This window comes from Melanaphis sacchari, unplaced genomic scaffold, assembly GCF_002803265.2.
Source record: "Melanaphis sacchari strain LSU unplaced genomic scaffold, SCAv2.0 Contig225_pilon_pilon, whole genome shotgun sequence".
Taxonomy (NCBI): Eukaryota; Metazoa; Arthropoda; class Insecta; order Hemiptera; family Aphididae; genus Melanaphis; species Melanaphis sacchari.
This window is the reverse complement of record NW_020271102.1, coordinates 299,852-425,505: the sequence shown is the minus strand read 5'-3', so window position 1 is coordinate 425,505 and position 125,654 is coordinate 299,852. Positions and strand designations below refer to the sequence as shown.

Genomic DNA, 125,654 nt, shown 5'->3' with positions numbered 1-125,654 from the left:
TTTTCGATACGCGCATGCGCGATACAACCTACTCTTTTTAAATGGTAACAAGCAATACGTAACCGAAACTAGCAATACCGATTTGTCACCTAAAACTTTGAACAATTGATAAAAGTGTATAATTTAAATAATTCCTGCAAAAATTTTGCTTAAAATGGTGAATACTTGTAGAAAATATATTATGCTCTGATTATACATAATTTGTGTATATAAGCCAATATAATGTTTTTATTATTGATTTACAAAGTTTTCTGGCCTGCGATGTTTCACAAAATGTGACTCGTGTCGTTTAGCAATCATCAATTCAAATTATTTATGAGCGTACCTAACATAGGCCTGTATCCAAGGTAATCAAGAATTAATAAAATAATAAATTTATTTATCTTATATCTTATACATATCATAGATACATGTGTCTTGTATCTAGTTTTTAAAATATTATAGTTATCTTATTTAGATTACTTTTTAGTATCTTACCACCTCAATTATAATTATTGGTATTTTAATTTTAGATAAGATATTATTTAAGAAAGATAGTTTAAAATGATTATATAGTATAAATCAATTAAATCTGTATTTAATTTAATTTAATTTTAGAAGTATTTTTGTTTATTTAAAATTTTATCTGCTACATAATCAATTTTTAGTTTTATCAAAAGTTAAATAGACCTCCTAAAAATATTACTAACCACTTTTAATCACTTAGAGTTATACACTATTATTTTATTTACTACAAAATTTTTATAGAATAAAATAATTAAAATTAGAAGAAAGAAAGCTAGAGGTCTCTATTGACACATATTTGCAAATAATATATTTATATTTTTCTATTTCTACTACTGTTTTTAATAACGTAATGTTGCAGGTGTTTATATTAGTTTATTAACTGTATATTTTTAATTTATATTAGCTATTAGTAAATTTGATTTATCAGTCAATACTATTTTCACCTGTTTCTTCAATAACATTACATTTTAATATGAAGTTAATACTTAAATGTGTATTATCAAATGCATTAGAGGCGTTTCCAATGATCACAAACACTGTAAAATCAGTAATACAAATAGAATAAACTATTAATAAAATGGATGGAAGAGATATAGGTTCTTTAAAATATAAGTGCAATATGTTGTACTTACATGTGTTGAAATTTATTCCGAGCGTTGATGGGTCAGATGTGGCAAAAATATAAATTTTATTTTATTATACTAACAAAATAACCATACATTCACAAATGCATGTCTGGATAAAGATTAATGTTGCTATGAGAGAATATATAAATGATTATTTTAAATTAGTGTATGACAAATAATATTATTGATAGAAAAGAAAACGGATTTTGAGACTTTCAATTTTCAGTAGAACCTAATAATGGGATGTATCAGAATATTCTATTTCAGCGATATCTTGTGAAATGAATACAAGGATGTTATAAAGTTTATATATACTGGATTATGGCTCAGGGTATTTTGAACAAATGGATTCATAGCAAGAAAATAAACGATGTCCATGATGTCATTATGTCATTGCTATCATTTTTGATAATAATAATTTAGTAATTCCAATGGCTTTAGATATAACCAAACCACCATGAAATCTGTCCTGAATCCTATTATTTATTTTATAGTATAGAATAGCAATGTAATTAATGTAGCCTTAGATATTTTTAGCATTATTATATAAACACAAACGGTTTAGCAAGTAGATAGCAGACGTTAACTATAACTTGTAGGTGGGACATAAGGCGACCGTTCGTTAAGGTTGCCGCAACTGAACGAAGTACAACAGATGTACAATTTTATAGTTTTCATTACCTTCAATTAGCTATCTTATTTACGATTACTACGATAAAAAAAGTGTTTATTTATATCTTATCTGTGTGCAAACAGGTATTTAACAATATTGAATACTAATAACTAGTAATAAGTAAAAATAAGTTGAATTTAGTTTTAAATTTCGTCAAAAACAAATTACTCGTAAATATTAAATTTCATCGTTAAATTTCATATACCAATATTGTAATTAGAAAAAAACTTTTTATACATAAATTGTTTAGAAAAAAATACTCTTTCCGAATATGTAAAAAAAAAAAAATGGTATCACCATTTAAAAAAAAGTAAGTTGTATCACGCATGCGCGTATCGAAAGTGTTAAAAATTTGAAATTTATCTAAAAAATGTGTATTTAAGTACTATCTGTCATTCAGCGAAAACCCCATTTCAGTACGAGATCATCCAAATGAAATATTTAGTGGTACCTCTTAGCGTGAACACACTGTATATATAATAATTTTATAGTGTTTTTAAGTGAAATTAATCATAGTTGACAGAATACCCACAAACTTCAAACAAAGAGCAGTGGGTATGAAGATCTGAATAATTTGCATAATTCTCACGTCTTATATAATAAGAATCTAAACACGATTACATCCAAAAACTTATATTTTCATCAAAACCTAATGAAGTTTGTTATGTATTTATGCCAAAAATTCATTAAAATTTGTTCTGGACATCCATTACAAAAAATAAATAATTATTCAATATTAATAGTTGAATTTTATTTGAAGATGATAATAATTTAAAACAAATAATTTATTGGTTATGTATAAGATAAATATATGTATGTTCATTGAACTAGATATTTAATCAGATACATGAAAAATTTTATCAAGTATCTATGCAATTAAATAAATTATTCAAATTAAACAAGTAGTAACCTATTCTACTTTCATCTTATATGTGAAGTTAATGATTTAATATAATGGTTGATAATAATTGAACTGAATTAAAATTGTATGAAAACTAGTAAAAAACTAAATTAGTATTTGATTCTGAATTCATTGGTCCCAGTGTAAGTCAATCGAGATTAAGGTATAATAAAAATGTGCTTACCCACATTAAAATTAATTTTGTATAAGTACTTCATCTACAAAAATAAGCCTACACAATTAAAAAACATACTTTTACCTAAAATTAATCTACTTTACTTACACACTAAGATTTTCTTAATTGAAGTCATTACTGTGTTTAGTAAATAATAGTAACTACATTCTTGTATTTCAATTACTATTTGTTAAACATTTTACTATAATTTATTAATAATCTCTTACTTTCGTAAAATGAGCTATAAAAGAAAATATATATAAATATTTTTATTTTTTTTCTAAAATTGCTAATAAATGTTTGGTAGAAATTGAAGAAAAAATTAATAAATTTCCGTCACATAATAACAAAAAATGTTTTTTCATCATATAGATTTCTTAGTTTGTGATATTCATTATTTGGAACTGGTTTACTGGTTTCATTTGACTTAAGCACAGAATAAATGAAATTCATTTATCCTGTGGTTTCAAGTGTTTCAACACGTTTTATTGTTATCAATTTTGGTCGATAAGGATTAGAGTGATTGCATTGATTATAAAATAGCCTACCTATTCTATAATCAATGATAGTATTCTCAATTCTGTATTAAAAGTTCCGCGATAGGTGCAATGAAATATGTTATTACATAATTCTATTGAATATTGAATTAATTATTTTTTTATACCTTTTATTTTTTATAACTATATCATATCTGAAGTGTTAAAGAGTTATAAGAAGTAGGCATTGTAGTTATAGTATTCAGTAATGACCTTTGAGTTCATAAATTATGAATTATAATTAAATTCATTTTGAATTTAATTGGGTACACAGTTTGTAGGTGTATATAGTATAAATCTGTAATGCTTTTTAATTCGCCATGAGCAAGAGAATTTTCTAAAACACTAACTATACAGATATTTTTTACCTAAAGTAACTACCAAAATATTACTTTTAACAAATTGTACATTAATTGTTTAAAGATAGATAATTTTCAGAAATTTAATTATTTGTTAAATACAACATGGATATTATAACAAATAATGTTGCCAAATTCTGTTCATTGCCATCTTCGTATATTGTTGGGGTGACTGCTGCTGTTGGTTTTATAAATTATTATTTTATGTTTGCAGTTAAAGTAAGAATATATTAATTTACTCAATATTATTTACAATAATACTATTATATATTTAGTTTTAAAAATGCATTAGATATATTTTTAATATTATTCATAGCTTTCCCAAAAAATTAATCATATTTCATAACTGTTTATTTATGTTTTTAATACCTGCAGTTTTAAAGTAATTTAGAATATTACAAGTTGAATAATAATAATAAACTAATCTAGGACAATAGTTTTCAGCCACCTATAGATGGGTATGCAAAAGCTATCCAGGTAGTACATAATAAAATTAAAAAAACATTACAATTTTTTTTACACTTTTTTAACTTACACTTAATATTCAATACACAAATTAATAATAAAAAGCTTAATGTAATATATATTCATTTAAAGCCTATATTTATTACCTCATCTTAAATCAGCTTTTATAATTTTGGTGGTATACTTATTAGTTATTGTTTATAAAAATGTGGGGGTACTCAGTAATAAACAAGTGAGAATCACTGATCAAAAACATAACATTTTACGCAGAGAAATTAAAAAAAATTAAAATAAATTGTTTATTTTATACTTGCATATTAGACAATAAATTATAAAATATTATTTAGGCACCCAAAGTACATTGTAAAGAAGGAGAATTTAAAAACTTTATTCATCAAAATGTTCCAATTATCAATAAAAAGTATTGGCCAACAATCTGGTGTTTTGAAGCTAGATTTCAAAGTGTATTAGCAAGTTTGATACGATCATTTGTAGTTCCTCCAGCACCATATATTAGGTATCCATACACAGCTATTTAATTACAATTTTTTTTTTCATTAAAAAATGTTTAAACATTAATTTTATTTTAGAGAAATATTCACATTAAAGGATGGTGGTGAAGTGGCATTGGATTGGTTGGAACCTGTGAAACGTCCGGTCGATATGCATGATGCAACAATTTTGTTTTTACCAGGATTAACAGGTGACAGTAAATGTGAGTATGTTAGAGCTACATCATTAGCTGTGCAGAAATCTGGATTCAGGATTGTCGTTTTCAATTATAGAGGGATTGGTGGTATTGAATTAAAGGTAACTAAATACTAGTATAATTTTAACTACATATCATACTAAGAATTAAATAAGTGCATAAAGTTCTTTTTAATATTTTTTTATTAAAATAATCTTGTTACAAGTCAATGATCTTACAGTAATATGTTTATGAAGAAGTAATCAATACTACATTTTTTCAGATTTAATGTTATTTGCAAATTGCATGACTGCATATTATTAAAAAGGCATTAAATCCTACTATAAAAACTATTTTTTTCTGATTGTGTTTAAAAATATTTTATCAGAAGTATCATTTGGGGCATGGTATGCACTCTCACCCCTTTGAAATTTGTGTTTATCATTGACCTTAATGTTAATTAGTTCTAATCAATATATATTTACTAGATATTTTGACCAAGTGATCAATTTTTTTTTTATTTTTATTATAATTTATGATACTCTTGTATACTTAGTCATAGTTTGCATATATTTCTGTTTAGATTGTATGCATAATTTTGTGAATAACATTTAAATTTAAGTAAAAATGCTTAAATTAAAAATATAGGAAATTCATTTTTACAATAATTGATCTGTTGGGGGGGGGGGGGAGATATTTGCCCCATAAAATATTTGCATCCCCTTATAAGAATCTGAAATAGAGCCTATGTATTTAATATACAATGCCACAACATAAACAGGTTTTTCGAATATTATAATTAGTGTATTAACTAATAAAATTAACAGGTTATAGTGTAGTAACATTTAAAATTTAAATTTAAGTAATTGTAAATTAAAAATATAAAAAATTAATTACATCTTCGATAATAATATTTATTTTTTTAATTACCTAGGGAAGAACATAACATTGATAAATAATTTATTTAATAAATTGCTCATCAAGAAGAAAAATTGCTATCAAGTACAAAGTTTCAATAATAATAATATTAATAATAATAATAATAATTTAAAAAGATACTCATTTTCTCTTTTAAAATTTAAAAAAAATTAAAGAACTTAAAAATTTTAAAACCAATCTAAATAGTAAATGGTATTAATTAATCAATAGTGACATACTTAAATTTAATTCATCTTTATTTTAGACTCCAAGAACTTATTCTGCTAATAATATTGATGATTTAACTGAAGTTGTTGGTCATATAAAAAGCAAGTATCCAGACACAATTTTAGGTGGAATTGGTGTATCTATGGGTGGGTAAGTAATCTATGAGTTATTTATTTTATTTTTCATGTTTATAAATTATAGTTATTATTTTACATAATAGGCTTTTATTGGGAAGTTTTTTATCATCTAATGAGCAATATAATCACAAATACTTTTCTGCTGCTATGTTAATCTCAGTGCCATGGAATTTAATTGCGACTACAGAAAATATAGAAAAACCATTTTTAAATCGTCTTCTCTGTTCATACTTAGCAAAATGTCTTTGTAACCTTATTGAAAAGTAAGTTTAATTGTTTGTCAATTATATTTAATGAACTTATTTATTACAATGATGAATGTTTTATTTTTATATTTTAGTAGTAGCAATATGTTAAGTTCATCAAGTCATAAATGGGATTATAATCAAGTCATTAAAGTATAGAATTTTTATATATAACTATTAATTTTGGTAAAATAAAAAATAATGTACTTTCAGAGTAAAACAATAAGAGAATTTGATGCAAACTATACTATCAAGTTATTTGAACATGAATCTGTTGAAGATTACTATAAAAAAGCATCACTTCATGATAAATTGGATCGTATTAAAGTGCCTTGTTTGTGTTTGAGTGCTGCTGACGATCCATTCTGTTTGGAATCTGGTAAATATTATTAAGTAAATTTAAAATAGTTTGTATTGTAATTAGGATAATGTTGATTTTTGTTTAGATCTGCCTCTAGAGAGTGCTGACAATAATGAAAATGTAGCAATTTTGGTTACAGTTAAAGGTGGACATATTGGTTTTATAGAAGGTGTATGGCCATTTAGCAATAGAAATGAATTTATGTTTCGTATAATTGACCAATATTTTAGCTCAATATTTAAAAATAATAACTATAAGAAATATAATAGTTAAAATTGTTATTTTTATTAGTATATTAATTAGAATTAAGCGTATTTACTGTTTTAGATAAAATATATTATGATCAAATATTTTAATTTGTTTAATGTATACATATTTTATTATATTTAAATAGATTTATTTTTTCTATGGTTAAGTTTAAAAAATATATTAGATTTAATTATTTGCTATGTACTTATTATTTAAAATTATAAGTTATATTGAACTTAAAATAAAAATTTTACTCAATAGGACATTTTTTCTATTCATATTTAAAAAATCTAAATGTCTTTAATCAATTATTAAAAATGATAATTTTAGGACTATCTATTAATGTTTTAAAATACATAAAAATGGTGCAAGGCATTTCACCATACTTATAATTAAAGACCGGATTTTGCATAAAATGCATGTTGTTATTTTCAACATCATATACATGCAGTCAATGAGTGTCCACAAATCATTACTTGATTGATTAAATATCAAAATTTTATACTGCATATTTTTGCATATTCTGACGTTAATGCATGATCTGCATATTTTTGCATATTTTAACAAAAACCGTAAAAATATACAAATAAAAACATAGATCATAGGTACGTTTATATAATATTATAATATCAAATATTTAACGTCTCAAAGAATATCTCAAAGGCTCCGTATAGAATTCAATTATATAAAGAAATGTTGCCAATTACACATTTACCACCGCAGCCAATAATTACCCGTTGGGGTACTTGGCTAGAGTCAACCTTTTTTTACGCAGATCATTTTGAAGAGTTCAAAAATGTGATTGAAAACTTAGAAGATAATACAAAATGCATTCAAAATTGTAAATCAATTTTTAATAAATTTAATGTAAAATATGATCTTGCTTACATTAAAGCAAATTTTTTATGTATCGTTGAAAGTATCAAAAAGCTTGAAACCTCTAATTTGTCCCTTGTAGACTCGTTAAAAATTTTAGAACAAGTGGAAAACTCTGTTAATGAACTTCCTACTAGTGCAAATAGTACAATAATTAAAACAAAATGTAAAAACGTTTTGAATAAAAATAAAGGATTAATGGTTTTAAAAGAAATTTCAAAAATACTTCAAGGTGACAGTGCTAATTTCGACGATTTATCTGTTCCAAATTATTCGCTGGATATAATAGCAAATTTTAAATATGCTCCAATCACCAGTGTTGATGTCGAACGTAGTTTTTCATCATACAAGTACATTCTTACAGATCACCGTCATAATTTCACGGAAATAAACATGGAACATACTTTGATAACTTATTGTTTTTCAAATTAATAATTTACTACCTTCAATAAAATTGTTCGTACTTTTTTCCTATTTATATCAGTATATCACCAATGTATCTACTATTTAATTTTAATAAAATATTTTTTACAATATATCAATGTTTAAAAATTAAATTACAATTTAACAAAAAATTAAATTTTTGTACTATATTATACATGTAACTTTTTGTTTATGAAAAATGTAATAAAATTAATAAATAATTATCACTGCAAAATTAAAATCAAATATAAAATTGAAATTTTATTTTGCATGTTTTGCATTTTTTCCTTGCATATTTTGACTTTTTTTAGTGCATGTTTGCATGCATATTTTACAATTTAAAATGCATATAAATCCGGTCTTTACTTATAATAGTCAGCGTAAATAATGCATATTGCTCCTTTTGTTATAGTATACTTGTACATAAAATTCAAAGATATAAAGTTGCTAAAAATAGAAAAAACAATTAACATTATGTTAATTAATGAATCCAACTTGCTAATATATTTCGTTAATACAATATGTTCCATAGATTAAAATTGATAGATAATATTATTGAAAACATATAGCCATGTGGATAATTGAAAAATGATTTCTCTAAATCTTATTAAATTTCATGATATATTTTTGGGGAGTTAAATAAAAATCCTATTTTGGAATACAAAGAATCTAAATCTAAAATTTAATTTCACTTTTTCAAGGTTTTTTTATTAATCTATATTATTGTATTTTCTACCTTTTTAGTGCTTTATATTCAACTGTTCTATTTTTTCTGTATATTTTTAAGCAGATGTCTTGGAAATTATTATTAATTTTTGATTATTGAAATTTGAGTACCTGGTACTTACTATATGCATGTCGTTTAACCTATAGGTAAATACATGATAACTAGTTTGAAAGTTATTTGGGTTTTAATAACTTAAAAGTTTTAGAAAAATCAATTTAATTATGATAAAAATTAAAAGATAATTCGTTAACAATTTAAAATTAATAAAGATTGTCAGACTACATGATTAAATATTATATATCAAAAACTTCTCCTCAAGCGAATATTGCCAATAGCTGATGAAGCTAAAATACTACCCAACTCTCAATTTGGTTTTCATGATTGTCACTCAACGATTCATCAGGTTCATCACCTGGTTGACAAAATTGCATTTGCCCTCGAGGAAAAACTATATTGCACTGGTGCTATCATCGACGTCTCCCAAGCCTTTGATAGAATCTGGCATTCAGGCCTTCTCTATAAATTAAAACTTCGCCCTAGCCACTTCTATCTGATCCTCAAATTCTACCTTGAAGATAGGTTCTTTTCAGTACGTGTAGGTTCTTTTTCTGCTGAAATAAAAGCAGGTGTATCACAAGGTGCAGTAGTTACTCCCCTACTTTTCAATATCTATATTTCAGACCAGCCTACCTCATCTAATACTCTTATCGGCGGCTTTGCTGATGACAAATCTATACTAACAACAAGCTCAGATCCGGTCATAGCATCTTTTTACATTCAAGATCATCTCATTTTTTCATTCCTTTAATCATGGTACAAAACTTGGGATGTAAAAATGAATGAAATCAAATCCATTCACGGTACCTTTGCGGTTCGCCACGAAATATGTCCACCGCTTTACCTTGATAATCAATTGCTTCATTACATTGCCTAGTGTGTACGGTACCTTAGTATTCTTATAGACTGCCGTCTTATCTAAAAACCTCACATAATTAGTAAAGACCACACACTCAATAACCGCTTACGACTCCTTCGACCACTTCTAACATCTAAGCACATGAAGTTCTCCAATAAACTCCTGATCTACAAACTCCTTCTCAGGCCCATCTGGACCTATGGGATTCAAGTATGGGGTGCTGCCAAAATTTCCAATCTAAAACCTTATGTATAATACTAAAAGCGCCATTCTATGCCTCTAACCACACCTTCCACACTGACCTCAAAATACCTTTTGTCTCCGAACTAGCCAAAACACATTATAAACGTTTCAACACCCGACTAGCCCACCATAAGAATCTCTTGATCTCCGATCTATCTTCTGCTTCTATTCCAGGCAATCCTATTAAAAGACTTAAAAGACAGTGGTGTCGTGACCTACTAGTCTAAATAATTTATGTTCATGTTGTAATATCTCCGCTAGGAGGCCTCTACAGCCGTCAGATCTGTCTTATTTACTTATTTTTTTTTTTTTAGCTATACCATCAACTGTTCTTATTGTTCTTATTTTGTAAAAAGTTGAATAAATAAAACTTTAAAACAAAATTTAAACAAAAAATTAAATATATTTTATATTTGTGTAAAATCATTTTTTAAGACTATTTATCCTTAGTAAATACATTTTAATAACTCAAAAACTACTAGTTTGAGTTTCGATATCTATAACTTTTTAGAAAAAATAAGCTTAGATATTGCCACAAAATTTCAAAAAAGCAGTGTTTGAAAATTATTATTAAAAAATAAAAATGGGTAAGACATCTTTGGAACTTTGTTTATTGTGTATAGACATATATTGTATGAAACACTTTTTACCCTGATCTTTTGAATGTCTGTAAATGCTCTTAGTTATAATATATAATAATAATTAATAATTAACATGAGTAATATTATTGTGCTTACTTATTATAAACTATTTATAATATTTTAAAACAAATTCAAATTTTAATAAGAATCTTATTTTATAGGTTATAAATAGCTACCTATTAGTTTTTCACTAGCCCAAATTCGTGTACGAAAAACTAGCAAAGTCGATTTACTCTGTAGCAGACTTCTCAGTGTATCTTATCATTGAAATGGATTAATAGATGCGTTAAATCTGAATTCAATGGTAAATTGTTGCATAAAGGAATAAAAATGACATAAAACTCCACTTTAGCCTCTATTTCTAAAAATATTTTAAATCTTGTATATTTATAAAACACCCAATTTCGTCAAAATTCAAATTTAGAATCTACTAATGTAAGACCAACTTATAAGAAATCTTGCAATAAATTATCAAATTTTTTATTTACAAAAACATGATAGATATTATAAATACATCGAAAAAGTCTAAAATTACAAATATATGTCTATAAATAATTTTAAAGGAGCTAAAATATTAAAATTTTCAATTGAAATGATTTGAAATTATTTATGTTTAGAAAATACTTTTTTTTAAATATATAGTGAAAAAGTTTCTAAAATTATTTATTTGCAAATTACAATAAAAAGATAAAATCAATTTTGTTAAAAATTGTTTTTGCGTTAATATTTCTGTTTTTCTTAATTATTTTGATAAGTAAATTTGTATTCTTGACCCCTTTCCCCCCTTTATAATGTACTAGATTAAATTTGTGATTAGAAACATTACTCTAAGTGAAAAGTGAAGAATTTTTACTTTTCCTAAAGAAACGTTAAATACGTACACACACACCCACATACACAAAAATATTTTTTGAAAAAAGATTTTATTAAAATTAGTACCTATCTAAATTTAAAGGAAACAATAATAATAAAGGAAAATTGGTAAACAAAAAGTTATGCATTTATGAAGTGGCACGTAAATTCGGTACCATTTATTAGAGCATTAGAGCGTAAAACTTCAGCAAATGTATTGAGTTGGAAAAAATATCAAGAATTTTAAAGGTCACTTTTGTAGTAGGTATGCAAATTAATTCTTTTTCTGTTACCCATAAAATAATATTTACCTATTTGAATATTTTTTTTTTTACACGGTTCTTTATAATTAGAGCAAGGACTTTCATGCATTCGCATATTTTTTCTGGTTTACCTTTTCGTATGCAGAGTAAGTAGGTACAAAATACATTTCACAACGTTTATGACTGAAATCTCAAAGTTTTTAGTGCATATTTTTGCATGTTTTGACATTTTTGGGTGTAAAGCCGTAAAGGACATATTTTTTGATTATAAGAGCATATTTTTAGTTTGTAGTGTATATTTTGAAGGTTTTTGGGAAATCACGTTTTTCAGTGAATATTTTTCATGATTAAGGACATAAATTATTATATTTAACTGTTTCTTTATTCTCATAAAGACAAAAAAAGATTCATTTTATCATAGTTGCAAATCTATAGATTATATTGCAATAAAGTGATATCAAATTCAGTTAAAACTTATAGAGAGATAATATAAAATTATTAAAATTAAATATAAAAGAAAAAATATAATTTTTAGAGCTATAAATTTTAGTGTATTAATTTTTTTGAGGACATATTTAATTGCATATTTTAAATTTTTGGATGCATAAGTGCCAGTGGCGCAAATAGGGAGGGGGGCTTGGAGGGACTTATTCCCCCCCCCCCCAAAAATGTTCAGCACTTTTGTTCATGAAAAATAGTAAATACTAATTTTTTTATAAAAAAATATGTCTTGGTTTTTTTTTTTTTATTGGTTAGTAGCAACACTGTGTCATAAAGTTAAAATCATTTTATTTTGTATCAGTCACAAAAAATGTGGGACTTCAGTCTCCTCAAAATAATTAAGCTTTTTGCGCCACTGATAAGTGCATATTTGATAAATTTTTAATGCATGAAAGTCCTTGCTCTATTTATAATTCTCTTACCACATATAATAAAATAAATATAAAGAAAAATGTTCAGATTGTTAAGTATTTATTATTCACTATAATATTTAATAATACATTATGCATAACTAGGTAGTAGGTACCTATAATACATACGTACGCGTATTGTGTTTGTAGTGCGTATACCCTGTACGTACGAGGTTCATGTATTTCCTTACCTAACGACTTTGTAAATCGATAAAAAAACAAATTGCAAAGGTACTCGTAACATGATGCAATACATGCTTATACTATACCCACGTCTATAAATATTTTTCACTTGTTGAGAGTACATTTAAATAGTTATTTTTTACTTACACATCAATTTACTAACTGTATACATATGCCAATTTTTACTATATCACTATATTATACCATGCTATACTGAGACACTAAGTTATTTTATCTAAAAGGAAATTTGTCAAAAAATAAATAAAAATAATTTTAGGATCGTTATACTACAATGCACAAATAACCCAGTACACGGAATTGACCTTGTAAACTACATAGTATGTATACACTAAAAATAATAATCTATATAGTTTCGAGTTGTCCTGCTGTTCGTAATATTTACTATAGCGCTAGCGCTACTCGTCTGTCTGACCTACCCTTTTGACCAGTTATCTCGACAAAAAAAAAAAAAAAAAAAAAAAAACTTAAAAATTGTCATCCAATTGGGATATAATGATGATTATAATTTATAATACATAAACCTAATATTATAAACCATACTTTGATACGTACCATGTACTATGTATGTACATTTTAAATTATATCAGACATCTTACACGGTATATCTACGTGAAATATTCTATATATTTGTTCAATACCTGCGAATCTTGTGCAACCATAGGGTAATTACACAGTATTAATACACAAAACACATTTATTATTTCAGAAACTATAACTTTTTTTTGAAAATACATGTTTTACATTATTTTAAAGGGTTAAAAAATAATATTATTTTTATTATTATAGTTTTTTAATATTTTTTTTATGATGGTGTGCATTTTTAATTCCTTATTATTCCAAATTTCTAAAGTACATTATATTTTGAAGTATTTTAATTTATAAAAATTAAATTTTGGACTAGTAATTTATGAATAATAAACTTATAAATACTTGAGTTTAGATGATTCGAGTGGAATGGTACAAGGGTTGAAGAGCAACCCACAAAATGTTGGTTAAACGCGGAGTAGTTCGTCTAAACTTTTAATACTTAAACTTATACTTATAACCAAAGATTTAATATATTAGTGTTTTTAATTTATGCTATACTTATAACTATAATAAATTATTTGGTATTTTTGTCAAAATTCGATTTTTATAGATTTAAAATATATATTCTGATTGATAATTGATATTATACTTTAGTATATGAAATTAAAAATGTAGGTAGGTATGTTATTGTCATGCAAAATAAAGAGTAAAAACCTAAAAAATGACGACGATAAAAAACTTAATTTTTTTTCAAAAATAAAGTAATTGTAAGTAACGACAAAGAATTATTAAAATGAAACGTTTTCAAAAACGTTAGTTTTTTTCTAAAAAAAAAAAATGATATAATATACATAATATACTTATACCGGATACTTATGTGCACAGCCAGACACACAGTCAATAGTAATAATAATTTATTAATTATGATATAAAATATACGTACATAGATATAAATTAAGTGCATATAAAAACAGTGCGTTAAGAGGGCGGTCGGTAACAAAATATTTGAATTTTAATATATTTTTCTTAAAATCTTTTTTCATTTTAATTCAATATCATGGCGAAAAAAAAACCGTAACATTTTAGGTATTGCAGTATATACCGTCCTGTACCAATGTACTATAATATTATACCGTATTGTGACCAGTCTCAAAATTAGCATTAATTTTTGCCGTCGACGTAATAGGCTGGTTGGTACCTATCTACTTATAGTATACCTACGTAATACGCGGTAATTAAAAAAAAAAAAAAAACCATTGTATAGCTGATGATAATAGTAAAAAATGTTTTTATATTAAGCACAACACATTTATATCATAGCATGTATAATGTTTAACACTTTTTTGGTGTTTTTTTTTTTTTTTTTTATCTACCGGCCAATACATGATTAATACATATGATTTAATGATCTGAACCGGTAAAATATAGTAAATAGCAATCAAAAATATTTAATGCTTTTTCGACCGGTTCGTGTTGCAAAACTAAGGAAAAAAGAATACAATCACTCTGTATACGGCAATGTAATAACATAATACATAACTGTGCGTATGACGGCAGCTGCGGCGCGACCAGCGCACAAAACTTAAACGCGCCGTCGTCGTGTTCGCCGGTTTTCGCAGACGGTAGTGCCCGCCGTTCAGCAGCCAACATGGATCGGCTATCGATTGTAAAGCTCGCGCGGAACACTGTGCTTCCGTTGGCTTACATATTCACCGCCGCCGCGTTCGTGATAGCCGGCTACTTTTTGGCCCTAAAAACACAGGTCGGTACTTCACGTTTTTATAATATAGTATATTATGTGCGCATATATATAGTATATTATAAGCCTATACCTATCCTAACCTTTACCGTTAATACTGTTAACACTTATGAGTCTAGAGCTAGGAACTTAATGCTCAAAAAATCCATGAAATATCCATGCATTTTTACGCTTGAAAATTATCATGTATACGCTCTACAAATAAGCAGAATTGTTAAGACACTCTTTTAAAAATATTTTATTTTTCATTAAAAAACTAAAAATTACAAAATTATTTATTATTAAGCAAGGTGTTTTTAATTTAATTTTTTCGACAAAAAAAAGCTGCATCTAATCTAGAATATCATACTAACTGTATTAATACCAGACGAAAATGCATTATAAGATACCAAAAAATGAATCGACATCAACTGAATACGATTGTATTCGGCGTATTTTTTATCAGCCGACTTTATGTTTTCTATAAAACACAAATAATTGGAAAAACACACAATAAATAGATATTTTTATCATTTTAATCTATTTTTTTCAATTACTGAAAAAATTAATATTAAATATTGTATTGTACGTATAAAATATTATTCTCTGTGTTATATATAATTTTAATTTTTTTTTTATTAATAAAGTGGGTGCAATTTGTACAAAATATGCAAAATAAAAATAGTTGTTTTAAACTTTTATAGTGCCTACTATGAAATAAATTTTTGTAATACTTAGCTGTGTTTTGAATGATTATTGGAAAACATGCAAACTCCTATAAGTCCTTAGCCTTACATATAATAAATGTATTGTCGTCGTAAGCACCATAGCTGGTATATTAATGGAGGTATCTGCATTTCAATCAATATAACGTTATACCTGCACGGGTGATATAATAGACAATATTATGTGTTTACGATGTACGTGATGCAACGCGCTGCACACATAATATTTATTGTTATAATAGGTCAAATGATATATTGTGTGGATCATTGTAGATATTGTTGTTATAGCGCATTTGCCTTTCGGCTACCCATTATATAGCTTTGTCGTTTTCACTCCCAATTTGTCGTCGAATCGTGTATCCACTATCCATATACGTATTATACTCGTAATAGGTTTTTTATGAGCTACGAGTATTTTAAATTTAGGTGAACGGAGTGAAGTTATATGAGGATATCCCGCAAAATGTTGATCTATTACTCCAGTTGCCAAACTTAAATTTTTACTCCAAAAATATTCTGTTTCAGAATATGAAATTAAAAATGTATGTTGTCGTTCAAAAAAGTAAGAAACTCAAAAACCTATAACGATAAAAATAATTAAAAAATGTTGTTTTGTTTTGATTAGATATTATATAAAAAAAAATGTTTTCAAAAACGTTAAAAGATTTTGAAATAATGGGTGGTGTTCGATAAAATAAACACTGAATATAATATTTTATTAATTTTTTTAATTTGTACTAACAACTCATGATACTTATACTGATAGATTATAAATGTACTTATCTACCAATAACATTATAATAATAATATTGATACCATTTTGTTATAATACACAATATACATACCTACATAAATTATAACTTGTCAATACTTAATCATTTTTGGGAAAAAAATATTTCCAAAATTAACGGTGAAAAGCGGAATAAAATATCTAGAGGTTTGTTTTTAGGCATAATAATATTATTCAGAAATTATACCACTGTTTAAGTACTGTAGTATCGTTGCTCACGAGATAAATTACACGATCATTATGGTATCACAAACTTATATTAATAAGCTAGAAATAGTAAAATTGATCATTAGTTTTACGTATATGTGGTCGTATTTGTAATTCTACAAGCATACTCAATATAATTCGATTTCCAACGTACTGACAGCGGTTTTTAGTTTTACAGATTATAATTATATGTAATTATTTTATAAAAATGAAAACCTAATTGTTATCGTTAAATATTATTTTTAATGATAAATATATTTTATAATTTATATTGTTCATAATCAGTGGCGTCGATCCACTCGATTCTATTATTCAACTATGATAAATGTCATAGGTGATTTAAGTGGGGGTGGGTACCTCGCGTTATTTGAAATTGGTAAAAACGAGGTTTCGAACTATCATGTCTCAAGAGAAATTCGAAACTTTGCTTATAATTAATTTTAAAATGAAGAGTTAAACTTGAAAAGGGATGATATTATAAAAATGTTTATGATTAAATGAACCTCTGTAGATTAGGGGTGAGTGGTAGGTATATTACTATATAGACGTTTGTCATAGGTATTATACGAGTAGATGACATCGGGTTCACTGTTTATAATAAATGTGTAAAATTATAAACTATATTGTAGTTTTGTTTAATAATATAGTTAACATTTAAAAATTAAAAGTATGTTACATTGAGATAATATGCTAAATACAATTTCATTTATTGTAAAATAGCTACAAATTATTTGTTCATAAATTATATAATTCATTATTATTTAAATAATTATCAATAATTAACTCGGTAATTTGTTAAAATTATTGAGTCATTAATTTGTTACATATTTTGTCTTAAAACGGCACATTGGTAAAAAATATTTCTTTGCCTACACCCATAGAATTAAGTAAAAAATATTTCTCCGTATTTCACTAATTTTAATAACATTATTGAAATTGGTATCATTTCCTATTATAATAGTTTAAAAAAAATACAATTAGATGCCTGTTTTCCGGAAGTGTTTTTTTTAAATATTTTAATTTTCCATATACTTATAATTATTTATAATTTTCTACAAAAAAAAATAAAAATATTTACAAAACTGTTATTATAGGTTATAATACCTTAATTTTGACAATGTCATTATCGTAGAATTGTAAAAATTTAAAAGAATTAATAATTTATTCATTTATAGCTTCTGAAATGTTGGTACTCGTAATTTCATAAAAATTTATTCATTTAAAATTATTAGATGAATCAGATAAAAGAGCCCAAATTCTTTATTTTAAATTCTAAGCGGCTCCGATAAATGTATATTGATCTTACGAAGATATGTGTTTTTCTTTTTTTAAGTGTCTCTTATCATGTTTTTGATTAGTAAAAATGTTCCGATTTTCAATTTGGGAGTGGTGCCATGTGGAAAATTGGATCTAGTAGATACTTTGGGGTATTAAATTTAAACAATTTAACGTTTAACAAGTTTTTGACAAAATTAATTTCTTTAATTTGTTATAATTCAAAAACAAAATACTGAAAATCTTAAAATTAGAGTAGTACCATTTTCCCAGGATTATTTAAATAATATTTATGAAAACTTCAATAAGTATTAAGTATACAGTGTACACTGTACAGTATACTTAATTACATCAACAATCAAACTTCAGTTTGGAAATAAATTTTAAACATTCAAAATAAAATAATTAAAAAATTTGGTATTTTTAAAATTATGATTAAGATTAAGAAGGATGATTGGCTTTATTTTTAAATTTCAACACGAAAGACGTACTGAATTGTAAAAATATCATCTAAATTAAAATTATTATAGTTCTGAAGTAGGAGTGTGTTATACATATGACTTAAATAATAAGTCACTGAGCCAACAAGGAATCTAGAATTTTTCACTAATCAATTATAATCAGTGGCGTGGTAACCTGAAATTATTTTAAATCTAGTCTATTATTCCACTTACTTAAAACTTGATAAAGGCATTTTATGTCATATTTTTAACTGCTATCGATACTTCTCATAATGAATACTAAATTATTATCCATTGGTCAAAACTCACCTTTTAAAAAGTGGCAGCCCTTTTTACCACACCATTGATTATAATGTATATTGTATATATTATATTTATATAGTTATTACTTATTAATTTAGTAATTTAATTCTTATTAGATTTAGATATCTTTTACAAAGACAAAGATATTATCTTTATTTTAAGCTTTGCTATCATAAGTCACGGCTCATATAATTTACATAATATAATATAGTAATTAATAGTAAATATAATAAAAAAATTGGTATGGTAAAATAATAATATATTAATGACATGTTAATGAACTTTGATTTGAACTGATCAAGCTGAAGGCTTTTCATATTTCATATGTGATTTTAGACTAGGTAACAATCTTATAATAATATATAAATCGTCACATAAGACACTTTCTGTTTAAATTCAATACAGAGCAAATCAGCAAAGGCAGTTTATTAACTTTTTTTAATACATTATAAAATTAACAAAGTTTACATCTTCAATAGCTTTCATATATTTTTTTAAATTTCTTTACAACTCAATTAGTTTACGAAAACATACGATAGGAATTAATACTATCTAACTGCTATGCGTGTCATTGTATAAAAATCATTCCCTGTAATGGGTTATAAGTTATAACGTATAATGCACCTAGCTAATGTTGACATCTAATTATCTATTTACATATATTTTTTACTTATCCATTACATTATTACACTACCTATTCATTTTAATTTAATATGTTGTATAGGCGTATAACTAATTTCCACTACTATATTATTATGTACTCTCAGTAGTCAGTACTCAGTACTAAAACACATAACTAATAAAAATAAGTATTAGATATATACCCAAGTAAGTAAATAACTATTTAATATTATTAGTTATTTTAATAATTTATAGAAATATGGTAATCAAAAAGTTGTAATTTATTGTATTGCATTAACTCATAGAACACGCACCTGAACTTATTATGTATATCACGCGAGTATATTTTTGTAGCCATATCATACAATTGCAAAAACTAAAACTTTTTAGAATTTCCAAATAATATAATAATAATATATAGTTGAATATTTTATACATTAGAACGTCTACTTAAAATTTAAATTAATATAAGTAATTATTATTATATTATGTATGATTAATGGTTATATTGGATAAATGTTGTCTTATGTGAAATTTAATAACTTCCAAGATGTGTAAGTACTTAAAGTTTTAACTATTAATACAACACCTGAAAAATCAATTAAAATAAATACATCCTAGAAGACCAAAATTTCTAGTTGAAATTTTGAAAAAGAAAATATGTTCCAAGTTTTGATGAATAATGTGAAACTTTTTATTTTTATCAATACAATTTTATATATACTATTATACTAAATTAATAATTATAGTAAAAGTGACATATTTATTAAGGAATTTGAAAATCAAATACACGTATTTATGTGTATAAATATATGAATTATAATCTTATCATGTACTAAATAAAAACATTTTTTTTTTAGTCTTCTATGTTGTTTTGTAAAGATGGAAACTTCAAGCAATTCCTTATTAAAAAAGTACCTGCTGTCAGAGAAAAATATTTACCTGCAATTTGTGGTTTCAATGGGTATGCACATACAGTTTTGGCGACATTGTTTAGAGATATCATTACACCTACAGTAGTGTATGACAGGTAAGTTGTACTAAGGTTTAATAATAATTAATAACTATATATATATATAAATATTATTAAATTTGGCTTATAAAAATAAAAACGTAAAATGTATAAGTAAGTTTAATTCAAAATATGTATGTTTTAGTCATGAATTCTTTGAAAAATACTTATTATACTATTTTAATTTTTAATTATAAAATGTTGTATAGGTGTTAGAGGTAATATAAATAATTATTAGTGATATTAGAAACTCTAAATTTTTAAAACAAACTAAACCCAAACCAAACTATTAATCAACTCTAAAAACTTAAAAAAAAAAAAAAATTGCGAGAAAGACGAATAAATGTTATAATATTTTTTAACCTCACAATAGTTTTTTTTTAAAATAAATTTTATCGTTCTTGATCATATTTAAAGATTTTCAAACTAAACTATTTGCAGACCTCTGATTAAGTTGATTTAAAATATTTAGATAGTGAAAATATTTTGATAATTTTCCGAAATATTATAGCTTAAATGAACCGAATATAGAGTTTTCGGTTTGAATCGTTTCAAAAATCGAACTCTATTCGTAGTATCATCAATATTTATTCTATTTTTAGTGTATTATCTACTATAATTCGTATTAAAAATAAATACTGCAAAATTGATGAATTATTAAAAATATTTCAACGGTGATTTAGTCTATACTTATTTTAATTTTTACTTATAAATTATAAACTATGAGTAAAAAAAATATAAATATGCTTGAATTTATAATAAAAAAAATTAATTATTCATAAAATCAGCGAACTATTATCAAGTATAAGTAGCATAACTCAATGAGGTGTACTATATTATGTTGGTAGTTTATGTATCTATTCAACTAAATTTATTGTTCTGACTCATTTTTGGCGAGTATTAAAAGTTCTAAGACTCGGTGGGCTGGAAATTAGTATTTACCCTATACGATACTCACTAAGTAGACCATAGCACCGTCTATCGGTCAAGTCTTAGACAAGTATATACTTATACACCGCACGTGATTATTGTCTGTATGTTTCATTTAGGGAAACGGCATAAGTGCATATTATATATGACGAAGCCATGTTTCACATACGATAATACGTGTTCAAAAAACCTACTGTACTGTACGTCTGTACCCTACCATAAAACAACAATGACAACAACAACAAAATAAATATTTTGATTTAAAACAAAGCTAACAATTAGTATACAAAATATCAAGAAGAGAATTCTTAAATAGTTTCACAAATTAATTAGCATTTTAATGTATACTGTATTAGAAAGAATGTTGGAGAGTTGAGAATTTTAGATATATAGACAGTTATATGTAATGTGAAAGTATATTGGTAGTTATAGATTGTAGTTTATAATCAATACATTAGTAAGTAAAGAAAATATCTATCTGAAAGAACTAAGAGGAAAAAAGAGAAGTGATTAAATATAGTATACATACAGTTAAATTTAATTAATAAAAATAAAGCATCAAGACTTGATAAAAATAATATAAAAATAATTACTAAAAATTTTAAACATAAAAATAAATTGTAAGAAATAATGTTGACTATATATATGTATATTGTATAGTAATAAATAGTACCAATAGTGATGTAATTATTTGGAGGAGAACAAAACGGGTACTTATGCCTCTCCTCCTCTTTAAATTTTTTTTTGGGGCAGAGTTATTCTTTTGTCCACTTCCATATATGCTAAAATGGCTGCATTCGCATTGCATGCCAAAATAAAAAAAAATTTTCCGAATTGCATACCACCTCTTAGAGAGGTATGTTCGAAATGCATGCCGTACACTCACAAGTTTATCTTTATTAATCATGCATTTAATTATATGGACAGCTTAAACTTTATTTTTGACTTTTCTAATTAAAAAAAATCATGAATAAAAACACCTTATGATAGGATTGTTACAACTGATTAGTTTCTATATTGAAATATTTTTTTATTCCAGTAAATATTTAACCAAACTGTGCCTATTGCAGTGCATTGTGGTCTGTTTCGCAGACATACGTATCAATTAATCACTACTATAATTCAAACTAATCAGTTTCTATTCACGCGTTAAAAAAAAAAAAAAAAAATAGAAAAATCAAAAATAAAGTTTAAGTTGTGCATGATGAATAAAGTTAAACTTGTGAGTATACGGCATGCAATTCGGACATTCAATTTACGTTTATTTTTTTGGCATGCAATTCGGATGCACTAGCTAAAATTAGAAATCTTTAAAACTTCTAAAACAAAGAAAGAATACAATGCGTTTAATTTACTCAAACAAAATAAATAATGTTTTCCTCAAATTAATATATTGATATATACAATAGTTATCTTTTTTTTTAAACAAGTTATTCAAATACCTTTTTTTCATTACATTTTTTATAGGTACTTAAAATTTGTTTCCAAGCAATAGAAGGAATTTTAAGACTTTTATTAAAGCAAAAGATTAGGTTATTGTTTCATTTTTGAGGACTACATTATTTTTTTCCCCACCATACCGAGTACGCCATTAATAAATAATTTTTAGTATAAATTATATATTATTATTTATTGCTTAATAAATTTAATTTATAAACTAAAATAATAGCCTTATATTATAAATAAGCTTAATATGTTAATAATAATAATAATCATGTTTTACTATACAATTCTATAGGGAAATCTTGACGTTAAACGACGGTGGTGAACTTGCTGTAGACTGGTTGTATCCAAAATCTAAAGGTCCACAGAGTTTAGTCACTGTGATTATACTCACTGGACTAACAGGCGATAGTCAATCTGAGTATGTCAGAGAAACAGTTAATGAGCTGTTTGAAAAAGGCTATTGTTGTGTTGTTTTTAATTACAGAGGCCGAGGAGGTGTAAAGCTGAAGGTAAAACAAAATGTTAACGCTAAGTAAAATAAACGCATAATTTATGTATGATAATAATATTAATAAACAAATACATTTAATTTATAAATATTATAAATATTAAAGAATTAAAAAAAATACAGTTTTAAATTAAGGCCACCAAATAAGAAAAAAGGACTATCATATAAAACTATTAACAATTTTTTTTTTTTTGAGAATTTATAAGAATAATTTTTTAACTTATTAAATTTACTTAGATTTTATAAATATCACAATAATAGTTAATTATGATAATTTTATTGATGAAAATATTTTATTATTTAAGGTTTCCGTTTAATATATAGAAGAAAATTAAATATTTAAAAATATTTAAACATTTATAAACAATTGCTTTTTTTCTTTCTTTTGTTTCCATGAATTAAATTTTGCGGATGCTAAAATCACACTCATTTTATACAAATTCAAAACTCGTAGCTCATTAGTATGTTTGACATACACGTTCAGCTTAAATGTCACGTTTATCGTAAAACTAGATTTTATTTTACATGTATAATATTGTTTACTCAAATTAATTCAAGGCTTTAACGTTATAGTAGTTGCCTATACCTTACGCCGAGTATGCATAGTTTCACCACTTATTCTCTACTTTAGTCTATAAGTATTAATACGGTGTTCATTTAAAATTGTTAAACAGAAGTGGGTACTTAACCTTTCGTAAAAAACACGATCCATTACGCCCTTTAAGTAACAACTAGTTGTATAAGTTATAAAACGTAAACCCTTCAACCGCAATTAAGCTAAAATATTAAATATTATTATTCCATTTTACCCAACTAGGTATAATAAATCATAAAGTTTGCAATCATTAAAGACCGATTGAATTTCTACAGACTGCTCGAACGTACTCAGCGACGAACATCGAAGACTTGACTGAAGTGCTGAAACACATTAAGTCCAAACGACCAAACAGTCCGATCGCCGGCATAGGATTCTCAATGGGAGGGTAACATTGTCGTCGTCATCCTTGCCACGGTCACAGTAGTTGTAATATACACTATAACTGAGAACGAACGTACCGAAGGTACCCACAATGTTTGTTCGAGTGAAAAAAGAGTTTCCAAAATACTGTTTTTTTGTTGATTTTATTTATGACGATTTGATACCTATGATTTTTACTAACTCTGTCGCATGTGCATGTGCTACTTTTTGACTCTATCGGGGACAGTGTAAAATCTATTCCAGAATATTGATTATTTTATATAAATTTTATATAAATATTTATTATTTATTCCAGAATATCAAATATTTTTTCGGAGTATTTATACAGTGCACTCTTTATATTCATACTATCAATTATTATTCTGCTTGTAATACGATATTTTTTCTGCATTCGGTGTTTTAGTATTTGATTCACTATTATACAAACCATGTAGGTAATTGAATTAAAAAAAAAACCTGTGTAAAAGTTTTGGTAAGTTATTTAAAACGAAATCATTATTAAATTTAATCACTTAATTTATAATGAAAAACAAATAGACAAGTAATCACATTATAATATTTATAATAGAACAAAGAGCAATCGATTATTGTAATATTTAAGAGTACGTTTTATACTTACAATTTATTATTTATTGTAGATATCATTTATTTGACCATAATTTTGTATTGATTTTTGTACAGATTTATTCTTTTGATAATAAAAATACATTATTTTAAGGATGAAAAAATCTGTTTAAAACATAAAATTCTATAATTTCATAAACTTTTTTAAAATAATTTAAGCGTTGAATATAAAAATACTATTATTTTACAGTGGTTGTTGGCAGTGGTGGATTTCAATATATATATTTTTTTTTGGAGAACTCTTGAAAAATAATTTGTATTTCAAAAGTATTGTATTAAAAATTAAACACTTCTTTTATTTTTACATTGTGCGGTTAATGTTGCATCAATTGTTAAATAGTTTTCATCCCTATATATCGACATCATCGCCAATCGATTTATTTACCATCGCAAAAATCACAACTTAATCGATTATTAGAAATTCAGAAATTTTAGATTATTAATGAATAATAATCAAACATATTATCATCAGAAATATTTAATTCGATGTGATTGATACTAAATATATACGAGTTTCGGCACGTAGGTACTCTTCCGTTTTTCTGTATACAAGAACAGATAGGATAGTTAAAATAGGTACTTGGAAATTTATAAAAATATTAAAAATTGTATTTCTACAATTATTTCAGTTTATTTAAATTGTATAAAATTATATCGGCATTTAGTGGTAGGTCCAGACCTTATGAACCCCCATTAATCCGCCACTGGTTGTTAGATAAGTGAAGCATTTGATTTAGTTTTTAAACTTAAATTTTAAGTTAATATTCTTTAATAGGTAAACAAAGTTAGTGTGATAAATTAACGAATTGAAACGTTATTTTTTCTTAATAGAAATATTTTCTGCACGTGTTTGATATTATATTGACATTTTTTTCTTAACTGAGTGGTATAAAAAATTGGTGTGAAAAAAAATTGGCAACCATGTCGATGACTGTTTCTTATTGGTACGTTCTTTCTTGAGCATATTGTGTAGTTAGTAACTTCCACCTTTGCATGAGTTGACATTACCATAATATTCTTATTCATTATACTATTTTATTAACAGAACATTACTGGGGACATTTTTAATGTCATCTGAACAAGAGAAAAACAAACACTTGGTAACAGGAATATTAATTTCAGTTCCATGGAATGTAAAACAAGCTTGTAAAAACGCGGAAGGTTCTTGGTTGATGCGAAAAATGGGCAAAAACTTGTCCCACCATTTACGTAGTGTAGTCATTAAGTAAGTTATTTCGAGAGTAAGACATTTATTGAGAATATGAGGAATAAAATGTACCCATTAATATGATCTTGAATGTATATCATGCAAATCAATGATTGGAACAAATTCATAATCTATCAATCTATGGTACTTTGATAATAACATAATATGATAATTAATGAAAATTTTTTTAATGAATGTTATTTTAGGAACAAAGATGTTATTTTCAAACAAGATAATGACAGATTGTTAGATTATAACATGATTAAACAGGTATGATACTATAAAATTCAGTAATTATTGATTTAGAATTGTGTCCTTGGAAGTTGATAATGTATAATATTAAGTGTAATCATTAAAACACTGTAATCACTCATTATGATCAATAATGATTTAAATAATAGACTATATAGAACAAGAATAAATCAATACAGTGAAAAATATATACTTAATATTTTATTTTAAATAATATACTACTCTAACTTTAAATTATAATTTTAAATAAAGTTCTATTTATAATTATATATACTGTTCAGTTTACCATATTCTTACTCGTATTAAATATTATATAATATATTCGCGTGTTAAACTATTAATTTTAACATAAAAAATTTAAATTTTATGTTGGCTGATGATTGCAGTGTAACACCATCCGGGAATTCGATACAGCCTACACCATTAAAATATTCAACTACTCTAATGTATATCACTATTACGAGGATGCGACATTGAGCAACAAACTTCATTTGATTAACGTACCGTGTCTGTGTTTAAGTGCCGCAGACGATCCTTTTCTTTACTTTAGAGGTATTACATGTATATATAGTTAATCAAATACAAGGTACTTAATAAAAGTTTGTCCTTGAACGACCAACTCGCTCACCGACCATTTATTATGTAGGTACTTCTCTACCCGCTTTTAAAAACTTAAATTTCCACAACTATTCTTGAATAATCGATTTAAATTATTAATTAAACTAACTATACCTAATTAATTCATTTCGATACTCCACCCAAAAATCATTATGTATTATATTTCATAATAAAAATCAAGGATATCTCTACATAATAGAATGTTTTTTTAGTTTCCGATTTATAAAATAATTTTTTTTTATCTCTCTCCGTCTTCGGATGCTTTCCTCTAATTTTAAGTTTTTGGATCTACAGCTTTTAAATTTCTTCCACTAGTCATCTTGACTTACTTATTGGTTTTTTCCTATTGAATTTTCTTGAAAGTTAAATTACTGTTTTTATCACGGAATTACCTTTCCACCAGATATATCCGATCCCCGTCAATTCTTATATCGTGATTCACTCTCAGATACATCATGTGGTTTTCACCGCGTTGTGGGCAGTTGAAACAGTATTTCAATACGAGCTATATATTCACCTTTTAGTACTTTAGATCTCAGGATTTCTAGCTTAATTATTCTGTTTTTTTTTTCTGGGTTTGGGTCTCAGAACTACAAAATAACATTTATTTAAAATTTGTGATCTTTTTGGTACCTCTGTATCTAGTTTATTATAACTCTGAACTCTGTCTGTATTTATAGTAAAATCGACAATAATATTTCTTTTTAAAATCACATTCTAACGGTGTTTTAATAGGAAAAAGGTAATTTTCGGGTATTTACTACGTATACGTCTTCGGTGAGATCTACGTAACTACATTTATTTACTTTTAAGTTACTTAAGATAGTAACAGGGGTGGCTTATAGATATTTATTTAAATAATGTGAATTTGGTACATATTACTTACTATTTTATATTACAGATATACCCGTAAATGAAGCGGATGAACACGGAAATGTAGCTATCTTAGTAACTTCTGGTGGTGGTCACGTGGGTTACCTGGATACTTTTTGGCCATTCACAAACAATAACTTTATGTTGAAGCTCATCCACCAATATTTCGATGCAATTTTGGTAGATAAGAATTATGAGAAATTTGTTAACCTTTAAATAGTTTGTTTTTCTATTCAATACAATATAATATAATATATTAGTGTTGTATGTAAATTAAAAAACAAAACTGTATACGTACTGATAATAATTGTTGCGGCTAGGATTAGTGTCTTTAAATATTGCTTTTGATTTTAACTATTTTATTATTTGAATTTTGAATCGAAAATGTCACTAAGCTAAGTTTTAAATTAAAAGTATATTATTATTTCGTTATTATTATTAGTAAATGATATATGGATCAAGGGTATTTATAAATACAATAGGTTATTAAAAAAAATTCAAAATTAATAAATATAAGATTTTTATTAGATAATATATTTAAATGAAGGAATACTAAAGTTTTTTTTGTAAAAAATAAATTGCATAGCTAATTGCATTTTGTTAACATTTTAACTTAGTTCGTCTATATTTTATACTTATAATCCCTAGTTTCTGTACTCCTCTCTCTATACGTTCAGAAATGCATATAAGAACCAACGAGAAATCCGTTTTATAAGATTAACATTTAAGTTATTTTTTTTTTAAACACTACTTAGTAATAACAATTTATTTTTATTTAAATTTTTTACTAAATTATAATTAAATCATAATTTAGTTATATTGTTAAACCACTTTTTTTTTTAACTATAATTATTGTTTATATATAAATTATAAATATTTATAAGATATATCATATTATATAGATATATATATATATATATATATATTATGGATGTTTTTTCTTATAAGAACACTCAGCATCTGTTCTATAGCTGGCTAACAATTTGTTTAATTTACGTATTATTTTGAACATTTTTATTTTTGTTTCTTACAATAAAATTGATTGAATATACTAATAAAGGGAGAAATTAACAAATTATATACGTATACAAATTAAGTTTTTAAATTTCAATATTATAGATATTATCTATACAATGTTATTATTATTCATTATTATAATGAGTATAATAATATACTCAATATGTTAGTATATTTAGTATTTTATTATACTTACGTATATTTTTATTTGCTCGAATTTATATGAGAACATTAAGAACAGCTTTTACATCCGATTATACTAGTTTTTAATAATATTTATGTATATTCATCTGAAAATATAATAATAATAACAATTATATATTTTTATTTCGTAATTAATTCCAATTTACGTATCATAATATTATAGGTAGGTACTTAACAATTATTAAAAAAAAAGTTAATAGTTGAAATTACAATATAAATGTTTCTCGTGTGAAAAAATTGTTTGGGTCTTAATCAAAATAATTAAATTGGCTATAACATACCATAGTAAATAATAATTATTCCTGATTTTTAAGAAGTTATGTTTCAGCTTAATTATTTAATTAATAACACCTATAATTTGGTCACAACACTACTGAACAGGTTAAATAAGTTTTAATAAATACTTTCAAAGTTTTGAAAGTTTTGAAAATAAGACAAACACAATATTAATAAAACACAAATGTATTATATAACTATAAGAATTGTTCTTACATTAATCATAATAATTTAGTTTAAAAAAATGACATTGGACATTGATTAGTAATAATTAAATATTTAAATGTATTTTATATTAAAAGATATATATTAAATTATTATATAAATATTATAGTATTTATTATCGATTATTATTGATTGAATACATCAAAATGATGAAAAATGATTTGTGATCAATATATCATCATTCAAAAAAGAGAGGACTGTTATACACGTCATATTCCTAGATATATAAGTATAGTACATCATGTTCATCAACAAACCTGCAAATGACTTCGTTAGTATAGAACTATATTATTCTGAACTCTCCTGACAGTTAAAGTCAATTATTCAAACACTTATATTGATGATTATAGTACTTAAATTAATCAAACATAGATTGATCTGATATTTCGAAATTTCTATATCTTTAAAAAGGTAACTTAAATTTCGCAACTACTTAAAAATATTGAGTAAGACCTTATTATTATAGTTATTAATAGGTATAACTAAGTATTATATTTTGAAATTTATCACGTCATGTTATATAATACATATAAAATATGATTTTATAAATAAGTAGTGAATATTTTTATTTTTCTATGTAAGAATATGAATACATTTAACAGTTATATTTATGTATATTTTGTAATTAAATGTTGTATATGCTGATATACTGTTATTGTGTGCCTACTGCCTATATATTAATTATTATTATTGACTATTAATTAGTTAAGGGTATGTAGGTAAAAATATAATAATCAATTTAATATATCGAATTATTGTAAAGAAAATTTTAATATATAATAATCTAATAATGACTTGAATAATATAAATAAATGTAGAATACTTGGAGGTCATTGTTGTAGTGAGTGTATGTAAAGTAAAAATAGTAAAATACTTATTTTAGTAAAAATATTATTTGTAATTATTGCGAAATATATACATATCTATATTTATAGGTAATAACTATGATTTTTAACTTCTTGAATATTCACAATGTCATCTTCAATATATATTTTTTTATGAATAATTTTCCTTTAGTAATTTAGCATGTTTTAACAGTTTGGTTAAATTAGTTTGAGAGTTTTTTTTGGCAAAAGTTGTTTTTCAGAAATATTTTTTTTAAATTTGTTTAAACATTAAAGAAAATACACTCTTGGACCTTAATTAAAATTTAAAGAAAATCTATTCATATACGAATCCTGAAAATATTTATCAACATTTGTGGCATACAATAATGAATTTATATATTTATTGAATTAAGTCATTATTAGCCTGCAGAAGAATAAGTATCTTAATAATACATTACTACTTTGATAACTATATAATTATTAATTAACATATAAGTAGGTACATTAAAAAATTTGAAAATAAAAATAAAAACATAAAACATTTTAGAAGTATAATAATAACATAGAAACAGTAACTAATTAGTAATTATTAAATAAAATAAAATGTAACCAACCATTCACGCGAAATTAGGGTTTTAAGATTTCATGAAATTTATTTTCTTAAAATATTTCATTTCAATAAAATATAAAGAAAAAAATTATTAAATCTAAAAGTTAATAGTCTCGTCAATTTATAAGTAAAAAATTTTAAAATTTATTTTATTGTATGAAAAAAAGAAAATATATTTAACATATTTACATAATTACGTATAATGTAGAAGTTATTTTACAAACCTATAATATAACGAATCTATACATAACATTCCCAAGTTTCAAACTCTTCAACCAAATCTACATAATAATTTACATTTAATATACATATTAAATTTATATTTTAATTTACAAATTATAACCGTTAGCATATTATAGTAATTCATAAACCTTGGTTGATATCTGATTAATTATTTATCATTAATATTTTCTGTATATAATCATTAATCAGCAATATATTATTTCTAATAAATTATAATTGAACACGTTTAAAAAAAGAAAAAAATATTTTTTCAATATTTCAAGAAGAGCGAAATTTTCAAATTCAGAATTCTACGTGTAATAGATAATTAGATAGACATTGAACATAATATTATGTTTAGTGACTATAATACAATGATTTAAATCAACCAACATATTTTAAAATTACATCATATAAAGACCACATTATTTAGCCTAAAATATGTTATTTTTCGAAACATGTTAAGTATATTATAAATAGTAATTATCAATCTAAATTATTATTCTATGTGTTGAATTTATTTAATTTTACAGATTTGGAACAACGTACTGATAAAATTATTGTTTCGCACTATAGCTAGTAGGTAGGTACCTATAATCCGGGATTATAATTGCTCCGCAATTTTCTCTTTCGCTCCGGATTAAATTATAATTTTGAATTGCCAATTTTATTATTCGAGATCTAATACTGTGGCTTCTAATTAAAATTTAGATCTTAATTGTATTTACTCATAGTACAAATATAGGTTTAAAAATAAAAGGCAGCAAACTTATGACTAAGAAAATTTCACATTTAGCCACCTGAAAATCAACAATTTATCTGATTATTATCATATTCGAATAAACATAATAAATATAAAGATATGTTTAATAAATAATTAGAACAAATCAAAATTGATTTAACAAATATTTGAAAACATTAATGTTTATTTCCATTTATACATGAGTATAAGGTAATTGGCTACTAAAATATAGTGTACTTAGCATTCGCTTCTTTTAAAATTATATTCAGATTTACATAAATAGAAATAATTATACAAATTAAAAACATATTCCATGTTTTATAAAGTTAACAGAAACTTGTTTTTGAAAGTGTTTTTATATTTATATTATAAAAAGTGTTTTTATATAATAGTTAAGGCTTTATTGTATATAATTTTACTACCTAGGTATTTATCTACAGAAAAAACAACTCTAAAGAGTCGTTAAAAGTCGAAAAAATGTGCAATCTAGAAAAAAATCAAAACACTAAAAAATTCAAAAATAATATGTGGTATACATAATTACACCTATAGGATTTTATTCGTGGTATTGTCCTTTTACACCAGTTTTTTCATGTAGATAATAATACAGTGGAACCTTTATTTAACAAAACTCTCTTTACAACGAAATATTTTATGGTAAAATTTATATTTAACGAATACATTTTGTATTATATCTTTACAGGAAATTGAAAAACTACATATTTATAAAGTACACACTCGCGGTCAATCAGACTATTTAAATAAGTGCGACCATTTTTATAGTCAGAATGGTACAAATGTTATTCAACAAAATACCAGATAGTCCTTTGACAACAAAGAATAAAAACATTTTATAATCTACATAGGTATACCTATTAATTGCTTATTTTATTTGTTCACAAACTATATAGAACCTTTACACAACGAATTTTAAGATTTTTTTTGACAAAAATTATAATAATTTTTTCACTTCAAAATCTCATTTTTAGTGTACACAATGTATGTAAATAATTATAATATAATATATATGTGTAATATCAATAAATAAATAAATTAAAATTGAAATTAAATATTTTTAAATTCTTTTTGTTGTCAAAGAACTTTTTGATATCATGTTGAACAACTTTTGTACCATTTCGACTACAAAAATGATCATATTTATTTAAATAAATCTAACTGACGAATTTGTTCTTTATAAATATGTAAGAATTATATAATAGTTTTTAAATTTTTAGTAAAATAACAGGAACAAAATCATTTTTGAAATAGAAACCTTTTCGGATAAAAATCTAATGGTTCCATAAAATTTATCATTATATAGGGAGTTTCATTAAATAGAAGTCTACGACGTATCGAACACCCCGTTACACAATATACTTGTTTTAATAACATATGTAACAGCATAACACATTTGGATATTGCAGTTTGAGTCGCATTTATATTAAGTTGGGTTTTAAATAAAATATTGTTTGTTTTTCAAAGAGAGTTCAATAAAACTCAATACCTATAAATATAATATTACGCACTACATTCACGTTGTCATTGCGGTTTGTAGGAGACTATATTTGTACGGCTTAATGGTTCAACCGCATAGTTTTTTCGTGGCAACGTGTCGAGTTTGAATTTTGCATGAGACCGATCTGATAAGATTCCCGATGCGGGATAGTTGTATATTATTATATTTGAATAGATTCAAGTCACGCGATATTAAATTTAAACGCAATAGTTAAAAAAAAAAAAAAAATGATTCCATTCGAATAACGCGGACGCCGGACAAATTCACGTCAAATATCCGTCATTTTTGATTGACTGTTGTCCGGTTAAATCATTTAACGTAAGCATTCATCGAATATATTCAATCACATGTAGTACATATTAAGTCCACTCTCGCCCGTGGTAGGTATGTCTATAAAATAAAACTAGTGTATATAAAAATGTATGATATAATAATATGTAAGTTTTTTTGCAGACGGATATTTTGTATAATTATCCGACAATTAATACAACGAAAAGACGCACACGGACACGTAGACAGCTCTCGACAAATGACGGCAACTGTTTGAACGCTTTTATTATATTATTGCCTCATTAATAGCTGGGCGCTGAATAACTGTATGAGTAGTCGTCTCACGCCGTGCTATAACATTGCAATATAAGAGGTATATATACACATATTATTATCATGTACGGTTTGTGAAACAGGCTTAATTGTATAATACACACACACACACATTTTTGTTGTTGTGCGAATAGGATAGGATACATATAATATGCAGGTAACTACCTATACATGATATTATTATAGATATATTTATTTGTGTACTGCGTATGTTATTATAATGATTACCGCGCATTACCAATCCATCGATCATTTAATGCGATACATCGTTAATTAAACTTACAGTCGCGTCAAATCAATACCTACATATGTGTGTGTGTATACGTTTTTAATTATCTATCATCAATCATAACATAAGTGACATATTATAGTATGTTGTGTAGTACGTATTACTGTATTAGTCATATCACACATTTGAACATCTATATTGACTGTATATATTGACACAAGGCAATCTGTGTGTCTGTGAACGGTTCACAGTCAAGTCTATGTATTGCATTGCGCACTCGTAGCTCTAAAATTTGGTACACAGGTAATCCTACACTCCTACTCACTTAGGGATGCGCACTTTAATTTCAACTCCTTAATCTAGGCATTTCAAAAAGAGGCTTCTACGAGAATTTTGTGGCTCTCGAAAAACGAATATCTTCTTGTTTGTGTGATGTGTTAGTCTGCAATGGTTTCAGAAAATAAAATTGTCATTAAAATTGCATTTTATAATTATTTTAGATTCGTATTTTATAATTAGCCAAAACCGCGCAAATTAGTGTACTAAAAATATGTGTACCTATCTAGTTGACATTTAACAGAGTTTAAGACACTCGCGGTAAGTCCGCCGGCATTATCCAAACACAATAAAAATAAAAATTGGTTATAACTTATAAGACTTCAATTTTTCTCAATGGTACCAACAGGAATCGAAATCGAATCAAATAAATAATATTATAATTACCCATGTACAATTATAATATAGTCATCTCCGTTTGATGACTTATCGAAGACCAGAGATTTTACTCGTACCTATTGACTTTATCCCAAGGCTTTCGGTGATACGTAGCAAACCGCGGGTTTCCGAGCTTTAGTATACGTACCTATTTAAGTATTTTGTCATCTGACAGAGAGGAGGATTTGACGGCCGTGTATTCGTCGGTACCCATAGCGTCCTCCGAACGTAGGTACATTACGCATTATGACCATACTAGTCTGGCGTATTATGGGAGTTGCTGTAAGATTGTAGATACAGAGACGACCTCCGACGGTTTGGTCTCCTATAAAGCGCAGACACTCAAGACATAACTACTCCCATAGGTAAGTATTACAACGCACCTATACGTCTCACTCGTTAATAGAACCGTTTTAAACGGTACCTAAATTCATTTAGCGAAACATGGTTTGTTTTTTTAAATGATGTTCAAGTCTTAATGTATAAAACATTTCATGCGTTCACTACTTCACTGTTTATAATATTGAACATGCAACATGCGTATATAGGCACTCATGTATGGTGTATAGGTACACATTACACAGTCATAATATTCATCACGTTCGAGTGATCCGCCGTTAGCGAAATCTTTGCACAAAATAAACCGGTCGCTGTCGTATTGATGTGCCCGTACATCGAACGCTCGGATGTGCGGCTGTGCGGGTGATCAGCATACACAACATTAACATTGTAATAAATCAATAATATTAATTATTTAATTGATAATTATTACCGAGAAAGAGATTCGTACCACGAGCGTGTGCGGGACGCATCGCGACGTAGATCGGGTGTGAAATATGATGAATGCATTTGGCGTGATAAATAATGCGTGGATGACCGAACGCGAGCGCCATGACGAGTGTAAAAAATAATGGATCGACCAAACTCGGTCTAGTAAAACGTACATTTCGTATCCTCGTCTTAAACCACGTTTAAAGATTAAATTTGTATAACCCGTAAACGGAATTAACGACGTCTTGATTAATTTTTATTTTTTTTATGTTTTCAATAAACATTTTTTTTTTTTTTTTTGTTAAACGCCGCTCATATACCGATAAATGATAGATGATATCACTGCGAATATAATACGTATTAATAGGTAAGATTAATTTTATTTTTAAACGACCATAGAAAAGTCTTACGGTAGGCGTAAGATGCGAATTACTCGAATTAGAAATAAGAATGACAGTAGCACGGTTTTGGATTATAATTAATAATCTACACGTTATTGCGCATACGATTGTACGGCGACCGACCAAGTTACGCGCTAGAGGCGAGGCGATAGAGCACGTCTGTTGTCGTGTCCATGGTCTAACACTGTATAAAACGTATACAATTAACCTACCTGTAATATTTTATGGATATCTACAAATCATTAAAACAAATTATATTGTACACGGTTTTTATTAAAACTTATTACACGCGTATTAACGCGGCTTGAGTAATTTCGCCAAGCAACAAAAAATTACGAGCCAATAGGGAGCTGAAGTTTATTAAATATTTGCAGTTGTCGATGAATATTTACACACGTGCGACACGACACGCGTAAAAGAGAAGTCACCCAAAAGGACTAGGCCATAAGTGGGCTACATTTGAAGTGCGCCTATATCTTCTATTTAAACGCAATAATAATATAATGTTGAATGAGACGAAAATTCGATTTTTAAGCTCTCAGGCCGACCATAATATAATATTTCACTAAAACCTGTGATCTTCGTTTGGTTTTTCTAAACATTATGGAAAATAATATGCTCCACACAATTTGTTGAACCGTTTTTATACTTAACACAAAAATCCATACGCTTGCGATAACTGATGCGAGATAAATCGTTCAAACGGCATTTACATATCAATCGTATCTAAAGTATTTAGTTGTAAATCATTCATTACACACATTTTATTAAACACATACGTATAAATATTTTCCGCTACGAAGACTGCTCACTTGTATATTCCCGTTGGTCGATTATTTACGGTTTAACAATAATCATAACATTGATTTAAAATTCAAACGATGCTTATAATACATATGGGGATATAGGGATAGTCAGATACCGTCACCATAATACATTATTTACACACGCATTTATTATAAATCATTTTTGATGGTATGTGTTTTGCTAGAAAAATATTTAATTTCAAAGTATCTTGTATTTATTATACAAACAATTATTTACAAAATTACAAATAGTAATAATAGTAGTTATAACTATTTTTAATAGTTATAACAAGCAAGAAGTATAACAATATTATATAAATATACAAAACCATAAATATCTTAAAATACAAATATAATTATTGTTGGAAATTCGGTCATCATTACATAACAACGAACATTAAAAAAAAAAAAAAAAAAAAAATAGTAGGTAATCAAGTTTTTTTAACAAATATTATCAAAAGTTTTATAGTATAATTATGTTAGAGGAAAAACAACTGGTACCTATAATTTAATCATCTGTGTGTGGGTCCAAGCCAGTGTCGATGAAATCTTTAACGTTCTGAATGAATTTTCCGGGCAACAGTCTATAAAATCATGGATACATTAGTATAATCAGATACAGGAGTCGGGAGTATAATCCTCATGTAGTCGTATAAATAACTTATTTTAAATCAATTATTTAGAACTAAATAATCGAAAATTGTACTAAATTTTTATTTTTATTATTTATTGAGCGAACATTATAAAATATTAAATAATTTATCGTGTTAATTAAAAATCTAAAATTGCCAATTCATATCACTACACAGTTGATGAATTTAAAAGTGGATACATTTATTATTGAGGATCAGAACAAGCATAATGAGGCATATAAACAATGTATCAGTTACAGATAATTTGTAGATTTCACATTAAAACTGTGTATCTCCACCAACGTTCATTAATTTTAAGTAGAAAGGGTTTAGATGTTAAGTCTGTTATCCTATACCTTACTTGAATACTTTGTAATAAAATAAGCATTCGCAAACCGCTCTGTATAATAATATATACCTGGATATCCGGTCGAGAGGCATCAGCATCCACGGTATACTGACTTCTTTGTAGTTACGCCTCATCGATTTTACAATTATATTGGCTACTTTTTCAGGCGATTGCATATCCAACAAGAATGGGAATCGATTTCTAGGTTTCTTAACTAGTCCTGTATTAACCATAATTGGGTAAACTGTAGTGAATTTGATTTCAGATTTATTGTTTTTCGTATCTCCAACTCTTAACTCTTCGTATAAGGCTTCCATGAGTCCTACAAAACCAGATATGTTATTATATTTAATGAGTCGTTGACAGTATTGAAAATAATAACTACATATAAAAATTGTATTTAATAAATATCATATGTAGATATATTAGAAATTTGATAAAATAATTTTAAAATGTATACCTATACTATAACTATAGACGTTTTAAAAGTACACAGTTGCGTATTAAATAATATTGCTATTTACAGAATGAATGATGTGTAAATAATATATTATAATAGTAAATACTTTCAAATAGTTTCTAGATGAAAATTATTTTATAACCTTATTTTATGAAGTAAAATATGTAAATAAATATTATACAATTTCTATTTAAGGATAACAAAACAACATTATATTCTAAGAACTATTACTTATTATTACGTGTTGCTAATAAATTAATATGTTGTAGGAATATTATATAGTTATCAACAACCTGCTGTTTGAAAATACAATAAAGAGTTTTTTACTTTTATTGCTGTCGTGCAAACATATTATTTACTGAGACATACTAAATTATAATATGTATATAATATACAATCTACCAAAATGGTAGGCAGTAGGTACGTCGTATTTATTATTTTATTTTGTTTCGTGAAACAAAACGTTATTTATTTAAAAAATCATTTAACTAATGTTCAACACGTAAATAGTTTCATAGGAGCAGTATTTTATATTTTCTGATGATGTAAATGTAATCAATATTTAATAATAAATATAATATTTTTCACACACAAATATTAAACCATAAAATGTGCACACAACGAATCGCAATAAAAAGTATACATATATTTTCACTATAAATTTATAGAACTTGTAAAATTAAAATTGAAACCAATAATAAATATCTTCATAAAATATACGTTTCAATGACTTCATAAAAACTTATAAAAAATGTAAAATATATATTATAATAAAATATCAGATGTGTATAATATACGATATTTCATTGCATAACAAAAGCATCTCATTGGATTACTCTCATTTTTTATGACCTTGGTTCTTGACTACCTTGAATACCACTGAAAACTCAAACGATTTGAAATTTATTAATAAAAAAGAGAGAGTTCATAATGTACACATTACATTTATTATATTTGTGTATAACGTTAGACGATGTTAAGTAACTGAATTTTTTAAATTATATTCGAATTGATAAATCAACTATATTACCTCTAACGGCGAATTTCGAAGCGCAATATGGAACAACATTTGGGAGTCCGATGACCCCGCACATTGATGATAAAGCGATTACGTGGCCATGGTTATTTTCAATCATGCTTGGTAAAAAAGCTTCCAGAGCCTGACAACAATTTTAAGTTTATACGTAGAATACAATTTTTTTAGCATTGAATTTACCCAAAAATGAGCTAAAACGTTGACGTTGAATATTTTTTCAATTGTCTCATGGCTTTGAGAAAATAATGGTCTACATGGCATGATTCCGGCATTGTTTACCAACACCGAGACGCTACCAACTTCCTGTTTAACTAAGGCTGCAGCATCCAAAACTTCTTGTCTATTAGATACGTCTACTCTGCAAAAACATTATTAATAGTAAATTCGAATATCAATACTTCTATAAAAGCAACAATTAGAACTAATTAGCAATCATTTTTTACAATTAAATTTGTAAATTTCATGTACAGCAAAAATTTTAATGCTTAAACTTTGTAAATTACCGTATATATATTTATAAAATATTATAGGTACCTCTTGAAATCAATAAATAAATTGAACATAATATTATAGTATTTAACGTTATATTTAAGGTAGATAGGTACCTACATTAATAGTAATTTAAATATTATAATATATTTAAAGTTACATATGTTTAGTAGATACCTATTAAATATATAAGATAAACAGTTAAATTGCTTATGTAACATACATTTCAATATATAGACAATATATAAGGTAAGTGCGTGGCTTAAGATATACTTTAAAGATATTGCAACATATTATCTAACTAAAAAATGATAGTAAAGGTAGTTACAACAAAAACGTGCAAAACTTTAAAAGTATTTGTCTTAGTTTCTAAAACTATAAAATTATCTAGAAATTTTAAATTTTAAATAAAATAGTGTATGACGAATTACTACTGAAAATATTTTACCGCTTAATTGATATCATCAAAAAACGTAACAAAATAAGACATATACTTTTTTATCTGGTTATTTTCATTATAATTAAAAACCTTAAATATACTAAAAATTAAATATGTTGTTAGTCTGTGACGTTATTAAGTATTTGTTTCACACACAAATATGTAATGTTCCATTACATATATTTCATACCATCAATTTAAGTAATGTGATTGATGGAGATTATTCACGCGAGGGTATAATTTTTTCTTCATTAGTTATTATTTAAGTCCAAGTACAATATATATTAATTGTTTGTGTCAAATATAATTGGTAAATATAAGGTGTACGGTGTACCTATAGGCTGCACAAATCCTTACAAAATAGATAATGTATACTAGTTAAATTTCCTTTTAAATTAAATAATTGATGGTCTGAAATAATAAACAGAATTTACAAGCATCATTATCTGTAGGTATTTTGCCATTATATTGTATAGAACCAGTTATAATAGATAGTTAAGTTTATGTCACAGATACTAATACTTTCACTTTGTAGTTTTGTTTGTGTATTAGATATCTGCTGGAGGGTGATATCTGGAGTTATACAATATAATAATATAAGTGACTTTAAATGATCGTGGTGGTGCGAGATTTAATGGTTGTAATGTATTGGTTAGAGGCAAACATGACTATTTTGTATCCTAATTTTGCTCTAAAGAAATAAAGTAGGAGTTGGATTTTGTTTACGAAAATTTCAGTTAAGGATATTTTGAGATTTATACATTTTGCGTTCACAACCATATACAGCATTTAAATAACATCATAATTTAATTTGTAATTTGTATTACTGAAACTTAATTAAAATGTAATACTATTACTAATAATTATTTAATGATATATTTTAAAAAGTATTAAACTAAATAATTTGATAACTTAAGACTGTATAAGTGGACTATTTCTATAGTTTTATTACAAAATTGAATTTTAGTTTAATTACTTTTGTTATAATTTATGGTTAAAAACAAATTTAAATATTAAGAAATTAAACTATACAATCGAAATAAAATAATACAATTGTATGAGAGTTTAAAAATGCTTGAAACAATTCAATATATACAATTCGAATGGCCTAAACCCAATTTCTATTGAATTTTCAATTTATTTAACTATTTTAAGTAGGTATTTAAGTTAATTTTAGAAAAACGATCCCAAATATTAAACACTAAATATTAAATTGAATACACTATAAGTCTATAACCCTCAAAATATTTATTTGTTAATCTATTTGACTAATTTTTTAGTTTATCGATTTTGATATTGATACACGATTAGTGTTAATTTTTATGTTCATTGTTCATAGGATACGGAGCTACAATATTTAAACTATTAGTTATTGATAAAAATTTTAATTAAAAATAAAGAATAATTTTTTATAGCATACAATTTTGATCGTACATAACACATGCTACTTAAAAATCCTCAGTGTGTTTCTAAGCTAAGAAGATTCTTTTAATTCAAATAGTTAATTTATAATACTCTACGACACAGATTTGCTTCCTGTGTTAAATGTTATTAAAAAAAATAATAATTAATAAGGCTCGAATTTTGTAGCAAATGCTTCTTTTAAGGTGAGTATGATAGAAAGATAATTCTTATAAATAAATACGTTTTGAATCGTTCCAATTTTAATGAAGTAAACTTTTTTTTGCTTTTTTCGACAAAACCTGCTTTTTATTGCTTTTCCCCTATTTGGTTCTTTTTCTTGATTTTTACATGTTTTTCTTGAAAATTTAACTTATTTATATATATATATATTAAACTTGGACTATATTTTTATAACCAAAAATTATAAAACCAGTGAAAAAACCAGTAAATAATGTATAATTGACAAAATAACTATGGTTATTGTGCCGAAATAATTTTATCTACAATTATCTATAGTTGTATTTACATGAATTCAAATGAATTAGTTCATATGAAATATGCACCGATTACATCGGTTGACGTGGAAAGGTCTTTTTCTATGTATAAAAATATATTAACACCCAATAGAATGAGTTTTAATGAAAGTAACTTGACTATATAATATATGGTCTTGAATTCCATTTTTAATATTTAATTTTATGTGTAATTGAAATTTATTATTTTAGAATTAAATTTAATAAATGCTTTTTTTTGCATTTTTGGAATTATTTTTCTACAAAATCCGAGTCCTAATAATTAATAAATACGGTTGTTTAGTGATGTTTCAGTCAAATCACGTATTGAGCAATTGTAATATGGAGATTGAATATGTGCATCAAGACCTAAGTCAATGTCATTCGTGATTTTTGATTAGGTCAACGTCATTTGTTATTATACTATTTACGATTAAATATAAATAAAAGAACTATACATTTCTTATAATAATATACAATTTATAAGCTCCTACACCTTGATTTATGTGGTTATTATGCAATAATATTATTTGTATTTATTGTATATAATTAGGGCTTACAGTAAACAAAGACAATTCTACATACTGTGAATATTTAATATAATACTTTAAAAAATCAGCATCAGTCAAGATAAATTTATTTGATACCCATTATTATTAAATTCATTAACACTTCTCTTACGTCATAAATTACGAAATTAAAAAAAAATATATGACTTTAATTACAGGACTTTATTATATATTATAATGTACCATTATTATTTTCTTAGCAATAAAAATATAAATATAGATATATGTATATAAAAAAAAAATACGATAAATTAACCATTATTATTTATAGACTTATTTTCATCGAGGAATAAATTTAAAAAAAATATTTTAATTATTTTGAAAATTTCTGAAAATATTTAATTTTTGACTCTTTTAAAATACAAAAATATAAACTAATCCAATTTGCTTACTTATCGTGTATACAAAAAATAAATTATTTTATAACTACTAAATGTAAAGACCCATTCAGAATCTAATGTATAGTGTTTTTAACTTTTAACATGAAGTGAAAAGTACCATGAAAATGACTCAATAATTAAAATAAATTAAATTAATTGTATATAGACTATTTTTAAACGATTTATAATTATTCAATTTATAATTATTTAGTTTAAGTTAATTGTAAAATTTTAAATGATTTATTCGTTTTAATTATTTACTTTAGTAAATACAACTTAAAAACAGAGAATTAATCTAATAGTAACAAAAATTGAATAATTAAAACTAATTATGTACTTCCTGTAAAAAACAGTGAATCATATAATTATATGAATTGTATAAAAATGTTAGTACAAAAATATCTTATTTTGAAACAACTTTATAATATATGTATTTTTTTATTTATTTATACCTATACAATATACTGTATATATGTACATAAACCTATAATTTAGTTAAAATATTTTATGTTCTTAATTTTTTCTTATACCTATACAATATAATAAAGTGCACCATGATGTAAATTTAAAATTAAATGAAAAATATATATATTTGAATAATAATTTGTGTATTAGTTTTCAACGCAAATTTTATTATTAGATTTTTATTTTCTTAAAAAAAATAAATATACTGTTTAAAATTGAAATATAATAATTGCACTTTAATTATACTTGTTACATTTTTATATCGTTATCATTAAACATTTAGGTACGTGATTATTGCGAGGCTGAGTGAATGAATAGCAACTAGTCAAAGAAAAATTCTATTTCAAATATCTAAATCCAAAATTTTGTTTTACATCATTTTTTATATTTTGAGATTTTTGCTTATTAAAGCATAATTGTGCATAACTTCGGTTTTTAAAGCGTTTTATTTAACTATTCTACAAACATAAAAAATTGTTAATAAAAAAAATGTATATAAGTATTTTATCAACATTTTAACGTGTAAGCTTAGCTCTTTTTTATTTATTTATGAATTTATCCTTACTAAATTATCTGATAATATCAATTTGGAAACAATGTATCATATTTTGTAATTATGCAAAAGAAGAAAAATTAATTAGATAAATAATCATTAAATAAAAATTTCAATAATTTAATTGAAATTATTATTTGTTTAAAAGTATATTTCGTATTTTTTAGTGCTTTCTTGTGCGTATTTTAAAGATTTAATTCCCTCGGTCTAACTCATTATCAAACCCGGATTAATGAGAAGCAGAGAGGCACGGTCCCGGAGTCTACTGATTTAGGAGGCCCATCTTTATCTCCAATATAAATATATATATTTTTAATGCGTTAAAAAAAGTTATAAAAAAAATTATTTTAGTGGGTACAGTAAATAATTTATAATTATAAAATATAAATGTTCTTAATTTTATATTACGAAAAATTACTAAATGATAATAAATATTAAATTGTTATTCTAATAATTGATATTACGTATTCTTGATCTATTCGCATGAGGTGCCCATATATAATAAAAATAATTGTTCGGCCGAAAAAGTATTTTCCAAATTAACAAGAATAAAAAGTAAGTATATAGAACAAGCCAGTCTAAGAAAAATTTAACATCATTAATGATATTATATTCAGAAAATTATATCTTGCAATTGATCGATTTCAATGAAACTATTCAACAATTTGCAAAATAAAACCAAGGAAAATCTTTAAATTATTATTCTTTTAAACAAATTATGTTTATATGTATATAATAAATTATCATATAACTATTAATTTATATAGCCTTATATTATATTTTTTGTCCTGAAACAAAATGTGTTTACTATCATTGTATTTTATAACTTTATTAATTTATAAATCATAATTAATATAATATTGGTAATTGATATATTATCATGAATATGATTTTACTGAAGTATTTTAATAATGAGACGTATATGAAATGTGTGCTTGTTTTTTGCTATGGTAGATAACAGCGCCAACATCGACGTTAATCTCGGATATTTTTAAACGCAATGAATTTGATAATACCTTTTCAATACTTTTATAATTAATGCTTTAACTGATTTAAAAATTATAAATTTCTTAAAATCTATATAATTCAAAAATCTTCTCGCGACCCACCAAGAATTGGCTCACGATCCATCAGTGGGTCGCGATCTAAGTTTGAGAAACGCTGTTATAGGGCACAATATTATGTTAGCCGCGGGTGCCATAATTTGTAAATCCGGTACCGCACTCCAAGAATATTTATAAAAACATAATATAATAATGCTTAATACTACGGTTATTAATTATAAAAACTAAATATATGGTTTTATATTGGTGGGTGAATGTATAAAAATATTCTTACTTATAAGTGTAAACACGTTTGTAACCTTTAAGCTTAAGAATTTGTTTTGTTTCATTATTTCCTTTTTCGTCTAAATCCCAGCATACAATAATTGCATTTTGTATGGCAAACAATAATGCCAATTCTCGACCAATACCGTGACCCGCTCCAGTTATCTAAAAAAAAAGTTATAAGACGAGATTAAAATTTTATTGTTGATATTGGAAAAAAAATAACCATTACGTATTTTAATTAATTGTTATTAATTGCATATGTATTTATGTAGCACAAAAATAAATAATAACATATTAACATTAATAAGGCTTTATTAAATGTATTTAAATGAATATTTAAGTTTTCGACACATGTCAATATCAAACTGGTTTTTGAAATCATAATAAATTAAGAGTGTTGTATATGTAGTTTATGCCGTGATAAAAAATGGTAAATAGGTACGTAACAAGCTACCTTATAACAATATTATTATTATAATTTAACATGCGTGTGGAATAAACAGTGGTTTCGTAATGTTTTTCAATAAATCTTTTTCGCGAGAAAGGATTGCTTATATGACTGTATAATAATTTATGTGTAGGTTTGTGAAATATTATAAGACGTCTTCAACAAATGCAAGTCTTGTGAAACATTGAAACTATCTCTAAAAAACACTAAGGATGTATATGATACGAGTATATTTTATAGTTCAACTCCATAATCATTTCGCCATTATATTATTTTATATTTTTACAATTAAACACAATACCAATAAGGATACCCATGAACTATCTACACCAACTATGTATCAAATTTAAAATCAGTTATAACATTAATTAGAGTATATATTCTTATATATTATATACATAACACCATATAATAGACTATATACTAAATAACTTACTAAAACAATTTCATCTTTAAGTGATTTTTCTAATGGTGGTAAAAATGTACGTATAATGGACTCAACAGTAGTATAAATGAATTTTAAAACCAATAGAATTAACTCTACGAGTAATAAGCCAGCATAAGCCACTGAATTCCCCATAGAATTCGACCTAAAAATAAGCAATCAGTATATAATTTTCGTTTCATAATATTTATTTGTAGGATACTAGATTCATTTTTACTTACCTATACCTCTTAAGAGGTGGATGAGTTGACTCTTTTTTATTTTCTGTCATCATGATTACTGATAGCCTTGTATTGATGACTGTTTAAATTAATATTTTTACTTCATTCGAATAGTATTAATGCTCACCTAAAATATATATATATAAATACGTAATATTACTTGTTGTATAATTATAACAAAATATTTGTGCAGAATATAAACATTATATGTTTAAACTTAAATATACTAAAGTTTCTTTATGCGTAATAGGTACCTATATATTTTTTTAGTAATGCATTTAATTTAAGTATTTAATACAATAATAATAGGTATATCCTAACTTTTTAATCAATTTTGTGTTTAAGAATTAAGATAAAATATTTTTATATAGATGAAATTTTTTAATTATATACTATATTTAAATAAAACTATAATATTGCAAGAATAATCATATTTCAGCATGAGAAGCTCATAAAGTTATAATTTACGATAAGTTGAATTATAAATCACAATTATGTCGGATTACTACCCTATCACTTTACAACTATTTATCTAAGTTTCCAAAACTTAAAAACTAAAATGCATATAAATAAAACCATTGATTAAACATAAGATGTTTATAGCTCAAAAAATTCACACTATTCAACGTATGAAATCAAAAATATAGAGAAATGCAAAAACTTTCTAAAAAATCATTATAATATAAAATTATAAGTAGGTAATTATATTCATTTGCACAAATAACATATGTTAATGCCGACTCAATATTATATTTATATTTTTTTTTTAACACATTAACTGAGATAATCGATAATTATGGATGGTTATACGTTGAATTACTTATTTTTATATTTTTTACATAAATCAGAAATTGATATTCTTAATAATTATTACTTTTAATAACTGCATCAATTTTTAGTATAACCATATTGATGATTAAATAGTAACGATTAATAATTATAATACATTAAGTCGTAAAATAATCATCTCGTAAGTAATTATTAATTATTATTGCACAATTTAAGTGAATATTTTCTAAAATAACTAATGAAAGTGGAATTATATTTCCTGTAATAATTTTATTCTAGAGTTTGAATTTCTTGTACTATCACTTATCGAGATGCACATACCTATTCATATATAATTATATAGATGGTGATATGTTTCACGTAAGATAAATCAACATTTATAATATTTTTTTAAAACTTATTTTCGTAGTTATCTCTTTGCGATTGAATACATGTTAATATTTATCAAAGTTAGAAATGATAAAATTAATTATGAATTACGAATAAATTACTCTGCAGTAGATAACAAAAATAATAATAGGACATTCATTTATTTTTTTTAATTATTCTTCATCTAATAAATAACATTTAAATATTTTAAAATGGTAAGATTTAAATAATTATAACAAATCATATAGATTTTACTATAACCTACAGTATACAAGATTTGCACATAATGCTGTAAAAATATATTTATTATAAAATTACTTAAAAAACCAGAATACCTGAGTATCTATCCTTTACTTAAGACTTTAAATGATGCAAGGAATACATCAGTTTTTAAATACATTCTTATATGCTTATGTGACTACTTTTCGGAAATATAAAAGGTTGTTTACTATCCTGTTGTTAACATAGCCCATATATGGTGACTAGTGATGAATACAATTTTATTATGCGACTAAATTGTTATTTACGATATTTTATTTTTATACAATTTATAGTTTATTTTAATATTAAATTTAATAATTTAGATAAAATTTCGAAAGAGGATAGGTTTGAGTTACCAAATATCAACTATTTTATTCGATTAATGTTAAATCATAGATTATTTTTACATGGAGTTTTATAATAATATTATAATTAGTGTCCTATATTAAACTTATCTTGGAATAGTCTTGTTTAATAAGATGATTTAACATTTTAATTTAATTTACATTTATAATATTATTATTTCATATTTGTTAATATACATCTATCCTGAGTAGAAAATGATAGAATGAGAAGAGTACCAAATACCTGGATCTATGAATCTATATCCTGTTTGAATTTATTACTTATTATCAATTAGATAATATATTGTATCTGCTTAACCGTACGTATTAGTATTATTGCAATAAATTTACTCATAATAATATCCATACCTAAACGGTTAATTGTAAAATAAAAAATTTAATTAACATTGTTAGTAAGTGAATTAAAAAAAGTCAAGATTTTATTTGATTACTAAAGATGTTTAAAGTAAAATATTTCTAAGAGAAATTTAATGTATAGGTAATCTTTACAGATAATTCACTACGTAAGCAATACATCCGATGTTCATAATGTGAATAAAATCGTGACAATATTGAAAGTTTATTACGTAATACAAAATACCATTTAAATTTTTTTCATTTTTTCATACATGACTGTAGTATAAACATATAGATAAATTATAAGTAAATAATATTGTTAAGTTTTTATAAATTTAACATACATAACCATTTTCAATTTTTCGTTATATTCGAACCTATATAATTTTATGTGATAATAACTTTAACACGATATAATTTCAAGAATATTTTTATGAACCTAGTTAAACATAAATTGAAGTAAATGATTATTATCACAATGCTTTTTAAACTAATTCCAGTGCTTGTTAAATGTTAAAATATTCTTAGATGACCTATACTGGTATTACATATGATACCTACCATATGTACAATATAAAATACAAAATTATAGGTATAATAACCTGTAACATAATAACTGATTTTAATATGTTAATAATAATTGCATTGTTAAAATTTAAAAAAAAGTGTATGGACTGGAAAAAAATGAGAGTATGTATCAAATCAGAAAAAGTAGAACAGTAAAGTAGAACGCAAAATAAACGAAACATTATAAATTCCTATAAAGACGTTTGAATATTTAAATATACCTAATAGAAAATTAAAAATGACTAATTTCATTACTTGAAACTTAATTTTTTTTATCTATATGTATTTTTATTTTATTTTTCCGTAGTATTATATGCAATAATATAATACAACTTGTTATAGACGAAAACATTTTATTTAGTATAAAAATTATTTGTTTCAAACTTCATGAAAGTAATAATAATAATATATTAAATGTGTAAAGTTATATATCAAATAATTTGGAGATCGTATAAATTATTATCCAATGATATAAAATAAAAACTAATAATTACAATTTATATACGTTATTATAACATAACTAACATTACATTCAATATCAATTAATATCAAAAATTGTATTATATAATAATATAGTAATAAATATAAATTTAACAAAGCTTAGTTTTATCAATAGATATCCAAGAGACAGAATTTGCATCTACAGAACTAACCTGATTTGATAATATGTTTTTTAAATTGAAATAAAAAAACTGTTCGAATTTATTTGATAGTTTCAAAGTTTAACCGAGACTACAAAAAAAACCAGACTTGCAATTCTGTACATAGTTTAAATATTAATGATAATTCATATTACGATTTAATTAATATTAAATATCATAATATATTTATTTATGATTAAATATAAATACCATAAACCATATAATTATTATTTTTTTTCTTACATAATTAAAATTTAAAACTTTATTTTCCTTTATTCTTTAATTAAACGCAATAGATACATTTCATACAATATTTAAAATTGATATTAAACTTAAGATACTTTAATTAATTCTCATTTTATATAAAAATTGAGGACTATAACTTGAAATATATGATTATATATATATTGTATATACCTGTTTTGATTGTTATAATTAATACATTTTATTAATTGTGATAACTGATAACCTTTAAGCAATAAAAAAAATTACGAGTACTTAACAAATAATATTCGTTGTAGTATTATGTATAAATAAAATCATGAACATTTTAAATTCAATGATTTATTCATTATGTACATTAAACGATCTTGATGAAGATTGTGTTTTGAAAATTTTGAAATACAAGATAATTTGAACTAAAATCATATACTTATCTATATTATCAAATAATAATTAATATAATATTTCTTCGTATATTTTTATGATTAACTGATATTATAATTTTACTATTATTTCTAAAGATGAAAACAGATTAATATATAGTTCCATTTTATCTAAATAGAATATGATAATTTAAGTAACAACAGAATTTTTTAAGTTTCTACGGTTAATATTTTTTTAATAATAATAAAATAATATACTTGTTATCATATCGTTAAAATTTGAATTTTAAACATTACATAAAAATGTATGTAATTTTACTAGTAATTCCAGTAGAAAAACTTTAAAATTTGTTTTACAATACCAACTTACAAACAAAAATGTTATTATAGGTACATGATAAATAAAAAAGACAATTTAAAGCCTATAAATGTCACTCAGTGAAAATACATTGAAAATTATATCTGATAAATTATAATTATAAATTTCAAGTTACTGTGATTATTCATTTTTTGAATTATATACAACTAAATGAAATCGATTTTGTCGAAAGCTGTTTTTGCGTAAATTTAACAATACTTCCATAATTAAATTTTGTTTTATCGATTGTTTTTAAAATTATTGACCTTCCAAAGTATAAACTATATCTAATTTTCTACCCAAAAACACCCTCAACATTGCAGATTGAAGTATTTTTCTTCTATAAAAGAATGTCTCCAGATACACATAAAAAAATATATAATTGACTATGATATAACCAACATATTCATAGATCCGCGTAGAATTAAAAATCTTAAATTTTGCATAATTTAGCCATAGATAAATAACTCATAGTTCTTAACGTACTGCGATGTATATCTATATAATATATTTTATTAGTATTGAATTATTAAAATTTTGAGAGTAAGTACAAACATTACTTTTACTACACAGTACATTAAAAAAAATAAAAAAATATTGTTAAAATAATTTATTAACATAGGTATTAATAATTTTTTTTCGCAAAAAACAGTAACCATTAAAATGTATTTCAATCATTTTATGGTATATAAAAATGGCAAAAAAAAAACGAATTGATATAGCATAAATGAAAGCCACACATTCCTATATATCAATTTATTTTTTAAAGATTTCACTTTCCTTAAAATTTACGTAGGAACTAGTTAGCAAAAGTAATGCCTTCCAGCAATGATGCAGTATTCAAAATATTGAAACCAGTAAAACTAGTATAATATATAGTAGATATACATACTAAAAATATAATATTCTGTATGGTACATTTTTACTAGATTAGGTACCGTTTTTATAACAGCTGAGTACTACCCATATGTTTTTCAAAGTATCCAAATTTATTTATTGTTCATTGATCAGCTTAAACATTCCCATTAAAATTGTATATTAAATATTTATGACTATAAAATCATGATACATCATGGTTTTATAAAGGTATCCTAAGTTTTTTTTTTTTTTTTAATGATATAGAACTAAAAAAAAATCAACATGTTAAATTTTGAAGTATAGTTTATGATAATATTTAAGAATGTAAACAGGATACATCATACATGTAATTACGGAAGATTTTACCGTTGTTTCAAACGTTTTTATCGTACATTTGAATGCTATTTCAAGAATGAAAAATGTATTCTAACTAAACTGAGCTCAATTTACAATATTATTAATTAAACAAGTGCATAACAAAACACTTAAACAAGAAGGTAGGTACCTTAAATTAATTTCATCGCTTACTAAAAGAATAATTATGGTAGGTAAAATTATCTTAAAATCCAAGTTATAACTCTAAAATCTAAATGTTATTTATAAAATCTAAAAAATGTTTGATATAAAAAAAAAAACTTATTTTACAATAACTCGTACTTTAAATTTTACATAGAAATTACGTACTAATTAATTGTAAAACACTAAAATTGCATACTTTATTTATGGTTTCGTAATATTATATGAGTAACATTTTTACGTTGTCGTATAACACAATAATACTTCAAACTGACCTATTAGAATTATTTTTAAAATCAATATTAGTCACTAAACTAGTGATTAGTGAACATAGTTGCAAACTAGCGTTCATGAATTCAACGGCAGTTCTGCAGTATAATCGTATAGATAACCATAACCACGGTCGACTTTATGATATTATCGGTACACCGGGTTACTTCAGAGCCCATAAAATCAATATTACCGTCTTCTACAGCACGAGTGCAGTCACGGTTTACTCTGCCTCTGTATAAGTACACGAATATTATACAGGAAATAATATAAATAATATAATAATTTATAACAATTTAGACATTTTGTATAGGTACATTTTACATATTATTATCTATTAAAATTTAATAATCGCGTGACAGTCACAAACGTGTGATTCAGCTACACGTATACCTGATATAATAATATAAAATTGAATTAACCAAAATTGTATTTTTTTTCCAACTAACTGCTATTTAATATAAGCTAAATACTTGTAAATTTTTTATTTAGACACGTGATTCAGTAACTATATCAATTTGTCCTTAGACTCCTACGATATTTTTTTCTAAAAACGGTATCTTTGACAAAACTATTAAAACAAAATTCGGATCACTTACTTTATTTTATTTTTGTCGAAGAAACGTTCACTAAGTATGTAGTGCTTGCTTTAGGTAGTGTTATTTTTTATACGAAAATTTTGGTTCGGATTCTCTGACAGGTACGATGTTTTTACGGAAAGCACCTACAGACCACTACTACAACTGACAAGTAGGTAGGTACTGAAACTGCCGTTCACACACGTGTGAACACACTGTCGCGGCAATATAATACGCACTGAAGTCTGAAACGCTTTCTTGTTCAATATCGTGCGGTCTCCCGTGACAACAACTTTCCACCTCTTCGCCAATCATTTTAAACGTTATCCAGTTATAGTGTTATTATGTTTTACGCTTTCCTTTCTTTTCTTTTTTCGCTACCGTAATTTCGCGGAAACTAGTGTTATAATAATTTTCAATGGTTTTGAAAATAATGTTACATCGAACAAAAATAACGAGGATCTATAAAAACTTCATGATGGGTACCTGCCACATATATGTTATTTAAGTATATATGCTTAGAACTATGTTCGTGTTTAATATAGGTAGACAGGTACCTACTTTTTTAAAGTGGAAGTCCTAGAATTCTATTATTAGTAACTTTGTAATTACGCATAGGTATATAACATACCTACGATTACAATTCAAACGTGGACGAAGGAACAATTTTCCATAATTAATATCTAGTATGTAATAATATTTATAGTGAAAGTTAATAGAATATTTTACTATCTAATACAGATAGTAGTTTAAATTTCAAAGAAAAGTATATTGATAAGATGATTGGATTATTTATTTCCTGCTCCATTATATTCATATATTTCACATAGTAAGTATCTAAGTACTCAAACAGTTATCATTATTGTCCATTATGATGATAATAAAATACGTTAATAATGTACACATTTTTGTGCCATACTTAAATTTTATCTCATAATTCTTATTATTTATTATGTGTATACTGTGTAAAACAATTTTATGAAAAAGAAAATACAATGTATAATATTGAATGCATTATTTTTAATTTTAATACAATATTATATTTCATAGTTCAAAACGTTTTAAAAATATTATACATGGTTTATACATTTTATCTATACTCTAACAATATTTAAGTATTCTCAATATTAGAATTTTATGAACTGTATAACTTAAATAGATACAAAGACAGGTGACAGCTACTGGTTACTGGCTAGTGGCTATACTATAATTGTACATTACTATATTTACTAGCTCGATAGGAACCTTCAGTACCTTCAGTCATGACATAAGTAGATGGCTGAGTGGTTAATATTATTTTTAATTTATTTATAATTTTTATTAATTTTTATTCATAATTTCTATTATCAGCATTTATAAGAAAATAAAAATTGAAAACTTCAATTATTTATAAATAGCTTAGAGTTAGAATATTTTGAAAATTATACCATACATAGAAAATGATTATATAGTGAAAATTTCAAGTTCCTGCTATATTTTATTTTTGTAATTAAAATAAAATAACTTAATTTTATCAAAAAAAGGTTTAGCACAAAAAATTCACATTTTTTCTTAATTTTTTATTTTTTCCTGATAACTAAGAAAAGTAGGTACTGGGAATTTGTTACTTTTGAACTCCCCCCTCTTAACATACCAACAAGAACAAGATACCACCCCAAAAGTTGAAAATCAAAGCATTTTTATGACCTTGAAATTTGTAAGAGACACAAATAAAAAGAAAAAACTCGCATCATTATAAAATAAATATATACTTTTGCTTCTCTAAGAATCTAAAACAAAATCATTAAATTCAAATCTAATTTATAGTAATAATTCCTGTTGTATTTTTTGTTTTCCCAATTATTTTGATAAAATACTAGATATTTGTTACTCTTAAAAAGTACTTTTAACCCCAAAGTATCAACTACAGTCAATTTGCTAACAGAATCTACCCTTAAATTTTAATATTGAAGTATTTATACAAAACTTAAATATTGCATCAGAAAAAGCACAATTTTTGTAAAAACAATAAATTCATTACTCCACCCAGAAATAATATACATCTTTTAATTTGACACATAAGATATTTATTATAGGTAAAAGACAATAAATTCAAGTAATATTTGCTAAACATTTGGCAACATTATCAGTCTAAAATACTTTAAAAGTAATTAAAAAAAAAAAAAAATGGACTTATAAATTGACAAACTAGATACATAAATACTGATCATATAATCACATATCTGTTAACATACACATAAATGTTTATTATAATGGCTCATTCACTTATTAAGTTACAATATTAAAATCTACCACAAAATATTAAAGTGCATTATAAATGTGTAATTAAAAACTTCCATTCTTATTCCCACATTAATTACTCTTCGTCAAATTTCCAATCAATACCTATTTTAAAATTGTGCACATACATTTAGTTTATTTACTCATCATATATTATTTAATATAAAAAAATCATACGTTTATGTTTTCATTTTTTGTCATATTATTTATTATTTGATAGTGTTGAAATAGTATCTTCTGCTTCATCACTAGTCAAGTATTCTTCTACACGATCATCCTGAAAATAAAATAAAAATAAAATTATAATCTCATACCATTCCTTCAAGATAAACAGTATACTATAATAATATTCTAAATAATATTATTTTACTTTTAATAAGAATTATTTTTGATGTATTTGTTGTACTTTAGTATTAAGTATCGTGTAATACCTACATACTACCAAATTGATTGATACCTAACTAATGTTCATAATTTTTTAATTACATATTATTATTTATTTATTTTTGTATATTTTATAAAATTCTAGTACTAATTAGTATTAATAAGACAAAAAATATAATAATTTATCTGATTAACACTTAATTTTAAATCGAGTAAGTAAAATCATACGCTTGTATAAACTAAATGGTCACGACGTTCGAAATCGAACTATCGAAGAAGAAGAAGAAGAGTAAGTAAAATAAATGTATGTATTAAAACTATTTTATAACTTAATTATAGTATAGTGTAAAATCATAATTTACTCACAGGTATTAACGATAATGTAACTTTGCTTGAAATTACTGCTTCGTGATCTTCGGTTTCTAAGGGAGTGTTCAATGGACCATCGCTTATCAAAACTTGAGAGTTTTTAGGAATCATACCGGGAATGAGTAAAGAAATAGGTTCTTCTATAGATGTTGTTTTACATTTTGAAGGTATTTTCTCTTTTTCAGTCGGAGTCCAACAATGACCCCCACCAACACTTTCAGATGTTTCCATATTAACCACTTGAATTATTTTTTTTACAGAAATTTCTGAATCTGTAGTATCTTCATCGAATGGTTCAGAAATGTTTAAAGACATATTACTTTCTGATTCTTCTGACGGAGCAGACTTTTTAATAGTAATTTTATCATTTACATTCTCATTGGATATTGTATTTATCGGGCATTCCCCTTCATCATTTTCATTTTTAAATTCCTAAAATATACAACATAAGTATTTATTAAATTAAAAATCATTGATTAAGTGTTAAGAAAAAAGCAATTTAATATTAATTATAATTGCACAAAAAGCAAAAAAATCTTAATGCGTGTATTTACACAAGAAATAATAAGTATAATTGGCGAATCAAAATTAAATTTAAAAAATATATATTACAGGAATCAGAAGTTTAAAAATAAAATAATTGAATAATTTGAAAAATACTATTTAGGATGTTAAAAAGCAAAAATTAAGCATTATTAATATTATGCAACTATAGCAACTTATTATGTTCTTTATCCTAAGGGTACCTCGTTTTCAATTATTGTGGGAACATTTTCTTTTTCAATTATAGACGATAATATTTCTCGATTCACGTCTTCCAATAGAGACGAAAATGCGTTCACGACTAAGTGTAAAAAAAAAAAATATTTTTTTATTTTTTTCAAAACTCAATTAACTTTAATACCTACCTATTTTATATTACAATTATTTAATTATATTAATCATTTTACCATGTCGTGTTTATGCCTACATGTTTAATTTATAATAATTTGTGCACTGATAATATTTGATATTTATTCTAATTATTTGATTAACTTCCAATAAATATTTTAATAGTAAATCAATCAATTTATGATTTCTATAATTAATTTTCATCTATCTGGATATGACTAACAAAAAATAACCATAATTATACTACAAGTGTAAATACACAAAGGGTCACTCCATAAATTATACGTTAAGAGGTAAAATTAGTGTAGTAGTAAGAAAACAAAATTGTCAATAATATTACTGAACACATGCGCATCGAAATGTTTGTAAATCTTTCAAACCTTATTCCTATCCATCCCATTGCACTCAGACGCCAATATCATTTGCTTAACAATGCGTTCCATCGCAGCCTCTGTTTCTTCTAGCTTGCGACGGAGCGCATCTATTTCTAAATCCCCTACGCAAAACATAAACTACAATCAAGGATTCATTGGAATATTTCTATAGATATTACTGTAGCCAGTATACCTATGTATTAGAGTTGTTAAATATTGTATAAAACAAATTGTGTTATTGATTAGTTAATACTACATAATATAACAAATTAATAAATTATATATGTATGTATATTATAAGTAAATATTATTACAATAATACAATATGAAATGTAAAAAAATCTTTTTAACTTACTTGTATCCTTTTCAATGAATCCTATGCATTAATAAACAGAATAAAACATTAGGTAACTATAAGTTTAAGCTTAAAAATAAATAGAATTATTTATTGTACATAAATATTTGAAATATTTGTTAGTGTTTTACCTAATTTTGTAGGAAGATTCTGTGACTGTAGTTTTGAATTACTATCTCTGCTACAAGGATAATGTGAAGAATATTTATCACCAATAGGATCTTCAACGTCATCTTTTTTTGACAACAACTATTAACACATTTTTTTATAATTAAATAAATAGTTAAAAATTAAATGCCAGGCTGCATTAACATCTGTTACTTTTTACAGGTCCTTAAAATAAAACTATTATTAGTTCATCTATTAAATTTGATAAACCATAAAATTGAACAAAATTGTTGTACAACCTGGCATAGTTAACAAATAACATGCACATTATCTATCTACAGTGTGATCACGATAAGTGGAAACACTCAATAACTATGTGCAGGCTTCATATATTTCAATTCTGCTTTTTCGGCTAACTAACAAACATTATTATACACATTTTCAAATAATTAGACTATTTTTTTGATAACTAATTTTGCGCATGCGCGCAATAACTTTTTTTTTTTAAATGGCATGATCCATTTTTGACCACAAATTATTTTTTTTGGTATTTTTTAATGAATTTTAGTGGTTGAATTTCTTTTCTAAGTCAAAAATTGACCGAGTTATAGCAATTTGCTTTTATGTTATTTGCACGGGTATTAAATACGTAGTTGACAATAATAAATACGTAAATAATAAAAATAAAATTACAAATATTGATTTTTTTATTCATAAAAGTTTTATTTATCTAACAAATTGTTCAAACTGTGCACCATGGTGCTGTAAACAACATTCAACACGAATTAAAAATTCTCTGTTAATAGCAGAAATAATTTGTTCCTCTGTAATTTGATTACATGCAGCAAGTATTTTATTTTTCAACTCAAGAAGACACGTAGGTGGATTGGCATACACTACCGTTTTCAAGTGACCCCATAGGAAGTAATCTAGTGGTGTAAGATCTGGTGACCTTGGTGGCCACTGAACTGCTCCATAAGTCCCTATCCACCGATTTGGAAAATATTCATTGAGCTGATTGCGAACAATATTTGCATTATGAGCTGGAGCTCCGTCTTGTTGGAATATTAAATTTGCTCTTATGTCTAGTGGAAGGTCATCTAACATATTAGGGAGCTCATTTAGTAAGAAATCATGATATCGTCTTCCATTAAGAGTGCCATCGTAGAAGTATGGCCCTAATAGTTTACCATTTATTAAACCACACCATACATTCGTTCCCCACACACTTTTATTGTTGGTCTCAAATGTCCAATGAGGATTTTGGTCATCCCAATAGCGATGATTCTGTTTATTTAAAACTCCATTATTTGTAAACTTTGATTCGTCTGTCCAAAGAATGTAATTTAAAATATAAGGATTTTCGTTTAACTGTGTTTCCAACCAAGGAATGAACGTAATTCTACGTTCGGCGTCACCTTCGCGTAAATGTTGAACTAAATCGGCACTATAAGCGTGCATTTTATGTTTTTTCAAAATTTTTTGAACAACTCCAAATGAAATATTTATTTCTCTACTAACATGGCGAATAGAAGTCCTAGGATTTGCTCTCACGTAAGCTAGTATTTGCACCTCAATATCTTCTCCAATAGCATTTCCTCGTCTTGGTTGTTGGTTAATAACTCGTTTGGAAAAAGAACCGGTGTCTCTCAAATTTTTTTCCAGTTTATAAAAAAAAAGTATGTGATGGATGCTGCCTATCTGAATTTATAAATAAGAAAGAGCATTTATTTTATGAGAAATTAAGCAGAGAAAATTAAATTTATTGTTAAATCATACGAGTAGTTACTTGGATAACGAAGAGCATAGGTTTCTTTGGCAAGACGTGTATTTTTTTGGCATTCCCAATATGTAAAAAGCATGTCAACTTTTTCTGAATTATTATTCATAATAACTAATAGATAAGTATTAAATTTGGTTTAAAACTACAAAATATCGATTTTTATTTCCTATTAGTTACTGGCACTTACTGCAGAATAATATCGACTGTGAAAAATGTCTTAATTTGAACCATTACTGGTACCTATGCCCGTGTGACATTATTTATACATTATAATTATAATGCAATTACTGAGATAAAATTAATAAAGATAAACACAATAGGTAGACAGGTATTTCATAAATTAGATAAGTTATTTTTATTTTTATTATTTACGTATTTATTATTATCAACTACGTATTTCATACCCGTGCAAATAACATAAAAGCAAATTGCTATAACTCGGTCAATTTTTGACTTAGAAAAGAAATTCAACCACTAAAATTCATTAAAAAATACCAAAAAAAATAATTTGTGGTCAAAAATAGATCATGCCATTTAAAAAAAAAAAGTTATTGTGCGCATGCGCAAAATTAGTTATCAAAAAAATAGTCTAATTATTTGAAAATGTGTATAATAATGTTTATTAGTTAGCCGAAAAAGCAGAATTGAAATATATGAAGCCTGCTCATAGTTATTGAGTGTTTCCACTTATCGTGATCACACTGTATACATGTAATATTATAATTTAATACCTTCATCATTGTATATACAAAAAAAAGAAGTATTCCAATTGTGTACATTGGCATTAGTATATTCATGGCACTACCACTATCACTTCCAGTAATTTTATTACTAGCACCGCCCATACCTCCCATTACTGGTCTTGAACCTGGAATTGGTGGCTAAAAAAAGTAAAATATGAAATATTACAATGACATTTAAATAGAACTGTAGTATTAATCAGTGGCGCCGAATTACTTTTTAGTAGGTAGTGCAAATACAAATTTTAACCACCCACCCTAGTCAAGACACCTTCAAATATATAATTTTCATTTAGGTCCAAGATCAAAATTTTAAATAAAACTTAAATAAAATATTTTTTTATAAATATATCAATACGTCTATCTATATAATAAATACCCCCTTTTAATTTTAGGTTGTGTAAATGTACCACCATAAGTACATATTCGCCACCACTGGAACTAATTACTAGATAAAAATATATTATAAATTTAAAATTCAGTAGCATCCAACCCTATTTTTGGTCAGACTAACAATATTCCATACTAATGAAAAACAATATATTAATGTAGATGGGGTAAAATTATAAATGATTTATAATTTATATCAGAATATATAAGATATTTCAATGAAAATAAGGGAAAAATTGATATTTATTTATATAGTTCAGACTTTAGACAAATTGTATATGTACTTGTTTACATTTATATCACACATAATAGATATTATATCAATTTAATTGCATTAGTTATCATTGTTATCAATATTCCTAAGAACTTTTTTCAAACTTTCACAAATTTTTTTTCTATACAATGTAACATATAGATTTATGATCACATGGCAGTCTAGGAGTTATTAAATTTTCATTTGGCCTAAATTCATGTTTAAAAGATTGATGCCATTATGGTTTATAGAAGACATATTTTGCTTTCATAAAACATTATAATAGACAACTACTATTTGGGGAAGCTAGAATTCCTGCAAACAATACCAGTATAATAGAACTAAGGAAAACAACATTAATATGATTGTAGGAAATTTTTGTGTGGCTAAGCTTGTATTTTTGTTTAATTTTCAATTAATAATGACATTGTTTTTAACTTTTTGATTTAATTTTTTAACCAAAAAATAATTTTTCCAAAATACCCTTTAAAAAAGTATACAAATCAAAACCTAAAAGAAAAGAAAAACCTCTTCTTAAAAGTTAAGTAATTCCTCCGAGATAATTAAGTACTTTTAAGAAAAATTTCATTATCATATAAGTTATACATATACAACATTTAGTTTAAAATATTTTTATGTTAAATACTTTAAAAAAATGTCAAGATAACAAGAGCATAAATATGAAAACACATGGCTCGAATCCAAAACTAAAATAACATTAATAATGAAAAAAAATTGGCGTGTTTTGGATTAAAGCTATATTTAAAATTAAAGTTAAAATATAAATTGTCAAGTTCATCTTTACTGTGTCAAAAATGTTTACTTTGAAACTATGAGGAGTTGGACTACCGTGCCTAGGTCCAATGTGGGGTTGAGGAATTGCCCGTCCTTTTTCCATTAATGCTGGATGCATTGACGCTTTGGAGGCTCTTAAGTGAATAGGAGTTCTTTCTTGGTGAATATTATCTAAAAAAAAAATACAAATATTATATTTTTAAAATATAAATAAATGATAATAATAATTTTAGTTTTAATTCAAACACAAAAAAACACTACAATAAAAATATTTAACCAATATCTATAATATAAACATGTATTTTAATGTATAAAACATAATAAATAATAATCATAATACAAGCATAACTTTTAGCTAGTACTTATTTGTTTTGATTTAAGCACTATAATTATGATCAAATATTAAAATTATTAATTATTACTTTGTTAATACTATAAATTGTAAAAAACATTTTTAATTATAAGTGGCTGAAATAAACTAAAAATAATATTCATGTTTGTGCTTACGATAAATTGATATAATTTGGTACATATTTGAAAATAATATTATTCATATCTATTGTTTATTTAAAATTTTTAACAATACCTTTCTGATTTCATAAGTATTAATTTTTACAATTTTTTAAGAAAAAAACAAAAGATATACAGATGAAATTAAGAATAACTATGGATGAATTATTTAATTTTTAAAAATTATAATTGTCAGTTAAAAACATAAATCAAAATATAAAATTAGTTTTAAAAAACATCAATAGTCCAAAAATGTTTTATAAATGATTATATACAACACAAAATAATTTTGATTCTATAATATATCAATAGATTAGGTACCAAGTTGTATGCAATTAATATATATATAATGTAAATAATGTTTAAAAGACAATACTTTACATCTTTTGATAGTTATAAATGTTATAATACTTAAAAATTAAGTTTAAATAAACAGTCATACAAGCACTTATTTTAAATAATTATCGTATGAATAACCATGTATATAGTATATTAAATGTATTAGTACAATAAAATAAATGTTCAATCAATTGTTTAATTATTTTAGTAGCAGAAAAATATTATTTTTAAGAAAACATTATATCCATAGGAATGTGGTGTTTCCGTCTTACTGACTCAAGGCCTTAAGCAGCTTTATTTATATTTTAATTTTAAAGCAAATTATGAGTATTTTAGCTGATATTCTAATCATACCTTTAAATTTGATAGATAATACACCAATTTACTCCAAACACAAATATTAAAAATAACATAATAAAATGAATTATTATAATTATAAAATTGTTTATGTGTTTGTAAGACGTAAACAATACTTTGATTACAAGCCAGAATATCCATAGTGATTACCGATTATTAATTAATTGATAAGCTTTTTAAAAATACACTCGAGTTATGAACGTTATGATTAAATTATATACTGTGAAAATAATAATGATAATTCCTTACTCATTAAAGGATCGCTTTCTTTAAGTCTATGTGTAACCCCTAAGCTTGTCAAGGAAATTCCATAGTGATATTTTAGACATAGGGATCCATTTAAAGATCTTACTTCATCAATTAAATGTTTATTATGTGTAATTTTTCCAACATTATTTTCATTGATTAAATCAGTTATATTGATTGCACATGTTTTGAAAATTTCCTGACGACATTTTTCCAATTTTGTTTTTTTGTCTGTTGTTTCAATTACACGATCACATATATCCGTTACTATTTTAACTATATTCACGTCCGTACTAGACAACACATTGCAACAACCTACTCCACGAACGTAAATTATAATATCAAAACTACATATTATTAAAAAAAGTATATTAATTTACCTGTGTGAGGCGGAGGCGCAAATGATCCTTTTAGCATTGGATAGAATAAAGATGGCCATAGAATGGCGAAACATCCTGCTACAACAGCTAAAATGCAGATTGTTTTACTTTGACTTATCTCTGTCGCCATATCTGTTAATGTTATTATCTTCAAACCTCCTAAAACCTAAAAGTAAGTGTTAACAAAACAATTTTTTTATAAGTTTCATAATATATTAATATCAATAATATCAGTCAGTTCACAGTAAGAGAAAAACGTTATTCTTAATTTTTTTAAGAAAAATGTGCTTCTGTTTTCTGTAGAAATATAAAAGGATAATAATTATTAAGTATACCTTCTAAAGTGTTTCCTAATATTTGTCACTAATCATAACCTAATCTGATCTAAAATATTAATTTAATTTTAATTCATAACTCATTTGTTGTATTTTTTAAATATTATAAACCTAATTTATTTTTTAAATCCTCTTCCCCCAAAATAAAAATTTGAAAATATGCCATTGAATGTAACTGTTATGGTCGATATTTTAATTTATTTGTAGTGTACATATAGGATTCAAAATTTTTTTCTCCAGTTTTAACGATTTTCGTTTTGAGAACAGTTTTTAAAATTTTTCAATTTTGGATAAGGTTTTTGAAGTTTTTAGGTTTTGATTTAGATTTTATTAAGGTTTTTGAATGATATTTTAGTTTTAAGATAAGTAATAACTAATAAGTCTCCAGTCTTCGAATAATAAATAATAATATAAATATAACTACCATGCAATACACGCGTATCTACACACCAAGACACCGAATTATCGTCAATGAATAAAAATCACTGAGAAAATAAACCGATTATTAGTGTAAGTGTAAATAACTAATACTTTATGTCTGAAAATCATAGCAAGATTTAGTCGAAGATACCTATTACCTAATATGGTGGGTTTTCAATTTATCTCAAATTGTTTAAAATTACTTTTTTTCATTTAGAAACCCGCAAGTTTTCATTTTTCAATAACCCAATATTCTAGATTATATTAGTAATATGATTTCCTAAACCTGTTTTTAGATAAAAACAATATGAATTATAAGGTTATTTTTTTAACATTTTTTTTTTTAGTTTACCAAAGAATTATAAAATTAGAGCTTTGGCCGTGAGTGGTAAATGTGCTAAAAATGTAATAAGTTCTATACATTATACTTAGCAACTAGGTACTCAAATGTCTAACAAATTTACAAATTATGATTACCTAAGAAACGCGTTTAAAAAAAAAGTGTTTAGTTTTTAATAATTCACATTAAAAACGACAAATTCTAATAAAAAAAATTTGTAGGTACAAACCAACAGGGCACTCATTAAATAGTTAAATGTTAAAAAAGTAAACTTAGATACTAAATATGCTTAAAATCAGATAAATATTATACCTATTATAATCAACTAAAAGTTCTTAAGTATATATGCATAGTTATACCTTAAGTTAGGGGTGAGGGATTTAACCCTAGGATTATTAAAACAATAAGCTAATAAATGAACGAACCCCCTCCACCACCAACATAAAACATTTATCATTAAAAACAAGATTAATACTGTTAAATGTCATGGTAAAAAAATCATGTAGGTAGGTATCTATTCTTCTGAGCAACGGCTATTTTTGTGTTTATATTTTTGAAAATTTATATTTGGTAAATATTTTAAAGACTATACGTTATATCTTTATAATACTATACTAACATAGAATTATTAGTTATCACTAGGGCTCAGAAATTGATGACCAACATTAAAACATTAAAAAATGACCTAAAAATAAATATACATGTGACTTAAAAATCACAAAAAAATCTCAAAAATACCTAAAAAAAATTATAAATATTTGTTTAAAATTAGTAAAAATAGTTACAATAATAAAAATTACTCAAAATTATTACATTTGTAATAAACAATTTCAAACTATTTTGCTGCCTTCCGTTTATGTTACAATAATATGTACTTTTTAAATTAACTTTTCACCGTGCAGAGGGTCTTAAGTATAGCACGCACTCCAGCCAATTAATTAATGTTAAATATTATACCACCTACTTCTTTTCCCTGCCCCTATCAGCGTAGATATTCCCTATTGTTTATAAATAATATGAATTACAATATGACTATTTAAATGTAACATATTAGATAACCAATTAAAACTATTAATATTAAACTAGATATTGCATTATGCTACTAGGTAGTAGTTGTTCTTATTACTAATTTTAAATGTGTTTAAAGTGATATGAAGTATCCTGAATACGGTAATGGTACGCAGCTTATAAGATTCATTGATATAAATTCAGTCGCTTAATAAACTCAAAATAGTTTGGAACGTTTTGGACGTATCCAAATACAATGAAAAAAATTCAATTTTAAGACTCACAACTTCGTTTATAAGACTCAAATTTCGTGAAAAAAAAATTTTGGTTAGAATTTAGAAATAAATTTGTTTTCAAAAATTATAAATTCTTGTTAATTATTTCTGGTTTCGATTTATGATTTATAATGTGTGTATGTGTATGTACAGCAAATTTTATCACATTTCACAATTATCGTAATTGTTATATGAGTTATAAACACACTCTAGATAATCTAGACGTGTTAAGGAGAGCTGTTTATAACCGAGATAATAATTTTAATGTATAATATGAATGTAAGCACTGAGCAGTATATTTCCGAAATATATGAACATAATTCAAAACAAACAAGAATTACAATTTTTTTTTACAATTAAAGAATATGTGGGATACATAATTTATAATTTTATATTAATGCTTAATAATTTTTATAATAATATAATTTTAATTTTTAAATCATAAGTTTTTCATTTATTCACTAATAAGTAATATGTAATACTATGTAAGTATAAAAGTAGATTAAAATAAAAGCAAGACAATAAATAAAATTTATAAATATTATTTTTTTTCACTTTGTCTATAAGATTCATCCGATTATAAGAATATAAGACTCATTTTATGCAGGTCCCAGTCTTATAAGCGGCGCCCCACTATATTTTAAAATACTTCACTAGGAACATAAAATGAACTTACACATAAATATTACATATGTATAAATTAACGCTCAGTAAAGAGCTATTACAGTCAGTGAAACTTAAATAACTAAATATTATTAATCAATGGTAATAATTACTCAAAAGTAATAACAAACTACTAAATATTATGATTTATGATATATTAATATTAGTATCTATATAATATGTAATTATTACGTACTCAAAGGACGAAAGGTTGCATTCTTTTTTATATAGTTAATATATAGGTGCATTTGTAAAATTTATTTCATAACTTATTGAAATAGATTTATATCCCATAAATTCTACACAAAAAATCAAGGTTATATATATATTTTTTTAAGTTCCTTCCGCCTACTAAACAAAAAATTAGCCTCCCTCCTCCTACAATAAATAAGTTGTATTTCTACTCATTAGATGGAGAAATGAATTTTTAATGGGTAAAATTGAAAGATAATAAAAAAAAAAACCACTTCAAATATAATAATTCAACACTTATTTAAAAAAAAATATATTTTCTTTATAATAACTTATTTTTGTGAGTTTTTAATTTAGTATTACGAATTACGATTGAGCTGAATTCACCTATATAGGTGTGATATAGATTTATCAAGAATAAGATAAATTAATTTTTAAAATTGTAATTTAGTTCTTCTCATACGTGCAATTTGTAGGGAGCGAGTGAGAGAGGTGAGTTATATTTTATTAATAAATTTTATTATTAATCCTTATAATTTATGATTAATTACCTAGTTCATATCTTATTAAATATTCAACACAAATAAATTATTAAATATTTAAAAATGAAATGAATGAATAGGAATAAAGTTAGAGGGCGAAGTTGCTCATTACGTAAATCATTATTATAATACATATGACTTACAGGAAAATTATAGGGGTTTACAGCACGTCAGCATAATCAATTATTTCATTGAAATCATGTCCCTGCTTAAAGTAAAGGTATTATTGTGACTTATTCACACAAGAATTAAATTAGTTATACTGAATGAAGTATATTAAACTCATGGGCGTCCCCAGGGGGGGCAAGACAATGTACTTTCCCCCCTTAGAATTTTAAATTTGTTACGTAATTGTAAAAATTGAATGTAATAATGATGAAAAACAATGTTTTATAACTAAAATGTATAAAAAATCTTCATTTATTTTTTTTTTATAATTTTGTCCCCCCCCCCCTAGAAAAATGTCTGGGGACGTCCATGATTATACTATGTAGTCACGGGTTGGGGTGAGTGCGTATAAGGGACTAAGGATTTCTCCCACCACGTAATCTTGACTATTATCCGATTTGCACTTATGAGTACATCATACTACATACACGTTACAACTAGTTATTACCATTGATTTTAAAATGATATAAAATAATTTTATGTTCACTTATGACCTATATTATAATATTAATTACATTGATATTAAAATTAAAAAATGTTTAAACAAAATTAAATCACCAATCACTATTTTAAGTTAAATTTGTAGTGATGTAATTAATTTTAACTTTCGGTTAAAAATATACCTAATATAACTATATTTTTACAATGCACATCGTAGTACTTTATAGATTAAGTTTAACACAGTGGGTGGTCACTGCTGGGTACAGGCCACCAAATATTGAACACCTAGTTGAAAATGTAATAATGGCAAGTTACATTATGTGAGTGTCAAATACCTAACGCTTAATTTGAATTTATAAAAGAAACGATAAATATAATACTCACGGAATATTATGCCGAACTTCATCAACCAATTTTCGGCATTTTAAAGCGATCGTGCAACTACACAGATGTGAAATTTAAAGAAAATCCTATAAATAATATTAGAACAGTGGCTAAGCAATCAGAGGGATAAAAACATAATTACTGCGCGGTCGCGGGAGGATCTCCAACCAAGGAAATCGACCGACTTATTTAAATGTGTTACCAACGTAAAATGTTCAAAAAAATTATTATCGTTATAGAAATTGTTTATTTTTTTATTATTGAATTTTGACTTCTAATAAGTAAACATATTACATTTTATAATTTTTTTTGTTCAGTTAATCATCAAAAAATGAATTTTAAGATCAAAATATTACCATAAGTGTTATTTTTCGAAATCAGTGTATCCAACAAATAGATATTTGGAATTATGGGTCAGTGTAGACCACTTACGTTGACATAAATGTCCGTGTCAATGAAATAGTTAATTATTAATTTGCTAAAAGCTTCAACTACCTTCTTAACAACACTGAAGTGCACAATATATACTATATTAATATATTTTAGTATATTACATACTACATAGTACGTACACATTGTAAATCGAACATTTGAATACTTAAACCGTTCTTGCTATAGAGTAAAGTTATTAATTGTTGGTATTTTTTTAAAAATTAATCGATTCATCGCGTTTCTAACAATTATTGATACTGGTGTTTACCATCAGTACGTAAAAGATGCAAATCAAGGATCCAGAACGTTTCAAAACCTGGCTGACAGCCGTCCTGGGACCAATATGTGAAGCTGATCCCGCAGCATTGGCCAAATATATATTTGCATTATTAAAACGTGATCGACCGATAAATGAACTGCAGAAGTTTCTTCAGTCACAACTAGAAGAGTTCTTGAATAACGACACTGAAGGTTTTACTGTTTTACTTGTAGAAACGTTACGAAACGAGTCATACTTGATCGATGACCAGGTCGAGATCAAATGTGAAATTGCGGTTACTTCATCTGGTGAAAAATCTGATACTGGTGAGAAGCTAACTGGTGATAAACCAATTACTAAGGATGATGAAAAACCTAGGTCTAGGTCTAGGTCACGTTCTCTTGTGCTACCTAGATCGCCGAGAACTAAAGATGTCAAATTTACTAGATCAAAACGTTATCGTCGGGATGATCACACCAGTGATGAAGATGAAGAAAGGGAATCATATCGTAAGTATCGTTATCATGGTCGGTCATGGTCACCAAGACGATCAAAATCACCAAAATTTAAACGGAGGTTTAGGTCTCCAAAAAACCGGTCTCGATCTCAATCTGGATCACCTATTAAAAAACCAAAAGAAGATATATTTGCTGAATTCAAAAAATCTGAAGGTATTGAAAAGAAGACATTGGGGCGATGTGTTGATTTCGATGAAAAAGGATACTGTATGAAAGGTGATTTATGTGTTTATGATCATGGAAAAGATCCAGTAGTGTTGGCTACAGGTAATGGTGTCTTAAGTTTCCAGAATGCGGGAGCATCTTTTACAAACCCATTAACTCCTGCGTTTCCAGTACCTATTGTTCAAAATGTACCAGTTCCAGTACCGGTACAATCTTATCCACCAGCCCAAAATCAGCGAATGTACTACCCAAGTACAGAAGGATCTTATTGGGTCCGAGGCAGTGGAGAACAGAAATTTTCAAAACAAAAACGTGAGTTAGTCAGTGTACCTACTGGTGAAGTTCAAAATCGTTTTAAAAGAAAAAACTTTAAAAAAGAAGAAAATAATTCCAACAACAATAAAAAGCCCAAATTTGATTATAGACGTTTAGGTCCTAAAGTATCCTCAAATGAAGTTCAATTGAAAAATGTTCCAGAAAATTTAAATAATATAAGTAGTTTGAATAATAGTTTTATGAAGTTTGGAAAAATCACCAACATTCAAACAAGTAGTGAAAATAAAGAAGCCACTATTACATTTTCTGCTTCTCAAGAAGCTCAAAAAGCATATCAAAATATAGAAACTGTTTTTGGTACTTTACCAATTACAGCTAATTGGTTTTCTGATAATACAGTAGAAGTAAAACCAGTAGAAGACAAAATTACTCCACCACCTCAAAAACCTAAAACTCTGTCGCTAGATAATAGAATTACTGGTCAAACGCGTTTAACAAATGAAAAAGAAGCTGAAGTCATCAAATCATCATTGCTTAAAAAACAAGAAGAAGCTAAAAAACTAGCTCAAGACTTTTCTGCTGCCATCACCAAACGAAAACAAGAACTGTTGGACAAACAGTTGGAACAATTAAATAAATTAATAGAAACTGCGCCTAATGTTAAAGGCGAACAAAAACAAGTTTTAATGGCTACTATTTTTCAACTAAAATCTAATATTGAAAATATTCAAGCAGACCTGGCCTCTGCAGTAAAAAGACCTATTGTATCTCAAACTAATGTCAAGATTATAAATAACCCAACTCCAAAAACACCTTCTAAAGAGGATAAAATATTAGAAGCCAAACAAGAAGCATTGAAGAACTTGCTATTAACTGACTTAGATTTATTCATTAAACAACAACAAGGACATAGTGATGAAAAAGAAATATTAGATTTGAAAAAAAATGTTATTATTTTGAGAAATAAATTGAAAGGTCTTGGAATTACACCAGTGTCTGGAGTGGCTAAAACTGCATATCAAATGAAAGAAAAACTAGCTATTGCTAACAAATTGTTAGAAGCTAAAAACAAAGTACGTGAAACAAAAACTACCAGTATCTCAGTTGATCATCGACCAACTCAATTATTAGTGTCTGGGTATGAAGTAGATGATGAAGATCAAGTTGTAACACACTTTTTACAATTTGGTAATATTATTGAATATATATCTGATACAATCATCCCTGCATTGGTCATAAAATATGAAACAAGAAAAGATGCAGAAACTGCACAGATTAAGGGTAAGCTCTTCCAAGATAGAAGGTTATCAGTTACATGGTATAATTCGCAACATGACTTTGTTGATACTTCCAATATAAAAGCAGGACCATGCATGGGCGCCCGGTTAGAAGACAATTCAACTGCCAAACACTTCGATGACAAGGAATAATTATTTATGTGTTTTGTTAAAATTGTGTGATCTATATACCTTAATTATGTATAAAATAAATACAATTATAATGGTAAAAATCAATATTTTAATTATGTATCCTTTTGTTAGAGATATTTTTCCTTTGTGTATCTAATGTATTTAGATTTCATAAATACCCATTAAGGGAATCTTTGCACTTAAAATAAATTGTGCATTTTATTCTTGTACTTAGGTATTAAGTAAAATGAGATAAAACAAAACTTTATTTATGTCATTAGATTTTACATTTTATTGTTTAACTTATCTTGTAAGATTAATAATATTGTTAGTTATTTTAACACCATGAATAAAAGATGAATTAAGTTTCCACAATTTTAAGAAATTTTATTTTATTTTATCTTATGTTATAAGTATACGATATTAGAAAAATATTCATTTTTAATAAGTATGATAATTTTTCTGTTGATAGTTAATATATTGTACGCTTAAATTAGAGAATAATCGCAAACATTTTAAATTTCTACATATGAGACTGAATTTTATTTCTTTAGTCATTTTTAATTGTTAAAATTTTAAATTTTTCAATGATTAAATAAATGTATTTAAATAACATATGAATGTTTAAATATTTATTATCTTTAAATTTGATGAGTCATTAATTAAAAAATGAAATTATAAATTAAAATGTATTATGTACTTTGCAATAACAATAGAATATAGTAATCATTCTATTGAGCAAAACATAACGTATCCTCCTAGACAAAATACAATTACACTTGAAATGTTATATCGAATTTGAAACTATTAATCATTAATTTTGAATTTTTGCTCTTTACTTAGGGATTAGCATAGGCGTGCGCACAGGTAAGGCTGATTGGGCTTTAGCCACACCCGAACTTTTTTTATACGTGGCTACCTAAGTAATAAAGCATTATAGTCGTAGAAAATTGATAAAGTAAATCAAAATCATAGATATTTACATGATTAAAGATATACTGGTTGCCCAAAAGCATAATTTTTATTTTGTGACCTTGACAGGGGGGAAAATGGGTAGTCAGATTGAATTTAACCATATCTGACTATATGCACACGACTATGGGGATTAGCTATATGTTTTAATTAATATATTGAATTACACAAAACCTTTTGATTTATGTCCAGAAAAGTATAAGACATTGTAAGATTGATTTATATATTCATCGAACTATAACCTAATAAGTAAAAAAATTTAATAATAATGTTAAAATAATATATGCCAGCAGTAGGTAATAGTACAATACTAATTCAATGTGATACATAAACATCTAATGATATAAATATAAATTAATTGAATTAGTTAATTTTTTTAATAGGATACAATGTTTTGTTTTAAATAAAATCATTTTTTTTTTAAATCACTATATGTGTTATTTATGAAACATGGAATTTCTCAAAACTAAATAATTTGATTGTGGTTTAGTATAGAAACAAAAGAAAATTTTAGTTAATAACTAATAATTAAAATCAATTTATTTAAACTATTAAACCTTAAATTCATTTATATTTTTAACTGAAAAAAAGAAATATTTGGATTTTTTTCTACAAAGGAATTATGATGGGGATATGCCACTTTCAATGTGGTAAACTTCTGTTAAATTTTAGAAAAAATAAAATTTGGAACATTAATACAACATTTATGATAATAATTATATATTTTTACAACAGTATATAATATTATACAACAAGTTATAGTATAGGTACATAATGTTTTTTCTTTTATATATATATATAAAAGATATATATAATATATATTATTCTACTTTTTTTTTATAGTAGTGTCATTGATCATACACTTTTCTACAGTAATCACATAAGATCAACACACTTGGGTAGTATAATAATGCTATCTCTTATGATATTATATTTGATAAATAATTTAAATAATAATGTGTCTGTTTCATTTTGCATATATTTATTGCACTGAGAAAAATATAAAATATTTTATTTGTAAAAACAAAAATGGCAGAACATTTCCCAGTACAATAAATGTATACAATATTGATGAGTAAATTTATTTTTAGTTTTGGTGTAAAATAAGATAGAAATAAAGTCCATCTCCACATTGAAAGTATCTCACATGAATATATAACATTTATATCAATCACTTTGAAACATATTTATTAAGTTTGAAACAGACACATATATATTATTATTATACTTGATTTAGATAATATACATAAATATTGTGGTGTATATATTTATTTTTTAATGATATTGTCAGACTAGACTTAAACATAAATTATTCTACGATTTTAATTTCAATTTAAGAGTGTCAGAACTACTTAATTACTCTTTTTTTGGATCTTAAATAATTTGGATCTTTACATATTATAAATATTACATTTTTTATTATTATTATTATTATTTATATAATAATTAAATATATTATGATAATTTATTGTTGTAAGTTAAATGCGAAATATTTCAATTTTAGAAATCAAGGTCCCTTTTGTGTTTTAAAAAGTTTATGTTGAATTTAATATGGGAAAACAATAGAAAAATGACTAGTCAACACTGATATAATTGTAGTATTAAAATAAAATGATAAAAGCAATTTTTCGTCAAGGTTTAATAATAGTAAATAAATAAAATATATAAAGAATACACGGTTTGACTCACACATAAGAGCCTGATTTGATCACCAAATTAGGGTGTTACTAATTTTGAGATTCGATTAATACAATTTAATTGCATTTCTTTTAAAGAGTATAACATCTAGAGTCAATTTAATATGTGTATAATGACAAATATTCATTTTCAAAACATACATACGCAGTATAATGAAAAAATTAGTATAAACTAATCCTTAAGTATTTTCAAATTAATGATGTTCAATGACTATGAAGTTTTAGAAAAATTTGATTAACAGTGTAAACCATTTTGTAACAAAATAAGGATGGAATATGGTCATTATAATAACTAAACTGAAAAAAAAATTAGCTTACTAAATGTTTTTAACAACATCACTATAAATGTACATTTAACAAAATCAATGAAATTAAAAATAGAAATAATAAAAAGAAAGGGATTAAAAAATATATATATATATAATTATTGATTATTAATAATGGGAGTTCAATCATATAAAATATGATAATACATAGAAATCTTAAAAACTATAATTTTACTAAAAATTAAAATCACAGAAACTTAATAAGTTATGCACAATAATTTACTTTTTAAATGTTTAGTTTTAGAAAAAAAAAAATGAATATAATAAAACAATTTCAAAGAAAAAGTAATAATTCAACTTAATAAATCATGATTACTGCAAATACTACAATGATGGATTTGATCAAAGGACTGTCAAAACAAAAGACACTAAGATAAAATTAACTAAGTGTCTTACTAATTTATATTATACATTTACTGTACCTATACAAATACTTTGACTAGGCTGTCAGCTCCAGCACTGGCAATATAAGCTTCAGATGGATGAAATGCGACATCTAATATAGATTCATCTAACTTTTTTCGATGTGCTGTGATTTCTTGTACACAAGTTTTACTTTCTAAATTCCATATTCTAATGGATGAGTCATGACCTAAAATAATTATATATTTTTATGATTAGTTCTATTTATTATGTAATATATTTTAAAAATCACAAGTCTTACTTCCAGATAATAAATATAAGCCATTAGGATCAACAGCTAAACTAGTTACAGCATCTAAGTGGGCTACCATAGAATGAACCATTTTTCCAGTATTGTTGTCAAAGAAACGAATATGATGGTCATCATGTGCTGTAATAGTTAAAGGTAAAGTTGGATGACATTTAACCCGATGAATTAGCTGAGTTGCCATTTCAGTTGGATCCTATAACAAAAATCATACAATTTATAATTTAATATAAAAGTAATTACAAATAATAATAATAATAATAATAATAACACTAATAAATACTAACCTTTGAGCATTCTAATCGAGTTACAGGACTCTTAGTTTCAATATCATAAATAACACAATGAGATGAATTATAAGATGCAACAAATTGACCTTCAACATCCCTGACATAATCAACTGAAGTAGGAATTTCATCTGCTTAACAAATGAAGATAGTTAATATATTATGTTAATAATATATAGGCAACAAAAATTATGTTCATAATTGAGTTTAAAATTTTCTTAACCTTGATCAGAAACATAAGACGACAAACATGGTGTTTTAAGATTAGTTGGTGACCAGAGCTTAACTGAACCATCAGCTGAACATGACAATAATTCTGAACGATTATGATGAACTGAAATTCCCCATACAGCATCTTCGTGACCTTCTAAGTTATTGATCAGAATGTTTTTATCTAAACACAAAATATATAGATAAATATAACTGTAACTTGTAACAGTTAAACTGTCTTTCATGTTGAATTACCATAAGAATCATAGGGATCTATATTAGCTGATGGCATTGACCATACTTTAATAACATTATCCAAACCACCACTATAAACGTGTTCACCATTTTTACTGATTGCCAAACAAAAGACTGGCCCAGTATGGCTTCTAAATGTATATAATGGCTCTACATCTAACGATGCTGATCTATAAAGTATATGTTATAATTTAAATATTAATCAATCAAAGATACAATACTATGCAAACAATGTTAATACTTTTTTGGAGCAATCGTTTTTTGCAAATTCCAAAGCTTCATAGTATGATCTTCACTGGCAGTTATTAAAATAGATTCAGTTGGATGAAAAGCCAAAGCACGAACACCATCAAAATGACTGCGTAAAGTGTACTTAGCATTCCAAGTTTTTCTCGACGCAGTTTTCATATCAATAATCTTGAAAAAAAAAAAATTTAATAACAAATAATGTAAAAAATGAATGAATGTTTCATCTTACATCTGCATTAGTCTCGGATTCATTATTTACAGTGAGTTGTGCCAATTCTCCTAACCCTAAAGCTAAATCTATATTTCCATCAACCATTTCAACTGGTTCATTTTTTATCCAATTAGCATTGTTTGAATTCTTGTTAAACACATCTCTATTTGAAACTTCTAAAAAAAAAAAAAAACTGATAAAGCCAGGATTTTAAAATGTTTACGTATCTTCATTGAGTAGGTATGTAGTTAGACAATCAATTAAATTAATTTACAAAAATTTTTTTTAACTACATTAAAGTATTTAGATGTTGGGAATAATTAATTTCTATAGCATACAATGAAATATGTAATTAACTGTGAGAATAAAATGCTAGCTTATTTAAATTAGAAGCATTTACAAATCATTATTTTGTTTAAAAATAATTTTAAGTTGTATCTTAAAATTTTGAAACACATGCCCTCACAGTACAATTAAGCTGCTGTGCATCTACTAAGTATACGGAAGCTCAACTACTAGTAGTAGCTTTTAATTCCTTATCAATTATTTTATTTTGTATATTTAATTGAATTAATAATAATTTTTAAATTTTTAAAGATATACACAACAAAGCATACATTAATTTGTGTTGATTATTTTTGCATATTTTTATCATATTTAAAGAATTAAAGGAGAATTTTAGATTTTTAGAACTAATAGCATTTAATTTCTAATTTTTAAATCCTAAAATTTGAACTTTGCTGATACATGGCATTGATATAACATAATACAATATATATAACAATTACATACTCCAGTCATTTTGTTCATTCTCTTTGTTACTTATGTCTTCTGTTAATAACTGTAGCTCATTCACAACTTCATCAGCCTCTGCATCTACATCATCAGGACCAAACTAAAATGAATAATAATAATAATAATAATAATAATAACAATAAATTTAAAAACGATAAGTTTTATAGGTATCATACTTTACAAATAGATGTCATATCAATAACATCATCTGCCATCCCCATTTCATCATCATCTTCATCATCATCGTCATCATCATCATCAACACCATCATCATCCATATCTACATCACCAGAATCACTTGTGCTACGCATTTCAGATAAAAACTCAAAATTTGCCATAACAGCTGATTCAACATCTAATAATTTCTTTTGGTTTTGTTGTTGTTGTTGCTGCTGTGTCTAAGAATATTGATTTCAAAAATAAGTTAGTGAATTATTGAAAATTTTTAGAATACTTACTCGCTTGGTAGGAGAACACTGGCCTTGATTGTCACTAAAACGTTTATTATAGTTGTTACCATTAATCTGATTATTATCGCTTTGCCCTTGTTCTATACCACTCAAATTGTTATTATTATTCAAACCTAAAAGGTTACGAACACGTGATGACCGAACATCAATTATTGTATCCGTATACCCTATTTCATGTAGATATCTGGAAATATATGAGATAATATTAATACTGATATCATAAATATAGTATGTAAACTTACTCTCTAAGTAGCTGTCTGCCTTGTTTCCAACTGACATTTGAGACTGATGATAATGGAGCTTCACTATCTGCATTAACTTCTGGTATGGAAGTATACTCATCTTGTACACTTGAAGAAGCAGAAGGTAATTGCATTTCAGATTGTGGAATTTCTGTGCCATATTTTAATTTATGATATTTTGCTCTAAAAATTGAACATGTATATTTGTTTATTTTAAGATTAAAGTAAATAAAATATGAATACAATTAATAAATTATATTAATATTTTAATATGATAAAGAAATAGTATAAATTAAATAAGAATATTTTAAAATTTTTTATAAAGGTTCCTAACATTTTTTATACATTTTTGTTTATAATTTAAGCTGAGGCGCCGAATTCTTAAAATTTCTTGAGGTATGATGATACATTTTATTTTTATAAAATACATTTGTCAAGTATATTAAATTATAAAATTTTTTTTCCTAACATACTTTTAATTATAAAGCAAGCAAGTCAATATTAACATGTAATTAGTTGTATAACTAATAAAAATAATAATAAATTTAACACTTTTTTTTTAGGAATTTCATGAGGAAATAAACGTGAATTTCATGTTTGTCCCGACTTTGGTAATTAGTAAGTGGTATATGAATTTACTATGAAGTACATTTTGATTTAAGCACATAAAATCAGTGGTGAATTCAAGTATCAAGTGCCCAAGAGTAAAATTTCGAGACTTATATATCTCAATCCCTCCCCCACCATTTGATGGCATTATACTTCTATCTATAACTAATCTTTATTTAATTCATGTAATATTGAAATAAATAATATGTTTAAAATAATTCTAATTTAAATTAAACTATCTAGAAAGCTTTTAATAGGAAGTAAATTAAAAGATTTTTCTAAAGTTACTTTTAGAGTAATTTAAAAATATAATAATTAAGTAGTCACATTTTTATTTTTTAGACAGTTTTAATTTCAACAAAATTGAATACTTATTGAAACAAAAATTAACAATTCTAGTTAATGTGTAGAATTTAAAAAAATATATTTATCCTAGAATTGAAAATGCACTGTTATGCATATACTATTAATTATACCATAAGTGTTAACTAATAAGTTAAAAGTTAACAATATAACATATGATAAAGAAATACGATAATAATGATTTATAATATAATATTAATAATATTTTTGATATTGTATCAAAAACTAATTCAAATTTAACTAATACCATATTAAATTACATTTAGTGATATTAAGATCTAATAAAATATCAAACCTAACAACAGTCTTTATATAGATCATTCTATATGGGTTTACAATAATTTATCATTGAATTCAAATTTAATATAACCATTTAAGTAACCAATTCGCGGAAAAAGTAGATACATACAAAAATCAATAAGTTGTCTCATCAAAAAATATTTACATAACTACCAAAAACCATTATATTTTGACCATTAAGTATATTATTAATTTTAACTATTCTTAAAATTTGGAGCTCAGGTCATACTATCCAGCCCCCTCTTTACTTTATAGTTTTTAAAAATATAGTCAGCTTAATTATTTTTTTATAAAAAAAAAAAAAACACTTGTTACAGACTGTAATAGTTTTATTAAAAATATGTTAGTAATACCTTTCAGCTCGCAGTGCATGTTCTAACATTTGAATTCGACGAATTAAATCATTTTTCAAATTATCTTGACCTTTTCTCTCACCCTGAAGAAATGCAATTCTTGCCTAATAAAACAAATAAATTAAAAAATTAGAAATATATAAAAAAAGTTATAGTAAATATTATTCAAAGTTTTAATAAATCAATAATATTTTATAGAAACATAATTTTTCAGCTTAGAACACAATCAAGTTATTAAAGATTTTAAAATAGTTTAATTGTAACTAGCTTTTTTGTAATGAAATAAAATGTCTAATTTTTATTATAAATAAACTATATTATTTCTAATACAATTTTTCTTATATTGTAATTTAATTTATGGACCTTACATTTTTTACTAATGAACCGGCCTCAAGGATACAAATGTTATTTAAGATAAAGGCCACTTGTAAATTACTTTATGCATGAAAAAATATTTCTGGTTTTATTATTTGTACATAGGTAAAGGATGTTTATGACAGCTACTATAGTGCCCTATCTCAGTTTATAATTTGTAATTTTAGTTATATAGGCAAGGTTGGTCTAAGGTTTATACATATAAACATTTATTTAAATCACATCAAGTATTGCTAAAATAAAAAAATTTAAAAAATATAGAATAAGTAGTTACAGTATTTTAAAAGAATATTTAAAATTAATATTCTTAAATAAATAAGGTACCTTGTCTTTTCAAGATTAAATATTGTAATAAACTATTGAGACATAACAATTCAATATTTAAATTGATAAGATAAATATTAGCTTGTTTTATATAAGTTAATTTTCTTTGACTAAACTACCAAGATAGCTAACACAAGTTATTTATCGTGGACATTATAATTAGATATACCTTGGTGTATCATAATTTAAACCACAGTAATACATTAGACATTATTGGTACCAAGTGATAAAAATTAACTACATTTTTATTTTTTGAATTCCATTAATTGAAATCAAAATATTAATTCATACTGATAAATTTTTTTAAAAGAAGGTTTGTTTCAAATATTCAATTTACAACCAATAATGATATTAAGATCTAATAAATCTAGGCAATTAAAAAAAAAAAAAAAATGCTTGATTATTTGATATATTTATAGATGCCATACTTAGGTAAATTAAAGAATAAAATATAAAAGTCTATCATTAATGCATAAACAACAAACTTTGATTAGGTATATTTCTAATTATAAAAAACCTACTTATCCATTAAATACCAACTAGATACAAGTCATAAGAAAAAGTATCAACTAAGAAGACAATTTAAAGTGAATATAAAACCATAGATCAGTATTTTAGTTTAAATAAATCTAATACTAAGAGTTAGAGTAGGTAGATACTAGATATATTACAAAAATCAGAAAAACTATAGAATATGATATTAGAACAATAGCCAGGAACATAGTACAATCTACCTCATTAAAACTAATACGCAAAATTAGACGGTCTGCATAGGTAATCGACAGTTCACATAACAATCAAGATCGAAATTTCAAGACGTTCAAAAGCGAGGAAGTTGAAACCTGAAAAGCTGTAACAAGTCCTAATCCCGAACAACGAGTTCTCACCTGCAACTCAGCCCTGTCGATCTCCCAGTGGGATCGCTCCAGCTCGAAGTTAGACCACTCGTGTTGTATGAAGTGCAACACGCCGGGCATCGTGTACTTCACCTTGTTGTTGACACCACCACCATCGCCGTTGTCGCCCTTCTGCCCGAAACCGCCGCCTGGCTGCTGTTGCTGTTGGCCCGGCTTCCCGCCGGCGTACGACCCGTCTTCCAAATTCATTGCCGGTAAACTAAACGGCGTTAGTGGACCCCTCATCTAAACGCCATCGCACTGCTGAACGCGCGCGCACACACACACATACACACACACACGCCCCGACAACAATAACAACGATACTGCCACACGCAACTATAACATTGATATTATAATATTCAATATATTATTATACATGTATAGTAATATGGACAAACGAAGCTGATAATCCTGCAGATCTCGGAAACGTCAATCGATCAGAATTTGCGGTCTATTATTTTCAGAACATTTGATTTGTTTACGAATTTAAAAAAAGACTATTTCTTTATTATGTAATGTGTTATTAATTTAATTGTGAAGATGCACTATATGGTTAATACCATTCCCGGTTAAAACTTGCCAACGATCGCGCGCGCAAGTAACGGGTAAACGAAATCGGTCGGACTGGACAAGACGGGAATTTGCCTCTGTGTAGCGTTCAAACATGACAAAATAGTATATAATAATAATAATAATAATAATAATAATAATAATGAAAAAAGTCGTAGACCGTAGTTGCCATTTGTCACATCTGCAGTGAACATACAGACCAATGCTGCCAACGGAGGGTGTGCGGCGACCCCAGTCATTGGTTCTCAACGTTTTCCCGCGACGACACTTCACTGCACTGCACTTATCAAAAATTACAACTCGCAAGTTATATTCGTAAATAAAATAAACCGTGCAGATTACGATTCTGATCTATATCGAGAATATTTGTGATGATGCATTCATTATTTTGAGTTGGTTATGTTGAAATAAAGTCAATTGACTTCCGGTATCGAAATTGTTGCAATTGTTTACCGATATGGTATAATGTTAAATATAGTATATTAGTTTATAAGCAGTTTTAATAGTTTTACTCTTGTCAATTTGTTCTGGCCAATAATCGGTGAAAAACGACACACAAAAAATAATTAAATTTCAAGGTTAATGGTCTATTTCCGTTCCCCTAAATGGACATTTATAATCAAAAGCCGATTAGAGAAAAAAACAAAATAAAAATATATACAAATCAACAAATAATATTTATAAAATATTTAGGTAGGAAAAGAAGCATACTAAATATTTTAACAATTATAGCACATATCAGAGAATAGGGATCGCCAAATATCCCGCAAACATAAAAATAATTATTTAAATTATTTTTTTTACGATGAATAAAATGATGTTTTTATTTATTTTAATTAATTTTTTTGATTTTACCTTTACTTTCTTTTGGATAAACATTTAGTATGTACATTACATTTTCATGGTCCCCGAAAAATTCTAAACTGAATTCCTTAATTATCGAATCCTTAAAAAGTGGCCCTCTAAAAATATTAATTCGGTTTCTCCATGCTCTAGTATATAATTCTATACAAGATTTCTAAATAATTTAACTAATTTAAAAAATATAACGCATATTACAAAACACATATTCTGCAATATTTATTACTGAAGCTTTTTCTGCGTCATTTTTATCGTAAATTCTACGAAGTTTTTTTTAGCAAAAAAAAAAAAAATGTATGTACTAATTTAATTAAATAACACGATGACGAGTGATGACCAACGAAAGTGAGTAGGTATAGAATTTGAAATAGGATTTTGAAAATCAAGTAATTATTAGATGGTCATCGTAGTGAAATAAATAATGAAATAAAAAAAATGGGATTTTTAAAATATTTAGGATTTTGAGTTATTTAAGTGAGCTATACGTAATCCTACCAAATATCTATAAATAGATAAAATAAAAAATATTTAATCATAGAAATAAATGATTAATGACTATTCATTGTAGAGGGGTTATATTGATTTATTTAATAATTATATTGATATTGGTAATTATTGAATTTTAACTTATTTAATTTATTAAATACAAACTGAAAAACTGAAAGGTATTCATCTAAAAAAATAAATCAACAACTAAACTTAGTTCAATAATTTTTTTATATAATTTTGAATTGCCGACTATTTTATAAAATTATAAAATTATTTCAAATAAACCACAACGCCATAACAAAATGAAGGAAATTATGGATTTCAGAATCGAAATATTTAGTTGTGTGTAAAACGATTTAATCCGTAAAATAGGTATGGAATATATGTATATAAATATAGCCAAATAGGTATATAAATAGCACCATCACATGTTTAACGGCACTAAACCCAACACCGAACACGCAATAGCTGTATGTCGGTAGATAGGTATATATTTCTCGACTGTTAACTTATAAGTAATATGTAAAAAATATAGAATTAATGGTGTATATAAAATACCATTATACCATTTATACCAGCACAACGATGCAGCTAAACGATGAGAAATTATGAGTAGGTAGATATAAATCTAGTGCCAAAATATATTTTAAACTCATAGATCGTAGTTTTGAAATTCATTAAAAAAAAACAACACCTAAAGCTTATGTTTATGTATATTTTAAGAATAATCTATTGAACATTCGCTCAAAATGTGTAATATTATTAAACATTTTTATTTTTATTTTGTACAGTAGTCACTATAGTCAATATTCAGTAATACCACAAAATGACAGAATGGATGAGATCCATTTAATTTCATTTATTCTGAGATGATAAATAATAATAGTTAGTTATTTTATCGATAAGATAAGTTACAATATTAAGGTAATTTTCTTTAAAATATTTAATGAATGTTATTAATGTTATTATAATGTAACTTTACCGTTTACTATACAGACTACAGGCATGTTGTATGTATATTTGAACAATATTATCTCGAATTCTTGAAATGCATTATCTGTTAGGTATTACCTCAGAATTCAGATATGTTTAAATGTTTTATATATCTATGGGTATTATATGATTGCTTGATCGTTGGTATTATGGTAATTACTATTTTTAAATTTTACATAAAAATTAAAAATTAATTTTTGTGTAGCTTTTTAGGAATCCATTTCTACATATTTTCTACGATGTAACAAAATAACAATAATCTTATCTGTCAGAGGTTCTTTGCTTTGGTAACACTGTGGCTATCTTTGACGATAGCTTGAAAAAAAAAGGAACATTGATAAGCTGATCTGTCTCTTTTTACTTTTTAGTTTCTTAGCTTCTTACTATTAAATATTAAATATTAATTGCTAATTACTAATTAGTAATCATTACATTTCATTATATTATTTATTTGTAAAAATAAATCCAAGCATTAAGCTAATAGGTTTAGTAGGTATTTACTATTCTTCTATTTAGTCCAAAGTTAAGTTCAAATTAAACTTAACATTATTATAGTTTAGTTATTGATTGGTTATTAATATTAATAATATTTAATAATTGTTTGTTACAATCATTCAATACATTCAATTTAAAAAGTGAGTTCATTAATATTACATTTTAAAAATAGGTATAAATGTATAATATGTTTATTGTTCCAAATAATGCAAAATTTTGACTAACATATACCACTTATTCAATATACAATTCGTTTTTAATATATCTGTGATCTTACTAATTCTATGTTTTTTTGTTTGAATAGTTAAATAAGAAAAAATAATGTGTCTTCAAAAATCCAAATATTTCTTATAGATTATGTTGATTACAAATCATAATTTAAAATAATATATTATTAATCACTACTTTTTAATTTCTTGGTAGGTAACATTTACATGTTGCCCTATAATTTAAAATTCTTCCAGTACTATTATTGTCGAAATTATAAAGTTAACATTCAATATGAGTGCCTAATAAATATTTGAATGATTTGTTTCTACATGTGTATTTTATTTGTTATAGGTTTTTTATAATATGGATAATAACCATGAAACAACTGCAGCTAAATCAGAAGGTAAAGTAAAATGTATTAAGTTGTAGAATTGTTGAGTCTTAATATTTTAAGAGTATTGACTACTTAAAATTGTTAATTATGATAAAGAAATATTTAGATCTTCATGTGCATTAATGTAGTATTATGCTATTATGTTAATGTTGATTAGGTTTTATGTAATTAATATAATAAATTAATAGATTAACTTTTGAAATGACTTAAAAAATTACTATTATTTATTTAAATACTATTTAATTTAAAGTATTCTCATTTCATGTATTTTTTATTTTTTCTATTATAAATTATAGTTTAATTAAATTAAAACTTAGAAGGTAATTAATTTTTTTATTATTGTAATCCTTTTTGTCTCAAAAGTTATGTTCAATATTTATTGATGGTTGTGATCTATGATAACATCCTACCATCAAGGACTAAGGCAACTGTGTCTTTTATCGAAAAATTTAAGGCTTATTAATAAAAATTTTCTTTATCATATTATCAAACATCTACCTAAGTCTTTTAAAATATCTATTTATAGTTAAAAGGAAAATAATTAGTTGTTTAGCAGATATTGTATTCATATTATGTGTTGTCTCCGCTTTAATAATTTACATCATAGCTATTTTGTGTTCACCCGAATTCATTTTATGTTGTTAGCATTGGTATTAATTATTTAATTACTTACTATCAAACTTAAGTGGATGCTTCATCCATATATGTTGTATCCATCTTACAAACATACAAAATAGCAAAAACTGTTTCATGCAAACAAGCAACCAAATTTTCACACTAAAAAAAAAAAAAATATTTTAGACTGTGCAACATTAATTTCAATTTCTTGATATTATTAATACAAAAGAATTTCTTATTGTTTCAAATTTCACTATTCTTATGTTTTTTAAACTTAAATAACTTTATTTTAATTCTAATATTGAAAAAATAAAAATTATGTTGCATTTTTACTATGTTATATGCATGTAAAATGGAAACAACACATACAGGTGAAGTGTCCTCTTAAAGGTAAGAGTATTATCTGGGATATTACATGGGCTTTTATTAATATTTTTATTTTAAAGTAAATTATAGTTATGTAAAGTATTAAGATTTTTAAGCGTTCATAACCCATTTTAAATGCAAAAACTTTATTGGTTAATTGGACCCCATTCTGAATTAATTATAATAAACAAACGTCTACTGTCTACTGTATGTTGCTATTATAAAACCGATCTGGATTTACGGTATTCAACTATGGAATTGTGCCAGTAAGTTTAACATCGATGTAATATAACGCTTACAAGACATCACCTTTTGGACCATCACTGCAGCAGTTTGAAAGAAATAATGCAATTCATCGTGATATGATGCTGCCTATAATAGCAGATGAAATCCAAAGGTTTGCTCGCAAATACGAAACAAAGCTAGATCACTATATCAATGCATTGGCCATCAAATTATTAGACAACTCCAAAGATATCAGACGTCTCAAGCATCTATGACCACATGACTTAGTTTAAGATTTTAGGTTAAGGAAGAAGCCACTTTATTGGAAGCGATTTCATCAACATATAGTATATATCAGGGATGGGTAACTCAAAGTTACTATAGGGCCAATTTTTAGAAATTTAAAATATAGCGGGCCAGAACATAGAAAGCAAAAAAAAAAAAGGTCATTCAAAATATATATTTTGAATAGCATTTATTTTGTTAATAATGAAATAGGACATAGGTTAAAATTGTATACCTATACTAATGCAATTTGAAAATGTAGCGCAGGCCAGATAAAAAAGGCTCGCGGGCCGCCAGTTGCCCACCCCTGGTATATATAATTTATATCTTGTATGTAAAATATATACAATAATTGTTCAATATATTTACTAAGACCTTTGAGTCGTTTAAATAATAAATCATTAAAAAAAATAAAATATGATAAATAACCCACTTAAAAATTTAATATATCAATAAAATCCTTCATAATGCCCTAAACAATATACTTACTTGAAGTTTTATGATAGGTAAATTGACTAATATTAAACATAACAGTATAAAATGAATTTTACTGAACACAAATTTGCTATCTAACTAACATACAATACATGTGTTTATGATGTTTTCTTAATAATATTTATTTGTTATTAATATTATATTATATTGTATATTGTTGGCTTGTTGCTTTACAGTACATAAATTTAAACATTATATTCCTAGAAGCTACAATATTCCTGCCCCCTCTTAAAAAATGTAGTTATACTTCTTAACTTCTGTTTATAATTTTCAATTGATCCTCATTTAATAGGTATATATGAATATATTTTTTTTAAGAAAAATAATTCTGATATTCAAGTAAAAACTATTGGCTTTTTCTTATAAAACTTTTAACTGTTGTATAAAAAGTAAAATAAAAGATTGTTAAGAATGTCATACCCCTTATATTTGCTATGTTGTCTCTGTCTTACACATGGGTTACATAGCAAATTTTCATTTAGCAGTTCCAATTATATGCTGTTAATTTGAATATTTGAATAAATTTATCTATTATTAAACTTAAAGTAAGAATATTATCTATATTCTCTCATTAAATTTTTATGATATTTTAATTATTAAGCTAGTTATGAGTATTTAAAATATTAAAATTTAAGTCTTGATGTTTTTACCTTTAAGTTGGATATTAGGCCAAGTATTCTAATATTTAATCTAAAAAGTAAAAACACAAAATTGGAACTACCAAATGTAAGTTTTGGTATTTTATGCATTAATAAGACAACACATATGAGTATGACGTCCTTTTAAGAAATTAATTCTACAGCAATTTCAAAAATCATACCTAACCTAACCTTGATTTGATTTTATTGGTATAACTTTTTTATTGAAAAAGCTTTATTTACAATCGATACTAAATATGACATGATAACTAAGTGATTTAAATATAATATAAAGTTAGCTTTGCTGGCTTAAGAAAGTGGTGTAACTTGAAAACAAATTGCCATGTAGATACTTAAAATTTGTACTTTATGTTTATATGATCATTTTCTATGCATAATATAATTTTTTAAATATTTTTATTTTTATTAAACTATTTATAGACAACCAAAATTTTCTGTTTTTTTAAGAATCTTGATAAATGATTATTGGCAGAATAAAAATGTTTAAAATTTGCATTCTAGTGTTCTCATAAGTCATTAATTTACCAATTAAGAGATATCAAAAATCTCTCGGAAAAAATGTATTTTTTAAGTATTTTAATTTAAAATATTAACAAAATTCTTAAAATCTTACTTTTATGTCTATAATTTAAAAATTGATTACGATGTTATTTTTATGATCATTTGATGTTTAAATGTCATGACATTCATATTTTGGTGTAATTAAAAAACAAAAAATTATAGATACTTAAAATTTATGTGTATATAATCATTTTTTAAACATGATAACATTTTAATATTTTTTTTTAGTTCTTTAAATATGGATAAAAATATTTTTGATTAATCAAAAAACTTAAAAATTTAATTCAAGATCCTAAAAAAGTTATTTTTACATGTAAATTAAATTAAAATATGTAAGCATTTAAAAATCAAATTTTGTTAATATCTTAAAAATGTATAGAATGTGCAATTTTTATAGCTGAAGTATGAACATTTACTATTAAGTTTTTCATAAGTAGTTCATAGTTAAATTCAAATTTAACACATTCATCATAATATTACACTCTACACTTACTATTCAGCAAAGCCCACTTTTTTTTAATATTTTCAAACTTTTTGTCCTGTATTAAAAAATATGAGTTTGTATATTTTATGTTTGTTTTTATATTTTAAGGTCTGGAACAAGATGAATTAATAATTCAACAACACCGAGAAATTGAAAAAGAGGTCGATAAATTGTTATCTTTTGTATGTTATTATTATAAAATATGTATTAATTTTACAATTTTAATTATAGATTTCTGATTCTATATTGTTGATTGGTGAAAAAGAAGAATTAACATCACTTGAAACTGAATACATAAATGATCCCGTATACTTAACTAAAATTCAAGATTTAAATAAAAAGTACAAATGTATGAGACGTGCAAGGCCAGATGGTAACTGCTTCTTTAGATCATTTGCTTTTGCATATTTTGAATATTTGATAGATCATAATGAAGAATATAAGCATTTTAAAGAACGTGCACTAAAAAGTAAAGATGAATTGATCTCTTGTGGTTTTACTCAATTCACATTAGAAGATTTTCATGATACAGTAAATTTGTATTCACTTTTTTTTTGTTAGATATCAATCTTAACTAAAATTTTTTTTTTTAATCTTAGTTTATGGAAGTGGTCAATTTAATTGGTGAAGGTCAACATGAAAAATTATACGATACTTTCAATATGCAAGGTTACTCAGACTATGTGGTGGTGTATCTTCGTTTAATAACCTCAGGGCAATTGCAAAAAGATGCTGAGTTTTATAAACATTTTATTGAGGGGGATCGGACTGTTGTAGAGTTTTGTCACCAGGTAAAATTATGTTATAAGTTATAACTTTCTTCTTTGCTTGAATTAGAAAAAAAAATATCTACATTTTTAAATAAATATTTTTAATTTATTGTGTGATAAGTAGAGACCGGAATAATATTTTCTTAAAATAGCCAAAATAAAATGTTAATATTGTCCTAAAAAATATATAATCTAATTGATACATAAAGGTCATTAATTATGATATAATTCTATATGTTTACTGAAATATTTTTATTTTTTATTTATTTAAATCATCAATACCTTATAATTTAGTTTTAAAAAAATTTAAAATTAAGATTTTTTAACTTACTCCATATTGTTATTCCATTTATAGTTATCTCAATAATAACAGACTAAAAACTTATTAAATATTATTATTTATTTATAATTTTCATCCCTACAACATAAAATTAATCAATGTATTCTTTAATATTCTTTTTTATATGAAATATTCTTTTATCTTAAAATATTCTTAAATATGTAAAAATAACTTTTGCTATGAATTATACGATTCATATTTTTTATAGATTTTAAACTGAAATTTGACTGCATAGACTCAAAAAAAATTTGCAAAAGAATATTATTCCAACGTCTAGTGATAAGTAATAATAAGAACGAAACACAAGTTCTAATTGTCCAATTTTTAGTATTCTACTTTAAATAAAACTATAAGGTTTATGTTGAAGTATTTTCAAAAAAAATTAGTAATCTGTTCTATTTTTTTTTTTAAATCAAGCACTATTGTATCTTGAGTAATAATTTAAACCAACTATATTATAATTTATTATATTATTCAGGAAGTAGAACCGATGTTCAAAGAAAGTGATCATATTCATATTATAGCATTGAGTACAGCATTAAATGTTGGAGTTCGAGTAAGATACATGGATAGAGGTGAATCGTCTGAAGCTATTGCTCATGATTTTCCTGAAGGATCTCCAGTCTGTGTTCATCTTCTCTATAGGCCTGGCCATTATGATATATTATACAGTAGATAAAGTCAAATGTGATGAAATATGAAATTATTTAATTAATACAATCAAAGTTAACATCATTACATAAAAGGTTGTTTTATTTAAATATATATATTTTTAAACAAATTGATAGTTCCATATCTAAATTACAATAATTTATCGAATAATCAAGTATCTTAAACTTAATTAAACATTTAATAGTTTTTAAATAAAATAATTGTACACTCACACTCTAAATTTACTTGTTCACAAATTATACGTTTTTATGTTTTAACAGTGTCTTAAAAGCATATGAATTGTGGTTTCTAATGTTTCTTGGTGATTGTGCAATAATAATATGTTCTTTAATTTTGTATAATAATTTTGAAAAAAGAGTTAACTTTATTGAAATAGTAATTATATCAGACAATTAAACCTTAATGAGCATAAAAGTTACATAATATTAATCAAAAGTTAAAATAAATAATTTATAGAATACAATTATTATACTCTTTAAGACATGGCACTTCTTATTTTATTCATTAAATGATAAATAAGTCAATTTGAAAATATTTAAATTTATCATTTGTCATATTAAAGTTTTAGAATAATATTTGAGACAGTTAAGTTTAATACACTTATTTGTTATAGTAAGTGCGTTGTATAACATATTGAATAAAGAATAAAGACTATTGTAACTAATATCTACTTAATTCAAAAATAATTTTTTTTATGTTTGTTTAAATATTTTAATTTTATTATTCTGTAAATGATATAACAACCAGAACAAAGCCATTATTGGCTAAGTATATTGTTATTTTTTAGAACTTAAATTAAAAAAAAAAAAAAAAAAATACAGAAAATCTACACAGAAAATATTGCAAATAATTACTTAAAGATCCTTATTTAGGTTATGTAAATAAATTGTGTGTTTGGTTTCATTGGAAATTTCTAAAGCAAGCACTGATTATATCATGTTTAAACTTATATTTTTTATCATTCAGTATTTTGGTAATTTAGACATTTTTTTAAATGTCATGTCAGACAGCACAAATTAAATATTTCTAGCTTAACATATTATTTTCTTTTTTAGTATAAATATTTTAGATTCATTTTTAGATATTCATTTTTTTTTTTTAATGTGGTAAAATGCTATTCAATTTTAGCTTTTTTTAATTAAATTTTCTTTAACAAACTTCCTTATTGTACATTTAAAATTAGATTATATATTATTATTTATATTCAGTTGTTTTTTTGATCTCATAACAACCTAGAGTTTAAAATTGATATTAAGAATCTTGAATTACAGTTTCAATATAATTAAACATATTAAAGTACAAGCAATAATTTACATTTAATTTAGTTCACTGTAAATATAAACTTAGAATTTTTTTTATGTTGTGACATTTGAGTTAAAATAGGTACTATTATAGCTATATTTATATTATTATTTATCAATAAATAGGCAAGTATTTTTTACCTTATACATATATAATATTTTGCAAGACAATAAGTTTGTGATGATTGTATAAATAAATTAGTTATATTAATTACAATTCATTAATATGTCTATTGATTAATTGAATCAATATGTTTCATATTTGATGCTATAATACAAATTTATTTTAATCATACACTTATTGAATTATTTTTGTTATTCTTTGAAATTATCATTTTTATAAGGATGATTTAATAAAAATGTATAATGTATGAAGATGGTATTGTTTAAATTTTAAACAAATAAAAGGGAATGCTAGTGGTACTTTTTACATATTAGTACTTTAAGTTAAGTATGCATTTGTGTTTCAATGTGGTATGCTAATTTATAAAATATAGAATTTTGTTTGATGCTATGTAGTATAATATAATCAATTGGTAATATTTAAAAAGTATATAAACAGAATAGCTAACATATTACTAATAAGATTTAATAAACAAATAATTAAATATTTACTAAATTTTCTATTAGCAGTTGATTGATCACATAATAATAATAAAAATAGTACATGGTTTTTACTTTCCTATAGAAATGCTCCACAAACTAAAAAAAAATCCATTAATCTCTTTGTCAGTCTGACTTTCTTTCCATATTGATGTCATGCAGGTTATTTTAAAATAATCACATTTATGTGAAGAATAAAGATTACTTATATTTACGAGGACCAATTGTACTTTTACATTTATTTCCATAAAGTTTCTTTTCTCTTATAAGTTCTTTTTATTAATTTAAATTCATTCTTAATAAATAAAATAAAATAATAATCTTTATTCTTTCTCCTTATTTGCATTAATTGCTTAGAAAACATACTTGTGAGTATAAGTCATAATTATTTCTTCAAAATGAAACTATTAATCTTCATCAGCCATCTTGTTAGTGATTTATTCTATTCTGTATCATTGTTTATATTTATTTAATACACTTTAATAATGTATTGAATATCTCAATATCATTACAATGAAATGCTATTAAAATTACACGGGTAGATAGGTAGTATTATCATTTATTGAACTCTTTTTGTTTTTTGTTTTTTTTTTTTTTATCGTACTTAAATGAACAATACTTTAAACAGTAGTAGGAATTAAGAAAATAAGGAATAAAAATACAACACATGTGCATTCAACCCTTAGCTCTTCTCCTTCTTTATTTTAATTTTTATATTATTGTTTCTTATTCATCTATATTACAGTAATGCCCAAACTTCTGTTTATAGTTTTGTATATAAAAGCACTAATAAGTCTTATAATTAATAAATCAAAATTATCTATATTATTTTCAATGAGAAAAATATGGACAAGTAGGTACTGCTCTGCTGTACAATAAGTGACGAGTGGTTTGTGATATTGCTATTAAATTTATTTATTTTACTGTTAGTGACATACATAGTATGTTAAATTAATTGTTGAAAAAATTATTGCATTTAAATTGTGATTCTAAAACATAATGAACATAAAAACCTTATATCCTCACAAATAATGTTTTAGAACTATCACAAATAATTAATTTGTTATTTATTATTTAAATATGCATTTTTTGTCAAAACTTCAAACACATAAAAAAAAATTTTGTTTGAATTTTTAAAATTTTTATGCTGATATAAGAAAAACTTTTCAAATCAATGATAGTATCAGTATGAATTACTTATGATGAATTTTAAAATAAATGTTCATATCTAAGCATAAAAAATTGTAGTATATAAACTTTAAACTTCAAAATAATTTCATGATTTTGATAAAATTTAAATACAAATGTTAGCTAAAATAAATTATATTTATACATTTTAAGTAAAAAAACAACTTATGTTGGATCTTATATCAAACTTTCGAGCTAAATAATTTTCTATTATTTATATTTATGAAAATAAAACTGAAATAATAGAAAATTTTAAATGATTATAAATGACAGAGTCAAAATATTTTGAAAATTTTCTTGTATTTAAAATTTATCTTAAATTAATAACTCATATCTTTTTTTCTATTATATTATAACATCAATTATTGGTTGATCAAAAAATAATTAATTTTTAATTTTTAATGCAAATATACTTTGCATAAAAAAAAGTAGTCGTAACAAAATTTGTGTGTTCACGATTATGTATTTATTCGTGTTTAAAATAAATCTCAATAGCAAACTCAGACACATGGCTATGGCTTGACATTACTATTCAGCAAATGTACAGTTGAAACTGCATTTTCAAGAAAATTATACTAGCAAGTTAAATATTAAGAAATTTGTTTATCCTTTAAAAAAATATATATTTGTTAAATGATATTATACACTATAAATCTGGATCCTTAATTCTCATAAAAACTGCTAAAAACTTGTCTCCATTATTTCTTGTCACTTTTTTTCCTTCTTCTGAACTCTCATATAGCTTATCAACAACAGGATCATCTTTCTGCAAACAAAAGTTTATAAAATAGTTATATATATTTACGACTTACAAGTTTAATTTATATAGAATTACCAAATAGTCATCTTCTACACGTTTAAATAAACCATGTTCAGAGAAATGCTTAACCATCCATTCATGCAAATCTTTTACATCAGTAACTGTATACACTAGTGCCTAAAAAAAAAGAGTTTAAACAAGACCATTCAAGTAAACTATTGATAAGTTCATACCTCTTCAGCTAACACATAAGCGTACTCAGACAATGTAGTGTCATTGATGATTCTCCACTTGTGTTTAGATTTTTTGAAATGGGGGTCTGGGTAAAGAAAAAACATCTTTTTTATCTAAAAAAAAATATTTTAGTACCACTTTAATCAAGTATTTTAAATAACTCACTTGGCCTTTTTTGAAAAAATTTGGCAAGTATTTGATTGCATTTGTTCTTATACATGCTATATTATTAAAACAATCGGGTTGATTGGCCCTAAGTGCTTTGATCCTCTCAATTACATATTGAGACACTTTTACTCTTATCTCCATTCCAAGAATTAAAGAATCCGTAAACATGGGAGACAAAGTAACTAAAATATTATTTAACATAAATTGAATGAATGGTTAAATTAATCAAACTGATAGGTACTTACCTAAGAGACCACCATAACCACATCCAATGTCCAACATTTCGACACGCTTGTTATAAATGTTGGATTTTTCATTTGTTATATCTGGGTATAGTGTTGACCAATCGTAAGCCTCTGGACAACTGGGGCTGTAAAAAAGAAACATTATTTATTATTACTGTAATAATTATATTTCTATTTGAAAAATAGAATTATATTTACTAATCAAAATCGTGATCGGCAATAGGATTTGAATGTGCTCTTTGTCTGTAGTATTTTTTTTGAGGCAAAGATAACTCTTGTTTTTCCGTCTCGTCTTCGTTTAATGGTCGTTTTGTTTTCTCCATAGTTTTAATGAAATTTTCTCCAAATTAATAATAGTATAGAAGTTTGAACTTATACTTTAATTCAAACATAGGTATATGTATCTATAGAATAAAATAAAATAACATCATAAAGAAAAAATATATATTTTGTAAGATTATAACTTTGCTAACTAATCAACTACAATACAAATTTATCTTAGTTGTTATAAACTATTATAATATGATACAATTATTACATTATTTAAAACACATAAATCGGTAAGGTTTAGGGTTTAAAGTTTTTAAACATTAATTCGTTCTGTAGTTTGAAAAACAACGTGTTTACGTGTATGATAGTGTGAAGTTAGGCAACCAGTAACCACCGTATGTATGACCAAAGCTATAACACGGTTGTTTGATTTTCGTGATAAGAAACCTTGAATAGATAATATTATATTTAAACCTTGGTATGCAGGATATGCTTAGTTGTATAATGTATATTGTTCTGTGGTTGTATGCAATACATGTCAGGCGTCAATTATTTTAAAATGCAACGTCCTAACACTCCTAACTGCAAGTAAACACCATGAAATTCGCCTTTAACATTTCTGATCACTAAATATTGATATACGTTTATCGTGTTTCAGACCCATAAAGTATTTGGCTCACGAGACGAATCTAGGCGACTGTTTTCAGTAATTAGGTATAGGTACCACATCGTTTTTAATTTTTTTTTGACACTATTCTGGAAAGTAGCATTGCACTTGACTAAGATACTTTAAAAGCTAAGAAAATTGTCTATCCGAAGATACCACCTCAAAAGGTTTCAACGCTTTTGAACTAATTTTACTTAGTGCCGGAAATTTAAACGATAATAGCTCTTGTATATTACAATTTATCTACATTTATAAACAATATTTTGTTTCTGTTTGGCTGATAATAATATTGATAGACTGAAAAAGTAAAAATTACTTTTATACAGAAAATTTAAACTTGTTGTTTAAAATATCTGCTTTTACTTATCTGCTGTTTGAGTAATAATTAATTTGACAGTTTCATCTATGCTTTTAATTCTCATTATACCATTTACTTGGAATTATGTAATTTATTATATTAAATAGAATTTTACGATATCAAAACGATACTTTTTTCGCCTTTTTACTGTCGTGATGAAGAAATTTGTAGTATCAGATTTGAGTCCCCGAGTTCCATCAAAGAATCTTAAGCCAGTCCTAACTTTCACTATAATTGAACTGGTGAGGCCCTGGAAAGCCTTTTAGTTATTAATACATCTCTATAAATAATTCAAAATCTTGTAGTTTATTAAAAACGCAAAAGAAGAGTTAAGTTCTAAATAACATAATATAAGGGTTGAATTTTCATAAGATAATTTAAAGTATTTAAATGTTCTGGTATTTGGAAACATATGGTACGTGTCTTAAAAATGGATTGAATTTAAAGGAAACTGCACTCAAAATATATGAAATTTTAAATGTAAAGTACACAAAATTGAAATTAAAATTCTTTAAATATAACCTCAATGATTTCAAGTAGACATTAATTAATTCAAATCAATGTTCATAGTTCTTTTCGACATTATTAGGTCATCGGTAGCATTAACAAATAATGTCATTAATAATAATCATATACGCAGTTTGAAAATTTCCTATATTAAACTCCTTAAAAATACTATCGGTTTCAAATCCTGCAAACTCACTCCTTATGACAGTGAATTCAATTTAGTTTTTGATTTTTAGAATCAATCTTTATACATAATTAATTGGAATCATTAGTTAGCTTCAATAAAAAAATTGGAATAAAAGGTTTGTGAGAGACCTTAAATTAATCTTGGTATTTCAATGTTCAAGGATGACGGTCTTTTATATATAAAATATAAATTAGAGTTTTCTTTGAAAAAAATTTAAATAGTCAATGGTGCCTATGCTGCAGATGAATTTCAATTTTTCATTTGTTGATGCCAAAATTCTTAAATCATATCCAGACTTATAGATATACATTATACATATATTATAGCAATTTATACTTAATGTATTTATCAATGATCAGCAAGATCAGCTAATATAATATGTATATAACATGATATATGATATGTGATAAGATTTAAAATATAAATAATTAAAAAAACAATTTTTACTTTATTTTTCTGTTTGGCATTTTAATGAGAAGCTATTTATTTTTGTGATTTATAAATTTCGTAATAACACGTTTTAATGATTAAAAATTTTAGCTCTTGTCACGTAATTGTAATTGTGCCATGTAAAAATAATTTTTTAGCGTATTTTTTATAATAGTTTACATATTTTTGTGATAATCATTCGTTTGTAAATCGCAAAAAAATAAGAAAATCTTTAATTTATGCTGGGAATCCCAACTTGAATTAGGTTAGATTAATATTTAAACCTTAAACACATATAAAAATAAATATACGTCGAACTATGCTCTACTTTTTTTTTTAATTTCAGTAATAACCTCGTTTGAGGAATCTTAAATTAATTTTTCAAATTTTTTACCAAACAATATTTTTTTAATTATCATTTATAAAAAAAAATGTTGAATGTTTATAAATATCATAAAATAAAGAGCCTAAGTATTTTAAAATAATGTACCTATCTACTTTATCTAGAAAGTATTAATACACATTTTTGGTGAAAAATTTAAATCGTTACTATTTTTCAATTTTGAATTATCAACTGCCTAATCCTCTAATCCACTAATTATTATAAAATAAAACCAATACATTTATTGAGAGTGCTTTCATACAAAAAAAAAAAAAATCGGTGATTTTGTAAACCCTTTTGATTGTTATCAATAATATGAGTTCATTTTCAAAATTGCTTTAATATCTATCACTAACTAAAAAACTTTTTGATACGACGTTGTCTCCGATATGTTGTCCCGCATAAATTTAAAACAAGTATCCAACGATAGTGTGCTTTTTTATTTTAAATAATTGTATTTTTAATAATGAATGATTTAAACTGATTTAAGTTTTTCAAAAGAAATAAATATGTTACATATGGGAACTTGTACATTATTGAGTGTAATAATATAATATATAGGTAACTATCATTAATTTTATGGTATTAGATCAAATAACGAATTATAGCAAAATTATAATTGAAAACTAAAAGAAAATACAAAATATTGACTCAATATTAGATTTAAAACACATATTGACGCTTTAACTCTTGCCGTTTGGCAGGTCAAAGAAAGTATTTTACAAAAAATAGTTACGAATTCATAATTTTTAAATAACGCATCTGCTTTTTTTTTTATAGTTTTCGAATGTATCTCAATATTATTGATAATAACGTGAGGTTATCATAGAAATTAATGTAATATATTTAAATTTAATAATAACCATTGCAAGGCCGCCCGCAGGGGGGGAAGAGCCACGCCCCCCGTTAATTAAGATATTACCTAATTTTTATTGCATTTGGATTTTATATAGCAGTCTTGGAGGGCGATAAGGAGGACTGATGACTGATAAGGTGACACAAAATTGTTCGTAGGATTTCAATATCACGGTGTGTTCAATTGTTATTTGACGATAATAATCAATGAGTCATAATTATTTATTATTAATTATTTTTTTTCATTTTTATTATACAGACTTATTCAGAGGCGTATTTTGAATGTTTTTTTTTTTTTTTTTTGGGGGGGGTGTCCAGATAATTTAAGTATAAACTTTTTGTTAATTGGTTGTAATATATCTCTGTTTTAAATCTACTACCACTAAGCTCATAAAAAACTCATCAAAATATATTGTAATGAAATATTTTTTATTTATTTAATTAAAAGTAGAAATTCTTATGTAATTTAAATCATACAGATATAAAATACCTACTGTAAACATAATTTTAATTAAAAAATAAAAGCAAATAATAATATGTTTTAAAATAAATATATATATAAATATTTAAGATCCAATATATTTATATATTAAAAAAAAAAAAAAAACTTGTAATTAATATCTAAATATACACAAATTTCCGCTGGAAAAACAAGTAACACAGACACATGAGAAGGCACGGAGCCGCAAGATAAAATTATAAATTGTATGTTTACTGTAATAGGATAATAATAATATAAAATTATTATACATTATTATTAGTATTATTACACATTTGTTACCATAATCGGTCACAATAATTTAGTAATTATTACTATATATTTTGTTTGTTATATTCGATACCAGTGGTGCTATAAGAATAATAGTTCTATAAATAATTAAAAATATAATAGGATAATAAGTACATTATTTGAAACTAAATTTATTTTCTTTCCGAATTAGTTTATGACTTGATATAATATTAAATTAGTTCATCACAAATCATATATTATTGTTTGCCAAATTCCTTACAAAATTTATCAAAATTAAATACTTATTGAATTTTTTTTTTTTTTTTTGGGGGGGGGGGGTCCCACCACCCACCACCCCCCCCCCCCAAAAAAAAAAAAAAAAATAAAAAAAAATACGACACTGGGCTTATTTATAACTACAACATAATATTAAACATTTATAAATGTATGTATATACTTGCAATATTAAAATAAATAAATAATTTTTTTTACGATGTAATATAAAAAACAGAATTTATGGTAAGTGTATTATTTTTTGCTAGCCCCCCCCTGAGAAAAATTTCTGCGGGCAGCCTTGAACCATTGTATTAAAAGAATGAAAAATTTCAAAAAATATTTTATCTATTTATTGTGTTTATATATGATTAGATTAAACAAATATTAACTACTTTAGCATTACAATATAGGTATAAACAATTATACATATAATTATATAACTTAAGTACTTATCTTGTAGGAAATTATCTAAATCCAACATAAGAGATGATTTTAATTTCAATAGATTAAACTTATAATATTACATTAAAAAAAATAATAAATTAACAATACCTACCAACATTTTACATTTTTATGTTAGTTGTAAATACGACGTACTGTACATAAAATAGCTGGATATACCTATTTACGACCTACCAATATATCGTAATATAGAAGTTTCGTATAAAGGTATACCTCAACTGTATTATATTTGTAGTCGTTGAGTTTTTATACTGTTTGTCTATATAAATATATAATTAATTTAGTATTTTAATGTAATTTCTTTAAAAGTGTTTTAACTATGGAACAGTGGAAAGGCAAAGTAGCAATAGTAACTGGTGCTAGTGCTGGGATCGGTAAGGCGATCGTTGTCAAATTGGTTGAATACGGCGTTCATGTTGTAGCGCTTGCTAGAAGAGAAGATAAGCTTAAGGTTTATTACTTTATATATTTATACTTATAAACTTAATTTTTTTTTTTTAATAATAAGAATAAAGTAGAGCATTTATGATAATTTGAATACAAATTATATTAAAATATACTATTTATATTTATATAAAAATATAAATAATTATAACTTTACGGAACATATTACATAAGTATCAGGTATGTATACTCTTATATAAATCAATAATCATTTAAATACATACCAAAAATTGTTGATACTTCGAATATATATTTCATCTAACCATCTAAGGTTAGATTGAGTACTGTATATTTTATTTTTTTATAAATAGTTGATAATTGGTTATTAAATTTAAGTTAAAAAAATAATATTAATCATTAAATTTAGTTGAAAAATTATATTCGTAAATAAATATAATGAAAGCTTATAGCATTTAGTATCTGTACGACTGTACCTAATCTTTACTTATTATTTTATATTATTAGATTTATAGTAATACAATTTCAAAAAGATATTTGTTTTCTAATAGTTTTAAATAATTTTCTGAACAATTTATATTAATAAAAAATATTACGAAGACTATCATATTAAGTATAATAAAGACGTATAATATATTCAAAACATAATGAATAAAAAATCCTCATAGCTTTATTAATATTACCAGATTAATATAGAGTAATATAAAAAAATTGCAATCCCTATGGGTAAATCACTCAATTACCAAAAATAAAAAATAGTATTTCCTTTTAAAAATTTCACGTTTTTCTTAATATATTGTAAAATATTCGATGCTTGTCAGTGGTGTACTGATAGGAGATTTTAGGGGTTTAACCCCCCCCCCCCCCAAAGTAAAACATGTTTAATGATTTCTTTTATGGAATATTACAATTAACAGAGGTTTGTATATTTGTAAATACTTTTTGTGTTTCATTATTCATTTCATTTTTAGATTTTTTCATTATTCGAGTTCAAAGACGTTTGTTAGATCATAAACAAATTTGATCAAACTTTCCATGTCTTTTGCCATCAAAAATAAATAATTTAAAATTTAAAAAACAATTCGAGACTGACATTGTAAATTTGGTATATCGTTATGAAAAGATTGTTAATTGCAGTGAACAAGAATGTATCGGAGAACTTAGATTATGGTGGAAGTATGTAGGCCAAATAAATAAAAATATTAAAAATGCCCATTCGGCTTTATATGTATGTGATGAAACAATATTTCCAATCGTACGAAAACTTTTAATTATTCTTGTTACTTTACCAGTAACGACGGCCACTCCCAAAAGAACTTTTTTGACTCTTCGCCGTTTCAAAACCTATCTACGAAATACAATCGGAGAATCTCGTTTAAACGAATTAGCAATGTTAAATATTCATCGGGATATTGAAATCTCAACAGACGCTGTACTTGATGAATTATCAAAAGCATCAAGACGAATTAATATTAAGCTGTAAAGTGTTGTTACTTTGTTAAACCATAAAATATATATTTTTAAAAATTTAATTTTACTGTATGACCTTAAATGTAAGAAGAATACAATTTTATAAACATTTTTTATCCACATATATGTATATAAATGGTAACCCCTGTCCCCTCTATAAACAAATTATGCGTACGCCACTGGTGCTGATTATATTTTTTCGAGACTAAAAAAATCAATTAGTTTTAGCAGTGTTTACCACCTGGGTCGTTTTAAAGAAGAAAATAAAATAATATACATACATAAAAAATAAGCAAAAAAAACAAGCACTTTTAAATTTCATATTCTAAATCGTAATGACTTGACATGAATTTCCATTGAATTCTACTAGATTTTAAGTCAAGCCAAAAAAAATAAGTAAATTTCTAGACTTTGATAATGATATTATGACTAATGACTAAAAATGAATTGCAAAAATGTTGATTTTTCTGAATAAAATCCTATAATAAAAAAGCGTGTAAAAAGAATTTCAAAGTTAAATTATTTTAACATTAACATTGTATTGATAACTGAAACATCATAAATATTTAAATATTTGTTATAGTTTTACCAACTATATATCTGATATATCTGAAAAATAGTAGACATTTTGTAAAAGTATTTTTTTTTTTTTAACAATTATTAAAGGAATTAGCAGAATTGCTAAATGAAAAAGGAAATGATCATGGAAAAGTACATACAAAAGTTTGCGATGTGACAGACGAACAAGCTGTGAAAAATGTATTTTCTTGGGTAGATTCTACATTGGGAGGTGTTTATATTTTAATCAATAATGCCGGAACTGTAAAAATATCAAGCCTTCTAAGTGAGAAAAAATATATTTATATTTACTTAATTCATTTTTATTATACATTTTACATTATTAATTGATTTAATAAGATGGAAAACTGGAAGATTGGCAATATATGATGAATTTAAATGTTTTGGCATTAAATGTGTGTTCAAGGGAAGCTTTTCAATCTATGACGAGAAATAAAATTGATGGTCATATTATTCAAGTAAACAGGTATATCTTATGCTAAAAATTATAAATTATTATGATTAATTAATAACTTGTGATTATACGTGTACAGAATACTTAAATACGAAAGCTAAAAAGATAATTATTACCAAATCATTATTTATTATTTCATTTTATTTTTATACCAATACTCGTTTAGTACTGCTGGTCATAGTATACTACCTCACTTCTCAATGAAAATGTATAATGCTACAAAACACGCAGTCAGGATCTTATGCGAGGGACTTCGTCACGAACTACAATTAGTTGGCTCAAAAATCAAAGTTTCCGTATGTAAAAATTACAAACAATTTAATATAGTCTAATAATCGAGTCATGACTAATAAAAAAGCTTTTTAATTACTACATTTGTAATATATTTTAATATTTTAAGAGCTTAAGTCCGGGAGCAGTTTCAACAGACCTTTTATCAAGTATTTATAAATGTATTAATAAAGAACCAAACTCAACCGTTCAACTAAATAGCCCAATAGCACTTAAAACTGAAGATGTTGCTAATGCAGTTATCAGTATTTTAGCCACTCCACCAAGTGTACTAGTAAGTTATTTTATTGGACGTTTATATTATTCATTTAACTATGATTAACAATGAAATAATATCCAATTAGAGTTAAATGAAAATAATTTTTAAATATAAATAAAACAATTGACATGGAAATGTCAGTTCTCAATTTCTCAAATTTTTAATAATCGCTAACTAACAATAATTAGACCAATTAGTACAATATTATTTAATTTTAATTTTAAAGTTTTCAACATATTGACATATTTTTATCTATACAAGCGGACTTAATTAAGGGATAAATATAAAAAATTATAGTTTTCTTACCATATTCGTACGAATATTTATAATATTTATTATCAGATAGCTGAAATGACAATCGTGGCTAATGGATTAACAATACAATCACATTTCCAACCATCGGCTGCAACCGTGGAAGACTTATTACAATCATAAAAATATTTATTTTTAAATATATAAATTTGTCAATTATATTTTTTTTCGTATTATGATTGATTAGAAATTATTATTACAAATAAAACATAAAGTAATTTAAAAAATAATATAATGCGATGCGTTATTGATTGTAAATCAACGCCATCATTGGTTCAAGTATAAAATATAGTAATAAGATATTTACTATGATCATATCACTAATATCTAATTATAATTTTAAAATAATAATCATATTATTACAAACTTAAAGATTATTATTCTAAAAATGTTGCATGTATACAATTTAAACATATATTGAATCTGTTTAACTGATATCTGATGATGCACATAAAGTTAAATGTTTATTTTTTATGAAACAAGTCTGTTCCAAATTCGTTTTCTAATCTTAGAATCCCAAGTGAATTTTTTTGATCATGATTATTTCGATAAGTATTGATATGGAAAGAGGAACATATATTTGGGAATAGCGGTGATACTCGTTTGCGCGCAATACATATCTACACGATTTTCGATCTGAAAAATTATTGCTTGTTTGTACGTGTAACTATTGCATTTCATTCCTAAATCCTAATTACAACTAATATTGTAATTTGTCGTGTCTTATGTAAGATAATGATACGATTTACCTTAAACATTTCGATAAGATACACGTATTAATTAAATCGAGTATAATCAAGTTACAATTATTGCTGATGATAATTCAGCTACGTTTTGAGTGATCATATATTTGTATTTGTCTATATCAGTGGTCTTCAACCTTTTTGAACTCGCGACCCACTCTTTTAGGCCTATGTTTTTCGCGACCCACGTAAGCCTGATAAAAAAGAACAAATTGCTTATATAGAATCATACCAGTGTAATATGAAACATTTTACTTGATATCCATTATGATTATAATATAATAATATTATTATTATTTTTTTACCTTATATAATTTTATAAATCTAATTTTTATTAAAAAAAAAGACTTGTCACGACCCAATTTTAAGGCTTACGCGACCCATTTTTGGGTCGCGACCCACCGGTTGAAGACCACTGGTCTATATAGTTGAACGCGTGATGTTAACAAGACACGAGTTACCAGCGCTATTTGTATGTTTTTTTGAGTTTTGGTAGATTTTTCTTATAGTTTATGTACGCAAACGAGTTCTACGTTTGGATCATTTAAACGTAATAGTTAAAAAATGTGTATGCACAATCGAGTTGTGCATTTGTACATAAACGAGTCGCAAAAAAGGGTAAATGTACGCAAGCGGACATAGCTCGAGAATAATAGACACCTACCGAGATATGTGAGAAGAAATGTACTTTAAAACAGGTAATATCGGATGTTTTATTATCAAAAAATTATGATAAAAATTAATTAAACATTAATAAAGATTAGAGAAAAAGAAATAAAAACCTCAAATATTTCAAATAATTCAATTTCAGTTCAAGTAATAATATTATGCAATAATACTCGTAATATGTTCGTTTATTTTATACAAAAATTTCCTTGGCATTATCGGACAAGATATTATGCATCCGTAATCCGTAGTACATATATGAATACTATTGTCAATAATTTTGCAAAAATAATTTACAGGTATAATATTATGTACACGGATTAAAATAAATAATGGTCAATTTATTAATTTAATAGTCAATAGTTATACAAAAACAATAGAAATAGCATAGATATAGACGATATAGTTATATAAACTGCAGTATCCGAATAAAAATCATCAATTATTATTTGATGCATTATATTATTACATTAACTTTTATGGAAAACGGGTAATAATATACGTAATTTATACAGATATAGTCTGCAAGTGGTGAAAAAATTACCTAACACATAAAATATGAGCGTGAAGTGTTTAATTCTTATTTCGTATTATATCTATCGTAGTCTCATATTAAATTTAGTGAAAGTGGATATAGACCATAATAATATTGTACTATACCCCGAAGGTTTCACGATCATATTGTACCTACTATTAATAGTAAGCTCAAGTAATAGTCACACGAGAACGAGAGCAACGGGTTATTGGTAATAAATATAATGATTACAGTTTTAAAATCATATCCGTACAGTAGGTTGGTTGATAGATTTAGGTTGCATAAATCATAGATCATATTGTTTGATGTCTGAAAACTGAAGGCAACGCTTACTAAAATTCGTTTAACCTTCACTTTTCGAGGATTACCCCATTACGCGTATCAAAATATTAGTATTATAATATTACTACGTGTCTACGTACCTCGTGGTCACGGAATTCTCATTGAAACCGAAATTTAAACAATAAGTCCACATCAATTACACGAGTACAATGATAATAGATGTTTTAATGTGCGTTTAAAAACGTGATTTAATCTTTTTTCTCCACTAAATTATTACAGCGAATCCTAATTAACTACTTATTTGAACAGTACGGTGGATACACATAAATATTAAATAGAAATATAGGATATATTTTTATATATTATACAACGTAGGTATTTATCTTTCTATGATGGCCTGATTATTTCCAGTGGCCTCAGAGATTATTATGTTATTTTTTAAATTTTCCAAGAATAGGTCCTAATATGTATTTATTCTACACAACGTAGTAATAACTACATATTCTATACATAACTACTTATTTCTTAGAACATTTTAAATTTAAGTTGTACATCTTATTTTAATTTTCCATAGCGATAAAAAGTCACAGTTAATTAAATGTATTACTATGCATGTGTATTGTATGTATATATTTTACATTGTATACATATTAATATTTTCATTCTAAAGATAAATCTAAAAAAATAAATACATTTTCGCCTACTAGAAAAGTATTTTTCTTATAATATTTTTTATTATTTATTTATTTTTTAATTTGAATTAGTTTAGAAAGTACTTAGTGTATTATTTACATTTAAAATTGTTAGTTCATTGAGTTGGTAATAAAAAGATGCTTTGGTGTATAATAGTAGATTAAAGCCGTTAAAGGTTTCGAGAATACTTATCGTTATTCAGTAAATCATTATAGACAAAGTCTGTTAAATTTAAATTCAATGATAAATTATGGCTTGAAGAAAACAATTCTGAGCGAAATTATTTAATTCAAATTTAAGATACTTATTTTATTCTGGATACCTAAATAATAAAATAACTATAATAAAAAACCAATATACATTGAAAAATTAAAAAATCCTTTATGATAATATACGATGATACTATTATGTTCACTGTTCGTTGGTCGTTTAAATTATAGTAAAATTAAAGCCGAGTCGGTAAAATTCAATAAATTATATCCAAGTTATAAATTACTTTAAATATTTAATCAAAAACGTTCAACTTCAAAGATACATTTAAACGAATTTTGTATAGTACAATTTCATTAACACATCAACGAAAACGTTTGATTAAGATAATTAATTGCCAATTGGATAACATTATATTAAGTAACAACTAATATATTTATGCTGACAAGGACATCTGAGATTCACATGCATCGTGTATGTATACACTATATATACTATAGAGTATATTTAATTAATAGAATAATCATTTAATATCTTCTGTTTATTCATTATTTAGGTGAAAGGTTATTTTTATTTTGTAAAAGAAACGATTTTATATATACATACAACTTTAAAAAAAAAATCATTAACGTAATACATTATATTTAAAATATTCAATGATGCATACAAATATATTGTTTTTAATATGTTTATATTTATTATTTTAAAACCCGGTGCATGTTTTGAAGAAGTTAATCAAATCTGCACCTACAAGATTATCAGCGCTATAACTAATTTACGATTATTTTAAGTATTCAAAAAAATAAAAATAGGTAGACATGTTTTAATAATTTATTTAGCCAATATTACCTATATTAGTTCTTTATATTTAATATCTGACAGCTGTTTATGAAAGCTTTACTGCCTTTATTATTTGAAATCTAAATTATATTTGTTTGATGTTCCAGCCGTTCCAGGGTATTCATTTTACCTTTACACCCAGTATAATTGTGATTACACCTAATATTATGTATTTAAACGTATTTTATAGATATTCCTAATAGGTTATAAAAATAAATCTCGATGAAAAATATATTATTTGTAAAGATGTATCTATACAAAATATGTGAGGTATGTACAAACAAAATTAAAAGTAACATTACAAGTAATGCTCGGTATTTTAGGACTTAAGGTATATACATTTAGATAAAAAAATATCAATTGAAAAAGGTTTTATTTGTATTATCGAATTCCAATAATTGGCTAAATTGGTATCAAACTCACCAAAATCAGCGGTATGTCACATGTTGCTTGAGAGATTTTCATCAGACATATTAAAAGTACACTGACTGTTTACGAGGTCAACAAAAGACTAACATTTCCGGTCAAAAAAATCTTGTCTAGCACACCCACCTCCTCTGCCGCCAAAAGCCAAAGCAGGGGTGTCACGTGCTACTCTTGAGTACGAAGACTCGGATCATAAAACGATTGGTCAAGCAACAGTCAATTCTAAAATTGGACAGACACGATGGATATAAAGTGCTTTACGGTGAAGCCGCTGTCGCTTACTTACAAGCCATTGTTCCGAATCGAACAACCCGCCAAGCTCCATAGAATTGACAAATGAAAACATGATTGTTGCTTTGAACTCAAAGACTTCACCGAGAAACATTTATGTTCATCGTGTCTGTCTGCTTTTGGCACTGACTTATAGAGAAAAAACAAATACAATTTAAAAACTTTATTTGCCAATAATTAGCTAAAAATGATTTTCTAATGATATTTCATTGCGTGTATAAAAAATTATAGTTAAAGTTGTAGAGCAATAAGTATTTAAGTTTTTGCTATTAATATTTTTTGAATTATAAAAACAATGTATCGAAATTAATTAAAGAGTATACATAATATCATTAGGTTTTTCAAATGTTGATAAATAGTTAAAAAAAAATCTAAAATACTATGAAAATTATATTACGATGTCTAAGAAATACTAAAAATATCAATATGAATATTTTGTAAAAATATCAATAAATCTCTTAACGGTTAATACTTAATTGGTTATTTATTATTTTGTTGTTGAATTACTTTAAAAACAAAAATATTGATTTTGACGAAGACTGGTCTCTTTCTTTAGTTTAAATATTCCCTTTTTACGTTGTTTGATTTTAGTTCTTCCTGATTGATTTTAAAAGTCCTGTACTGCAATAAATATTATGATAAATCGTAGATTGAAATCATCATACGTCGTGAATTCACGAAAATAGGTTTAAATTGTTTCATAACTTTTTTATTTCATTATTCATTATCAATTTAAAGTTATATATAATTATGTATGTGTTTGTATCATTGTAATATTAAGTATTGATTACAAAGATTAATAATATTAAAAAAAAAAAATATATCAATAAATACTTTTAATATAAAATTAATACATTTCTGTCTTGAAGAGTTCTTTCTTTACGTCTTCTCTCACTTGATAGTTTTCCCTTACAATGTATTATTTTTATATTATTTACTATGGCGTATTTGTACGGTTTTTCATAATAATAAAAAAATAAGTGCCTATACATGTTGGTATGTACATTTAAGCGTATTGCGTATACACGTTCAATTTTACCTAATGATTTTATTTAATTTCAAGGTAAGATTGAAAAAAAAAATGAATAACTTTCGAATTCAAAAATAACAATAATCAATATTATTGTTTGAATATTTGAAACGTTTCAACGATGGTATAAACTGTGAAACACATTTCTTTTATCTGAATTACATGTTTATAAGATCTAGGTACTTAATTATTTTCCAAGGAGTTATTTAATAGTTATATTACTTATATCGACATATCGTATACAATAAACATGATAACATCGATCTGAAAATGTTCTATTGTATTCAGTAAAAGATAAATAATATTGTTCTCTATGAGGTTTTCCGACCTTGTTTTGTAGGATAATATCTAAAAAATTATGTTCCGCCAAAAGGACTCACTCTCACGAGCCTATGTTATTTAGTTTATATACATGGTGGTATTTTATGGTTATTATGTTAGTTATACAAACGTTAAATATTGAAATATTACTACAATATCCTATTTTTACATTTGTATAAAAATTATAAGCGAGATTCTTAAAATAAATTGTTACAAATTATGTATAACAACAACGTAAGCGTCATTAAACTCAGTGACATAAGTATTTGTGAATATATAATAGCGTATTATGGGTACCTACTAGTTTATGTATCAACTATAGATTTTAGTTAAATAGATAGTCTAAGGAATCATGAAAATATCTTAGATAACTATTATTTATTACTACCTAAATAATTTTAAAATGTTTATATGACTAATTTGAGATTATTTTATTATTTTGAAAAGATTATAATTTTTAAGGTACGCAAACAGTCTAGCTTATACTTATATTAAATGATATTCAATTAAAAAATCTCATTTAGGAGAGGGGGAGTTGATTTTATGAACCATTTATGTAGGCTACTAATTTAGTTTAAATATTACATATGCCCAGTGGCGCAACTAGCTTAATTTTTTTGGGGGGACTGAAGTCTCACATTTTTTGTGACTGACACAGAAGAAAATGATGGTAACCAATAAAAAAAAAAAACCAAGACGTATTTTTTTATAAAAAAATCAGTATTTACTATTTTTCATGAACAAAAAAATTTTAAAAGTGATGAACATTTTTGGAAGAGACTATTACAAATTTTGGGGGGACTATGTCCCCCCAAGCCCCCCCATATTTGCGCCACTGCATATACCTTATAAACTTATAACTTTTGCCTTATATAAGAAATTTACGTACATACAACATACTGCAGTGTTGTATTACTTCATATGGGTAGCTATACTTTTAATCTTAGATGAATAATATGTTTACTTACTATTACAGCACCACACGCATAGTTTCAAGTTAACAGTTAATACAATAAAATATTATTTACTAAATTTATAGTTATAGTTGTACATTTATAATTAAGTCGTAATAATTTTTACGTAACTTAATAATACAATAACATGAATCACTCAATCCGATTTTTAGTATCTATTGATAGTACCTATTTGATATTATTAATTTAAGTTAATTCTAGGTATGCCACAATTATTCAATTAGTTTAACTATATATATTTCCCGTTATATAATATTATTTGGTAAGTATATTTTTTAACTACGTATCGTGGTAATAACTAATGTGTGTTTGCACATATATATATATAGCTTAGAAGTCTATCTTTGCTTTTAGACCTACAATTTTAATATGTATTACAATATTTATACATAATATATATGCCCGCCACGCGTTATATAATAATATATGATATAAAATTATGTTTCGTCTACATAACACTATATGTACATATATGTATAATGTATATTGTATACATTATTACCTGGTTATAAGTGCTCGATTCACACGCACGACATCCCGGCCCTCGGCTTACGTGTATACTCGTACAATAAACCAGATACATGATATATATATATATTCTTTTTTTTTTAAATACATTAGGTAGGTATGTATAATGTAAAATAGTATGCAACAACAATCGCTGAAGGAGAAAAAAACCCGTACATGGTCACATGACACACACAATCGCGTATTACGAGTAGGTATACGCCTTTATTTGCAGAGGCCGACATCGATGTTTCCATCACGCGTACGCGTGTCTCAAGACCTTTCCCGCTGCTGCAGAGCAGCAGAATAACGCCGGATAGGTTATAGGAGGTGCACATAATTACATGATACATTAACGTCTCTCCGCTGGGTCTGCCGCAACTTGACGCGCGCACACAGTCGTGTCTAGCTGTTTTTCGCGTAAGTACACGCCGAGAACGCAAAAAATAGTATTGTGTGATATTATTACAAACGAACGTCACGACGAATAATCGACCGCGGAATACGATTTTATCCAAATACCTACCGTATACTTCTAGTTGTACACAATCATATCATCAAAATATACCTATCCAGTATATTGTAAGTATACATCAGTAAAAGAACACATCGAACACAGTGCGAGAATAAGATGTCTTCTAAAACGATAATCGCTGTCGTAACCGTCGTAGTGGTAATGTGCCATGACACTACTAACGGAGCTCTAAAACAGGTAAAATTCCGTTACAAATATATCTACACCGTGTGTTTTATACATATTTATTATTTATAGAAAGATACCTATTATAATTATATCACTTGGACACCTATAAATATGGTGCTTTTAAAGATCAAAGTCGATTTGTGTACTTTATAATTATTCTAATTCTAAATTGTACACGTGTTGTTATTTAAAAATATTAAATGTACAATATTGTTGAAACAACTAGGAAAAAAATAAAAAATAAAAATATTTTTTACAGTAGGCAGCCGCATCGGGAGTTGGATTTTATGTTGGTCAATTATTTTTACAATATCTTAGTCGTTTACATTACCTTTCATATTATTTAGATAAAGATACTAAAGATATAGATAATTTGCATATCAACTAGGTAATATTATGGGATAAATTTAACTCTTTACAGATATTCTGCACGTCAATATAGGTACCTGTCCTACATTTTTAATTATGGGATTTAGCTGATAACACCGCAAAACTCCAAAGATGACTGAGGAGACTCCGTTTGTAGTTTTAATCGCGCATCGTAGAATAGATAATTTGTTTATGCGACGTGTGAATAAAAATAATATTGTGTTGCAGCTTACACTAATATATATGTTTCTAAATACTTTATGTACCATAATTGATTTTTATTCTTCGCACAGAGACAAGCATATAACGGCTATTCTGGTGGATACGTTCAGAACCACAAAGAGGAGAGTCACCAAGATCTGAGCAAAGTACCCGGCACACCGGGAATAGACTACCCTATTTACCACGCGGTACCACAGACGAGTTTCAACTGCAAAGACGTACCGTACGCACCCGGCATGTATGCCAACGTGGAGACCGGATGCCAGGTATAGTGACTTATTAATTACAGTTTATAAAATAAATAGGAAAACATGATTTAATATATCAACGAGTAGTGACTATAGTCTATAATACATAGGTTTGAGATACTATTGAAATTTAATTTGCAGCAATTATCAATTAGGTACATATACAAATTATTTTACAAATGATAATATTATACATTATATTTGTCATAAATGCAGTACCTATTATCACTTATCGCTTACCTATATCACCATAGATAACACGCTCTATGCTATCCACTTATCTAACTTATTGTTCTGTTTTCTGTTTTTATATGACGTATAAGGCGATCACTGATTATATTTTAAAGGTAAACGTTTATTTTCTCGAAAAGTATTAACGATTTTAGAAATATTTCATTACATCATTTTCATAATTTGAAGTCCTTGTAAGATAGGTTTTGAAAAAATAGTTATACATTTTAATATTATTATTTATTACTTATCAACTTTTTAATTTTTTTTTATTAGCAACTCGCATTTTTAACTTCATATTCAAAAGTACAATATTTTACTAAGATTTTTTTATAATATAAAAATCGAATTTCGAATGAGTAGTAGTACTATTAGACATTAGTAGTATAGTAATTATTTAAAGTTTAGATGAATGAAGTGAAGTGGAACAAATAGGTACCCCTAAAACATGAAAATTCATAAAAAAAAAGTTTAAAAAATATTTTTTTGTAATTACATTAAATTATGTAAAAAAAATAATTTCTAAAAAATTAATACATTTTAAGATAACAAGTATTTACTATTAAAAGAGCCAACCTGTAAAAGCATAAAATATAAAATAGGTTTATATATTTTTTATATTTATATGTATAGGTTCTACAATATAATGGAATCTTAGATACATTTTTGCATTGCTTTTATATTATTTGGATAAGTTGATTAAGATACCTATATCAATAGTCAACAAATAATTAAATATATTATAGGCAATAATTAATAGTGAACAAGGTAATGTGCAACGAATGATGACTACATAATACTTTACAGTGAAGGTAGTATAATATTAAAATAAATACGTTTAATAGAATAATAATGAATAAGTAAAGTCTTTCATTGCAAAATTGTCGAAAACCCGTTTTTAGGAAGATGTTATGCCACTTAATTTATATTTTTAGCTGTACGAGTAGTGAGTATTATGTTATTGATATGTAGTTTACAAAAATTACATTTTACTCGTCTCTAACAGATAACCGCTTCACACTAGGCAAAATCATTATGTTATTATAATAAATAATAATATAGGTATTCATTTATTCATGTTGGGCAATTGACATTTGGCAATAACATATTGAGTTACAGCTGTAGTCTTGTAGAGAAATGGGAAGTACAACTTTTCATCGTTATGCATTGCCTTGTTGTTACGATAATAATTTAAGAGAACGTATTTTACGTACCCGAAAAGAAAAGTATAATTACACAATTATTTAACCTCGAAATAATTGAATTATCATATTTTTTTCCCTAAACCAAAATGAACAAACATTTTTTTTAAATGACTTAATATATTATAAATAAATGTACTATAAGAAAAAATATTAATTTAAGGCAATGACTAAACTATAATTACAAAGGTATTATTTATTATAATAATTATTACCACAGTTTCATTTGATCACTACTCACTAATGCACTTAGTGTCGAGTGTCTGAGTTATACGTATCTTATAATCTTGTAATAATTAATTATTATTTATATAGAAACCACGCATAGAAAATTAAACTAATAATTATTTTTTTTTTTTACATAATAAATTTAAAAACTTAGCTGAAGTAGTAGGTACCTACATATAATTTTTTAGCTAGATAAATTATCATTTACTTTTTATTATTAACAATAATAAAAAATAAATGTCTTTATGAAAAATTTTGATTTTGTATATTTTATATTTAGTATTTAACGTTCAAGCAGAAATATTTTATAACATCTTTGAAAATTGAATAAAGTATATATTTTCATCCTTACCAGATAATAGACATGAACAGATTTAATAAAAATGTAATTTGAATATTCTATTAAACGACGAACTACAGAATATTTTTACTGTTTCGTGTTAGAAATGATGTTAGAAGATTTAATTTGTTAACGTCATATTATCTTAATTTATTTCTTATATTTTATTTTATTATTTTTCCTTGTTGGAAATTATTGAAATTCTCGAAAAATAATAATTAACCTAGGTATTAAAAAATGATTAGGGACCTTCACTCCTTTGTTGTCGTTAAGGTTACCATACCTCTAAATTCGGTGCTAACCAAATATATTCGAAATTTTCATCAAACGTTTATCATAACATATGTAATATTCTATATATGGCAATAATTATAATACTACAATATTTAGGTTTAGATTATTGTACAACTATTAACTTAGGAGTTAGGAGTTCAGCCCTTAAAATTGTGTGTAGCTTAAAATTTAAGTGTGCTTTAAACAATATTTATTTTGGTAAAATATTATAGCACTATTTTAAAGACATTGGTTTATTTGTATAAATAAACTAAAAGGTTATAATACAATATGTTATTATGATAATAACAAATATTTCTAGATAATTCATTATTTAATTTTTCAGATTTAAAATTTGATTTAATATATTCTAGGCTTACCATATCTGCCACGACGGTCGTGAAGGTCATCAAGGAGCATCTTTTTTGTGCTCCAACGGCACTTTGTTCAATCAAAAGGAATTTACTTGCGATTGGTGGTACAATGTAGACTGTAGCAAGGCGACATATTATTATCAGTAAGCATTTTTTTTTTTTATTCAATAATTTATTTAAGCATAATTTTTACGATTATTAATTTAATTAATAGAAGCCAGTAAAAAGACTATACAAATATTATAATATTATGGTATATCTAACTTTTTATGTTTAGATTAAACACGGACGCAACAAAAAATCCGTTCGTTCCAAAACCAAAGATCCCTGAAGAACCATACAAACAACCATATGATAATTATTACCAGAGCCCAAAGTATTACCTTTAAATGAATTTATCATATTATTAAATTATTTAAACACTTGTTTTTATATGTAAATAAGATGTAAATTGCTTATACATACTTATGAATTTTAAAATAATTTGTCAATTAATAAATTAATTGGTATTAATATATCCAGTATAAGATTATGTGCTCTAGCATCAAATTTTGGTCACTAGTAGTAAACACTTTTGGGAGCCTTTAAAAAACTTTTAATAAAATGTATTGAGTCTTGTATTGATTGATATGATCACAAGCTATCAAACTTAAGCTTTATTTTTTCTTGCAAAAAATTTTAAAAATAAATTCCTCATCACATTTTATGATCAAAATATATGTTAAGTGTTTTAAAATACCTAGGTGTGAAGATTTATGTATAATAGAAGATATCTAAAAGTGGCTATTTTAATTATAGTGTGTGTATTGACTAATTATGGGTTAACGACCATAGAAATGTTTATATGAGGACATTTTGAGAAAATGTTAATAGTTTCTTAATTACTGAATTAAATTTATTTTTTAATTTGAAAATATAATTTTCATTGATTTTTAATTTTACAAAAAAAAAATGAATTTTAAAAATACAATTATATCATAAAGCTTGATAATGTATGATTAACATTTTATTTAAACTTTATTTATCCAACCACATCCATGAAAAATCTAAAAATGAATATTTATGGTATCTAAACAAAATTAACAAATAAAACACAAAATAAAATTATAAAACAATAATTATAGTCATAAAATTATAAGTTAAAATAACATCATATACATGAAAAAACAAAATAGTTAAATGAAAATGAAAGGAAGTTGTGTAATAAGTAATAGCTATAGAGTTTGGATTTATATGAATGTATGCTACCAAAATATGTACAAATATTATGTATGAATATGTAGTTAAAAACTCGAAATATGTATTTTACTAATATGATTTATTTATTAATATTAAATTATATAATATAGCCATATGAGTTTCTAATGAAACTAATTATGTTTTAAATAATAAAATTACTAAAAATTTTTTTTTAAAAACTATTAAGTATAAGCAACGAAAGCTAAAAAAAAAATTATTAATTACCTATCTTGATTAGAATTTATAATAGCATGAATTTTCAAATTTTTAAATTCAAAGAATTGTTGATTTGATCCTAAAATTGCCTTACGTTGATTAAACCATCTTTCGACTTCGAATTATTAAAAATGCCAATAAATTATCGAGTTTACAGACTATAGACTAGGTACACATATACATAGAACTAACACACACAATGCACTACAGTATTACTGCTCATAGCAGTGTTTGTTATCGCATTTATATTTTAAAATTAGTTACAATGATATTACGATAAGATATCTGTTATTTCAGCCAATAAAATTGTGTCAAGAAATAAATTGATAAAATATATTATAATACTATAATAGTTTATATTGTCAAAATGGACTAAATATGTAAGAAAAAATGAAAAAATAAAAAATATATGTAAAAACAAATCACATGAGAAACATTTATTACTTGACAAAATTAATTTATCATGTCACAGGAAAAACATGTAATTACATATAAATCTGAAAAAAAAATAGTTAACAGTATTTAGAATAGTGAAATATAATTAAATTTAATAAAATTTACAGAAAATAAATTTTATTTTACCAATGCTAAATGATTGAACATAATAATTATTATGATGTATATGTATAAACTAAAACATACCTAATATATTAAGTACAATAGGCATTACTTAAAAAATGTTTTTATTTAAAATACCTACTATGAAAACTTTATTTTAAAATAAATTAGGTTGACTTAATTATTTTATTGTATTTATATTTAATGTTTATAAAAACATAAAAAAGGGAAATAATTATTATAACAATAAATAATATTTAACTATTTAATTTATTAAAAATCTTGCTTTTTAATTAAAAAATAAATCAAAATTCAACAATATATTGAACATAATAATCACACTGTGTTTTTGGTGTATCTGTCATTATTTTTAAAACTAAGACATTTATGTCTGCAATAGGATGTATAGTATTGTTTAATAAATCTGAGAATGATTTATAAAACATGGGATGTTGAGAGTTTTCATATATTCCATCTCGTTTCTTTGTATATCTTCTATAATCACAGTTAAATTTCAATGCTATATTCAAATCATCTTTGTGAACTCCGTGAAAAACTGTATCCTGTAATAAACATAACTAGTTAATAGGCTATCTACAATCTACATCTATGAATGGAAATAAGTAAAATTAAAATGCCTGTTTTATTTGCAACCACTAATTTCTAATCTCGAACATAATAATAAAAGGAATTTTCAACTAAATTTCAACTATAAAAAAAATTAAAAACTGATATGTACTTATGCACACCTTTACACTATGTATGTTATAAATAGAAAGGTGAAAACATTCGAGTGTGCGTTTTATTATAATGATTTGGGCAAACAAATGTTTTACAAAATTTTTATTCAAACTCAGTTTTACTTCAACATATTTGAACATAATTTGTTTGTTTTTATCAAACATTTTTAAGATAAATAACACTATTAACAAACATTAAATGACTTACTACCTAAAGCATAATATGTGAAACTAGAATCAAATTTTAGTATACTTCTCTTCATATTTTCTCCTTAATAATTAATTTGTGAGGACATTTCCTATAACATATATATTCATTTTTAATATTAAACATAAATTTACATCAATACTCATATGGATAATTATATACCTAATATTTATCAAGTACAATTCACTAAGAACACCTCCCTTCATTCGTTTTTTCTTTTAATAATATATTTATTTAAGTAAATAATGGATTTGTAAGTAGGTACCAAAATTAGCTTAGTAATTTAAAGTAAAAATTATTGGATCTAATTTGAAAAATTATCGCCACAGCAGTCAAGACTTCTCAAGACGCTTTTTTGTGTACAATACAAATCAAAGTGTGCCTTATTGAAAAAATACTTTTGTGGCTTATTGTCTAAAATATTTAGGAGAGCTAAGCAGCCTTTATCTAGTTTCGCCTACTTATGCTAAATGGGCACCTAATACAATAGGTACTATATTATGTTTACACACTATTATTCTTCTAAATTTAGTAATATCCTAATAGGTACCTTGTATTAACCACAGTACACAAATAATACAGTGCCACAGTATAAACCAAACTTTATATGAAGATTACAAGTATGTACCTACTTACTTCATAAGTGGATTGAATCATTTCACGCCTGAACATGTAACGGGCATACGTGAATGGATTTTGCACTCTTAAGATTCGACTGATGTTTGCTCCGTAAAACATCGTTTCGATATATTGGCATTCATCAGGGTTCCTCGACTGCGAAATAATGAATAACTTATTGCTGGTTGTATATGAAGGTACGGGATCCCAATAGCCTGGTAAGTGTTTTAACACAAAATCCATTATTGATAAATCCATATTCGGGGCTAAATTGGGAATAGCGTTACCCAAATTCGTTAGTTAGGTTAGGTATCTGACGGTTGACGGACGGATGGCGGAATTATGGTAAGACATAGCAACTAATAAGTATTAAATAGTAACGGAGTGGAATTACACTGATTAGCGATTACCGACAAATAATCGACAGTGGACATTGTCCAACAGCAGTCACGAACTCTTAGCCAAAAATAAAATATCTATTTTCAATTTAATCATGGTAAACACGTCTTAGACTGATTACTGAGTACTGACTCCGATGGGGGAAAACCCCAAGACGTTGGCGGTTTTTGGATCCTTTGTGGTTTGTATGTTTTATAATTTATAATATAATACGAGAATACGCCATTTTCGCATGTGTATTGTAGAATACAATAAATAATTAATAATAGTCAATCAAATGTTAGTCAATAATATTGCCAAATATTAATAATAATAAATAATTAGCCATTAGGACGAGAAAAATGATACACTAAAAACCTAAAATAAAAGCACTAAAAAGTTAATAATAATGTTACATAAAAATTAATTTTAATCATGAAAATGCTGCTACAAAATGACTATTGACTAGTAAAAGTTCAGCTGGAAATAATTTTTAATATCGAAAAATAACTTAATTGGACATATTTTTTTATATTAAAATAAATGTATTCTTGGAACACCTAAATACAATTTAATATCTATGTAAAATAGTTAATTATAAACTGTTTTTATTACATTATAAGTACTTGATTATTAAACAAATTAATAGAACACTTAATCAAATATATAATTTGCTTTATGTAAATAGTGTTCTTTTACTTTTTAAAAGTATTTACCGAAAATGCGATAGCATTTTGCTAGGTACGAAAACACGAAATATATCTATAGTAATTTTACTTTAACATTAATATTCTAAAAACGTCAAAAATGCATATAATAAATAAAAATTAAAAAATGAGTAAAGTACCAAAAATGTGTTTATTCACAAATACCATAAGAAAATACAAAATATTGCAAAAAAAAAAAAATAATAATAGTATTATATTTGTACCTACTTTGTGATGTTTGAATTGAATTTTGTTTTTGATGAGCACTATGAAAAAAAAAAAAAATGCAAATACTACAAATTTTAATCCTTGTTATTAATAGTATATAACATGAGTATAACTGGCGTATCACGGATACATTTTGTACAAATTTTGATAATCGTGTAATTATTATAAAACACAGTTAAATTTTATAAATAAAATGTACATTTGTTATCAATTTAAAAAAAACAGTAATATTAAGTGTCTTGGACCGTTTAATAAGTTTCAAAATGGGCTCCGTAGAAACTGATTGGTGACCTCTACTATTCGAGATGGTAAGGTTAAATCATTGTTCAAAAGAACACATTTTGCACTGAGAATTTTTTTCGAAGTATAAGAATTTAGAGTGAATTGACTTATTGCTAAATTTAAAGGTAAGTATATATTATATTCCCATGTAACATAGGCGAAGCCGGTCGGCATGTTCAAGGAGTTCAAATATTTTTGGAAATCTTAACTTTGCCTCCATAATAAAAAAAATATTTTAATAAATACTGTACCAGAGCCGTATTACCACTTAAGCTGAGTAAGCTAAAGCCTAGGGTGGCAAATTTTAAAGGGCGGCATATTTTTTTTTTGGTGTGATCCAAAAACTACGTTGAGATATTATTTTTAAATATAAAATATAAAAACATGCAATAATATAATATATGAAATAATATTATTAGATATAAAGTATAAGAAAATATATGTGTAAGTTTTAAAATGGTATTACACAGAGTGTAACAGAAATATATGACAAATAACAATATATATATTACAATAGTCGACCGTGCGAAAATTCGATGCGGTAACGGCACGGAATTAAAAAGAATAAAAAATTATCTCCGATCTACGATGTAACAGGATCAATTAAATGCACTTGCTATACTAACTACTAAGTATTGAACATGAATTAACTAATCAGTTATCATTGAAGACTTTGCGAAAAAAAAATCAAGACGTAAGACTATAATCTGAAGAATTTAAAAAATAATTATTTGTTTGTAATTTTTTTTTTTGTAATATGCTTAAGGAGTTTTCATTCATTAATAATAGTATACATAAAGTATTGTTTTTATTGATGATCTATATTTTATTAATGATTTATATGGGGTGTGGCGGGTCTTTTACGTATCACTTATAGAAGTAAAATATCAATACCTATGTAAATTAGGCGGTAAATTTATTTCAGCCTATGGGCGGCAAAAACCTTAATCCGGCCCTGTACTGTACTATCATATGTATTACATTAAGTTGCATAAGATACAAAATAAAATTATTAAAATACTACAAATTATCAAGCTGCCTATTACCTGTATCATATATATTATACACAAAGACTTGATCCACTTAGAATCTAAAATCGTCGTAATAAATATGTAAGATATGTAAAGAACTTTATTTTTGGTTAGGGGGTGTTACCGCATACTTTACACATTCACTGGTTCCGTTATGTGGCTCGCAGTCTTATTGATATTTTAATAGGTTTTAAAGTAAGTTATTAACTTATACATCTAAAAGAGAACGTTTTTATTAATGTTACAATAACTATAATATTATAATAATTTTAAAATGCTCGTAACTTGCTTTAAAATTTAAACATCATTAAAAGCGTACAAAGTTCGAGTTACGAGATGGCCTAGATAATATTATTTTTAAATTATATCCGTGAAATACACGAGTTGTGAGAACTTGATTTTTTAGTGTTATTATTCGTTCCATCAATGTTCATCTCACGCACTGACTTGTGGTTGGCGAAGGAATGACGAGCAAATATTTCCATTGAAAATAGAAATAACGAATTTTATTTAAATTTATATTTCGGATCAGTGAATTTTGAAAATTTGATATACTTTTAAATTTTAACGAATCATCGTAGCTGAAATTGTAACTTATTCCACTGTCTGTCCAAGAACTAGGTATGCAACTATTTATGATAATTGATATTTGATAACTGATGTTACATAATTATTCTTTGTACAAATATGTAGGTTCATATACAATATAAAGTATTTATTATGTCGTTGATATCGATAAGGTTACTATAAACTATAAATTATGATATTGTTTATTTTATTTTACATAACTATTAATAAAACTTTAAAGAGTTTAAAGCAATAAAAAAAAAAAACCACTTAACTAAGTAGTATATTAAATTGTTTCAATTAAATTATAACTCTACACCATTCAATAGGAAATATGAGAGGTTATTTTAAAAAAACAACCACAATAGTATAAATGTTAATTAATGTATTTAAATACATTAATATATATTTATTTAAACTTATACTATTTATCAATAAAAATATTAGTATAATACAGTTAACAATATTGTTACACTTATTTATTGTAATAAATTGCACTTAATTAATTCAAATAAAATAAAATAAAAAGTTTGAGGAATGAAGTCAATGTAAAATTAATAACTGCATGTAGTTGTAACTCACGAATACATAAATTCATAAAATAAAATTTGGTACATTAATTTTTGTTATACAACTAAAATTTAATACAGACATTGATCAGAACAATCAATACAATTAATGATTATTAGTTATTTGATATTACTAATCAATATTCAATATTTTACTTAGTATCTTCACTAATTATTATTTATTAATTAGTATTTTTACTGTAATAATTTCGAGATAAGTTCAAATATGTTAAGACAATAGTTTGTTAAAGTATAGATAGGTTATTATATAGTATAAAGGTAGTTAAAATTGTACTTTATAATATAATATTTTATATTATTAATTTTATACTTTTATAATTTAAAATAATGTCAACATGATGTTAATAAGTATTAAAATCTAATTCTTAGTTATTAATTTATTACTTATTACACTAATAAAAATAACTAACAAGTATATTTACGAAAAAATAAAAATAATTAAATTTGTTTTTTTTATATTTATATTTATATATTAATATGACGTAAGTATGTTACAGCGTCGAATAATATTAGTAGATTGATAGAAGTTTATTTAAAATCAACTACGTATTGGATATAATAATCACTCTGAGTCTTAGTTTCACCAGATATTTTATTGACAACCAATATGCATTTATCATCTATTACTAATGCAGACAAGTTAGAAACAGCTCTTTGGGCATCGGAATAAAAGTGTGGATGTTTATTTACAGTTGATAATCCATATCCATTTTTATATCTCCTATAATCACACGTGTACTTTAAAGCTGTTTCTAGGTCTTTTGTGTCTATAACATGAAACACTGTCTCCTGTAATAAAATTGTTACAAAATACGATAAAAAGTGATATAATGAAGTACTGTCTACGGTCTACCGTAGTACACGTAGAGCAAAATATAACATAGGAGCTCAATATATCGCATAATATTATAGTCATTACTCCTAACTTCATAAGCATTAAGAGAATGTTGTATCGAAAAGTGTTATCTCTATCTTTTGTCTTGTTATTAACATACAACATTGCAATTTTACATTCAGAAGAATTAATTTTAATTTTATGCTATTTGCGTTAATATTAGAGTCAATTTACCTATTATAAAACTTAAAAGTAAGAATATTATTTAGGGAATTTTATTGACTTAGGTTTTTATTGATATTTTGATTTTAAAGTGAGGTGTGAGCATTTTAAAATTTGAATGTTTTGCATAGCTAAAACTCGCTTTAAAATAAAAAAAAAAAAAATAAAAGCTTTAGACAATATTCTTAGTTTTAAGTTTAATAATAAGTAAATTGACTTTAATATTCAAGTAAACAGCATAAAATGGATTATGTTAAATGTTAATTAAGTATAATGTGCGTTAGTAAGACTGAGACAGTATACATTGGTACGATGTCTTCTTAAGCAATAAATCATATACGAGTAGATTATACGTGTTATATTGTCTTACATTTTATAATATAGACAACAAATTAAGTTTAAAATATTTATTTTTCACTAGCATAATATGAATTAATTTATATTGTTATTAATTACTCAATGAATACGTGATATTTAAATATTATCAAGTCTATCTTATACAAATATCGATTGTTCGAAGTCTGAACTCCTGCAAAAACCATGTTTAGTCGTTTAGGTATATTTTATATGTACAATATCATTTTTATAGAAAGTAATAATATAAGATGAAAGGTTTTTATTTTTATTGGATGCGATTATAGGCTTGATTAAAAATTATGGATAACTTCGAGTTATTATTTGAATGTTATGTAGTCATGTACTCGCAGTGTATTTATGAGAGAACTGAGAAGTAAATGGTTATGATTAGCAATATAAACGAGTGCATAGAAAAATCTTAAAAAATAAACTTAAAATCTATGCTGTATAAAATGCACCATAAATCTCGAGAAATGCATAAAAAATCTTATAAATGCTTTGAAATCACAAAAATTCAGTATATAATGTTCAATTTTTGCATAAGTCCTGTAGACTCTGTTAAATCCTAATTATGATGTGTATTGGTAATTTGTATCTATCTATATATTTTTTGAAAACGGGTACTTAACTTTTTTTTTTTTTTTTTTTTTTTTTTTTTTTTTTTTTTTTTTTTTTT

The 125,654-nt window shown here is 25.1% G+C and overlaps 12 protein-coding genes across 18 annotated transcripts in view; 6 read left to right on the top strand and 6 right to left on the bottom strand.

Moving 5' to 3' along the window:
* Window positions 1-3,517: 3,517 nt before the first annotated feature.
* On the top strand, window positions 3,518-7,127 carry LOC112594253 (phospholipase ABHD3-like). Of its 2 annotated transcripts, XM_025338943.1 has the most exons (9): window positions 3,518-3,791; window positions 3,857-3,996; window positions 4,590-4,759; window positions 4,833-5,052; window positions 6,114-6,226; window positions 6,297-6,476; window positions 6,554-6,611; window positions 6,672-6,837; window positions 6,905-7,127. In XM_025338943.1, exons 2-9 carry the CDS (start codon window positions 3,883-3,885, stop codon window positions 7,090-7,092), a joined length of 1,209 nt encoding a protein of 402 aa, XP_025194728.1. In that variant the 5' UTR covers window positions 3,518-3,791; window positions 3,857-3,882; the 3' UTR covers window positions 7,093-7,127. The 2 variants fall into 2 exon arrangements, with proteins under 2 accessions (XP_025194728.1, XP_025194730.1); XM_025338945.1 differs by lacking the exon at window positions 3,518-3,791 and having other exon boundaries at window positions 3,832-3,996.
* Window positions 7,128-15,300: 8,173 nt separating this feature from the next.
* On the top strand, window positions 15,301-28,640 carry LOC112594270 (protein ABHD1-like). The gene is made up of 8 exons (XM_025338969.1): window positions 15,301-15,414; window positions 20,633-20,802; window positions 23,453-23,669; window positions 24,539-24,651; window positions 26,317-26,496; window positions 26,685-26,748; window positions 27,117-27,282; window positions 28,250-28,640. The coding sequence occupies exons 1-8, from the start codon at window positions 15,301-15,303 to the stop codon at window positions 28,435-28,437; spliced, it is 1,212 nt and encodes a 403-aa protein (XP_025194754.1). The 3' UTR covers window positions 28,438-28,640.
* Window positions 28,641-37,802: 9,162 nt separating this feature from the next.
* Window positions 37,803-53,878, bottom strand: LOC112594251 (estradiol 17-beta-dehydrogenase 11-like). Its single transcript, XM_025338941.1, has 8 exons — window positions 53,652-53,878; window positions 47,118-47,244; window positions 46,888-47,041; window positions 46,011-46,165; window positions 40,042-40,219; window positions 39,856-39,985; window positions 38,435-38,687; window positions 37,803-37,968 (listed from the first exon to the last, which is right to left on the bottom strand). The coding sequence occupies exons 2-8, from the start codon at window positions 47,168-47,170 to the stop codon at window positions 37,893-37,895; spliced, it is 999 nt and encodes a 332-aa protein (XP_025194726.1). The 5' UTR covers window positions 47,171-47,244; window positions 53,652-53,878; the 3' UTR covers window positions 37,803-37,892.
* A 1,795-nt stretch (window positions 53,879-55,673) lies between these two features.
* LOC112594268 (resistance to inhibitors of cholinesterase protein 3) lies at window positions 55,674-69,169 on the bottom strand. Of its 5 annotated transcripts, none has more exons than XM_025338965.1 (11): window positions 68,953-69,169; window positions 64,185-64,350; window positions 63,808-64,119; window positions 62,381-62,523; window positions 60,906-61,055; window positions 58,415-58,532; window positions 58,284-58,304; window positions 57,410-57,507; window positions 56,661-57,095; window positions 56,088-56,187; window positions 55,674-56,015 (listed from the first exon to the last, which is right to left on the bottom strand). In XM_025338965.1, exons 2-10 carry the CDS (start codon window positions 64,312-64,314, stop codon window positions 56,113-56,115), a joined length of 1,482 nt encoding a protein of 493 aa, XP_025194750.1. In that variant the 5' UTR covers window positions 64,315-64,350; window positions 68,953-69,169; the 3' UTR covers window positions 55,674-56,015; window positions 56,088-56,112. The 5 variants fall into 5 exon arrangements, with proteins under 5 accessions (XP_025194750.1, XP_025194748.1, XP_025194751.1 ...); XM_025338963.1 differs by lacking the exon at window positions 57,410-57,507 and adding an exon at window positions 57,935-58,050 and having other exon boundaries at window positions 68,953-69,168; XM_025338966.1 differs by lacking the exons at window positions 57,410-57,507; window positions 58,284-58,304 and adding an exon at window positions 57,935-58,050.
* An 87-nt stretch (window positions 69,170-69,256) lies between these two features.
* LOC112594267 (RNA-binding protein 26) lies at window positions 69,257-72,243 on the top strand. Its single transcript, XM_025338962.1, has one exon. It carries the CDS (start codon window positions 69,669-69,671, stop codon window positions 72,030-72,032), a length of 2,364 nt encoding a protein of 787 aa, XP_025194747.1. The 5' UTR covers window positions 69,257-69,668; the 3' UTR covers window positions 72,033-72,243.
* Window positions 72,244-75,126: 2,883 nt separating this feature from the next.
* LOC112594261 (striatin-3) lies at window positions 75,127-82,301 on the bottom strand. The gene is made up of 14 exons (XM_025338956.1): window positions 81,607-82,301; window positions 80,021-80,124; window positions 78,396-78,578; window positions 78,142-78,337; window positions 77,860-78,081; window positions 77,681-77,783; window positions 76,907-77,064; window positions 76,670-76,845; window positions 76,429-76,598; window positions 76,187-76,357; window positions 75,964-76,094; window positions 75,671-75,872; window positions 75,429-75,598; window positions 75,127-75,356 (listed from the first exon to the last, which is right to left on the bottom strand). The coding sequence occupies exons 1-13, from the start codon at window positions 81,859-81,861 to the stop codon at window positions 75,429-75,431; spliced, it is 2,241 nt and encodes a 746-aa protein (XP_025194741.1). The 5' UTR covers window positions 81,862-82,301; the 3' UTR covers window positions 75,127-75,356.
* A 2,364-nt stretch (window positions 82,302-84,665) lies between these two features.
* LOC112594259 (ubiquitin thioesterase otubain-like) lies at window positions 84,666-91,360 on the top strand. Its single transcript, XM_025338953.1, has 6 exons — window positions 84,666-84,683; window positions 85,588-85,639; window positions 89,432-89,484; window positions 89,555-89,854; window positions 89,923-90,114; window positions 90,912-91,360. The coding sequence occupies exons 1-6, from the start codon at window positions 84,681-84,683 to the stop codon at window positions 91,110-91,112; spliced, it is 801 nt and encodes a 266-aa protein (XP_025194738.1). The 5' UTR covers window positions 84,666-84,680; the 3' UTR covers window positions 91,113-91,360.
* A 3,439-nt stretch (window positions 91,361-94,799) lies between these two features.
* On the bottom strand, window positions 94,800-96,207 carry LOC112594257 (tRNA (guanine-N(7)-)-methyltransferase). Of its 2 annotated transcripts, XM_025338950.1 has the most exons (7): window positions 96,143-96,207; window positions 95,803-96,008; window positions 95,605-95,729; window positions 95,357-95,541; window positions 95,191-95,304; window positions 95,033-95,134; window positions 94,800-94,963 (listed from the first exon to the last, which is right to left on the bottom strand). In XM_025338950.1, exons 2-7 carry the CDS (start codon window positions 95,925-95,927, stop codon window positions 94,844-94,846), a joined length of 771 nt encoding a protein of 256 aa, XP_025194735.1. In that variant the 5' UTR covers window positions 95,928-96,008; window positions 96,143-96,207; the 3' UTR covers window positions 94,800-94,843. The 2 variants fall into 2 exon arrangements, with proteins under 2 accessions (XP_025194735.1, XP_025194734.1); XM_025338949.1 differs by lacking the exon at window positions 96,143-96,207 and having other exon boundaries at window positions 95,803-96,115.
* A 4,620-nt stretch (window positions 96,208-100,827) lies between these two features.
* LOC112594256 (farnesol dehydrogenase-like) lies at window positions 100,828-104,670 on the top strand. The gene is made up of 7 exons (XM_025338948.1): window positions 100,828-100,934; window positions 101,037-101,178; window positions 103,266-103,443; window positions 103,518-103,644; window positions 103,799-103,928; window positions 104,033-104,197; window positions 104,525-104,670. The coding sequence occupies exons 2-7, from the start codon at window positions 101,047-101,049 to the stop codon at window positions 104,615-104,617; spliced, it is 825 nt and encodes a 274-aa protein (XP_025194733.1). The 5' UTR covers window positions 100,828-100,934; window positions 101,037-101,046; the 3' UTR covers window positions 104,618-104,670.
* A 7,616-nt stretch (window positions 104,671-112,286) lies between these two features.
* LOC112594258 lies at window positions 112,287-116,850 on the top strand. The gene is made up of 4 exons (XM_025338951.1): window positions 112,287-112,724; window positions 113,378-113,572; window positions 116,203-116,345; window positions 116,480-116,850. The coding sequence occupies exons 1-4, from the start codon at window positions 112,644-112,646 to the stop codon at window positions 116,589-116,591; spliced, it is 531 nt and encodes a 176-aa protein (XP_025194736.1). The 5' UTR covers window positions 112,287-112,643; the 3' UTR covers window positions 116,592-116,850.
* Window positions 116,851-118,502: 1,652 nt separating this feature from the next.
* LOC112594249 lies at window positions 118,503-120,358 on the bottom strand. The gene is made up of 2 exons (XM_025338940.1): window positions 119,800-120,358; window positions 118,503-118,778 (listed from the first exon to the last, which is right to left on the bottom strand). Exons 1-2 carry the CDS (start codon window positions 120,037-120,039, stop codon window positions 118,521-118,523), a joined length of 498 nt encoding a protein of 165 aa, XP_025194725.1. The 5' UTR covers window positions 120,040-120,358; the 3' UTR covers window positions 118,503-118,520.
* Window positions 120,359-124,023: 3,665 nt separating this feature from the next.
* The window catches only part of LOC112594248, an 11,041-nt gene continuing 9,410 nt past the window's right edge, over window positions 124,024-125,654 (bottom strand). The window contains exon 3 of the mRNA XM_025338939.1: window positions 124,024-124,353. Coding sequence (XP_025194724.1) covers window positions 124,093-124,353 — 261 coding nt within the window. The 3' untranslated portion in view covers window positions 124,024-124,092. The remainder of the gene's footprint in view (window positions 124,354-125,654) is intronic.

What these genes read in the sequence shown, in the direction of transcription:
- LOC112594267 (XM_025338962.1), top strand. Translation starts at nt 69,669, where the DNA reads ATGCAAATCAAGGATCCAGAACGTTTCAAAACCTGGCTGACAGCCGTC.
- LOC112594268 (XM_025338963.1), bottom strand. Translation starts at nt 64,314, where the DNA reads ATGGCGACAGAGATAAGTCAAAGTAAAACAATCTGCATTTTAGCTGTT. An exon ending in GAATCTTCCTACAAAATTAG is followed by an intron (nt 58,305 to 58,414) that starts GTAAAACACTAA and finishes ATTAATGCATAG; the next exon opens with GATTCATTGAAAAGGATACA. An exon ending in ATTCATTGAAAAGGATACAA is followed by an intron (nt 58,051 to 58,283) that starts GTAAGTTAAAAA and finishes TGTTTTGCGTAG; the next exon opens with GGGATTTAGAAATAGATGCG.
- LOC112594256 (XM_025338948.1), top strand. Translation starts at nt 101,047, where the DNA reads ATGGAACAGTGGAAAGGCAAAGTAGCAATAGTAACTGGTGCTAGTGCT. An exon ending in CATATTATTCAAGTAAACAG is followed by an intron (nt 103,645 to 103,798) that starts GTATATCTTATG and finishes ATACTCGTTTAG; the next exon opens with TACTGCTGGTCATAGTATAC. An exon ending in GCTCAAAAATCAAAGTTTCC is followed by an intron (nt 103,929 to 104,032) that starts GTATGTAAAAAT and finishes TAATATTTTAAG; the next exon opens with AGCTTAAGTCCGGGAGCAGT.
- LOC112594261 (XM_025338956.1), bottom strand. Translation starts at nt 81,861, where the DNA reads ATGAGGGGTCCACTAACGCCGTTTAGTTTACCGGCAATGAATTTGGAA. An exon ending in GGCAGACAGCTACTTAGAGA is followed by an intron (nt 78,338 to 78,395) that starts GTAAGTTTACAT and finishes ATATATTTCCAG; the next exon opens with ATATCTACATGAAATAGGGT. An exon ending in GTCTTATGTTTCTGATCAAG is followed by an intron (nt 76,095 to 76,186) that starts GTTAAGAAAATT and finishes TTTGTTAAGCAG; the next exon opens with ATGAAATTCCTACTTCAGTT.
- LOC112594249 (XM_025338940.1), bottom strand. Translation starts at nt 120,039, where the DNA reads ATGGATTTATCAATAATGGATTTTGTGTTAAAACACTTACCAGGCTAT. An exon ending in TGATTCAATCCACTTATGAA is followed by an intron (nt 118,779 to 119,799) that starts GTAAGTAGGTAC and finishes TGTTTATTACAG; the next exon opens with GATACAGTTTTTCACGGAGT.
- LOC112594253 (XM_025338943.1), top strand. Translation starts at nt 3,883, where the DNA reads ATGGATATTATAACAAATAATGTTGCCAAATTCTGTTCATTGCCATCT. An exon ending in CTTTGTAACCTTATTGAAAA is followed by an intron (nt 6,477 to 6,553) that starts GTAAGTTTAATT and finishes TTTATATTTTAG; the next exon opens with TAGTAGCAATATGTTAAGTT. An exon ending in TCCATTCTGTTTGGAATCTG is followed by an intron (nt 6,838 to 6,904) that starts GTAAATATTATT and finishes ATTTTTGTTTAG; the next exon opens with ATCTGCCTCTAGAGAGTGCT.
- LOC112594251 (XM_025338941.1), bottom strand. Translation starts at nt 47,170, where the DNA reads ATGATGACAGAAAATAAAAAAGAGTCAACTCATCCACCTCTTAAGAGG. An exon ending in TTAAAGATGAAATTGTTTTA is followed by an intron (nt 46,166 to 46,887) that starts GTAAGTTATTTA and finishes CTTTTTTTTTAG; the next exon opens with ATAACTGGAGCGGGTCACGG. An exon ending in TTCGAAATTCGCCGTTAGAG is followed by an intron (nt 38,688 to 39,855) that starts GTAATATAGTTG and finishes CTGGTTTTGTAG; the next exon opens with GACTCATGGAAGCCTTATAC.
- LOC112594259 (XM_025338953.1), top strand. An exon ending in ACCGAGAAATTGAAAAAGAG is followed by an intron (nt 89,485 to 89,554) that starts GTCGATAAATTG and finishes TTTTAATTATAG; the next exon opens with ATTTCTGATTCTATATTGTT. An exon ending in TTGTAGAGTTTTGTCACCAG is followed by an intron (nt 90,115 to 90,911) that starts GTAAAATTATGT and finishes TATATTATTCAG; the next exon opens with GAAGTAGAACCGATGTTCAA.
- LOC112594258 (XM_025338951.1), top strand. Translation starts at nt 112,644, where the DNA reads ATGTCTTCTAAAACGATAATCGCTGTCGTAACCGTCGTAGTGGTAATG. An exon ending in CTAACGGAGCTCTAAAACAG is followed by an intron (nt 112,725 to 113,377) that starts GTAAAATTCCGT and finishes TTCTTCGCACAG; the next exon opens with AGACAAGCATATAACGGCTA. An exon ending in AAGGCGACATATTATTATCA is followed by an intron (nt 116,346 to 116,479) that starts GTAAGCATTTTT and finishes TTTTATGTTTAG; the next exon opens with ATTAAACACGGACGCAACAA.
- LOC112594270 (XM_025338969.1), top strand. Translation starts at nt 15,301, where the DNA reads ATGGATCGGCTATCGATTGTAAAGCTCGCGCGGAACACTGTGCTTCCG. An exon ending in TTTTGGCCCTAAAAACACAG is followed by an intron (nt 15,415 to 20,632) that starts GTCGGTACTTCA and finishes TTTTTTTTTTAG; the next exon opens with TCTTCTATGTTGTTTTGTAA. An exon ending in TTACGTAGTGTAGTCATTAA is followed by an intron (nt 26,497 to 26,684) that starts GTAAGTTATTTC and finishes ATGTTATTTTAG; the next exon opens with GAACAAAGATGTTATTTTCA.
- LOC112594257 (XM_025338950.1), bottom strand. Translation starts at nt 95,927, where the DNA reads ATGGAGAAAACAAAACGACCATTAAACGAAGACGAGACGGAAAAACAA. An exon ending in TGGTTATGGTGGTCTCTTAG is followed by an intron (nt 95,542 to 95,604) that starts GTAAGTACCTAT and finishes ATAATATTTTAG; the next exon opens with TTACTTTGTCTCCCATGTTT. An exon ending in ATTTTTTCAAAAAAGGCCAA is followed by an intron (nt 95,305 to 95,356) that starts GTGAGTTATTTA and finishes ATTTTTTTTTAG; the next exon opens with ATAAAAAAGATGTTTTTTCT.